Raw genomic sequence first — 144179 nt, 5'->3', positions numbered from 1 at the left:
AGTAGAGGGTGTGGCCAGCTTTCCTTTAATATGGCGTTGGCCTTCTTTATTTTGCCCATGGTTGTGCTTTTGGAGGGCTTATTTTTTGCGTTAGGCCGACGTTGAGGCCCGGTTTCAATAAAGGTGGAGTGGCTCCTCCCCAGTTTGTGCGAGTGAGTCGTTTGTTGGGCTTTTTGTGGGGCCCGTTTATTGTTTTTGGGGATTCATGTGGGAAGGGCTTTTCATTTTTGTGCAATAAAAAATTATCTTTATTCATGCAGTCTCCATGGTTGTTCTTCTTAGTGTTTGTTGGCTTCGCCGGCTGAGGGCTTGCGGAGCGGCTGCATTCATCTTCCCTCATGGCCCCTGGCCATTCCCTGACAGGGGGCTTAGAAGTACCGTGTAATAAGGTGGCGTCGTGCGGCCCTTGGCCCTGGTCGCTCCCTCCTGGGAATGTACTCCTGCTCCTCCTCCTCCTCCTCATGCTCCTCCTGCTCCTCCTCCTGAGGTGCTGGTCCAACGTCAGGTGGCAGTGCCTGAGTCCTGCGGATAGCCAGGTTGTGTAGCATGCAGCAAACCACCACAAATTGGGAGACCCGGTCCGGCGAATACTGGAGAGCTCCTCCGGAGCGATCAAGGCAGCGGAACCGCTGCTTGAGGACCCCAATAGTTAGCTCGATGATGTTGCGGGTGGTTTGATGGCTCTCGTTGTAGGCCTCTTCAGCAGCGGTCCTGGGCGCGCGAAGCGGGGTCATGAGCCAGGTGCACAAAGGATAGCCTTTGTCCCCGATGAGCCATCCTCTTGGGGAAGGCTGTGCCTGGAACATGTCATGCACAGTACTCTGCCGCAGGATAAAGGCATCGTGGCTGCTGCCTGGGAAGCTGGCATTGACTGCCATGATGCGCTGCTTGTGGTCACAGACCAGCTGCACATTCAGAGAATGGTAGCCCTTCCTGTTGCGATACTGCTCGCCATGCTCCAGAGGGGCCCGCAAAGCCACATGCGTACAGTCAATGGCGCCCTGCAGCAAGGGGAATTCCCCGAGTCTGGCAAATCCCAATGCGCGCTGATGCTGGCTCTCGAGGGCCATGGGGAAGGAGATGAATTGGCTTCTCCTTCTGGACAGTGCTTCGGTCACGTGGCGGATGCAGCGATGCGCGCCGTACTGGGAGATGTTTGCTATGTCCCCAGCAGTGTATTGGAAGGAGCCGGTGGCATAGAAGTTCAATGCCACCGTCACCTTCACTTCCACCGACAGAGACGTCCTGCACCTGAGCTTTGGCCGCAGATCTCGGCGAAGCAGGTGGCAGATCTCTGCAATCACCTCCTTTCGGAATCGGAGCCTTCTAACACATCGCGCGGCACTCATGTTTAGGTAGGAGCGCTGCTGGCGGTATAGCCTGACTGGGTAAGGCCTACGTGGCCGACGCCTGTAGCCCCCTCTGCCTCTAGCCAGGGCTGCCCCTCTCACAATGCGTCTGCGAGCCCTACGGATATGGCGCTGCAGCTGCGCGTTGGCACCCCATGCAGCCCCCGTCAAATCCTGGCAAACAGTCTAATTTCCAAATAGCCACTTGCAGCGCTATTGCCTGAGTCCAAAAATACCTGCCTCTTGCTGCTTGAAACCAGTTAGCTATCCTCCTTGTTGTGTCTCCAGAAATGCGTTGCACAAGACTGTTTTCTGAAAAAAGGATGGCCTTTATACTGGAGAGGACGTTCCCTTTAATTAGCGCCCCCCGGGGCCCGCGCTGGTTGTGTTGCGTTCCTTTTTCCAAACGCTCCGGCCGCCCGCCGCACAATGGGGCGGTCCGACTGAAGTTTGCAATCGGGGCGGCCAAAGGGCGTTGCACGAGGATGTGACGTCATTTTCTGCGCGCGCATCTGGGCGGGCGCTAAACTTTGCGCCGGCGCTAACGGGCAACTTAATTTGGGGCGGAGCGCAAACTGCGCTGCGCCCGGGCGCTACACGCATAGCGCCCGGAAATCACTTCTCTTAAGGCGCTAACTGCTGGCGCAAGCTACTGAAAATCTAGCCCTATGACTCTATGAATGGCTGAAGGGTCGAGAACCATAGGGCACAAATTTAAGGTGATGGCAAAAGAACCAGAGGTGACCTGAGGGAAAACTTTTTTACGCAACGAGTGGTGAGGATTTGGAATGCGCTGCCTGATAGGGTGGTGGATACAGAGTCAAAAGTAGCCTTCAAAGGGGAATTCTATCAATACTCCAAGGAGAAACAATTGCAGGAATATGGGGAAAGAGCGGGAGAGTGGGACTAACTGGATTGCTCTTCGAAAGAGCTGGCGCAGACTCGATGGGCCGAATGGCCTCCTTCTGTGCTGTACTATTCTATGATTCTATGGTTCTACTTCAGAACAAGTAAATTAATATATCCGCCAAATCATCGGACAGAGGAATTTGATTGAAACGGGTTTGTGCGTTAGCACCACAGTCCTATCTAAGGCTAACGTGTCAAGTAAAAGGGTTTCTGATAGACGCACCGCATCGAGGGGATCTTGCCTTCCTGGAGCTCATTTCATGGGTGATTTATTGCTCGGAAAGAGTTGTTATTGTGAGGACAGAGAGAGAGAGGGCTGCTGGTCACGTCACAAAGGGCCCAAAAACACACCAAATGTCAAATCTTTAAATATCTGTAAAGCTGTATTTTACTCAATTGAAATTTCTGTTGTATTTTCCCCAAGTGACTTAAAGAGACCCACATTTATCATCCTGCTGGTAACTGTTGTAAACCATAATTTAAAGGTCAAGTGTTCCATTAAGCATTGGAAATAACAATTCTTTCACTGCTATGGATGACTTCATAGACTAGGCTGAAAGAGCAAAGGTTTCCTTTATTGTTCTGATTCCAGTGTTGCATAGAGTTACATAGAATATACGGCACAGAAACAGGCCATTCGGCCCAACCAGTCCATGCCGGTGTTTATGCTCCACTCGAGCCTCCTCCCGTCTTTCCTCATCTAAATCTATCAGCATAACCCTCTATTCCCTTCTCCCTCACATGCTTGTCTAGCCTCCCCTTAAATGTATCGATACTATTTGCTTCAACCACTCTCTGTGGTAGTGAGTTCCACATTCTCACCACTCTCTGGGTGAAGAAGTTTCTTCTGAATTCCCTATTTGATTTCTTGGTGACTATCTTATATTGATTTGCTCTTCCCCACAAATCTCTCTGTATCCACTCTATCAAAACCTTTCATCATTTTAAAGACCTCCATTAGGTCACCCCTCAGCCTCCTTTTTTAATGAGAAAAGACACTCGGCCTGTTCATCCTGTCCGGATAGGTATACCTTCGCAATTCTGGTATCATCCTTGTAAATCGTCTCTGCACCCTCTCCAGTGCCTCTACATCCTTACTCCAAGTTTAGCATAACTTCTCTACTTTTCAAAAGCAAAATACTGCAGATGCTGGAAATCTGAAATAAAAACAGAAAACACTGGAAATGCTCAGCAGGTCAGGCAGCACCTGTGGAGAGAGAAACAGAGTTAACGGCCGGAATTTTCCCCTAAAAAAACAGGTGGGTTTGGAGCGTGGGGGCAGTTAAAGTGTTAAAAATGGGATTCCTGACCTGATCCCACCTCCAATCCGGTCTCTTCTAGTTTTAACGGAGGTGGGACGGGGGGCAGGCAGCCAACCCGCTCCCAGGGAGTGTTACCTCAATTTAAATATTGTAATGAGGCCGGAAGCCTCTTTGTCCCCCTCCATTTTGTGTTTAGCTGCCTGTGGACGGGTTTCATACAATTCGTGAAACCCGGCAGTTAAACCGAGGTGGGGACTGCTGCACCCAGGGGGTAAGTGGATTTATACCTACCTCCTGGATCCAGGGTCCCAACTTAACCACCTCACCCCGCCCCACCCCACCCCAGGCCTCCACTCATCCCCAGGCCCCCCCACCGCAATGATGATGATGAGGCCGGCCACGATCCTCCTGTGGCTGGCCACGATCCTCTCTCCCCCCGCTGCCGGTCCCCGGCCGACTCCCCAACACTCCCCGATCCCCGGCCGACTCCCCAATACTCCCCGACCCCTGGCCAACCACCCCCTCCGATCCCTGGCTGACCACCCCCACCCCCCAGCACTCCCCGACCCCTGCCGATGCTCTCTCCCCCCTCCCGATCCCTGAACCCTGCCGATGTTCTCTCGCCCCTCCCGATCCCCGACCTCTGCCGATGCTCTCTCCCCCCTCACGATCCCCGACCCCTGCCGATTGCCGATCCTTCACCCTCGATCCCTCCCCCGGATCGGCCCCTCGCTTCTGAGGCCTACCCACCCGCAGCCAGCCAGATTCTCAAGTCGGCAGGGCCTGCGGGAAATCCGACTTCCCGGGTTTCCCGCCCACCTCGGAGGCACCCCCATCCCCAAACCCGCCTACCTGGGGAAAATTCCGGCCTTCCTTTCTTTCTCCTCTTCAGGATCAAGTTTTTCTTTCTTTCATTCCGTGCAGCTACCTGATCTAGGTGGGCAGGCAGTGGCGGGTCATGGTAGAACCAGGAGCAGCACCCAGCTACCGTTCTGAGATAACGCTCTGGTTGCATGATAGGCCGAGTCTAGGAGTCACACAGGTAATCCGGAGTCAGTCAGACAGTGCCGGTTACCCCACTGCACAATAAGTGGAATTTTGGTTGGTGCAAGGGGTCAGAGTTCAAGAAGAAGGCTCACCACTACCTTCTCAAGGGCAACACATGTCGGCCTGGGTAGCGACGCGCAAGAATGAATATAAAGAAAGAGGCACCAGGGCTCAGATGCGCCAGGCACAGGAGTGGCACGTCTCTTGGGGAAGTTTCTATTCAGCTCGTGAATTCCTGAGGTCTGGGAAGATTGGCAGTCGTGGTGGAGCATCCAGTTTTGCGGGGGGGGCACAGTCTTTCTGAGCTCGCCATGGAGGGATTGAACCTGGGGAAAGGATGCATACGTCATCTTTTGGGAGTTTTAAACTGTTTTACTTTACGGAAAGGATTTGAGAATGAGCTATGTTTAAGCATTAAGGCAAAGTAAATTCACACAGTCTGCAGCATTGAAACGTATGATTTTAAAACCAGGTGATATGGTTTAGGGGATGTCCATTTCAGACTAATGCGACAGGGTCAACAGCCTCATTCCAGGTCCATTGAGCCAGGATGGCTCCTATTTATTTTGGGAATAGCAGATGCTTTCTTTAAATGTGCACCACATGTGAAAGACACCACATAGCCAGTTCATATCAAAAAGAAGGAAGATAATTTTTATAGCGCCTTTCATGACTTCGGGATCCCAAAGCGCTTTATAGCCAAATGTTGTAATGCAGAAAACATGGTAGCCAATTTGCGCACAGCAAGTTCCCCACAAACAGCAATGTGATAATGACCATCTCTGTTGGTTGAGGGATAAATATTGTCCAGGACACCAGGGAGAACTCCGCTGCTCTTCATCAAATAGTGCCGTAGGACCTTTAACATCCACCTGAGAGACCAGAAGGGGCCTCAGTTGAACATCTCACCCAGAAGATGGCACCTGCGACAATGCAGCACTCTACTGCACTAGTGTCAGCCTAGATTTTGTGCTCAAGTCTCTGAACTGGGACTTGATCCCACAACCGCCTGACTCAGTGGCAAAAGGGCTATCCGCTGAGCCATGGCTTACACCCAAGGATCACCAAAGGATCCTGTTGTAACACTCCTGGGTTCCACTATTTTATAATAAGATATTGGGCAGTACAAGCACACTACTGAATGTAAGAGACTCGCACCACTTACAGGAGAGACTTGCATCACTGAGCCCAGGAGACTGCCTAAGGCAGACCTGAAACTTCTAACGATAGCAAAATACTGCGGATGCTGGAAATCCGAAATAACAACAGAAAATGCTGGAAAAACTCGGCAGGCCAGGCAACATCCGTGGAGAGAGAAACAGAATCAACGTTTCAGGTCGAAACCCTTCGTCAGGACTGAAAAAGCACAGGAAATGAAACAGATTAAAAGGCCAGTTTGGGGGCTGGGAGAGAACAAAAGAGAAGTGAAGAGACATTAAGAGATATTCAAAACGAGACGAGATGGTGATAGGACTAGTAGAGACAAAAGACAGCTCTAGATTAGGTGTGAAATGCGCTGGCAGAATGGGAGACAGCTACCATGTGGGAGAGAAAAAAAGGGGGGAAGGGCACAAAACAAAGGTGTGGATAAAAAATATGTAAAAATATGATAGGGGCCGAGGTTATGATCTGAAATTGTTGAACTCGATATTGAGTCCGGAAGGCTGCAAAGTGCCTAATCGGAAGATGAGGTGCTGTTCCTCGAGCTTACAATGGGTTTCCATGGAACAATGCAAGAGTTTGAGTACGGTGAGGTCTGAGTGGGAATGGGGCGGTGAATTAAAATCACAGGCGACCGGAAGCTCGGGGTCACCCTTACGGACTGAACGGAGGTGTTCCGCAAAGCTGAAACTTCTAATGCTGCCAACACTGTGTTGTGCCTTGTTACTTTATATGGTATGAGGAGCATAATGAAATAGATTGAAATTCACTGTAAACTTTATTCTTCATTCTAAGGGGTCGGCCATTCAGGACTGAGATGAGCAGAAATGTCTTCACTCAGAGGGTGGTGAATCTTTGGAATTCTCCACCCCAGAGGGCTGTGGATGCTCAGTCGTTGAGTATATTCAAGACAGAGGTCGATGGAATTTTGAATATTAAGGGAATCAAGGGATATGGGGATAGTGCAGGAAAGTGGAGATGAGGTAGAGATCAGGCTCAAAGGGCCAAATGGCCTACTCCTGCTCCTATTTCTTCTGTTCTTATGTTCTTATTCTGTTCATTCATATACTGCAGAGATATGGAGCTCCCATGTTGGTTCACAATTGTCCCTGTGTCAGTGGAATGTTCTAGAAGATTGGAGAAGCGCCCGTGGGGGCACGTGGGAGATTACAGTATCCAGTTCACACAATGAGGGGTTCCATTGATACGACGCCTGGGTCACGCTATCATATGTCTAGATATTGTGCGGTAACAGTTCTGTCCATATCGTATGGAATGTGGGATCTGCTTATGGGAGAGGCCAGGGAATATCAGATGCAAGCCCAAAATGTGTAACAAATGGCTTTAAGGGCTTCACCGATGCTGATTTGGAACGGACACTGAACCAGTGAGTGAAATATTAGGAAACTGAATGGAAAGTTTGATGAAGACATGGGTTTTTAAAGGCAGAAAGAGAGGCGGAAACGCGAAGAGGTGTGGGGGAGAGTTTTAAAGAGAAGGTCCAATGCGACCAATAATGGGGTGAAGGAGAGATGGATGAACGTGAGGCCAGAATCAGGTGAATGAAGTGTTTAGCTGGGGTTATGAGGCTGGAGCAGCTTGCAGAGATATGGGGGGTTGGGGGGGGGGGATAGTGACGGTGGGGGGGAAAGAAATCCATGTAGTGCCAGAAAACCGCGTGAAATGGGGGGCGCACCGGGAACACCCGCCCTAAGACCTTGGCTCCAAGCATCACTTGAAATTGGGCCTCGGGCCACATTTCCATAGAACCGGCGAGCTGCGGACGCCAATCGGGGCCTTGGGAAATCCAACTGGCTCTGGCTCCATCTAAAACTGGATTAAAAAAAAAGCAACCTTACCTTTTTTCTCGGTGGCCTCCAACAGTTGCTTTAAGTTGTTTAGGCCACTGTAGACACGGAAAAAACTGAGCAGATTTGGGTGCGTGGTCCTAAAACCGGCGTTAGGACCCGGATTAGCATATTCAAATGGACAAAGGCTGGCGCCCTGGACACTTAGAAGACACTGTCTTCCAATATGGCAGCTACCATGCTTCTGGGGGAGGTCAGGCGCTGTCTCTCCTGCCCGAAAAGTGGTCCCCCCTAACGCTAATGTCACCCAAATATCGGGCGTGACGGGGACCAATTTGCCCCCCCACTCATGATGTGGCAACGTTGTGGTGGGATTTGTAGTCAAGGACACGGGGTATTAAATGTAATACGTTGAGGGATATGGACTTGATGGAGGTGACCAAGGATAGGGCTGGTGGACGAATGAGACATATTTTGGGACAGCACAGGAGGGGTGGAGTTTAGAGCAAGTTGGAGCTCATGAAGGGAGGAGGTTGGGAGGCAAAAGCATCTGGAAGTGACAAAACATAGAAACATAGAAGATAGGAGGAGCAGGAGTAGGCCATTCGGCCCCTCGAGCCTACTCCGCCATTCAATGAGATCATGGCTGATCATCCAAACGCAGTACCCTGTCCCTGCCTTCTCCCCATATCCCTTGATCCCTTTAGCCTTAAGATATATATCTACCTCCTTCTTGAATATATTTAATGAATTGGCCTCAACTGCCTTCTGTGGTAGAGAATTCCACAGGTTCACCGCTCTCTGGGTGAAGAAATTCCTCCTCATCTCTGTCCTAAATGGCTTACCCCTTATCCTTAGACTGTGACCCCTGGTTCTGACATGCATTGGATTTTCAGCGGTGGAGGGGCTGAGGTGGGCAATGCTGTGGAGGTGGATGTAAGCGACCTGGGGATGGAGGGGACGTGGGGGTTTGAAGTTCAGCTCAGGATCAAGTATAATGCTGAGATTACACATAGCCTGGCTCACCCTGAGAGAGTGACCAGGGAGACTGATGGAATTGGTGTCAAGGGAATGGAGAGTCGGCGGGGGTGGGGGGAGAGTGGAGTCAAAGACACTGGCTTTGATCTTCCTGTTGATTAGCGGGAGGTAATTGTCACCCATCCAGGATTTGATGTCAGACAAGGGCTCTGATAGCTTGGAGGCAGTCGATAACTATATATGGTTATCCACCTCCTCCTCTTGTACCCTTTCCTTCCTACCACCACACTCCTGTACGAAAACAGAGGCCCCGTACTCATTTAATATCCTGTATACCTTAATAAAATCCACTTGAAAGACCGAAGAGCCCGAGTTTCTTCAGCCTTTCCTCAGCACTCAACCCTCTGATGCTAACGATCGTACTTTGAAAACCCCATTTTAGGATTAAAGAAAAAGATCGTGGGATTTATTAGTTACCGATCGATAAAGCTTTTTTTTAAACTTTTGCCTGTCAAATGTAATAATTACCAGGAGTTGTCAAAATTGCCTTATATAATAGCTGGCAGGAGTTGTGGAGAATATTTCACGAGGTAACCTCCCGATGCTATGCTTTGTGGAGGGTCTATTGGAAATTTTGAGTTTAACCCCACTCCCCAACCCACCACCACCCTCCCGCCCCGTGATTTTTCTGCCCGCACATTTCAATCCACCGATTTTCAAACGAGGTGTTTAAAATGGTGAATTCTCAGCCTCTGGTAACTCTCTCCACTGGGAGGTAAGGCCCTTGGCCTCATTTTCATTTCCAATTGTAAATGGAGCGCCGACACGCTTAGGAACACGACAGAGACACAGGACTGAACGACAAAGAAAAAAACACACATTGCAGCCCATCTGGCCAGTTTTCCTGCAGTCAGATAAGCCAAAAGCAAGTTAATCAGGCATCATAAAGGCAGGCTATCATTACGCGCAACCCAGGCCAAATATTATGCTGCCAGGGTCTTTGATGCGACCAGGCTGGAAGCATCCTTTGCAATACACATAATTAAGGTCTCTTTCAGCAGGCTTCCCTCTATGCACAATTAAACAGGTCAATTCGAATCGAGTCACAACTGTGAAGTAGGAGGGACACAATAGCACTGGATCACAGTCAGCCATTTCCCCCTGAGGCCACCATCGGGCAAGCCAGAGCAAAACAACAAGGCCACCTGAAAATACAAAAAGAAATATACGCTGATAGGGTGAGATGAAGTAGGGGTGGGAGGAGGCTCGTGTGGAGCATTAACACCGGCACGGACCAGTTGGGCCGAATGGCCTGTTTCTGTGCTGTACATTTCGATGTAATTCTACATAAATAGCAGAAGCAGGGGAAAAAAAACACCATATTATCTCCTGGCTGTGATATAGTAAAGAGACAATTTGAAACTGAATTGACAATTACGCCAGTCTGTTACCAGAAGGCTGTTTATCGATCAGAGCATCAGGCCAGCCCCTCAGTGAGCCGTTGTCCCCGTTGCTATGGCCACAGAATAAGGCAGCTTTGGGGTCAAATGTCCCAGTGTTGAGGGCAAGAAGGCTCTTTGGCTTTCCTCATTGCCTGTTAAGAGGGTTATTAGCAACCTCTTCAAGAAGGTAATTCATAGATTTGGAACCCCAGGAAGCCTTGCCATTCAGAAATAGGAACATAAGAATTAGGAGCAGGAGTAGGCCATTCGGCCCTTCGAGCCTGCTCCGCCATTCAATAAGAGCATGGCTGATCTTCGACCTCAACTCCACGTCGCATTCCTTCAAACCTTAAAAATGTACATATCTTTTGCAAGCTACACTAGACGGTGGAGGCATCGGGGTGAATGTTACAGTTTTGTGTCCTTAGTATAGAGCTTCGCACATATCGTGAATCCAAGTGTGAAAGTCCGCCCGCTTGATTCAAGGCGTGCACGGCCTTCCATCCATTTATGTTAATCATGCAGGCTAGGATCCACGGAAGGCTGACCTCTGAACCCAAAAAATAACCAACACGCACTCCCGTCACGTGGAGCTCTGCCTGGGGAATGCTGAATTGCAACATCTAGCCCACAGAAACAGGATAAGTTTCCAGGGAAATGTTTTCACAGAGAGGGTTCCTAGAACACAGAGGGGTAGAATTAAGGCAGGGCTCTGCCAAATCAAATGTTTTCAGTGATGCTGGGTGAGGGATGAACATTGACTGGGACACCAGGAAGAACTGCCTTGCTTTTTATTTTGAAATAGTGCCAAGGGATCATTTACATCCACAATGAGAAGGCAGATGGGGCCTTGGTTTAATGTCACTATCCGATAGACGGCACTTCTTACAGTACGGGACTCCCTCAGCACTGCACTAGAGTATCAGCCTAGATTTTTGAGCTCAAGTCCCTGGAGTGGGACTTGAACCCACAACCTTCTGATCCAGAGGCGAGGGTGCTACCCACTTTTTTTTTATATTATACTTTATTGAACATTAAGAACATTTACAACATCGTGATCATTACATTGTATGATACAAATCAATTCCACCGCTCTGCACAGCCATTCCGCCACCACCTTTTAACATCAAAACCTGAAGTTTAATTTGTCACCTGCAACATATATTAATCGATTGTACTTTAAAAATTGGTTGTAAAATACTGTCCTTAAATTTATTTCTGAATAAAACATCCACAGAGCCTTATAATGATCTTTTAGCTTATATTTAAAATACTCTTTTAGATTGATTCTCCTCCCCTTAAAAAACAGAGCATTCCTTCTTTGCACAATCACGAATCTAGCAAAACTGAACATTAAATTAATCGCCGCTCTGCTAGACTCTGGCAGACTCTCCTGCAATCCCCATCTCAGAATTGAGTCCCACGGAATTCCCATTCTCGCCCTTCGGTCCCCACCCAGCAAAAAAGCTTCACACAACTGTCGAACATAGTACTTAAAGTCATTTAACTGCGGACATAACACCAGTAAATGGGACAGAGTCTCATCCCGTGTCCCACACATTGGGCAAGTTGCCGCCTGTTATGTATTGTGTGTTCTATTGTGTGTTCTCCTCCCACCTGTGGTGTCGCTGTCACAGGAGATAAATGGTTGGGTGTTCTCTGTTAAGTTTTAGCTCTCTTTGTTCGGAACTTGCCAGAACTTCCTTTCCTTCCAATAAAGCACTTCATGTTTGAATCTCTGAGTTCTGAGTCCTAAATTGTGTCTAGGTAGAAAGGTAGCGACACAACAAGTGGCAACGAGGAGCGGATGAATCTGCGTACATTACGGGTGCAGTGAGTAAACAGAAAGTTTAATTTGAAACATGAGATGGCTACTATATTAGGAAACATCGGTGATTTTGATGAAAATGTGGAGCAATGGAGCGCATATACGGAACGTTTTGACTATTTGTATTGGCGAATGCGGTGGCAAATGAAAAGGTCGTGCCTACCTTTTTGAGTGTAATCGGGCCGAAGACTTTCAATTTACTTCGCAGCCTCGTGCAGCCAGATAAGCCAGGAACTAAAACATATAAGCAACTAGTGGAAATTCTTGGAGCACATTTTTCACCAAAACCTCTGGTTATTGCTGAGAGATTTAGATTTCACAAACGGAATCAAGAGGAGGGGGAATCAGTGACGATGTTTATTGCTGCTTTAGAAAGGTTGTCGGAACACTGCCAGTTCAAGGAGGTGCTGAATGACACCAATAGAGACAGATTTGTGTGTGGTCTGCAAAATGCAGCCGCACAGAAGCGCCTTCTTACTGAGGACAACCTTACTCTTGAAAAGGCCATTGAAGTTAGTGTCTCCATGGAGATGGCGGAAAAGGAGGCTCACCAGTTGAGTTCAACAGGGAGAGTTCACAAGGTGTCGTCTGAGCCTAAAGGTGCGCAGAATGGCACATGTTACCGTTGTGGGAAAACGGGCCATCACGCTAATGACTGCTGGTGTACGGAGCTGGAATGCCGAAATTGTGGCAAAAAGGGTCACATTGAACGCGCCTGTAGAGGTAAAAAAAGAACAGAGCTGGGAAGCATGGAAGCAAAATGTCTGTATTTGGACAAGAGAGGAAAAAGAGTGTTCATTCAGTGCAGTATGATGGAACAAGCAAAATAGAGGGGAGCGACACCTCTGAGGAGGAAGAGGTGCACATACTGACGGTTGCAGGTGGTTCAAATGGCTACTGGGTGTCACCACTGGTGGAGGGACAATCAGTGCGGATGGAGATGGACACAGGTGCGGCTGTGTCCCTTGTTTCAGACACTGTCTACTACAAAATGCTAAAGCATCTTACCCTTCAGCCAACAAACATTGTGCTAAAAACGTATACCGGCGAACCTGCGGCCATGAGAGACGTCATTGAGGTGACAGTTAAATTGAACGGACAGACTGCAAAACTGCCACTATATGTGGTAAAGGGAAAATACCCATCACTACTGGGACGTGCGTGGCTAGAGAAAATCACGCTGGACTGGCCTGCAGTCCGCATGATGTCAAAAGGGGAGTCAGGTCTGACTGCAGTGTTAAACAAACATGCAGAACTCTTCAATGGGGAACTTGGGAGCATGAAAAAGATCAGCGTGAGACTGGACATTAAACCTGATAGCAAGCCGAAGTTTCACAAAGCCCGATCTGTACCCTATGCAATTAGGCCAAAAGTTGAGGCTAACTTGGAGGCCTTAGTCGAGAATGGAGTCCTGGAGCCTGTGAGCGTGAGCAAATGGGCCACACCCATTGTTCCTGTCCTGAAAAAGGATGGATCTCTTCGAATCTGCGGGGATTTTAAAGTGACTATTAACCCGGTGCTGTCTGTGGAACAGTACCCTCTTCCCCTCATTGATGATCTTTTTACGGGCCTGGCCGGAGGGCAAAAGTTCAGCAAAATAGATTTATGCCAGGCTTATCTACAAATGCATGTCGATGACAAATCAAAGGAGCTGCTGACAATTGTGACACACAAGGGGCTATACAGGTACTGCCGCCTTCCATTTGGAATTACGTCGGCCCCTGCTCTATTCCAAAGGGCAATGGATCAGATTTTGAGTGGACTGCCAGGAGTCCAGTGCTACCTGGACGACATCCTTGTCACTGGGACAAATGAGGAGGATCATCTTCTGAACTTGGATGCGACACTACAACAACTGAAAGAGTACGGACTCAGAGTTCGTAAAGACAAATGTGAATTCTTTCAGTCTTCAGTTGAGTACCTGGGGCATGTGATTGACGCTACTGGCCTGCATAAGGCGCCGCCAAAGGTCAAGGCGATCGTGGAGGCCTCAGCACCCCAGAATGTGAGCCAGTTACGTTCATTTCTGGGGCTACGTAACTACTATGGGAAGTTTATTCCAGACTTAGCAACATTGCTGAAGCCGTTACATCAGTTGCTATGTCAAGGCAAAACATGGAAATGGACTGAACTGTGCAACGAAGCTTTCGCCCAAGCAAAGAAAGCATTGCTGAATTCGGAGGTCCTGACACACTTCGACCCAAAGCTACCCGTGCAGCTAGCATGTGATGCATCACCATATGGTGTGGGAGCAGTCATATCCCACATCATGCCTTCGGGTGAAGAGAAACCTATCGCCTTCGAATCACGCACCTTGAACAAGGCCGAGAGTAACTATGTGCAGATCGAGCGCGAGGCCTTGGGAATCGTTTTTGGAATTCGAAAATTTCATCAGTACCTGTTTGGGAGAAGGTTCATACTCCTGACGGACCACCGTCCATTGACTTCAATCTTCGGGCCCCACACCGGAATTCCGTCTCTCGCTGCAAGCAGGATGCAAAGCTGGGCTTTACTGTTGTCAGGACACACATACGACATCAAATATCGCAAATCAGACTTGCACGGCAACGCAGACGGTCTCTCGAGGCTACCCTTGCCTGTTACTCCCCCAGAGCCTCGTCAGATAGGCATCTTCTACTTTAGACAAGTGGAGGGAGCACCTGTCACTGCAGTTCAGGTGCGAAGGTACACCCGCAACGATCCAATCCTGTCTGAGGTAATGGACGATGTCATTCGAGGGAGAGCGATAGGAGATTCTCCTAGTTTGAAACCTTACGTTTCAAAAAGAAATGAGCTCTCCGTCCAAGCAGGTTGTCTTCTTTGGGGATGCCGTGTCATCATTCCGCCACCTCTGAGGGAACCTATACTGCAACAACTTCATACAGGCCACAGTGGGATGGTTCGGATGAAGGAAATGGCAAGAAGCTACTTCTGGTGGCCAGATCTCGATGGGAATATTGAGGAGAAAGCCAAAACATGTTCCCCATGTCAAAGGGTCCGGAATGTTCCACAGCTGGCAACCCTACACCCCTGGGATTGGCCTGCAGAAGTGTGGCAGCGAGTACATGTGGATTTCGCCGGTCCTTTCGAAGGGAAGATGTTTATGGTGGTTGTGGACGCTCGTAGCAAGTGGCCGGAGGTCGCTGTGATGAGGTCTACCATGGCAGAGAAAACAATTGAGAAACTTGGTGAGATGTTCAGCCGTTATGGCTCACCAGAACAACTCGTAAGTGACAACGGTCCACAATTTGTATCACAGGAGTTTGCAACCTTCCTGCATGTGAATGGTGTCCAACACATCAGGTCTGCGCCCTATCATCCCTCTACTAACGGCCAGGCAGAAAGGTTTGTGCAAACTTTGAAGCACGCCTTGAAGGCATCGCAAGGTCAGGGCTCAATCCACCAACGTCTGAACAGCTTCCTGTTGTCCTACAGAAACGAGCCGCATGCCACAACCAAAACTTCCCCCGCTTCGCTCATGATGAAGAGGCAGTTGCGGACAAGTTTTGACTTACTCAAACCTCCAAGGGCAGAGCAGGTTGTCCGTTGTCAACAACAAGCTCAAGTTGAAAAGAGAGAGAAAAGAGCCAAGGAGAGACGGTTTCATCCGGGAGAGCACGTCCTAGCTCGAAACTACAACACTGGACCGAAATGGGTTCCTGCTACGGTGATCGCGCAGACGGGCCCTGTGTCTTACATGGTTGAGACTGCTGAGGACGTCGTCTGGAGAAGACACACAGATCAACTGTTGCTAGGAGCAGAGACAGCCACAGAGGCTCCAACGGCTGGTTGGCCTGAAGTGTTTCCGGATGATACCGCAAACCAGCATCCTTTGCCACAGTGCTCTTCTCCAACACAGGAAGTCAAAGAGACTGTTCCTCCTGTGCAAACTCCTGACTTTCAACTGACACAGGCACCTTCTCCATCCAGGCCTGTGTCAATGCCTACTGCTGTGGAAGCCAGCGATGACCGCCGGTATCCTGTCCGAGAGCGGCGGCCTCCAAGACGCTTGGATCTGTAGGCTTAGTGACTTACCCACAAGACTGGGGCAGAATAAACCCCAGGGTAAAGTCAGGGTTTGAGGCAGTCTACCTCTACCCTAGGTTCGTTGAGTGCATTGAAAGTAACTTACCTGTTGAGGAATAATGTGGATCTTCCATTTAAGAGGGGAGGAAATGTTATGTATTGTGTGTTCTATTGTGTGTTCTCCTCCCACCTGTGGTGGCGCTGTCACAGGAGATAAATGGTTGGGTGTTCTCTGTTAAGTTTTAGCTCTCTTTGTTCGGAACTTGCCAGAACTTCCTTTCCTTCCAATAAAGCACTTCATGTTTGAATCTCTGAGTTCTGAGTCCTAAATTGTGTCTAGGTAGAAAGGTACCGACACAACACCGCCTCCACTCGTCCAATCTTGCACAAGACCGTCATGGTAAAAATCCGGTTATGAGCCAATTTGAAATCCAGTTCAATCCATTCTGGGCATTTAAAATTCGCCCACACTCCCTTCCAAATCCTGTTGAAGTCCAGCTGTGGGTATATACTCTGCCAAAACTCCTGACCAGCAGGTGTCTTGAATCTCCATTCTCTGAATACCTCATAGAAATCTCGAGTATTACAGTTGTCAAATTGGACCAACTCTCCCCCTTTCTCCAGTACAAAGCTTGGAAAAGCAGGACGCCTTTTACTTCCTTTGGAGATTTCCGCATGTATTTCTTCCATCCAATCCTGTGGCATTGCCCTCACAATCTTCTCATACATGATTCCTATTGCTTTTCCTTCTACCTCCTGACCTCCTCCCACACCATATCCCTCACTATCGCTTCCGGCAACCAACCTGGAATCACCTCGTATAGTACATCTTTCACAGATATAATCCCAGCTTTTATAAAAGCTTGATTAAATAAAACCTCTCCTTTGATGTTGACCCACCTATTCAAAAATAAGGGCTGTTCTAATAATTCCTCAGCCCCCTTGGGCATAAACTGCACAATTTTTAAAAATTGGGCCCAAGTCTCTACAACCCCCTTATAAAACCTAGGGAGAAGTTTAATCGATTTCAAAAACATATTATTGTATTCCATATACAATATCCCCTGCCCTCCTATCCCACTTCGTTTTAAAAAATGCTCAAAACAACTCTTCCAAAAACTTGTATTTGACTTCTGAAGAAATCTCTTCACCCATTTGATTCTAAAGGATTTTTTCTTCAAATCAATATCTGGGAAATTGAGTCCTCCCTGATTTCTCCATCCAGTGATGGTATTGTATGCCACCAAGGCTGGTTTCCCTTCCCATAAAAACCTCACACAAGCCTCTCGGATGGACTTTTCTGCCCACTCAGGAATATCCTCCACCGTCAATAAGTACCATAGCTTAGATAGCAGGAGAGCAGACACCACTGTCGCTCTTCCTTGCACTTTCAACCACCTTCTTTCCCATCTTCCCAAAATCTTTTTAATTTTCATAACCTTCGGTTCCCAATTTAATCGATCCACTTCTTCCCTGTCTTTCTTGCACCCCATATGCACCCCCAGAACTTCCAAAACCTCCACCAACTTAAAGGGACATACCCGCAACCATTCCCCCCTACCCCTCCCTGCAACCAGGCATTGGGACTTACTATAATTCACTCGGGCACCTGAAGCTCTACAATATTTCTCCACTACCTCCATAGCTTTCCTCACTAACTCCCCATTTCTCAATGTTAAGGTTGTGTCATCTGCATATTGGTGTATCAACGACACCAGCCCAGAACTGGGTACCACAATCCCAACTACACCTTGTTTCTTTCGCATCATGTAACCTAATGGTTCTGTTACCAATGTGTACAGCAATGGGGACAGGGGACAATCCTGTCTCACTGATCTCTGTATTGGAAAATACTTAAATAAAAAACCATTACATTTAACACAGCTAAATATGTTTGAATAAAAAATCCTTATCCACTGAATGAAATTTTCCTTGAAACCAAATGCTTCCAAAACCTTCAATTAAAACTCATGAGAGACCCTATCAAAGGCTTTCTCTTGAACTATCTTTAATACATAAGCCTCCCTCCCACTCTCTTCCATGAGCTCTATTGCATCTCGGATTGAGACCACAGAGTCTGCGATGTCCTGGCCGATGACTCCATAGGACTGAGAGGGCCAAACTATCTCTGGTAACACTTCCTTCAAACGATTTGCCATAACCCTCGCCAAGATCTTATAATGCACATTTAATAGTGTGATGGGCCTCCAATTCTTCAGATCCCGTCTATCCCCTTTATTTTTATAAGCTAAGCTTATGATACCTCTCCTCATAGATGGGGCCAGGCTTCCCTTAATATTAATTTCCTTAAAAACTTCTGAGAGCAATGGGCTTAAAATCTCAAAAAATTCCTTATAAAATTCTGCACTTAGTCCATCGGACCCTGGGCTTTTCCCCTCCCCTTCATTCCACTTGTTGCTATTTTTATTTCCGCTAATCCTACTTCTTTATCACACATGCTTCTCTCATCCTCCTTTAAACCCTTTTCAATAAAAGCAGTAACCTTCTCCATCTCCAAATTGGAAATGTCTTCTTTTGTATATAGCTCTTGATAAAAGCTGCTAGCCGCCTCCAAAATCTCCTCACTTTCATGAATGATCTTCTCCCCAACCTTCAACTCTCCAATTAACGATAATCTCTGTCGCAGCTTCTCTTGCTCTAGAAAATATCTAGTGCATCTTTCGCCCTCCAATGCATCTCTAGCCTTTGCACTGAGAATGGCCCCCTTGCATTTTTCAGCTTGCAATAATTCCCACTCTTCCTTTAGCACCCGGAACTTAGTCTCAGCTCCCTTATCCCCTCCGTCAACTGCTTTACAGACATCCGTAAACCTTTTGTTTATATTCTCTTCTCGATGCCGGTTAGCTGCCGTCCTCTTTTTCCCATAACGTACCGAAAAAACTTTTACCTCATATTTGAAATTGTCCCACCAAACTCTTCTTTCTTTCAAGAACAAAAGTTCCTTCCGAGCATTCTTTATTATATTTATAATCCCTTCTTTATAAGCACTTTCTTTCAGGTATTGATTGTTTAAAATCCACACCCCTGAACCGATCTTAACTCTGCTGTTCCTAATTCTAAGAGCCAAAGCCGAGTGATCACTAAAAAATGCTTTTTTATAATAAATCTCCATCACCTCCGAACTTAACCCTTCCCGCATTAACACAAAATCTATTCGGCTCTGTTTTAAAACATCACCCACCCAACCTGCTCTGGAGAACTCCCTTTTTATGAGGTTCCGGTCCCTCCATAAGTCTCTCAAATTTAAATTTGCCATCATTTTTACAATCATCCCTCTGGAGTTATCATCTTTAAAGATCATCTGGCTGAAATGTCCATCCAAGATAAAAATACATTAAAATCCCCCACTATACAAGGATTTTCCACCTCTGCCACTTCAGTGAATAACCCCCGAAAAAACTCGCGACGCTTGCAATGGTCGTTCGGTGCATAGATATTAAAGAGATCACAATTAAATCCCTCCAATTTTACCCTTAGCCGTAAAAATCTCCCCTCAGTGTCCTTGTCCACCAAGGCAACGTTCTCTTCTATTGACGGACTCACCAAAACAGCCACCCCTCTACGGTTATTGTTTGCACAACTTGCAAACACCTCTCCCTTCCAAACCTTCTGAACTCTTTCTAGAATATCCTCATCCCAAAAGGTTTCTTGCAGACACAACAAGTCCGTGCCTTTAAAACCCTGCAACAACTGCTGCAATTTCTTCTCACCCCTCAGTCTGTTCACATTAATCGAGACCAATGTAATCATGGCTCCAAAGAAGGGAAGTATGCCCAATAATCTCCCCATCATTTAATCTCTGGCTCTTCCCTCCTCTCATACTACTTCTAAACTTTTCAGGCAGCTGTTGCTTTTACCTGCAGCCTCCGGCTCTTTTTCACCTCCTGTTTGACCCCTCCCTGCTGTTTCAGCCTCTTCCTTGCCTTAAGTTTGGACCCAGGAGCTGCCCTTTCTCCCTCCTTCTGCCCCTCACTAACCTTTCCCTTTCCACATGATGCCAACCCGTCCCCGACTTCCATGTCTCTGTCCCTCTCTAATTCCTCACACTCAAGCTCTTCTGCAACCCCTTGTGCCTGCTCACCGTCAGATACTTCATCTCCCATAGAGAGTCTTCCTGCTATCGCAGTTTCTCCCACTGTGCCGCCCCCTTCGACCACGTCTCCACCTCTGACCCTAGCACCTTGTTCCCTCACTCCATGGGACAATGGCGCACCTAAATTGTTCCCTTCTGATGTCTCTATCTTGCCGATCCCAACCTGCTGTCCCTTTAAGGCTCCTGCCTCTTGCACCCTCTCCCCGCCCTGCCCCCTCCCGCTCACCAAAATATCCGACCCCCCGCCTCTCCCCGGAGCACTCACTTCCACCACACACCCCGCTCCTGCCTCCTCTCCCCCCGCAGACACCAGACTCCCCAGGGGGAGCCGAACTGCACTAAGGCTCGAGTCTGCACTCGACCCTCGCTGCCCGCTGCTGTCTTTGTTCCCCTCCACAGCCCTCGCCGTGTTTTCTGCCATCTCCATCTCGATCGCCGCTCCGCCATCCTCTGCCTCTTCCTGTGCTCCTTTTTCCTTCATTTTACCGGCTGTGTCCTCCGACTGCACCGCACCTCCGGCCATTCCACACTCCTCTCCAGCTCCTTCTCCCATCTCCTCATCACTCATTTCGCTCCCTTCTGCCACACACTCACAGCGGGTGGGGCCTTTGCGACACACCCCACAGCTCTCCACCTTGCAGCTCCGCGTGATATGTCCCGACTCACTGCAATTGTAACAATACAAATCAGGACAGTTTCTTATGAGATGATCATGTCCCAGACAATAGTAACACACCTTTACTTGGTTATCGTGCAGCACACGAAAGTACTGCACTCCTTCCAGTGTCTCAAACTTCATACTGTACGGCAATGACCCCACCCCCTCTGGGAACCACACCTTTACATACCGGGTTCCATCTGCTACCCGTGTTCCCGGATAATACCTCCTCTTTATTTCAGAACAGATTTTCATGTCCCACGACTCCAACTTTTTGCTCAGCACTTCGTCCTCGATGTACACAGGCAAGTTCAAAAATGAAACCACCACCTCCTCTGAATATAGCAGAGTCACCTCCAAGAATTTCTCCCCAACTTTCAGACTGAGCAGCAGTTTTTCCACCTCCTCACGGCCACTGACCGTCACCTCAAATCCCACATTTGGTTTTGGTCGGCAGGCAAAACGGCTTCCCTCACCACAGTCCTCATGAACCGCCTGAATTATATCCCAGGCTCGAATCTTCTTATCTTCACATTGCACCACCACCGTATTTTCTTTACCAAACCTCCTGAGGTCCCGGCCCAAATCTTTGGGCCTTTTTTTTCCCCTTCCCACCACAGTTTCTTCCCTAATAAAATTCCTCTCGGGAATATTGTCCTCTGAGGGGCCCGGCACTCCGGACCCCTCAGCAGCCATCTGGCTGTTTTTTGTGGGCCAAAAAGGCCCTAAAACCTGAAAACAACACCCCAAAACCCTCCACCAACTTTTTACAAAACTCCCTCCAACACCCAGCTGCAATTAGGCAACCAGTCACACCTGGCTCACTCCTAGCCCCTCCCACCTAGAGAGTGCTGCCCACTGAGCCACGGCTGACACTTAACATAGGCCAACCTATCCAACACTGTTTCCTTTTATACAGCAGGATAGAGTTTCCCTTCAAAATGCTTCGGCTTGGGTCACAGAGCATTTTTAAAATGTACAGTTGGCAGCACAGGTCTGAAAAGCTATCGACAGGAAGAATTTTCAGTCTTTGGTCTGAATGCTGGGCAAAGCCACTGGGAGCAGAGTTGCCAACCCTCCAGGGTTGCCCTGGAGTCTCCAGGAATTAAAAACAAATCTCCAGGAAACTGCTGCCAGCAAACTGGGAGAACAAACATGAGGGCAATACAAAATTATGTTTTAAAAAAAAACTTTTTTTTTGAACACTTTTGTTTATTAGTTGTGAAAATATTGGACATGAAAAATAAAAACTGTTTGACTGACAGTCAAGAATCATCCAATTGGGTGATGAGGAGTCTATTCGCTTTCCAATTGGCTGTGGAATGTATGGACGTGTTGGGTGACCAATGGCAGGAATGTGGGGGCGGGGCAGTCATTGACAGGCGGTCATGTGATGACACGTCCAGCAACATGCCCAACTAGAGTTGCCAACTTTAGGTGGGAGATTCGTGTTCTCACGACCTCTGTGCAAACGCAGAGATTTTTTGGCTTACGCACGCACACAATTGCCCGAACTTTGAGTATGGCCAAACCAGCATTTTAGGCCATTCTGGGACGACATACCAAATTGTAGCTAACTTTTTTTTTTACTCATTCATGGGAGGTGGGCGTTGCTAGCAAGGCCAGCAATTATTGCCCATCCCTAATTGCTCTTGAGAAGGTGGTGGTGAGCCGCCTTCTTGAACCGCTGCAGTCCGTGTGGTGAAGGTGCTCCCACAGTGCTGTTAGGGAGGGAGTTCCAGGATTTTGACCCAGCGATGATGAAGGATCAGCGATATATTTCCAAGTCAGGGTGGTGTGTGACTTGGAGGGGAACTTGGAGGTGGTGATGTTCCCATGCGCCTGCTGCCCTTGTCCTTCTAGGTGGAAGAGGTTGTGGGTTGGGGAGGTGCTGTCGAAGAAGCCTTGGCGAGTTGCTGCAGTGCATCTTGTAGATGGTACACACTGCAGCCATGGTATGCCGGTGGTGGAGAGTGTGAATGTTCAAGGTGGTGGATGGGGTGCCAATCAAGCGGGCTGCTTTGTCCTGGGTGGTGTTGAGTTTCTTGAATGTTGTTGGAGCTGCACTCATCCAGGCAAGTGGACAGTATTCCATCACACTCCTGACTTGTGCCTTGCAGATGGTGGAAAGGCTTAGGGGAGGCGAACTTGCCGATTTCAGTCAGCAAGCATTGAAAGGGGTGGGGAAGTGCTGACTGTCAGTTGGCACGTTTCAAAGGAGGGAGAGAGCGAGTGGATTCTGGAATTAAAAGATTACCGATCAGACCACAGGCTTTTTCTTGTACCCTGACCAACAGTACGAGAGTGCTAACTAACACGGATAGGGTAGTGTAGCGCTTATATTACTGGATCCAGAGGTCTGGACTAATAATCTAGAGAATAAAAGCGGTTTCAAAAAATCTGGAAATGGTATCATGTAACAGTGACCATGAAGCTGTCAGATTGTTGTAAAAACCCGACTGGTTCATTAATGTCCTTTAGGGAAGGAAGCCTGCCTTCCTTGCTTGGTCTGGACTATATGTGACTCCAGTCCCACACCAATGCGGTTGACTCTTAACTGCCCTCTGAAGTGGTATAGCAAGCCACTCAGTTGTTCAAAAAGAAGGCTCACCATTGCCTTCTCAAGGGCAACTAGGGTAATAAATGCCGGCCTTGCCAGCGACACCCACATCCCTAGAATACATACTTTAAAAATGTCCCAATATCAAAAGACTAAATAGCTCTATTGCAAACTGTAAAGTCTGTGGGTTGTGCAGTAAATAAATACACAGACTTTTGAAGTACAAACAAACAGGTCTTTACTATTCAGAGGTCAGGGCGAATCTGCCCTAGTTATCCTGTAACATCACTTATATACTGGTGTGGTCACTGTCGGTATTACCGTATACAGAAGCCAATCAAATAGTGCCACACCTAAAGTAGTTCTCTTAAAGGTGAACGGTTACACTCAATTGTTCCCTTAAAGGTAGACGGGTACATACACTACAATCCTCCCTTTTTAGCTTATTACTTACAGGGTCCCCGTTAAACATACATATCTTCAACTTCACATAACAATTTACAGATATACTCTCGGTGGGAACAGTTCACAGGTTCAGTCTCTGCGGAAACAGTTCATAGATTCAGTCTCTGATCTTGACTCATTCCGAACAGCATCTCTTTGGTGTAGCCGGTTCACATGGCTAGCGTGACTCCTCCATAGCCTTTTTCTTAACGTAACTGCTTGACCTTCCGTCCTGTTGAACCAACAGTGCGGACTTTTACAACCAACTGGCTGTCTTGATAATTTTTGGGTTTTCAACTAATTTAGCTCCTTTCATGGTGTCCCGCCTGAGATGATAGTATTTTAGACAGTTATTATCTCCTGCTTCTTCTTTTTCTTTTCTGCCTTTTTGAAACTCTCGGAGCTCCTTTCTCTGCGGCCATCTGTAGCGCCACCAACTCTCTATGTTCATTAGACCTTAAGTGCTTCATGCGGATTTCTGTACTTTGGGAGTTTTCATCACAAACTGGGCAGACCAGATCCTCGTAGTATTCAGTGTCACTCAATAGGTCAGGATAGTATTCGGGGTCGTCCTGAGTTAGGCCAGTGAGGGGCCCTTCTACTTCCTTCTTATCCAACTGGACGTTAGCCGACGGTGGTTCCTTCTCTGACCATCTTTCTTGAAAAGACTTCTTCAAGCATTCATATTCATCCCGCTCTTCCTGGGATGTCTGCCATTCCTTCACGCCTGGCCTCATTTGTGAGTTCAATACCTTCCCTTCCATCGGGGATTCCGTTATCAGGCTATTTAATCCTTCTACTGAAGTAGCTGTTTCCGCATTCTTCTGTTCCCCTTGACGTAGTTCAGCATACTTTTGACATCCATGTGCAAGCTGTGTTGCCCCCTCAGCTCTCTCCGTGACTTTTGGAAGCTCCGAATTCTTTCCCTTTGAAACCTGAAACTCGTGTTCCCATTTTGGAGTCTTGTCCCTCAGCGTGTATAAGAGTTGGCTGGCCGTTAACTCTTCTACGGGGACACTGTGGATTAGCACCTTCTCCATTTCATCCACCTTTCCCTCCAATGTTTTCACCTTCCTTTCCTCCGGTCCTTTGGTTTTAAGCGCTCGAAGAAATTGCGCCTTGGTGTTCTCTAACTCCTGATCAGGGGCCATTCCTACAGTCTCTGTGTTCCTTCCATTGGCCTTTCCTTCCACTGCCCGGATTCCTAGTTGAATATGTTCTTCAAGTTGTTGGACCTCTGCCATTGCCGCCTCATATTTGTCTTGGGTTTCCTTCAATAATTTAACGAGTTCTTGGACATCTTGAATTTCACGTTCTGCTATGTCTTCCACCTCTAATTTTCCATCTACGGATGGAATCTCTACCGATGAGTCTGTCTTGGCCTGGAGCTCGTCAAACATTTCCTGCAGCCTTTGTAATTCTCGCTCATGTTCAAACTTTAGTTGTTCATATGCTTTCACTAAAACTAACTTTTCGGAGGTTGCCGAGTTAACCCCTTCCAGGATTGTAGTCTGGGCCCGTTCATACTGTTCCTTCAACTTGTTACACTCTGCTTGCAACGAGTCGTAGAGATGAACTGGGATAAAATCCTGGCTTCCTGAAGATTCCTCTTCCTTTAGGTCGTTCTGTAAATAGTCTAGTTCCTGAACAGTTTCAGGGAGATGTGATCGGTACTTGGCCACGATGGCTCTATGGTCGCTCTTTTCTCGAGCTAGTTGTCTCTGTTGTCTTTCCAGGTTCTCCCATTCAGTGTCCCAGAACTTTTCCATATTTTTCATCTCTTGTACGAGACGGTCACTCCACTGTTCTAATTGTCGTCGTACTTTGACATAAGTTTGAGTCCGAGCTCGGTGTTCTTCCGTCGTGGATGAATCCTTAGCTTGAACAGGCTCAGAATTCTCTGTCAACCTGGAGTTCTGCTCTGTAACTTTATTCTTCTTGGTGACATAAGTCTTTCTGCATGTCTTTGTTTCCTTCCCCATCGTCGGCAAGTCCCCTTTAGCCTTGTCATGCATATTTGAATTGGTCTTATCGTCATCCATCTCAGAATCTGAGCTGATAGCTTGCACCGAATCCTCCTTCATTATGGCTTTTAGGTAGTGCCATTCCATGTCTATTTTCTTAATCCACTCCCGTCCTAGAAGTGGTGGTCCTCCCTCAGGTAATACGTACAAATTCATTCTTGGGTGTTCTTTCCCTCTATCTCTCACCTTGACTCTTATTTTCCCCATGGGGTATACATTATGCCCCGTGTATGTCTGTAATACGAACTTGGTATTTCTCAAAGGTATGTGAGAGAATAGCCGGTGGTAGTCCCTTCGGTTGATGACTGATAGAGCTGATCCAGTGTCCAGCTCCGTTCGTACTTGGACTCCAGCTATTTTTAGTACGACCCAAATCGTTTGTAGATCAGTTTCTTTCCCCACATTGTGGATCTTCAGACTACCCAGCTCCTGGTTGTTTGGGTCTGAGTCTGAATTCTGTTCGTCTGAACTCTTTTCAGCCACCTTGTGTACCTTGTTGTACTTTTCTTGTGGTGGCTTCCGTTGATTGTTGGTCTTTTTCCCGGACCTGCATACCTTCGCGATGTGACCCAGTTTGCCACATTTCCGACACTCTTGGTTCTTAAACCAGCAGTGATTCTGGTCGTGCGTGGTCTTCCCACAACGGTAGCATTTTGTTGTGCTCGAAGTAATTTGGTCCACCCCGAGTGCCGCCGCCTTTAGCTGCATTTCGGCCGTTCCTTTCGCTGCGGCTTCATGTGATGCAGCTATGAGGACAGCCCTGTCCAGTGTGAGGTCGTTTTCTTCCAGTAGTCGCTTCTGCGTTCCTTCTTTGGACAATCCGCATACGAACTTGTCCCGCAGTGCCTCTGTCAGATTCCCTCCGAACTGGCAGTATTTCGCTAGCCTACGCAGTTCGACCAAGTATTCCGCATTGCTTTCGTCTTTCCTCTGCGTTTTTGCGTAGAATTTGAATCGTTCAGCCAGCATCAACGGTGTAGGGTTCAAGTGGTCCTTCAGCACAGCCACAATTTCTTCGAAGGTCTGATCCGCTGGTTTAGCTGGTGCTATTAGATGCTTCAAGAGCCCATATGTTTTTGCCCCCATCGAGTTTAGCAATGTTATCGCCTTGTCGTCTTCCTCTATTTTGTTGGCTTCGCAATAGATCTCTATGCGTTCCACGTACGTGGCCCAGTCTTCTATTTCAGAATTAAAATCGTTAATATTCCCTCGCTTAGGCATCTTTCTTTCTTTGAAGCAGCACAGTATTTCTTTAAGTATTATTTATTATCTTCTTTTTTTTTCTAAAATGGCGGTTTTCCTGCGAAAATGGCGGTTTCCCGCTCTTCCCTTTTCTCTCTCTCTCTCTCTCTCTCTGCCCACTTCAATGGCAGTTAAGATGGCGGTTCTTTTCCCGCAAAAATGGCGGTTTCCCGCTCTTCCCTTCTCTCTTTCTCTCTCTCTCTCTGCCCACTTCAATGGCAGTTAAGATGGCGGTTCTTTTCCCGCGAAAATGGCGGTTCCTGCTCTTCCCTTCTCTCTCTCTCTCTCTCTGTCTGCCCACTTCAATGGCAGTTAAGATGGCGGTTTATTTCCCGCAAAAATGGCGGTTTCCCGCTCTTCCTTTCTCTCCCCGCCCACTTCAATGGCGGTTTCCCGCCTCTGTCGTCTTCTCCGCCTAATGGCGGCTTTCCGCGTTTCTCCCTGGTGTAAGGGGTACGCTTTCCCCACAGCGGACAGGTTCAGCCGCTGGGCTGGCTCTCGCACAGCTCCCCTTACTCGGCTCTGTCTTTTACTCCCGCCCGCACGGCTCTACCGGCGCTGGGTACACCCCGTTAACGGAGGACAGTTCAGCCGCTGGACTGGCTCTCGCGCAGTCTCTCTCTCCCCGTGCTCGGCTCTGTCTCTCCCTCTCCCGCACGTTCGGTTCTACCGGCTCTGGGTACTCCGTAGGTGGAGAACAGTTCAGCCGCTGGACTGGCTCTCGCGCAGTCTCTCTCCCCGTTCTCGGCTCCTGTTCGCTCTCCCACTCCCGCACGTTCGGTTTTGCCGGCTCTGAGTACCCCGTTGGTGGAGAACAACTCAGCCGCTGGACTGGCTCCTCGCAGTCTCTCACTCCGCACCCGGCTCTCACCCGCACGGTTCCCATTCGCCTCCCCAGCCCTCTCGCAGACCGGTGTTTCCCTCCCCGGCTGCGGCTGGGTTTCTCCTCCCGCGCCTACTCGCAGGCTCAGCGCTTCGTGGCTGCGGTCGCTGCCCGGATTTTTCCCGCCGATCGCGGTCCGGCTGTCACCCGACGCCGTTGGACCCGACTTTTGGCCGGTACAGCACCCCCTCGACCGAGGTCGAGTGCTCTGCCCTTCTCCTCCGGATACTTCTACCCCTTCCCCTACTCACAGTCTCTTCGGCCGCCTTGTTTCTTGCTGGTCGGCTCACTCCACACCGTGGTAGCAGGGTAATCAGTGCCTGTTGCTGATGAAGCTTTTGTTGCTAGTCTTCCAGCTTCTGTAAAGTACCACACTTTCTGTTGTTGTAGCCTCGTGTTTTCTTTTGGTAGCACGACGAGGGCGGTTGCCTCTCTTCGACGCTTTTTGTTACTTTGCTATTCTTGCCGCAGGGTACGATCGGACTCGTCGCCACTGTAAAGTCTGTGGGTTGTGCAGTAAATAAATACACAGACTTTTGAAGTACAAACAAACAGGTCTTTACTATTCAGAGGTCAGGGCGAATCTGCCCTAGTTATCCTGTAACATCACTTATATACTGGTGTGGTCACTGTCGGTATTACCGTATACAGAAGCCAATCAAATAGTGCCACACCTAAAGTAGTTCTCTTAAAGGTGAACGGTTACACTCAATCGTTCCCTTAAAGGTAGACGGGTACATACACTACACAAACCTTTGATACACGTATCAATCTCTGTGTGGTGCTCTATGCACCTAATGCTTTTTCGGCACTCACATCCAACATGGTCATTGAATCACACAGCACAGAAGGGGGCCATTCGGCCCATCGTGCCTGTGCTGGATCTGTGAAGGAGCTGTTCAATTAGTCCGACTCCCCCTCTTCCCCTATTGCCCTGTAAATGTTTCCTTTTCAAGTATATGTCCAATTCCCTTTTGAAAGCTACTATTGAATCTGCTTCCACTACACTTTCAGGTAGTGCGTTCCAGATGATAACAAATAAATAAATTTCTCCTCATTTCCCCTCTTGTTCTTTTGCCAATTATTTTAAATCTGTGACCTCTGGTTACCAACCACTTGCCACAGGATTCAGTTTCTCCCTACTTGCTCTGTCAAACCCCTTATAATTTTGAATACCTGAGTTAGGTCTCCCCTTAACCTTCTTTGCTCTAAGCAGAGCAATCCCAGTTTCTCTAATCTCTCCGCATAACTGAAGTCCCTCATCCCTGGTATCATCCTGGTAAACCTCCTCAGTGCAATCTCCAAGGTCTTGACATTCTTCCTAAAGCGTGGTGGCCAGAATTGTACACAATACTCTAGCTGAGCCCTAACCAGTGATTTGTAACTGTTAACTTTGTTCATCTCTCCACAGATCTGGTCCACCAACACCTCGACTTAAAAATTCTCATCCTTGTTTTCAAATCCCTCCATGGACTCGCCCCCCTCCCTATCTCTGTAACCACCTCCAGCCCCACAACCCTCCGAGATCTCGGCGCTCCTCTAATTCTGGCCTCTTGCACATCTCTGATTTTCATCGCTCCACCATTGGTTGGCCCTGCCTTCAGCTACCTCGGCCCTAAGCTCCAGAATTCCTTCCCTTAGCCTCTCCGCCTCGCTACCCCTCTTTCCTCCTTTTAAGACACTTCTTAAAACCTGCCTCTCATCTGTCCTAATATTGCCTTATGTGGCTCGGTGTCAAATTTTGTTTAAGGCTTGTGAAGTGCCTTGGGATGTTTTACTGCATTAAAGGCACTAGATAAATGCAAGCTGTTGTTGTGTTTCTCAGCATTCTCTATTTTGATTTCAGATTTCCAGCATCTGCAGTGTTTTTGCTTTTGTTAAAAATATTTCGTATTGCACTTGAGATTTTGCTGATTGAAAATGCTGCACGGCGCATTGATGATCGGTGAAGCTTGGATAATCTAGTGAATAGCAAAGTTGCCGCACATTCACCCTCCATTGTTTTGCAAGCTACCCCTGCGTTACCAACACTCCGCGCTGTTCCCTTGGCGCTAAATTTAACTTCAATTACTGTCAGGAAATTGATACAGCAATTAAAACAAATTATTAGAGACGGCACTAATTTGAATAAGAAAGACTTCAGCCGTCATGGCGGGGGCGGGAAGTTGACCAATCTAATTGGAAATTAAAGTTGGAATTAATTCCCGTCTCTCCCTTACTTGGATGTGTGCACCTTTTTCTGCATTAAGTGGCTGCCAGACATAAAACCGCAAGAAACATAGAAACATAGAAAAAATAGGAGCAGGAGTAGGCCATTCGGCCCTTCAAACCTGCTCCGCCATTCAGTATGATCATGGCTGATCCTCTATCTCAATACCATAGTCCCGCTCTCTCCTCATACCCCGTGATGCCTTTTGTGTCTAGAAATCGATCTACCTGCTTCTTAAATATATTCAGTGACTGAACCTCCACAGCCCTCTGTGGTAGAGAATTCCACAGGTTCACCACCCTCTGAGTGAAGAAATTTCTCCTCATCTCAGTCCTAAATGTCCTACCTCGTATCCTGAGACTGTGACCCCTCGTTCTAGGGCCCCCCCCCGCAGCCAAGGGAAACATCCTCCCTGCATCCAGTCTGTCTAGCCCTGTCAGAATTTTATACCTTTCAATGAGGTGCGTTGTGCGAGCCGATACACCCCGAGCTTGATTTTTGCGTATTGTTTATTAAATTAGTGCGCAAAAAACTTCCGGGAGTAAATTGTTTTCCGTGAGCCTGCGCGGTGAGCGAGGCCTTGCACGGGGTCAGCACGGACCGGGGAATAGCTGACGCACTCCCTCCGTCTTGCCGTCCATTCAGAATTGCGAGTAGGGGGCTCCCCCTGTTTGCCGATCCACCGTTGCTGCAGGGTCCGGTAAAATTTATCGTCTGTAACGTAGATTGAAGAATAAAGTGATTGGTAAGGGGAGACGTTCCCGGGTCTGCGCCCTGAGGCGTCGCTGGCACCATTCTACCCGTGCAATTGCACGGAGCCCCCCGAGTGGTTCCAGTGGTAAGTATTGAGTATCACCGTCTAGTGAAATGAAGGGGCCCCCAAACTGAACCATTTCCAAAGCCTGCAAGGCAAACCAGGCCCCTACCTAGAGCACTGGTTCACCAGGGAACAGCGAATACCAGATAATCGGGCGTTTCATCCGCATCGGCAAAGAAACCCATCCGATTTTCCTCCATTTAAATTGACTAGGGTTCGGAGAATTACATAGAATTTACAGCATAGAAACAGGCCATTTGTCCCAACCAGTCCATGCTGGCGTTTATGCTCCACTCGAGCCTCCTCCCATCCTTCCTCATCTAACTCTATCAGCGTAACCCTCTATTCCCTTCTCCCTCATATGCTCGTCCAGCCTCCCCTTAAATGCGTCTAAACTATTCGCCTCAACCACTCTCTGGGTAAAGACATTTCTCCTAAATTCCTGACTGGATTTATTAGTGACTATCTTATATTTATGACCCATAGGTTTGGACTCCCTCACAAGTGGAAACATCTTCTCTGCATTTACCCTTTCAAGGATAAAAATAATTTGAAAGACCTCGATCAGGTCACCGTTCAGTCTGCTCCGTTATAGACAGAAGAGCCCCAGCCTGTTGAATCTTTCCTGATAGTTATACACTCTCAGTTCTGGTATCATCCTTGTAAATCGTTTTTGCACCTTCTCCAGTTCTTCTATATGGTCGCGAGTACCACATTCTCACCACCCTCTGGGGTAAAGAAGTTTCTTCTGAATTCCTTATTGGACTTCTTGGTGACTATCATATTTTGATGGCCTCTAGTTTATTTGCCCTTTCTAGATTATCATTAGCAAATTTGACAACTCGCATTGGATTTTCTGAATCTAAGATATTAATGTCAATTAGAAATAATCTCTCGATGATTTTCAATGCCTCAAAAGCCTCCACCCCAGTTTCTCAGCACTCTGGTATAAATACATTGGGGGTGATTTTCTCATTGGAGGCGGGTTTCGGCTTGGGTGTGTCTGAAACTCGCCTCCACTGATAGTTTTCAAAAAATTGTGATTTTCCCATGATTGTCCACTTGATTTCAGAATTGTGGGATGCCCTTGCTCAATTAATTTTTGGGACTGAAACTCGCCTCTGTTGACAGCACTTTTCCAGTCTGATTTTGTGGCTTCTTGCTCCCTTGGCTCATTCCACAGCATTCCTGCTTCTCCTGCACCACCACCAACATCTTTTGAGATATGTATATCCAATTCCAAGGCAAGGGCCTACCCGAGGCTCTTGGATGAGGCGCTGCAAATGTTGTTTGAGGGGGTGAGAACTCGCATGGAGGTGCTCTTCCACTCATCTTGGAAGAAGAGGCCTGCCAAAGAAACCAAGGCTGTGTGGGTACAGCTGGCAAGGGATATAAGCTCCAGATCTGTGTGTAGATTGGGAGACTGTTTCTGTGTATTGATGAAATGCCATCCCTGTTGGAAAGCATTAACATGATTTGATGCTAAAATGATGGCGTTATGCCATCTGTTACTTAGCCTTAGGCAGCTCCACATTGCGGGCAACGCTATACTTGCATTGTCAGGTTGGTGGCCTGACTGAAAGGAGGCCAGAGAGTCAGGTCCATTGTCAATGAAGTCCTAGCATGGAGCCAGGGACATGTGCCAACTTGGCCAACCTATACAAATCTGGCCATGATAAGTTCATCCCTTGCATCCCTGGCAGCCATGTGCTCGCATGCTGCCACTGCCACTGGTCGAAACACCGGCGCTCTGACCTCCTCCTGCTCCTCCTCCTCCTGCTGCTCCTCCTCCAGATCCTCCTCCTCAGCTTCCTCCTCCTCAGCTTCTTCATCCTCATCTGAGGAGGGCTGGAACTGAGCCGCTTGCTCATCAGGAAGCTGCAAGCCACGACGCTGTGCGATGTTGTGCAGTGCACAGCAGATCACGACCATTTTGGAGACCCTGAATGGTGTATACTGCAGGGCTCCACCTGATCGGTCAAGGCAACGGAAGCGCATCTTCAGCAACCCAATGGTTTGCTCTATGATGGACCTGGTCGAAGTGTGGCTGGCATTGTAGCGCTCTTCAGCCTCATTAGCTGGCCTCCTGATCAGCGTCATTAGCCACTTCTTCAGGGGGTAGCCTTTGTCACCAAGGAGCCATCCATTAAGTTGGTTTGGTGGATTGAAAAGCGGAGGAACACTAGAGTGCCGCAGGATGAAAGAGTCATGGCAACTGCCAGGGTACATGGCGCAAACATGCAAGAACTCCTTCTTGTGGTTACACACCAGCTGTACGTTGAGGGAGTGGAAGCCCTTTCGGTTGACAAAGATAGCTGGGTTGTGATGGGGTGCCCTAAGGGCCACATGTGTGCAGTCTATGATGCCCTGCACCATTGGCATGCCTGCCATATTTGCGAATCCAACCGAACAGGCGGTTATACTTGCTTGACCCCTTGAGAACTGGATGTAATTGTGGGACTTAGCAAAAAGGGCATCGGTAACCTAGGTGATGCACCTGTGGGCAGCTGACTTGGCGATGCTGCTGATGTCTGCTGATGAGCCCTGGAAGGAGCCTGAGGCAAAGAAGTTGAGTACGGTGGTGACTTTGACAGCCACTGGTAAGGGGTGTCCACCCATTCCTCTGGGCACCAGGTCTTGCTGCAGCAGGCCGCAGATCTCTCAGACAATCTCTCGCGAATGTCTCAACCTCCTTTGGCACTGCTGCTCACTCATGTTGAGGAAGCTCATCCTTTGTCTGTAAACCCACTGTCAGGGGTATCTCCTGCGGCAAGATGCCTCGATGCGCTGGCGCCTTCTGCCCTGTGCAGCATCAGGTGGCTGAGCAGGAGGTTGGGGCTCCTGCTGATGTTGCTGCTGAGCTGCCTGGTTCTGCTGCTGCCCTGGATGGTCCTCATCCGAATCTGAGGTCCAAGGTGAAATGAAATGAATGTTTCCCATTCTGCTTGCAGATGCCTCCTCTGGGGAAGCGTTCATTGTAAACGGGGCGAGGGTCTTCACAGGAGGTCCCACAGTTGATGGAGTCAAGTTGTAGCACCTCCGACTTTGGAAGGCCTTCTAAAAGTGCTCAGAGACCTTTTAAAGCCAAGGTCTGGCACCTGCAAGTAATCCTTGATGCAATAAACGATGTCTTGTTAGACCTGCAGTGCTGAGGAGGCCCCCCTCGTGTCAACCCGCCAGGTTTACCTGGCGTGGTTCAGGAGGTGCGTGAAGCACGCCGAAATGATGGGAAATTCACGAGGGCCTCTCAAAATAGGCTTAGAGAGGCCCTTAACAAGCATTTGCAGACATTAATTAACGCAATGGCCAGCTGGAGGCGGGAGCGTTTCCCGACCTCCAAAACCGGCACCGGCAAAATCCCACGGAGGCGGGTTGGAGTCGGGTTTCGAACCCGACCTCATTGATTCTAATTTTCCCGCCTTTCCCAACTCCAAACCCGCCTCCTCTGGTGTCAGAAAATCGCCCCCCATAATCTCTGGGGCTTTATTGATTTTTGAGCCCCTTTTAACCTGTAGGACTTCCATCAGTTATAATCAGACATGAATTTTTCCTGGTTATCTCTGTCTGGGAAAACTTTTCATGTGAACTGTTCAATTTATTGTTAACTTAAATGCTACTATATAGTCATAATTTTGTACAGCACTCATAAAATTAAATTAAATACCTCATGTTTCATTGTAAAAATTTCCCCTCCTCCAATTCCTTCCAGAGCAAATGCTTGTACAATGGGCCACTCCCTGGCTGGAGTGCCCAGAACTAGGGGCCATAGTCTCAGGATAAGGGGTCGGCCATTTAAGATTGAGATGAGGAGGAATTTCTTCACTCAGCGGGGTTTGAATCTTTGGAATTCTCTATCCCAAAGGGCTGTGGATGCTGAATTATTGAGTATATTCAAAGCTGAAATCGATAGATTCTTGAACTCGAGTGGAATCAAGGGATATGGGGATAGTGCGGGAAAGTGGAGTTGAGGTCGATGGTCAGCCATGATCTTATTGAATGGTGGAGCAGGCTCGAGGGGCCGAATGGCCTCCTCCTGCTCCTATTTCTTACGAATTATAATAGGACCCGACTCCTAGCTGACTCATATTATTCTCACTGTTTGACGTCTTACAGTACATCTAGTAACACATCATATAAGAAGCACATATATAGGGCATGTATATTGTTTCTACAGGAAAGATGCACCAACTGACAATGTAGTCGAACCAATACGAGCGTTTCCTACCAGTCAGGTCATCTCACTCCAAAATAATGACTCCTCCAGCACCAGCACTGCTCATTTATATTCTAAAACTCCATTGCTGGGTCTCATAGCAAGCGTGCAACCGACCTGGCCTATTGTGTAGATATAATGCATGTTAATCTGTTCAGCTGCTTTATAAGAAATATGGGCCTAGAAATTCAGTAAGACGCTGCAAGCTTTGCGCCCAGTTACCGCCTAAAGAGGGCTTCTGCGCCAGTAGAGGAGGTTGCGCTGATATTGAGCTCGGCGGTAATGGCGGAGGTAGCCGGTAGCGCTGCGCCGGCACCGATGACGTCATCGGTGTGCGCAGTGCCCCGTTTCCGCCCCGATGCCGGCCCGACGCTCATATTCAGTTGCCGCCGCCTCCTCCGTGGCGGCCGCTACTAACATCCGGAGACCAGGGCCTTACTGCAGCCTTAGTGGGGCGCATAAAGGTGGAGGTGCGGCCGGCCGCTTTTTCGGTGGCCGCCTGCCCGCACCTCCTTCCCCGGCCTCCTCCACCCCCCCCCCCCCCGCGGCATTGCCGGCTGCTTTCCGCGAGCCCGGCACTTCTCCGTGGTGCCGAGCTCATTTGCCGGCACAATCCAGCGGCAATCTCCCCGTTGCAGGCACCTCCACCTTAAGAGAAGGAGGAGGCCTGCAGTACCGCAGCCTGCCGCTCCGCATCGGGTGGCGCAGCGGCACCTAGAGCGCTGAAATTCAGTTTCAGCACCCCAAGCGGGGACGGGCACACCCTGGAATAGCGCCCGGTTCCGACTTGGGGCGCAAAAAGTGAATATCTGACGGTCGCACATGGCTCCGCGCCCAGCGCTAACATTTGGGCCAGCTGGCGGGGCCATAGTGAATTTCTAGGCCATAATGTCTTAGAACTGGACGCCATCAACTTCTACCGCTTGCTTCTAACTTTTTTGGAACAAAGGAACAGGAGGAGGCCCTCGAGCCCGTCGAGCCTGCTCCGCCATTCAATTAGATCATGGATGATCTGTATCCTAACTCCATTTACCCACCTTGATTCCATACCCTTTAATACCATTGCCTAACAAAGAAAAAAGAAAAAGACTTGCATTTCTATCATGCCTTTCATGACCAGCGGACGTCCCAAAGTGCTTTACAGCCAATGAATTACTTTTTGAAGTGTAGTCGCTGTTATAATGCGGGAAACGCGGCAGCCAATTTGCACTCAGCAAGGTCCCGCAAATAGCAATGTGATAATGACCAGGTAATCTGTTTTTGTTATGTTGATTGAGGGATTAATATTGGACAGGACACCAGGGATAACTCCCCTGCTCTTCTTCGAAAATAGAGCCATAGGATCTTTTGCATCTACCTGAAAGAGCAGACGGGGCCTCGCTTTAACGTCTCATCCAAAAGACATCACCTCCGACAGTGCAGCACTCCCTCAGTACTGCACTTGTGTGACAGCCTAGATTTTATGTGCTCAAGTCTCTGGAATGGGACTTGAACCCACAACCTGCTGACTCAGAGACAAGGGTGCTACCATCTGAGCCACTCAAAAATATTAATTTCAATTTTCAAATTTTCAATTGAATCAGCCTCAACAGCTTTTTGCGGGGGAGGAAGTTCCAGATTTCTATTTTATTTCAGAGATACAGGGGGGGATGTGAGGAAAAACTTTTTTACGCAGCGAGTGGTGATGACCTGGAACTCGCTGCTGACGGAAGTGGTGGAAGCGGAGACACTCAATGTTTTCAAGGGGAGACTGGATAGGCACTTGAGGGAAATAAACTTGCAGGGCTACGGGGATAGAGTGGGGGAATGAGACTGACTGGATTGCTCTACAGAGAGCCGGCACAGATTCGATGGGCCGAACGGCCTCCTTCTGTGCCGTTATGACTCCCCTTTAAAGATGACTGGCAGTCCTTTAAGAGCTGCTAGTGCTGTATAATCCTGCCCTCTGGCCCCTGTGCATTCTCATTGTGTCTGGCGCTGTGTTCTGGGAGCTAACCTTGCATTATAAACATAAAGTCACCTCAATCCCGTTTAGTGCCCGATGACCAGCATTCCCACACCACTATCCCAAGAGTGCATTATCAGCAGTTATTAGACAAAAAAAACAGCTGGCAACATACTAATTGATATACCTATCAATTCATCCAATGAAAAGCGACGAGTTAAGAAAGTAACTATAGGTTTTTATTGGCTAAATAACAGAGCCCACCCTTGTGGGTGATCGGATACAACAAGGAGGAATGCCAGCCAGTCGACTACCTTTATACCTGGGCAGGTAGGTGGAGTCATGGGCGGAGTCAGCAGTGGTCAGCCCAGGTATAACAGCGTGACAAGAGGCGACCTCGTATAGTGATACAACAGTGTGAACAGTGATAACCATAGAGTAACGATATAACAGTGATAACTATAGTGTAACGATAAAAGTGGTTTACCACATTCACCCCTTGTTTAGATTTGAGTCCGGTGGGGTGAAGTGTACTACCAGTTCTGGTATGTCAGTCTGTCCGGAGGCCTCGTAAGCCTTTCTGATCGTCGCAGCGGCGGTGTTGCATTATCCGGTGTTAATGCTGGTGTCTGCGTGGTCGGCGAAGGCTCGTGGGGTTCCGGCATGCCGTCTACCTTGGCTGGAATTGGGGGGGTGGTGGGGGGGGGTGAAGGTGGTGTCTCCGGAGTGCCCGAGGGTGCGAGGTCTCGTAAGGAGACTGTGTCCTCCCGCCCGTCTGGGTATGCCACATAGGCGTGCAGGAGGTCCACCCTCTCGACCAGGGGGTCCGTTTTATGGGCCCTCACGTGCTTTCGCAGCAAGACGGGCCCCGGAGAGGTCAGCCAGGTTGGTAGCGTGGTTCCCGTAGTCGACTTCCTGGGGAAAACAAACATTCGTTCATGGGGGGTGGCGTTGATGGCAGTGCAAAGTAGTGACCGGGTGGAATGCAGCACTGCCGGGAGGACTTCCTGCCAGCGGGAGGTTGGGAGGCCCTTAGACTTTAAGGCTAAGAGGACGGCCTTCCATACCGTCGCGTTCTCTCTTTCCACCTGGCCGTTCCCTCGGGGGTTGTAGCTGGTGGTCCTGCTTGCAGCAATACCTCTCGCTAGTAGGAACTGACGGAGTTCCTCGCTCATGAAGGAGGAGCCCCGGTCACTATGTATATAGTTTGGGAACCCGAACAAGGCGAAGAGGTCGTTCAGGCATTTAATGACCGTGGTACTGGTCATGTCTGGGCAGGGGAAGGCAAAGGGGAAACGGGAGGAAGTACACATTACGGTCAGAGGACGGGAGGGGCCCCTTAAAGTCGATGCTCAGGCGCTCGAAGGGGCGGGTGGCCTTGATCAGGCTTGCTCTGTCCGGCCTAAAGAAGTGCGGTTTGCACTCGGCACAGGTCTGGCAGTTCCTGGTCATGGTCCTGACCTCCTCGATGGAGTAGGGCAGGTTGCGGGCCTTAATGAAGTGGTAAAGTCTGGTGACCCCGGGGTGGCAGAGGTCGTTGTGGAGGGTCTGAAGTCTATCACTTTGCGCGCTGGCGCATGTAATTCGTGACAGAGCATCGGGGGGTTCGTTCAGCTTACCTGGCCGGTACAAGATATCATAATCATAGGTGGAGAGCTCGATTCTCCACCTCAAGATCTTGTCATTCTTGATTTTGCCCCTCAGCTTGTTATTAAACATAAAAGCGACCGAACGTTGGTCGGTGAGGAGGGTAAATCGTTTGCCTGCCAGGTAGTGCCTCCAGCGTCGTACCGCCTCCACAATCGCCTGGGCCTCCTTCTCAACCGACAAGTGTCGGATCTCAGGGCCCTGTAGGGTCCTTGAGAAGAAGGCCACCGGTCTCCCCTCCTGGTTAAGGGTGGCGGCTAGGGCGAAGTCGGATGCATCGCTCTCGACTTGGAAGGGGATGGACTCATCCACTGCGTGCATTGTGGCCTTGGCAATGTCTCCCTTAATGAGGGAGAAGGCTGCGCACGCTTCCTCCGTAAGGGGGAAGGATGTGGACTTCATGAGGGGTCTGGCTTTGTCCGCATAATTGGGCACCCATTGGGCATAGTAGGCGAAGAGCCCCAGGGTTCTCTTCAGTGCCTTTGGACAGTGGGGGAGGGGTAGCTCCATGAGGGGGTGCATTCTTTTGGGGTCGGGGCCGATGACTCCGTTCTCTACTACACAGCCGAGGATGGCAAGGCGCGAGGTGTTAAACACACATTTATCCTTATTGTAGGTGAGGTTCAGCCGTTGGGCCGTACGGAGGAATCTCTCCAGATTAACATCGTGGTCCTGCCGGTCGCGGCCGCAGATGGTGACGTTATCTAGATAGGGGAACGTGGCGTGCAGCCCGTTCTGGTCAACCATCCGGTCCATCTCCCTTTGGAAGACCGAAACCCTGTTGGTGACGCCGAAGGGAACCCTAAGGAAGTGGTAGAGGCGGCTGTTCGCCTCGAAGGCTGTATACTGGCGGTCCTCAGGGCGGATAGGGAGTTGGTGATAGGCCGACTTAAGGTCGATGGTGGAGAATACCCGGTACTGCGCAATCTGATTGACCATATCAGATATGCGGGGAAGGGGGTATGCGTCCAGCTGGGTGTACCTGTTTATGGTCTGGCTGTAGTCGATGACCAGGCGGTTTTTATTGCCGGTCTTAACGACCACGACCTGGGCACGCCAGGGGCTGGTGCTCCCCTCGATGATGCCCTCCTTCAGGAGACGCTGCACCTCAGAGCTAATGAAAGCTCTGTCCCCGGCACTGTACCGCCTGCTCTTGGTAGCGACGGGTTTGCAGTCGGGGGTGAGGTTAGCGAACAGGGAAGGTGGCGGGACCTTGAGGGTGGATAGGCCGCAGGTGTTACGCGGTGGGCGGTTTAAAATCTGCTGGTTGTCGACTGTGAGTGGGGGGAGGGGTCCGCCGTATGCTAGCGTGACGCTTTGGAGGTGGGATTGGAAGTCTAGGCCTAGTAGGACGGCAGCGCATAGCTGGGGCAGGACGAGGAGTTTAAAGTTTTTATACTCCGTACCCTTAACCGACAGGGTCACAACACAGTAGCCGCTGATGTCTGTGGCGTGTGGCCTCGATGCCATCGAGATCCGGTTGCGCGTTGGCAGGACAGGGAGGGAGTAGTGGCTCACCGTGTCTGGGTGGATGAAGCTCTCCGTGCTTCCGCTGTCGAACAGGCAGGTCGTGGCGTGGCCGTTTACTTTGATGTCCATCATCGACTTGGACAGGTGATGCGGGCGGGCCTGGTCCAGTGTGACGGAGGCTAGTGTATAGCTGAGCGAGTTGTTGTAGTCTGCGGTTGAGGCGGTAGTCGGGTCTAGAGGCACAGTGGCGGTCAGGCGTGGTGGGTAAAATGGCGTCTCCCACGAGGTTGGACAAAATGGCGGAGAAGATGGCTGCCCCCATAACTCACATGAGGCACTGCTGGTGTCGGTTGCCTGGATCAAAGATGGCCGCCCCATGACTCACGTGTGGGGATGCTGGCCTCTGTGGCCTTGATGGAAGATGGCCGCCCCCACAGCTCGCATGAGGCACTGCTGGCCTCTGATGATCCACCTCTGCAGGCCTTGGTGAAGTGGCCTTTCTTCATGCAGTTTGAGCAGGTAGAGTTCCTGGCTGGGCAGCGCGCCCTTGGGTGTTTCGCCTGGCCGCAGAAGAAGCAGCCGGCGGCCCGATCGCGGGGGTCAGAGGTCGCAGCCGGTACCGGGGGTGGCGGTCCCGATCGGGTCCGGGACGCCGACGCTAAGGTAGGTCCCGGGGGGGGTGCTGCGGGGGGTATTGGGGTCGGTCCCGAGTCCCAGGGTCGCAGGTTACAGTACCTTGAGTATGCCTCGAGGTCCCGATGGGCCACTTCTAGGGAGCGAGCGAGGGCTGCAGCTTTGTCCAGGTCGAGGTCCTTTGCTTCCAGTAGTCTTTGCCGTGAGTAGTCGGACCGCAGGCCTTTCACGAAGGCATTGCGGACATTGTCTTCAGTATTTTCTGCCGCCGTTACCGCTTTAAAGTTACAGTCTCTGCCGAGTGCTTGTAGCGCCTGTAAAAATTCATCTACAGACTCTCCTGGCTGTTGCGGGCGGGATCTTAGGAGGTGTCTGGCATACATGGAATTTACCGGGCTCAGGTATTGTCTTTTCAGCCGGTTGATGGCGTCCTCGTATGTTTTAAGGTCCCGGATGAGTGCGAATACTTTAGGGCTCAGTTGGGTGGTCAGAACTCTTAGCTTGGATCTCTGAGGCACGCCGGATTCTCCCAGGTAGGACTCGAAACAGCTCAGCCAGTGTTCGAAGTCGAGGGCTGAGTTTGCTGCCTATGGGTTTAGATCCAGGTACGGTGGTCTGAGGGCTCGCAGCCAAGCTGGCTGTTGTGGCTGTTGTAGCTCGGCGTCTGGCTGGTCGTTTTGCTGCTCGCTTTGCTGCTCAGGGAACAACATTTTAAAATTTAGCCAATAAAATTGATATACCTATCAATTCATCCAATGAAAAGCGACGAGTTAAGAAAGTAACTATAGGTTTTTATTGGCTAAATAACAGAGCCCACCCTCGTGGGTGATCGGATCCAACAAGGAGGAATACCAGCCAGTCGACCACCTTTATACCTGGGCAGGTAGGTGGAGTCATGGGCGGAGTCAGCAGTGGTCAGCCCAGGTATAACAGTGTGACAAGAGGCGACCTCGTATCGTGATACAACAGTGTGAACAGTGATAACCATAGAGTAACGATATAACAGTGATAACTATAGTGTAACGATAGTGAACGATAAAAGTGGTTTACCACACTAATGTCCTAATAGGGATATGAGCAGAGGATGAACAAGAGATGCAGGTAAGAAAGCTTTGCAAAGATAGGCCTATTAAGCTAGGGCAAGGGATGCCATTATTGATAAAGGACAACAAAAGACATTGGAATGGGAGGCGACAGGAGCAATTTGATAAGGTCAACAAAAGTGACAGGTGATAAGTCCTAGCAATTGGCAGCTCAAGGTGAACAAGTAGATGATGAGTTATTCATCATTTATGTTGAACTCCCCATCTGAACAACAAGGAGCAGTCAATTCACCACAGGTCAATACCACCAGTAGATGGAGGAAGGGTTACCTTTCATGCTGGGAAGAACAAGTCAATAATTTTACTAAAGAAGGTTGGCCAAGAACCAGGAAAGATATCATAGTGGTTATGTTACTGGACTAGTAATCCCGAGGCCTGGACTAATAATCCAGTAGATGCGAGTTCAAATCCCACCACGGCAGCACATCTCATCCGAAAGGCGGCACCTCCAACAAGTCTCTGGAGTGGGACAATGAATCCACGACCGTCTGACTCAGAGGCGAGAGTGCCTCCTGTTGAGCCACAGCTGCCATGAAATGGCACAATAGCTCCCCCATTGGTTTAGCAAAGTTAGTTAGTGAGTGGGTGAGCATTGCAGAGGACGTTTGTTATCTGGCCTGCGCTCATTGGCTGAGCTCAGCTGGGGTTGAAGCATGTCCACCGCAATCGAAATTAGTGCTCCCGAATAGGGAGGGAGAACTAGACCAGGGATCAGGACTCTGACCACTATACAGTGACTCTCTTGCTTGAGAATGGAGTTGCGTGCTTGACAGCGAGGACAGGATGAGGCTTAGCCGTGATGCCAGTCCTGGGTGAATAAGCTGCCGGTACTCACCATCATGGCTCCAAGTAGGTGGCAGCCTTGGCTCAGTGGGTAGCTCCCTTGCCTTCTGAGTCAGAAGGTTGTGCGTTCAAGTCCCACTCCAGGGACCTGAGCATATGTCTTAATGTCATATCTGAAAAACAGCATCTCCAACAGTGCTAGTACTGAGGGAGTGCTGCACTGTCGGAGGTGCTGTCTTTTAGATATGACATTAAACCAAGGCCCTGTCTGCTCTCTCAGCTGGATGTAAAAGATCCCATGGCACTATTCGAAGATAGAGCTGGGGTGTCCTGAATAATATTTAGCCCTCAAACACCATCAGTAAAACAGAATATCTGGTCATTATCACATTACTTCACTTAAAAAGTGCTTCATTGGTTGTAAAACCCTTTGGAACGTCCTGAGGTCGTGAATGGCGCTAGATAAATGCAAGTTCTTTTCTTTCTTTCGAACAGTAACTTGGGAAAAGTACGGGAGGTTGATCAGCAAGGAGCCAGTGGCTTAAGGGGAGGGTGAAAATGAATGAACTCGGGAAAATGGCCATAATAGGAGACAGCTGGCTCGTTCCTGTTGCTGTCTGAAGAAAATTAACAGCAAGTTCGACATAATTAAAATGGTGTTACTGTATCATCACTTCCATGTGCAGTCAACGTCTTGCTATCAATCTGTCACAGAAAGAGCAAGGTATCACAAAGTCACACATTTGTCATTGCTATATTGTTGATAAATGGCAAACTAATATCTTGAATAATTACTCAATAATACTGCATCTTATCTCTATCGGACTAAGATGACTGTCACACGGGGGGATAAAAATTTCTGGTGAGTTGCTGCTTCACTGCTTTTCCACTCAAATTATCTCCTCTCTTCACTTGAAGCTGGCACTCTAGATTTTCTGCATTGTACCACCCTTATTTAAGGAAAGATATATTTGCATTGGAGGCAGTTCAGAGAAGGTTCACTTGGTTGATTCCGGAGATGAAGGGGTTGCCTTATGAGGAAAGGTTGAGCAGGTTGGGCCTATACTCATTGGAGTTTAGAAGAATGGGCTCGACAGGGTAGATGCAGAGAGGATGTTTCCCCTCATGGGGGAATCTAGAACTAGGGGGCATAATTTCAGAATAAGGGGGCACCCTTTTAAATTGGAAATGAGGAGGAATTTCTTCTCTGAGGGTCGTGAATCTTTGGAATTCTCTTCCCCAGAGAGCTGTGGAGGCGGAGTCATTGAATATATTAAAGGTGGAGATAGACAGATTTTTGAATGGTAAGGGAGTCAAGGGTTATGTGGAGTGGGCAGGGAAACATAGAAACATAGAAACATAGAAGATAGGAGCAGGAGTAGGCCATCCGGCCCTTCGAGCCTGCTCCGCCATTCAATGAGATCATGGCTGATCATCCACATTCAGTGCCCTGTCCCTGCCTTCTCCCCATATCCCTTGATCCCTTTACCCTTAAGAAATATATCCAACTCTTTCTTGAATATATTTAATGAACTGGCCTCCACCGCCCTCTGTGGCAGAGAATTCCACAGGTTCACCACTCTCTGGGTGAAGAAATTCCTCCTCATTTCAGTCCTAAATGGCTTACCCCTTATCCTTAGACTATGACCCCTGGTTCTGGACTCCCCGGCCATCCGAAACATCCTTCCTGCATCTAGTCTGTCCAGGCCTGACAGAATTTTATAGGTTTCGATGAGATCCCCTCTCAATCTTCTAAACTCCAGTGAGTATAAGCCCAATCGACACAATCTCTCCTCATGCGTCATTCCTGCCATCCCAGGTATCAGCCTGGTGAATCTTCGCTGCACTCCTTCCATGGCAAGAATGTCCTTCCTCAGGTAAGGTGACCAAAACTGCACACAATACTCAAGGTGCGGCCTCACCAAGGCCCTGTACAACTGTAGCAAGACACCCTTGTTCCTGTACTCGAACCCTCTTGCTACGAAGGCCAACATACCATTTGCCTTCTTAACCGTCTGCTGCACCTGCATGCTTACCTTCAGCGACTGGTGCACAAGAACACCCAGGTCTCTTTGCACTTCCCCTTCTCCCAATCTATTGCCATTCAAATAATAATCTGCCTTCTTGTTTTTGCCACCAAAGTGGATAACCTCACATTTATCCACATTATAGTGCATTTGCCATGTTTCTGCCCAATCACCCAACCTGTCCAAATCGTACTGAAATTTCACGAGTTGGAGTTGAGGCCAAGATCAGATCAGCCATGATCTTATTGAACGGTGGAGCAGGCTCGAGGGGCCGAATGGCCGACTCCTGCTCCTACGTCTTATGTCTTATGTTCTTATGAAAGGCTTGGGTGGGAAAATGGAGTAGAGGTCTGGAACGGCAGATTTGCATCCACTTCTGCATCTCCATTTCCCATTGTCTGGGCTCTGCAGTCTCCATCTGAAGGATCCATCCTTTGCCTCTTCCTCTTCCTTACGGGGCTCGACAGGGTAAATGCAGGGAGGATGTTTCCCCTGGCCGGGGAGTCTAGAACCAGGGGTCACAGTCTCAGAATAAGGGGTCAGCCATTTACGACTGAGATGAGGAGAAATTTCTTCACTCAGAGGGTGGTGAATCTTTGGAATTCTCTACCCCAGAGGGCTGTGGAGGCTCAGTTGTTGAGTATATTCAAGGTTGAGATCACTAGATTTTTGGATATTAAAGGAAACAAGAGATGGCGATAGTGCAAGAAGGTGGAGTTAAGGTCAAAGATCAATCCTGATCTTATTGAATGGTGGAGCAGACTCAAGGGGCCGAATGGCCAACTCCTGCTTCTATTTCTTATGTTCTTACGTTCTCATCTACATACGACCTCGTGACGACATCTTTCACAGACATGCAGTCAGTTTCCATGGGGTAGAAATTTGGGCACGCCCATTTTTGAGTGTGTGTGTGTGTGGGGGACGGGGAGGGCTGGCCTGAATGGTGAGGCCTGAGCCACCCCCGATATTAATCCTTGGGCCTCATTCCAATGGAGCCAGAGTGGGGCCACCAGCTAGAAGAGGAAACCAAGATCAGGCTGCTGCTAGCAGGTGAGTGAAGGCCGGGGAAAAATAGAGTCCTGGGGGGTGAGGGGGGCGGGGGCGGGGTGCGAAGATCAGAAGCCTGGAGTGGGGGAGTCGGAGGCTGGGGAAGGAGACTAGATGCAGCGTCAGAGGGAAATCGGAGGCTGGGGGTGGGGGGGAGGTGTGGTCAGGGGGAGCGGTGATGATCGGAGGAGAGGCAGCGCCAAATGTGGGATCGGGAGGAGCACTCCTGCAGCTCCCGGCTCCACATTCAGGTGGAAATATTTCAACAGCTTATCTTGTAGGTGCCAGTCAGTCTCAACATCTGCTTATCCTGCGTGTAGCCGGCACTGGCGATGGCTGCCTCAGGGCAAACCAATCTTGCGTGCAGGGGGGGCGGTTAGGCCCGTTATTTGCATATGCAAAGGACCTAATGTCTGCTTCAGGCATGGGCACGGCACAACAACTTTCCCAATATTAAGGGAATCAAGGGATATGGGGATAATGCGGAAAGGTGGAATTAAGGTAGAAGGTCAGCCGTGATCTTATTGAATGGCGGAGCAGGCTCAAGGGACTGAATGGCCTACTCCTGCTCTTATTTCTTAGGTTCTTATGGCAGGCGTGTTTCCTGCCCACCACACTGGAGCCTTAGTAGGCCGGTTAGCGCTGACAAAAAGGGGCCGAATTTAAAAGAAGAACCCGTGAGAGATAGGTCGCTTTCCCGGCGAGGGGGAAATGTCTGCTTGACTCCCCGATGAGCAATTTCTTCATCCTGTTCCGCTCCCAAGTGGTCTACTCGTGCTCCGTGCATCACCTGCTTCACTTAACTCTGGTTCGCCCTTTAATTTCCCTGGGTTGAATGTCTCTGTTCTTATCTTTTGCCGTCTTTTGAAAGGAGAAGTGAACCCATAACAGCTGGGAGAGATCGACCACAGGGAGTGAACCCACAAACCCGAGGCTTCTCGCCAACTAGGAGCAGGAAGCTTTGAAGAACCTGGCGAAGGGAAACCAGAGAGATAGGGGGCGATTTTGCCAATGGGGGCGCGTTGGAGGCGGGGCTGCTGCTTGTCGGGTCGTTGTCCCGCCTCCATCGATTTGTGGCCAACCCACGCTATTTTCCCTTGATTGACCTTGTTAAGCCCGCCCAGCGGGCTCAGCAGGTCAATTAAGGGAAAGCCGGTTGCAGAGCACGTCAACGTATGACGTTTCATCTGTCAAATATTTTTGACAGATGAATTGTCATCGTTTGACAGCTCTGTGAAGCTGTCAAACACTGACATTCTCTGTAGTTTGATGAGTTCTTTAATTCAAGACTCATCAAACCTCTTTCTTTAGCAGAAATTAGATGGTTGTTGCATTGGAGAATCTGCCATCTCTACCGCGGAGGTGCGAGACTCTCCGCACACCCACCGACTGAAGCCTGCAGGAAGAAACAAAGGTAAGTAAACTTTTTCTAACACTTTCCACTCACCTCACATACTCACCTCTCCACAATTGACCCATCACCTACCTTCACAGTACACCTTTGCACCCCACAGACCCCCGCAGACCCACTGCTCGCCTCGGTGACCCTGGCGGGGTTCGCAGCCTTCGGGAAGCCCGCACTTGTGTGGGCAAAATGGGGATAATCCTCTTATCTGCCTGTTAATTACCTGTTAACAGGTAGTTAAGTGGCACTAATCCCCTTCCTGCCTCCAAGGAGACGGGACCCGGCGCGGGTCGGCTACCCGCCTCCTGGCAAGATGGCACGGAGGCGGGTTGGGGGCGGGATGGGTGGGATGGGCACCCGCCCCCAGATTCTGCCATTTTCCCGGCAGTCCCGCCTCTATACCTGCCTCCCCAGGGCTGGCAAGATCGTGCCCAGAAGATCAGAGATGGGGAATCGGGAAGGCAGGTGCCAGCTGCAGGCTCGTGATGCCACTCTGCTGCTCTCGTACCTTGCAAAACCCGTCAGAATACTCAATCATAAAACCCTCACCCCGCTCCCACTTATGAATTCTGCTCCTCAGCTACTCCTGTCAGTTTCTCTCCTCCCTCTAAAGGTGCTGCAAAAGAAACAGGTGAAGAGGCAGGCCCCACTGCGGCCCGCTCTACCAACACTTCACGCCATACACTGTCACTCTTCCATAGAAACATTGAAGATAGGAGCAGGAGTAGGCCATTCGGCCCCTCGAGCCTGCTCCGCCATTTAATGAGATCATGGCTGATCATCCAAATTCAGTACCCTGTCCCTGCCTTCTCCCCATAGCCCTTGATCCTTATAGAAGCCCCAGTCACGTTGTTGAAAGCTTTTGTGCCGCTGGGCTGTCGTGTGCACTCTTACAACTACAACTTGTATTTATATAGCGCCTTTAACACAGTAAAACGTCCCAAGGTGCTTCACAGGAGTGATTATCAAACAAAATTTGACAGCGAGCCAGATAAGGAGATATTAGGACAGATGACCAAAAGCTTGGTCAAAGAGATAGGTTTTAATGAGCGTCTTAAAAGATGGGAGAGGTAGAGAGGCAGAAAGGTTTATGGAGGGAATTCCAGAGCTTGGGGCCTAGGCAGCTGAAGGCACGGCCACCGATGGTGGAGTCATTAAAATCGGGGATGCGCAAAAGGTCAGAATTCGAGGAATGCAGAGATCTCGAAGGGTTGTCGAGCTGGAGGAGGTTACAGAGATAGGGAGGGGTGAGGCGATGGAGGGATTTGAAAACAAGGATGACAATTTTAAAATTGAGGTGTTGCAGGACCAGGAGCCAATGTAGGTCAGCGAGCACAGGGGTGATGGGTGAACGGGACTTGGTGTATAGGACACGGGCAGCCGAGTTTTGGATGAGCTCAAGTTTACGGAGGGTAGAACGTGGGAGGTGTTGTGTATGTACCTTTAAGAGAATAACTGGTCTCAGACTGCAGTACCGGCAGTGACCACCCCTGTATAAAAGGCCCTAGCAGGCTTCTGTAGTTTCAGTTTCCAGGTTGTCTCCATTCAGTAAAGACTTGTTATAATCAACTCCTGCAGTCCGTGCCTCAATTATACACAGACATAATACTGGCGACGAGTAAGAAACGAACTTACCTGCAACTCGGCAGCACCTCAGATGACGTTATTGAAGGTTGAAGCCAGAAGAAAGAAAAAAAATAATAATCCAAAGAAACTCAAGAAACGGGCGTCGACCGTGGGCAACCGTCCTCCAAATCATCGAATTGAAAAGTGCAGGAGAGACTGTTGAGAGCCAGGCTTGGTTCTCCAGTCTGTGGTTTCCCAGCTAATCGGGCTGGTGGCAGGTAGTGCACTGATCCTTCCTGGGCTGTGGCGGGCTAGAGCTCGATCGGGTGGCTCTGCAACGGGGCCGGGCAGCGAGTCGGGAAGCAAAGAGAGAGAGAGAGGGTGGAGCACACAGGGCGCGGCTGGTGCTTCGAAGCCGGGCAGCGTTCGGACCTAAGAAGAGGGAGGGAAGTGTCCCAGAGGGTCCGCTCCACGACGGGAACGGTTCTTCAATTAACGGAGCAAATATTGAAGTGCGATAGAAAAATAAAAATACCGTGGAGAGCGGCATTGGCAGCAGATTGGGGAGGCACGAAGACCATAGGGCGTCACCATTACAGGATAGTAAAATAAATATAATCACCAGCGACAGCGTTGGCAGCAGCGGCAGCGGCGGGAAAGCGCGGGAGGCGCCATCTTAACTCGGCGGGGAAGAAGGAAAAGCGCGGGAGGTGCCATTTTGATCCGTCGGGGACGAAGGCAAAGCGCGGGAGGCGCCATCTTAGATTTTCAAGATGCCAAAGACTGGCGATATCACTGCCTTCGATAATGCAATAGAAGACTGGACCACGTATGTGGAAAGAGTCGAGGTATATTGCGAGGCAAACGAAATAGCCGATGAGAAAAAGGCATCGGTATTGCTAAATTTAATGGGTGCAAGAACGTACGGCCTATTGCGGGACCTGATTACTCCAGCCAAACTGAAGGTGAAGAGTTTTAACGCAATTGTTGCTATCCTACAGGAACACCTAAATCCTACACCGCTGCTGATAGCAGAAAGATTTAAATTCCACAGGAGAAATCAGCATAAAGATGAGAGCAATGCTGATTACCTTACGGAACTATGCAAGCTATCAAAGCACTGCCAGTTCGGCAGATACCTTATGGGACAAATTTGTCTGTGGACTCCTGAGTGAAGGAACCCAGGAGAGGTTACTCTCAGAGAAAGAGCTGACGCTAGATAAGGCTTTCAGAGTGGCAGTATCGTACGAAGCAGCAGCAAGGGGAGCTGCGGAAATACAACAAAAGCCACAGGAATACGGCACCCACGAAATGACACGGGGATTTGCAAAATGTTATCGCTGCGGCAGAACAAACCATGACCAGAAGGACTGCTGGTCCAAGGACAAAATATGCAGGCAATGCGGAAAGATGGGACACATTGCACGAGTTTGCAGGTCTGGGAAGAAGACCAACGACAACAAAAAGGCTACTAAGGAACCGTACAGGAAAGTACAAAAGATGACGGACAGTAGTTCCGAAGACCAGATGAGCGATAGTGAATCCGGGAACAAGAGACTAAGCTGTCTCAAACTTCACAACGTAATCGCAAAAGAGGATCACCGAAACATTTGGGTCACCCTCACGATAGCAGGGTCCCAAGTCAAAATGGAATTGGATACAGGATCAGCTCTAACCGTCATGAATCGACGAGACTACGAGCGGCTATTCTCACACATACCCTTGAGAGAGACGTCCATTGTCTTGAGGATGTATACGGGGCAAAAAGTATGCCCCAGAGGGAAAATAAGGGTGCCTGTCGAATACAACGGCAAGAAAATACGGAAATTGTATCTCTACATTCTGCAAGATGGTGGACCACCGTTATTGGGATGTGAATGGATCAGAAAGATAAGTTTAGACTGGCACTCCATTCAGGCACTGACGGTGGCTGGTAAAAAGGATGACGACGTCACTCCTGGACGATTGTCAACAATCTCGCCAAGAAGAGAACAGCTGTCAGTGTGCAGAGGAACCTTGATGTGTGGATCCAGAGTAGTAATTCCACCCAAATTGAAGGATAGAGTGCTCAATGAGCTTCATGAGGGTCATCTGGGAGGGGTAAAAAGGAAGAACTTAGCCAGAGCGTTTGTGTGGTGGCCGGGAATCGATAGAGAAATCGAAGAGATGACCAAGAGCTGTACAGGATGCCAGAAAGTCCAAAACGCCCCACCACAAGCCCCTCTACATCCATGGGAGTGGCCCTCATCTCCATGGCAAAGGGTGCACATTGATTTTGCTGTTCCCTTTATGGACTCGATGTTTTTAATTGCGGTGGATGCACATTCAAAGTGGCCAGAGGTAATAAAAATGTCCTCAACCACCACAGAAAAAACTATCACAGTCTTACGAACCATATTCGCCAGGAATGGGCTGCCTGAACAGATTTGCTCTGACAATGGACCACAGTTTGTGTCTGAAGAGTTCCGGAGGTTCTTAAAGAACAATGGTGTTAAGCATTACACATCCGCCCCATATCATCCAGCCACTAATGGATTGGCCGAGAGGTTTGTTCAAACATTCAAGAAGGCTATCAAGGCAATGTGTAATGAAGATATACCCCTACAACACAAGGTGGATAACTTCTTGTTTGCCTACCGGAATGCGACACATGCGGTTACCAACCAAACTCCAGCCATGATGTTCTTCAATCGAAGACTACGATGCCGCTTGGATTTGGCTAAGCCAAACGTCAGAAGAGATGTGGAGAACAGGCAGTTTCAGAATATGAATGAAAGGCCGACCAGGAGTTTTAAGATAGGTCAACCAGTTTTGGCCCGGGACTACCGCACAGATAAATGGCAGCCAGGAACGATCTGTACACGGCAAGGACCTCTAATGTATACCGTGGACGTTGGAGAGAGCATTGTAAGATGCCATGCTGACCAGATTCTAGAGTCACTGGAAAACGTCAAATCTACACCACGATCTGATACACCTGGTGATGAAACCGAAGTACCAATTGCATCTACCGCAGAATCGGTGATATTGGAAGCAGACGAACCAAACAACGACATTGATCCCGACTCAACCTTGCCAGAAGAACCTGATATCCCAAAGAGGCGTTATCCAGCCAGAATCAGGAAGCCTCTTCAAAGACTGAACTTATAATTGCTTAACTTCAACCAATATATCTAGCAACTGTAATTGTAATTGTAATTAGTTATTATTTAGTTGTTAAATGAATGTTATGTACTGTTTATCTAAAAGGGGAGGAATTGTTGTGTATGTACCTTTAAGGGAATAACTGGTCTCAGACTGCAGTACCGGCAGTGACCACCCCTGTATAAAAGGCCCTAGCAGGCTTCTGTAGTTTCAGTTTCCAGGTTGTATCCATTCAGTAAAGACTTGTTATAATCAACTCCTGCAGTCCGTGTCTCAATTATACACGGACATAATAGGAGGCTGGCCAGGAGAGCATTGGGATAGTCAAGTCTCGAGGTAACAAAAGCATGGATGAGGGTTTCAGCAGTAGGTGAGCTGAGGCAAGGGACGGAGACGGGCGAAGTTACAGAGGTGGAAATTGGCGGTCTTATTAATGGCGCGGATATGTGGTCGGAAGCTCACCGAGGGATCAAATTGGATGCCAAGGCTGCAAATGTCTGGTTCAGCCTCAGACAGTGGCCAGGGAGAGGGATGGAGTCGATGGCTAGGGAACGGAGTTCATAGAATTACACAGAATTTACAGCACAGAAACAGGCCATTCGGCCAACTGGTCTATGCCGGTGTTTATGCTCCACACGAGCCTCCTCCCACCCTACCTCATCTCAGCCTATCAACATATGCTTCTGTTCCTTTCTCCCTCATGTGTTTATCTAGCTTCCCCTTAAATGCATCTGTGCTATTCACCTCAACTACTCCCTTTGGTAGCGAGTTCCACATTCTAACCGCTCTCTGGGCGCAGCTGCTTTCCTTGTGGGGTCGGGGAGGGTTGCATCACTCTAACCTCCAAACAGTGCTTCCCTTCGCTGCCTAGCCTCTTGCAGAAGCAGCTCCGCTGATGAATCGCGAATTGTAAGGCTCTCTCTCACCAGAGATTCACCAGACTGACACCTGGGATGGCAGGAATGATGTATAAGGAGAGATTGGGTCGATTGGGCTTATACTCACTGGACTTTAGAAGAATGAGAGGGGATCTCATTGAAACTTATAAAATTCTAACAGGACTAGACAGACTAGATGCAGGAAGGATGTTCCTGATGGCGGGGGAGTCCAGAACCAAGGGCCACAGTCTAAAGATAAGGGGTAAGCCATTTAGGACTGAGATGAGGAGGAATTTCTTCACCCAGAGAGTGGTGAACCTGTGGAATTCTCTACCACAGAAGGCAGTTGAGGCCAATTCATTAAATATATTCAAGAAGGAGTTAGATATATTTCTTAAGGCTAAAGGGATCAAGGGATATGGGGAGAAGGCAGGGACAGGGTACTGAATTTGGATGATCAGCCATGATCTCATTGAATGGCGGAGTAGGCTCGAGGGGCCGAATGGCCTACTCCTGCTCCTATCTTCTATGTTTCTATGTTTCTCTCTGTCCTCCCACAGAACCACGCGCACAGACATATTCTTTCATGACAACAGCTTTGAATCTGTTGACTGAACTAAAGGAGGGAAAGTTTGCCTGCTGGATCTTCCAGCCTTCTCAAAGGTCTCAATACAAAAACAGCCAACTCACAAAGGTCAAGTAGCAGGGTCTAAACATAGAAACATAGAAGATAGGAGCAGGTGTAGGCCATTCGGCCCCTCGAGCCTGCTCCGCCATTCAATGAGATCATGGCTGTGTGAAGTCAGGAAACTACCCAGACACGTCGCACGGCCTTGAAAGCTGCTTTTTTTTTTTGTAAATGAGTCGTCCGTCTTATTTTATAAGTCTTTGAGGATCTTTTCGAAAGCATTTCTCCAAATTTGTGAAACGGAAGTTAAGTCGCTGACGCGATTATGGCCCCTTTATGGCATTGGAGCATAGCGTGCTGAATCATGAGCAGCCCTTTCCGTCTCTGACACCCTGTTATTAGAAAACATAATTCCTGACATTATGCCTAATTGGCCATAAGAAAAAGCGAGCCAGTGCGTTTTAAACAAATGAAGCGAAATGAGGACAGCTATGATATTATAAATTTACCATCCGACCTCCTGCGGTGCTGCTCAGGGTAGGGCGGAGGATGTGCTGTGTATGGTGACAGGGGCATTATACCATGTAATGCACAATATGTGCTTCTGTCACTGAAGTGCAGCTGTAATTTAGTGAGATAGTTCTTTTTTAATAGTGTCGTTATCTACACAGGGTCCCCCCGTGTGTGTGTGTGTGTGTGTGTGTGTGTCATTATCGACATGTCGTCCCCAGGAATGTGTTCGTTTCTTCAGGGGTTCCCCAGGAGTGTGCCAGTATTTGCAGCGGGCCACTGGGAGTGTGCCGATAGTTGCCGGGGATCTCCAGGAGTGTGTCAGTGGAGCCCCTGTGTAGAGGTTTAGAAACTATTCTTCTGATGGTCTGACGTTCAACACTGGAAGAGACACAGGGAGTTGTTTGCAAGGCCAGCGGATGATGCAGGAGTCAGTCTTTCGCTGTGCAACTGCTAATTACAACATCGACTTCCATCTTCCTGCCTCAGTCAGTTCAAATCTGCATTGTCGGAGATGTTGTCTTTTGGAGGAGACGTTAAACTGCTCAGCTTGATGTAAAAGATCCCATGGTGTCATTCAAGGAGGTGTAAGATTCGCAAAATTTCCACTTTTTCCCCCAAAAGGTTATTATTAATAAACGGGACCCTGCATGGACATTTAAAAAAAAAATAAGGGTACCCAAAGATGGCGTCCGCACCTCGTGGCCTAAAGCCTGCCAGATTTTAAAAGCTTGGACTCTGTGGCACAAGCAGCTTTTGGGGAAATCGAAACCAAAAATGCAGTTTCTGCGAAGGACTTTTGTATTTTGAAAGCAGGCAGAACTCTGAATATGCATTAAGCCAAATCGTAGACAGACCAAAACCAGTTAGGCCTATACTTGAGGCCATCAAGTTGTTTGCATAAATAATCGGAAACAGCTTAAGGAAGCCATCGAGGCTGGACAGGCCGATTAAGATGCATTAATAACAATACAGCTCAGACATCAGGCCAGTAGGTGCGATCAATGGCCATCTAAAAACAGTTAGTTTAGATTGCTACAATTATTTAAACTAGCCCGCCAAGATTGGGACAATGAACTAACCTGATTTGGCGCGCAGATAAGGGCCATCCGAAGGAGTATAATTGTAGGCCCACCAACAACCAACGCTCTCTTGCTCTTGCTCTTGCTCCTTGCCCTTGTGGCTGCTGCTCCTTTTCCCCTCCCGCGCTTGCCGCCTGGCCACTGCCCGTGTCTTTCCGCACCCCATCAGTGACGCCCGGCATTGCACCAGGCGAACACGGGCAAACCAGGCCAGGCGAGGTGGGACGAGACGAGGCGAGGCGGGGTGAGATGAGATGAGACGAGATGAATTGGGAGAAGATTGAAGAACGCTTCGAATAATCAGGCCTTCAATTCAGGCGACCTACGACTATCTTCATGCAAACTCCAACTGCCGCCCAAGGAAGAGGAACCATCATCCCTGCGAGGTAAAGTACCCAAGCAAAGACTTTAACCTTGGGGTACTTTTGCCTGGACGACGCCCTTGCAGTGCCCCGAGAACACGTGACGACGGCAGGCCCCAGAGAGCACAAAGAGCGAACCCCAAGCCCTACCGTTGTTTGAGCTCAGCAGATTTTAACTCGGTGAGCATGAATTCTGGCCCCTCATAGCTTAATCTAGTTAGGCATAAGCGGGTGGGATAAGGATAAGGGGATTGTTAATATAGTTTGTTTTCCCTCGATGTGCCGTCTGTTCCCCATTCCCTGTATAAGTATATAGTTATTTTGTATTTGCCTGTAATTTTATACTAGTAACTTCTCGTAAGACTCTATTAATTTCTATTTTAATAAAATCTTGGTTTTCTTACATCCAAACCACCTGTCTACTCGAGTCTTTTCTGTATCGCCGTCTGTACCTAAGTCCGGTGTCTAGAACCCAGGGGCGTGGGAGCGATTCGAACCGCTCACAAACAGTCAGGGACGTAACTGACTGGGCGTACGCGCCACCCCACACCACCCGCTACAGAGGAGCAGGGAATGTTCCTGATGTCCTGGCCAACATTCATCCCTCAACTAAAGCAAACTTACATTTATCTCATTGCTGTTTGTGGATCCTTGCTCTGCACTAATTGTCTGCTGTCTACTGCTGTGAAGCATTTTGAATCATAGAATCAAAGAATGGTTACAGCACAGAAGGAGGCCATTTGGCCCATCGAGCCTGTGCTGGCTCTCTGCAAGAGCACTTCAGCTAGTAACATAGAAACATAGAAAAATAGGAGCAGGAGTCGGCCATTCGGCCCTTCGAGCCTGCTCTGCCATTCAATATGATCCTGGCTGATCCTCCATCTCAATACCATAGTGGTGCTCTCTCCTCATACCCCTTGATGCCTTGATCCCACTCCCCCACCCTTTCCCCGTAGCCCTGCATTTTTTTCCCTTCGGTACTTATCTAATTCCCTTTTGGGATCTTCTGAGAATGTGAAAGGTGCAGTATAATGCAGGATTCTTTCTTACCCTGGTTTCCTACCACTTGAAGGTGCATCACTTTTGGAACTTCAATGCACTGCAGAACCATGCCAGACCCAAAGGCTAAGAAAGGTAGAAAGAACCTGGATTTATCCATGGTCCAGGTGATCTCCTGGACTAGTTTGATCGCCTGAGGGGGTTGGAGAGGGGAGGTGGGGTAGGGAGGGAAGAGAACAGGGTGGGGGGGAGGGACAGGGTGGGGGAGGGAGTGTGTAAGTCATGATGCTCTGGCCATTATGAGTGTGGGGCAGGTTTGGCCTGATGGACCTGTTGGTCTTTTCCTGCCCATATGATCTAGCACCTTTTGTCCACCTGATAGGCTGTAGACAGAGCCTTGGTTTAACGTCTCAGTTGTTGGACAGCACCTCTGACAGTGCAGCACTCCCTCGGTACTGCAGTGGCGCGCCATCCTGGATTATGTGCTCAACTCCTGTCAATGCCACGTTGAGAGCATGTTTATGTCGCGCTGAAAAATAGGGCACGATTTTTCTCAAAGCTTTGGAAAATCTAAATTTATGGATTGCTAATTGTTAGATGTTTGCCAACTCCTGTTACAGCTTGTAATCTGTGGTTTTTTTTACTGTTTGCTTTCTTGAAATGAAATGTAGCAAAAATAATATCCAACAGTAATTTCTATGATTGGACCTCCTTTGGGATGGATTTAATTTTGGCTGCGGACATCAAATATCAGTTTACTAATAAAAGGTGTCTCTTTTACTGTGGGGGAGTCCAAGCACGGAACACATGTTCATTGAAGTGACTCAATAGAGGGAACATTTGCAATCAAGCCATCCTGACGACAGGGGCATTAACCTTGCAATATCCGGGAGAGCTCGGCACCTCCTTATCAGAGGCTGGGAGCACAAGAACGGATAAAAGAGTCCTCTGTTTAACTTGCACCTGTTCAGGCTAATCACTACAGCAGCACCGAGGCAACTAGTTCTGGGAGCAACGGTGCAAGCAACTTATTGAACTGTGAAGATGCAAGGCAACAATTAACGAGTCTCAAACGAGACTTGGAAGTCACGAGGCTAAGGACACAACAGATTGATGGCCTGGAGTTTCCTCTGCATTCGCTGCCCGATACACCCGTAATCTGGGTGCAAACCAATTGGGCAGGATTTTCATTGGGCCGTGGAGGCGGGATTAGAGGCATGCGAGGGGTTAAAATCACGAAATCGGGGGTCCCGACCCCATCCCGCACCCAACCCGCCTCCATGCCAGTTGCAAATGTTGAAGTGTGGGATTCCCGATGGCTCCAAACCACGCCAAGTTAGAGGAGGCGGACCGCCGGGATGAAGGGCTTGGAGGGGTCGAGAAGTCCGGTGTTCAGGTGAGTGATGGGTGCATGAGTGCAGAGGTAAGTGTGTTTGGTGTGTGTAAAGTGTTTAAAGAAGTTTTACATGCCTTTACTTACTTTTACAGCCTTCTTTCCTTCAGGTCTCAGGAGTCCCTCATCTCACCGGCACAGAAAGCAGAATGGCTGCGAGCTGTCAAAAACTGCAGCATTCAGCTTTCTGTTCTGGAGAGATCTCTAATTCATCCTGAGAGGAAGGAATTTGTTGAGTCTGTGTTTCCAAATGTAGTTATGCTGAATAACTGGACACAGACTACAGAAATAATTAAACAGGTCTTTAGTAATTGAGGGTCAGGGCTGAACTGGAATACACTTTGCTCCACAGGGTTTATATACCGGTGTGGTCACCACCGCTACAATGTACAGGAGTCATCAAAAAGTAGTCCATCATCTTAAGGTATCCTCTTAAGGTGGTACAGGTTACATACACTACAATTCCTCCCCTTTTAGCTTAACAGTGTACACCCCAATTTAAACATTACATGGATAACATATATACTTTCACACAAAACTGTTCAAAGATTCAGTCTCTGAGGAGGCCTCCTGATCCGGGCCGGATAACGCCTTTCAGGGGTCTCTGGTTCTCGTTGCTGGGGTGACTCATCCATTTGATCTCCTATGGATTGAACATCATCATGTACGTTCGAGTCTGAGGTAGATGCTACAGGCTCAATAACTTCTTCAACTGGTGTCTCTGCCGTAGACATGGGGTCGACCCTTGTTCTCGATTCCACAAGTTGGTCAGCATGACGTCGTATTACGTTCTCTCTAACGTCTACCGTGTACATCAAGGGTCCTTGTCGGGCACGAATTGTTCCGGATTGCCATTTATCATTCCTATAGTCCCTGGCCAACACTGGTTGTCCTATTTCGAAACTCCGAGTGGCCTTGTTATTTACGTGCTGGAATTGCTTGTTTTCGACTTCCCTACGTACATTGGGTTTTAACAAATCCAACCGGGACCGCAACCTCCTATTATAGAACATTATGGCAGGGCTTTGATTTGTCACTGCATGCGTGGCATTTCAATACGCCATCAGGAAATTGTCCACCTTGTGTTGTAGTGGAATATGGCCTTCGCTCATGGCCTTTATCGCCTTTTTGAACGTTTGTACAAATCTCTCGGCCAACCCATTTGTAGCCGGATGATATGGGGCAGATGTATAGTGTTTCACCCCATTCTTTTTCATGAATTTCTGGAATTCTTCTGACACGAACTGTGGTCCGTTGTCTGAACATATTTGTTCTGGCAACCCATTCCTTGCAAATATGGTTCTTAGAACTGCGATCGTCTTTTCAGAGGTAGTGGTCGACATCTTAATCACTTCTGGCCATTTAGAATGTGTGTCTACTGCTATCAAAAACATGGAATCCATGAATGGACCTGCAAAGTCGCTATGCACACGTTGCCATGGGGATGAAGGCCATTCCCACGGATGCAGTGGTGCAATTGGAGGTGCGTTTTGAACTTTTTGGCACCCTGAGCAGCTTTTAGTCAGATCCTCTATTTGTTTGCCGATACCTGGCCACCACACATAAGCCCTAGCAAGGCTTTTCATCTTGACTCCCCCCAGATGACCTTCATGCAATTCCTTCAGAACTCTCTCCCTTAACTTAGGAGGAATAATCACCCTTGTTCCATACATCAATGTTCCTTGACAGACGGACAGCTGTTCTCGTCTGGCTGAGAATGCTGGTAACAGTGGGTCGCCATGTGCTGGCCATCCCTTCACTGTCAAATCGTAGACCCGAGACAGTGTCGGGTCGTTTCGGGTCTCTCTCTCAATACCCGCATTGGTGACTGGTAAGCATTCGATGATGGGTGCCTCTTCCGCTGTAGGTAGTGGCAGGCACGACAGCCCATCAGCATTACCATGTTGCTTTGTACCTTTGAATTCGATATCATATTGATGTGCCCCTAGGAAAAGGGACCATCTCTGAAGCCTCCGCGCCATCATAACCGGAACACCCTTCTTAGGGTTAAAAATGGAAACCAACGGCTGGTGATCTGTCAGCAGCGTAAACTTTTGGCCTTGCAGGTAATGGTTAAATTTCTTAACTCCCCACACGAGGCTGAGAGCCTCCCTATCTATCTGAGCATAGTTGCGCTCTGCGGAGGTCAATGATCTGGATGCGAACACGACTGGCCTTTCCAAGCCATTTGGAAACTTATGTGAGAGCACTGCCCCGATACCATATGGAGAAGCATCACAAGCTAAGCGAATAGGCAGCGTTGGGTTAAAGTGAGCCAACACTTCCTTAGAGGTGATCAGTGCCTTGCTTTTTTGAAAAGCTCGCTTACAATCATCGCTCCACTTCCATGGTATTCCCATTTGCAAAAGAGTGTTCAGCGGGTGTAACACCGTGGATAAATTTGGAAGAAACTTGTGGTAATAGTTAACCAACCCAAGGAACGACCTCAACTGGGATACATTTTCCGGAGCGGGAGCTTTCACAACAGCTTCGATCTTGTCAGGTGACCTATGGAGCCCCTCCTGGTCAATGACGTGGCTGCAGTACGAGATTCGCTTTTGAAAGAACTCACAGTTCTGGCGATTAACACTGAGCCCATATTCTTTCAATCTGGTGAGCACCTACTCCAAATTCGCGAGGTGATCCTTATCATCATCTCCTGTAATCAGAATGTCGTCCAGGTAGCATTGTGTGCCTGGAATTCCCTGCAATACCTGCTCCATGGCCCTTTGCCAAATCGCTGGAGCCGATGCCACTCCAAAAACCAGTCTATTATACCGATATAAGCCCTTATGTGTGTTGATCGTGAGATACTGGCATGACGCTTCATCAACTTCCATCTGTAGGTACGCCTGCGCCAGGTCTATCTTGGTGAAGTGTTTCCCGCCAGACAGCGAAGCGAAGATATCTTCAATCTGCGGAAGCGGATATTGCACCGTGTGAAGAACAAGATTAACAGTGATCTTGAAATCGCCACAGATGTGAACCTTCCCAGGTTCCCCCGGCTTGTTGCTCAATGAACGCTTCATGACAGGAACAATGGGTGTGGCCCATTCGCTCCAGCCCACCTTTGACAGTACTCCTGAACATTCTAGCCCTTCCAGCTCTGCTTTCACAGCAGGTCGTATCGCATAAGGTACCGGTCTGGCTTTGAAAAATTTTGGGTTTGCATGTTCTTCAACCTTGATGTTTGCCGTAATTCCTTTCAGTGTTCCCAGTCCCTGTTGGAACACCTCCTTAGCATCGTCCAATATTTTGGACAGTCGTTTAGGTTTGACGTCGTCCTCTTTACAGGAATCTACAGTCAGTGCTTGTATGGAATGCCAGTCCACATTTATTCTCCGGATCCATTCCCGTCCCAGTAGTGGCGGACCTCCATCAGGTAACACATACAAGTCCATTTCCTGACTTTCTTTACCATTGTAGACCACATTTACTTTTATCTTTCCGATGGGGTATACTATTTGCCCCGTGTATGTTTTCAATACAATCTCCGTATCCCTCAGGGGAATGTGCGAGAATAACCTTTTGTAATCTTGCTTATTCATGACCGTCAATGCCGATCCAGTGTCCAATTCCATCTTCACTTGGACTCCTGCTATCCGAAGCATGACCCAGATGGTTTGGTGGTCTGCTGTGTTACCCACATTATGTATTTTTAGACAACCCAGTTCCTTACTGCTGGAGTCTGAATCCATCTTCTGTTCATCCGAACTGTTCTCTGTCACCTTGTGTACTTTTTTGTACTTCTCCTGCGGCGACTTTTTGCTGCTGGTCTTCTTTCCTGACCGGCATACTCTCGCTATGTGACCAAGTTTGCCACATTGCCTGCATTCTTTATCTTTGAACCAGCACTGGTTCTGGTCATGCGTTGTCCTTCCGCAACGATAGCACTTTACTGCGCCCAATGCCATTTCATTGGTGCTGAATTCCAATGGCCTTTGCTGTATCTCTGCAGCGCCTCGTGCTGCTGCCTCGTGCGATGCTGCAATGCTGAAAGCTTTGTCCAGCGTAAGATCCTTTTCCTCTAGCAGTCGCTTCTGGGTTCCTTCCCTTAGGAGCCCACACACAAACTTATCTCTCAGTGCGTCTGCTAGTCCTGTACCGAACTGACAGTACTTTGATAACTTGCGCAGTTCGATTAAGAATTCAGCGTTGCTTTCCTCTTTAAGTTGAATTCTTTTGTAGAATTTAAATCGTTCCGCTATCAGCAGTGGCGTGGGGTTTAAATGCTCTTGCAGGATAGTAACAATATCCGCGAAACTCTTTCCTACCGGTTTATCTGGTGTTACAAGGTTCCTTAATAACCCGTATGTCTTCGCACCCATCGAGTTTAATAGGGTTAGTACTTTCTTATCCTCCGGTACCTCATTCGTTGTACAGTAAACTTCGACGCGTTCCACATAGGTGGCCCAATCTTCCACATCGCTATCAAAAGCAGTGATGTTACCCGTTTTTGGCATCCTTGTTGAGTTTCCTTTCCTTCGGATATGATTATTTTATTTTATTCTTTTCCAAATGGCGGCTTCCCGCGCTTGGCGGCTTTTCCCGCGCTTGTCTTCTTCCCCCGCCGACTCAAAATGGCGATTACCGCGCTGTTGCCGTTCTCGCCTCCCAGCAGTCCTTTATTTTCCCCTACGCTGCTGCTCTTGTTCCCCGCCGCTCCCGCGGTCCTTGTGGACATAAACGCTTTTCTGGCTGCTGCGCGTCTCTGCCCCGATTGCAGTCCGGCCCCTGACACCGGCTGCGGTCGTTTTCTCCGCCCTTTTCGTCGTTTCCCTCCCCTTCTCTTACTGACAACTCGGCCAACTTCCCCCCCGTGCCGCTCGATCGGGCTTACCCGCCGCTGTCGTTGAAGGGATGTTCACTGATGTTTGACTTCGTGGCCAGAAACCAACCCGGGTTCCCGATTGCCTCCCGTGCTATGCAGTGCCCAGCAGGATGTTGAGGGTGGATGTCCTTGATCGACGCCCGCTTCAGAGGCGAAGCTTCCTTTGATGCAACTGCCGCTAGGTAAGATTAGACTCGTCGCCACTGTTGAGTCTGTGTTTCCAAATGTAGTTATGCTGAATAACTGGACACAGACTACAGAAATAATTAAACAGGTCTTTAGTAATTGAGGATCAGGGCTGAACTGGAATACACTTTGCTCCACAGGGTTTATATACCGGTGTGGTCACCACCGGTACAACAATGTACAGGAGCCATCAAAATGTAGTCCATCACCTTAAGGTATCCTCTTAAGGTGGTACAGGTTACATACACTACAGAATTAACTTGTAGTACAGGTTGTCAGTGTTTGACAGCTTCAAACAGCTGTCGAACGCTGATATTTCATCTGTCAAAAGGTCTTGACAGATGAAATATCAATCTGTGATGTCACCTGTTGCCGGGTGGCCCTTAATTGGCCTGCTGAGCCCGCTGGGCGGGCTCAACAAGGTCAATCAAGTCTAAATCATGTGGGTTGGCTAGAACTCGATAGAGGCGGGACTACAACCCCAAAAGCTGTAGTCCTGCCTCCTACCCGACTTCGCAATGAAAATCCAGTCCATTATGTGGCTTAAAAAAAATTGCAGAATTTTAGGCGTAAGTGAGTTACGCACTTTACTACAACACGCCTAAGCTGCCTCGATCTTTTACAACAACAACAATAATTTGTATTTATACAGCGCCTTTAACGTAGTAAAAAGTCCCACGGTGCTTCACAGGAGCGTTAACAAACAAAATTTGACACCGAGCCATGTAAGGAGATGTTAGGGCAGAGCTTGGCCAAAGAGGTAGGTTTGAAGGAGCGTTTTCAAGGAGGAAAGAGAGGTAGAGAGGCGGAGAGGATTAGGGGGGGAATTCCAGAGCTTGGGGCCTTGGCAACCGAAGTGCATGGCCACCAATGGTGCAGCGATCCAAATCGGGGATGCTCAAGATCTGCCTTGCGCCCTGCTGTTGGTCCTCCTCCTCTTCCTCCAAAAAGCAGAGATACAAAGGGGAATTCCTGTGGGGAAGCCCTTTACGGCACCTTTGGAGCAAATAAAATAACAGTAGCTCAACAGTTTCCACAGTCGCAGGCAAAATAGTTACAAAGTGGCCTGACCATTTGACAATCTTCTTACAGATGTCTTTAAACTTACATCCATATCCAGTGCCTAGCAACAGTGATGCTCAGTTTACATGGGAAACAACAACAACAACTTTTATTTATATAGCGCCTTTAATGTAGTAAAATGTCCCAAGGCGCTTTACAGGAGTGCTATAGGACAAAATTTGACACCGAGCCACATAAGGAGAAATTAGGGCAGGTGACCAAAAGCTTGGTCAAAGAGGTAGGTTTTAAGGAGTGTCTTAAAGGAGGAGAGAGAGGTAGAGAGGTGGAGAGGTTTAGGCAGGGAATTCCAGAGCTTAGGGCCTCGGCAGCTGAAGACACGGCTGCCAATGGTGTAGCGAAGAAAATCAGGGATGCTCCAGAGGCCAGAATTGGAGGAGCGCAGAGATCTCGGGGGGTTGAGGGGCTGGAAGAGATTACAGAGATAGGGCGGGGCGAGGCCATGGAGGGATTGGAAAACAAGGATGAGAATTTTAAAATCGAGGCATCACTTAATCGGGAGCCAGTGTAGGTCAGCAAGCACAGGGGTGATGGGTTATGGACAACCTTCAAACCTTCCGTCTGAGCGAATCTCCGCCCACGCAACTGGCCATGCCCCCGATTCTCAAATGCAAGTTTCCTCCAATCGCACTTGTTCAGGGGTCTCTCGACATTGCAACCAGATATTCTGGTGCTGCAGGAAAGAAAGTCATTCTTCCGGTCTTTTAATTGCAATGCTTGGAGAGTTAAAAAAAAAATGTATCCTCACTGACAGCTGTTCTATATTATCTGTTTCTTTGAATAGATTTTTATGGCTTCAGCCAAGTTAAAATTTGAAAAGCTTCCCCAATTGCAGGATCGAAAACACGCTGTGCCTGATGTGCATGAAATGAGTTGAAATTTAAAATTTTCCTACTTAAAGAAGAAATATATGGTATGGGTCCGGCGTTTTCCTTGGGCCCCCGATTGTTTACGCTGATTTACGCCCATGTTAAATTGGGGCAAAATTCTGATGCAATTGGGAGGCTACCTGGGCGTAACTTGACACTGGCAAAACGGGCGCAAAATTGGGCTCCTTTTCGGGTCGAACTTCCGGGTTGCACCCAAGGATGTAAGATTCTGAAAAGTGCAATAAAACCGCTGCCACCGTGTGGAGATCGAAATTACGAACGGATTGTAAGATGATAATGGACGGATTTAAAATGTAGGAAATCAGCAGGTGTTCTTTTGTTTGTGAAGACACAAAATGGTCGTCAGTATGGGTTCTTTGTTTGAGAGGCCGGCTTGACAATGATTGACAAGGAAGTCCCGCCCCCCCCATACAGCTCACAGGAACAGGAACGTGTCGTGCGGAAGGAACTCCAATCAGGGAAGGCTTGGAGTGGGACTGACCTGTCAAAGGGAGGCAGAGGGTGACTTACGATAGCCCAGGGGCGGGAGTCTTCAAGTTTTCTGAAGAAAGAACATCGGAGAACACAGAAGAAGAAGACCGAAGACAGCGCAGGCGGGAGTTCACCCAGAGTTGAAGGAGTATGTATGGGAATCCAATATAAGCTTAGATATTGGCCCAGAAATTCGGGTCGGAGGCTTCCCGCAGGTGCAAGCCCCCGACCTGCACTTACCTACCGTGCCAGCCGTTGAGCTGTGGGCCCGCGTGGGATTCCGATCCTGGGCCTCCTCCAACTGCCAGTGCGCAGTGCTTGCGTATCCCAGGGGCGCAGTTAGTTTGATGCATCCCCTGGGATCACGTGGGCCATGGAGAGCCAATGGTAGCAGGGAATTGCCCATTCATAAGTTTGACAGGAAGACATGTCAAAACTATAAATACTATACGCCCCAAAACATCACTAAATCTTCAACTAAATTTTTTTAAATCACATTTTTAAAATAAACTATAAATTACATGAAATAACTATTTTAAACAATAATTTAAATTTTTGAAAAAATTAATTACATTTTCTAACGGGGCTAAAAATAAACTTACCTTTCTTTAAAGTATTTAAAAATAATAAACCTGTGGAAAAAATGTTTTAATTTTAATTAATTCGCCACTTACCTTGTAAAAAGCAGGCCTTGCGACTGCTTTTTACATGTCTAACTTCTGGAGACTTACCCTCCCGGGAAAACCTGCCAAAAAAAGGGTAAGTTCAATGTGCACGGGCTGCCTCTCCTGCGCACGCGTTCGACTTCTGAACCCCTTCTTTCATGGGAACGGAAGTGCTGGTTTCCCGCGCATTCGCAGTGCATGCACGAAACCGGCACTTCCATTGGGCTTATGGGTGAGTACCCCATGCGTACTCACCCGTGGAGACCCGAATTTCTGGGCCATTGTTAAAAGGGTACTTTTATGTACATTTGCATTAATAAGCTGCAGGCATATTTATTGCCGAGAGTTCTTTGAATTTATTGCCCAAGGTTCTTCTATGTACACTCGAATTTTGAACTATAGTGTGAATAAAGACCAATTTTATTGATCACATCCTACTCTGTCATTGTTAAGCTAACTCGTAATTCTCGAGGTCCGAACAGTAGTAATAGAAACTGCTACAAGGAGGAAACCCTAGGCCTGACTATTTAATGGGACGTGGCACTCTCTGATTTGCTGGGATTAGGGAAGTGCTGCTGTTAAATTTTACCCTGTGCCCTGCTGGTCAAGCAACTTGGGTGGGGTGGACCCTGTGCCCGCTCCGTGCGCCTGCCCCTAATCCCAGCAATTTCCCTCATTTGGACGGTCATCGGGGCTGCTTGGGCCACTGGCCTCGGGTAGGCAGGAGGGGAACTGCTGGGGGGGCGGTGGAAGATGATAAAATGCATTTTTATGAAAAACATAAACGTTTAAAATTCCTCCTTTGTGTAGTGTGACTGATTACTCTGTGATCAACTTCGCTAAGCAAAGTGACTCTTCAGAATTTAACCCTTAGTACCTGTCATAGCCTGTGCAACGCTGGATACCTGGAAAGCACTGATATTCCTCACACTTTGTGCAAATAACCACACAATGGGAAATATATTGTATATTGGGACGTAATGTGGTGTGACAGGAAGCTGGTGGATTAAAGCTGGCACCCTCCCCCTTTCGGATGCGACGTTAAACCGAGGCCCCGTCCGCTCTCTCAGGTGGACGTGAAAGATCCCACGGTGCTATATTGAAGAGGAGCAGGGTAGTTATCCTCGATGTCCTGGCCAATATTTATCCCTCTAAACAACCTAACAAAAACAGATTATCTGGTCATTATCACATTGCTGTTTGTGGAAGCTTCACATTACAGCAGGGACTACACTCCAAAAGCACTTCATTGGCTGTAAAGCGCTTTGGGCTGTCCGGTGGTTGTAAAAGGTGCTATAGAAATGCAAGTCTGTCTTTCTTTCTTCCCCCCTCAGTTAATGCTGTACCCTCCCCCTCAGATAATGCTGTACCCTCCCCCTCAGTTAATGCTGTACCCTCCCCCTCAGTTAATGCTGTACCCTCCCCCTCAGTTAATACTGTACCCTCCCCCTCAGTTAATGCTGTACCCTCCCCCTCAGTTAATACTGTACCCTCCCCCTCAGTTAATACTGTACTCTCCCCCTCAGTTAATGCTGTACCCTCCCCCTCAGTTAATGCTGTACCCTCCCCCTCAGTTAATACTGTACCCTCCCTCTCAGTTAATGCTGTACCCTCCCCCTCAGTTAATGCTGTACCCTCCCCCTCAGTTAATGCTGTACCCTCCCCCTCAGTTAATGCTATACCCTCCCCCTCAGTTAATGCTGTACCCTCCCCCTCAGTTAATACTGTACCCTCCCCCACAGTAAATACTGTACCCTCCCCCTTAGCTAATGCTGTACTCTCCCCCTCAGTTAATGTTGTACCCTCCCCCTCAGTTAATGCTGTACCCTCCCCCTCAGTTAATGCTGTACCCTCCCCCTCAGTTAATGCTGTACCCTCCCCCCCAGTTAATGCTGTACCCTCCCCCCCAGTTAATGCTGTACCCTCCCCCTCAGTTAATGCTGTACCCTCCCCCTCAGTTAATACTGTACCCTCCCCCTCAGTTAATGCTGTACCCTCCCCTTCAGTTAATACTGTACCCTCCCCCCCAGTTAATGCTGTACCCTCCCCCTCAGTTAATGCTGTACCCTCCCCCTCAGTTAATGCTGTACCCTCCCCCCCAGTTAATGCTGTACGCTCCCCCTCAGTTAATGCTGTACCCTCCTCCTCAGTTAATGCTGTACCCTCCCCCCCAGTTAATGCTGTACCCTCCCCCCCAGTTAATGCTGTACCCTCCCCCCCAGTTAATGCTGTACCCTCCCCCTCAGTTAATGCTGTACCCTCCCCCTCAGTTAATGCTGTACCCTCCCCCCCAGTTAATGCTGTACCCTCCCCTCAGTTAATGCTGTACCCTCCCCCTCAGTTAATGCTGTACCCTCCCCCCCAGTTAATGCTGTACCCTCCCCTCAGTTAATGCAGTACCCTCCCCCTCAGTTAATGCTGTAGCCTCCCCCTCAGTTAATGCTGTACACTCCCCCTCAGTTAATGCTGTACACTCCCCCTCAGTTAATACTGTATCCTCCCCCTCAATTAATGCTGTACACTCCCCCTCAGTTAATACTGTACCGTCCCCCTCAGTTAATGCTGTACCTCCCCCTCAGTTAATGCTGTACCCTCCCCCCTCAGTTAATACTGTACCCTCCCCCTCAGTTAATACTGTACACTCCCCCTCAGTTAATGCTGTACACTCCCCCTCAGTTAATGCTGTACCCTCCCACTCAGTTAATACAGTACCCTCCCCCTCAGTTAATACTGTACCCTCCCCCTCAGTTAATGCTGTACACTCCCCCTCAGTTAATACTATACCCTCCCCCTCTGTTAATACTGTACCCTCCCCCTCAGTTAATACTGTACCCTCCCCCTCAGTTAATGCTGTACCCTCCCCCTCAGTTAATGCTGCACCCTCCCCCTCAGTTAATACTGTACCCTCCCCCTCAGTTAATGCTGTACCCTCCCCCTCAGTTAATGCTGTACCCTCCCCCTCAGTTAATACTGTACCCTCCCCCTCAGTTAATACTGTACCCTCCCCCACAGTAAATACTGTACCCTCCCCCTCAGCTAATGCTGTACCCTCCCCCTCAGTTAATGTTGTACCCTCCCCCTCAGTTAATGCTGTACCCTCACCCACAGTAAATACTGTACCCTCCCCCTCAGTTAATGCTGTACCCTCCCCCTCAGTTAATGCTGTACACTCCCCCAGTTAATACTGTACCCTCCCCCTCAGTTAATGTTGTACCCTCCCCCTCAGTTAATACTGTGCCCCCCTCAGTTAATACTGTGCCCTCCCCCTCAGTTAATGCTGTACCCTCCGCCTCAGTTAATACTGTGCCCCCCTCAGTTAATACTGTACTCTCCCCCTCAGTTAATGCTGTACCCTCCCCCTCAGTTAATACTGTACCCTCCCCCTCAGTTAATGCTGTACCCTCCCACTCAGTTAATACTGTACCCTCCCCCTCAGTTAATGCTGTACCCTCCCCCTCAGTTAATGCTGTACCCTCCCCCTCAGTTAATGCTGTACCCTCCCCTTCAGTTAATACTGTACCCTCCCCCTCAGTTAATGCTGTACCCTCCCCCTCAGTTAATGCTGTACCCTCCCCCTCAGTTAATACTGTACACTCCCCCTCAGTTAATGCTCTACCCTCCCCCTCAGTTAATACTGTACCCTCCCCCTCAGTTAATGCTGTACCCTCCCCCTCAGTTAATACTGTGCCCCCCTCAGTTAATACCGTACTCTCCCCCTCAGTTAGTACGGTACCCTCCCCCTCAGTTAATACTGTGGCCCCCTCAGTTAATACTGTACCCTCCCCCTCAGTTAATGTTGTACCCTCCCCCTCAGTTAATGCTGTACCCTCCCTCTCAGTTAATGCTGTACCCTCCCCCTCAGTTAATACTGTACCCTCCCCCTCAGTTAATACTGTACCCTCCCCCTCAGTTAATGCTGTACCCTCCCCCTCAGTTAATACTGTACCCTCCCCCTCAGTTAATGCTGTACCCTCCCCCTCAGTTAATGCTGTACCCTCCCCCTCAGTTAATGCTGTACCCTCCCCCTCAGTTAATGCTCTACCCTCCCCCTCAGTTACTACTGTACCCTCCCCCTCAGTTAATGCTGTAATCTCCCCCCTCAGTTAATGCTATACCCTCCCCCTCAGTTAATACTGTACCCTCCCCCTCAGTTAATGCTGTAGCCTCCCCCTCAGTTAATGCTGTACCCTCCCCCTCAGTTAATACTGTGCCCTCCCCCTCAGTTAATACTGTACCCTCCCCCTCAGTTAATACTGTACCCTCCCCCTCAGTTAATACTGTACACTCCCCCTCAGTTAATGCTGTACTCTCCCCCTCAGTTAATGTTGTACCCTCCCCCTCAGTTAATACTGTACCCTCCCCCTCACTTAATGCTGTACCCTCCCCCAGTTAATGCTGACACCCTCCCCCTCAGTTAATGCTGCACCCTGCTCCTCAGTTAATACTGTACCCTCCCCCTCAGTTAATGCTGTACCCTCCCCCTCAGTTAATGCTGTACCCTCCTCCTCAGTTAATACTGTACCCTCCCCCTCACTTAATGCTGTACCCTCCCCCTCAGTTAATGCTGTACCCTCCCCCTCAGTTAATGCTGTACCCTCCCCCTCAGTTAATGCTGTACCCTCCCCCTCAGTTAATACTGTACCCTCCCCCTCAGTTAATACTATACCCTCCCCCTCAGTTAATGCTGTACCCTCCCCCTTAGTTAATACTGTACCCTCCCCCTCAGTTAATACTGTACACTCCCCCTCAGTTAATGCTGTACCCTCCCCCTCAGTTAATACTGTACCCTCCCCCTCAGTTAATACTGTACACTCCCCCTCAGTTAATGCTGTACCCTCCCCCTTAGTTAATACTGTACCCTCCCCCTCAGTTAATACTGTACACTCCCCCTCAGTTAATGCTGTACCCTCCCCCTCAGTTAATACTGTACCCTCCCCCTCAGTTCATACTGTACACTCCCCCTCAGTTAATGCTGTACCCTCCCCCTCAGTTAATACTGTACCCTCCCCCTCAGTTAATACTGTACACTCCCCCTCAGTTAATACTGTACCCTCCCCCTCAGTTAATACTGTACCCTCCCCCTCAGTTAATACTGTACACTCCTCCTCAGTTAATGCTGTACCCTCCCCCTCTGTTAATACTGTATCCCCCCCTCAGTTAATGCTGTACCCTCCATCAGTTAATGCTGTACCCTCCTCCTCAGTTAATGCTGTACCCTCCCCCTCAGTTAGTACTGTGCCCTCCCCCTTAATTAATGCTGTACCCTCCCCCTCAGTTAATAATGTACTCTCCCCCTCAGTTAATACTGTACCCTCCCCCTCAGTTAATACTGTACCTGTTAAGTCTGTGTGTCCCAGTTATGCTTATTATAAATCACTGGACACAGACCACAAGAATAACTTTTAACAGGTCTTTACTATTCGGAGGTCAGGGCTGAACTGCCCAGCAATTCCCTACACAACGTTTATATACCGGTGTGGTCACCACCGGTATTACAGTATACAGCAGCCAAGAGAAAGTAGTACATCTCTTAAGGTTGTTCTCTTAAGGTGGAACAGGTTACATACACCACAATCCTCCTTTTTTAGCTTAACAGTTATATCCCCATTTAACATAACATAATAACATATAGATATATATATATATATACAACTTCATTGCAAAACAGTTCAAAGATTCAGTCTCTGAGGAGGCCTCCTGATTCGAGTTGGATAACACCTTTCAGGGGTCTCTGATTCTCGTTGCTGAGGTGACTCATCTAGTTGATCTCTTATGGATTGGACATCATCCTCAGGTACATTCACTTCTGAGGTTGATGCTTCAGGTTCACTAACTTCTTCCATGGTTGTCTCTGCCGTAACCCTGGGTTCGACCCTTGTTCTCGATTCTACCAGTTGGTCAGCATGACGCCGTATTACATTTTCACCAATATCTACCGTGTACATTCGGGGTCCTTGTCTGGCCCGAATTGTTCCAGATTGCCATTTCTCGTTTTTATAGTCCCGGGCTAACACTGGTTGTCCTATTTCGAAACTCCGAGTGGTCTTGTTATTTATATGCTGGAACTGTTTGTTTTCAACTTCCCTCCGCACATTTGGTTTTAACAAGTCCAACCTGGACCGCAACCTCCTGTTATAGAACATCATGGCAGGACTTTGGTTTGTCACTGCATGAGTGGCGTTTCGATATGCCAGTAGGAATTTGTCCACCTTGTGTTGTAGTGGAATCTGATCTTCGCTCATGGCCTTTATTGCTTTTTTGAACGTTTGTACAAATCTCTCGGCCAACCCGTTTGTAGCCGGATGATATGGGGCAGAGGTATAATGTTTCACCCCATTCTTCTTCATGAATTTCTGGAATTCTTCTGACACGAACTGCGGTCCGTTGTCTGAACATATTTGTTCTGGCAATCCATTTCTTGCAAATATCGTTCTTAGCACCGCGATCGTCTTTTCCGAGGTAGTGGTAGTCATCTTAATCACTTCTGGCCATTTAGAATGTGCGTCCACCGCAATTAAAAACATGGAGTCCATGAATGGACCAGCAAAGTCAATATGTACACGTTGCCATGGGGTTGAAGGCCATTCCCATGGATGCAGCGGTGCAATCGGAGGTGCATTTTGCACTTTTTGGCACCCTGAGCAGCTTTTCGTCAGATCCTCTGTCTGTTGGTTGATACCCGGCCACCACACATAAGCCCTAGCAAGGCTTTTCATCTTGATTCCCCCCAGATGACCTTCATGCAGTTCCTTTAGAACTCTCTCTCTTAACTTAGGAGGAATAATCACCCTTGTTCCATACATCACTGTTCCTTGACAGACGGACAGCTGTTCTCGTCTTGCTGAGAATGCCGGTAACAGTGGATCACCATGTGCTGGCCATCCCTTCACTGTCACTTTGTAGACCCGGGACAGTGTCGGGTCGTTCCTGGTTTCTCTTTCAATACTTGCATTGGTGACTGGTAAACACTCGATGATGGTCGAGTGAAATAACTCAACAGGGTCAACCGTGGGTGCCTCCTCCTCTGTAGGTAGTGGCAGGCGCGACAGCCCATCAGCATTACCATGCTGCTTTGTACCTTTGAATTCGATCTGATATTGATGTGCCCCTAGGAAAAGGGACCATCTCTGGAGTCTCTGTGCTGTCATCACCGAAACACCCTTCTTAGGGTTAAAAATGGATACCAATGGCTGGTGGTCTGTCTGAAGCGTAAACTTTTGGCCCTGCAGGTAATGATTAAACTTCTTTACTCCCCACACAAGGCTGAGAGCCTCCCTATCTATCTGAGCATAGTTGCGCTCAGCAGAGGTCAATGATCTGGATGCGAACGCAACTGGCCTCTCCAGGCCATTTGGCAACTTGTGTGAGAGTACTGCCCCAATACCATATGGAGAAGCATCACAAGCCAAACGAATAGGCAGCTTTAGGTTGAAGTGAGCCAACACTTCCTCTGAGGTGATCAATGCCTTGCTTTTGCGAAAGGCCCTCTTACAGTCCTCGCTCCACTTCTATGGTACTCCCTTCTGCAAAGGAGCGTTCAGCGGGTGCAGCACCGTGGATAAATTTGGCAGAAACTTATGGTAATAGTTAATCAACCCTAGGAACGACCTCAACTGGGATACATTATCCGGAGCGGGAGCCTTCACAACAGCTTCGATCTTGTCAGGAGACTTATGAAGCCCCTCCTGGTCAATGACATGACCACAGTAAGAGATCCGCTTCTGAAAGAACTCACATTTCTGGCGATTAACTCGAAGTCCATATTCTTTCAATCTGGTGAGCACCAGTTCCAAATTTGCAAGGTGTTCCTCGTCATCATCTCCTGTAATCAGAATATCGTCCAGGTAACATTGTGTGCCTGGAATTCCCTGTAATACCTGCTCCATGGCCCTCTGCCAAATTGCTGGAGCCGATGCCACTCCAAAAACCAGTCAATTATACCGGTACAAGCCTCTATGCGTGTTGATCGTGAGATACTGGCGTGACTCTTCCTCAACTTCCATCTGTAAGTACGCCTGCGCCAGGTCTATCTTGGTGAAGTGTTTCCCGCCAGACAACGAAGCGAAGATATCCTCAATCCGCGGAAGCGGATACTGCACCGTGTAAAGCACCGGATTAACAGTGATCTTGAAATCTCCACAGATGCGAACCTTCCCCGGTTCCCCCGGCTTGTTGCTCGATGAACGCTTCATGACGGGAACAATGGGCGTGGCCCACTCACTCCAGTCTACCTTAGACAGTACTCCTGAACGTTCTAGCCCTTCCAGCTCAGCTTCCACAGCAGGTCGTATCGCATAAGGTACCGGTCTGGCTTTGAAAAATTTCGGGTTTGCATGTTCTTCAACCTTGATGTTTGCCGTAATTCCTCTCAGTGTTCCCAGTCCCTGTTGGAACACCTCTTTAGCATCGTCCAATATTCTGGACAATCGTTTAGGTTTGACATCTTTTTTACCGGAATCTACCGTTAGTGCTTTTAAGGAATGCCAGTCCATATTTATTTTCCTAATCCACTCCCGTCCCAGTAGTGGTGGACCTCCCTCAGGTAGCACATATAAGTCCATTCCTCGGCTTTCTTTGCCCTTGTGGACCACCTTTACCTCTATCTTCCCGATGGGGTATACTCTTTGCCCCGTGTATGTTTTCAATACAATCTCCGTATCCCACAGGGGAATATGTGGGAATAACCTTTTGTAATCTTGCTTATTCATGACCGTCAATGCCGATCCAGTGTCCAATTCCATCTTCACTTGGACTCCTGCTATCTGAAGTGTGACCCAGATTGTTTGGAGGTCTGCTTCATTACCAACATTGTGTACTCTTAGACTACCCAGTTCATTACTGCTGGAGTCTGAATTTGACTTCTGTTCATTCGAACTGTTCTCTGTCACCTTGTGTACCTTTCTGTACTTTTCCTGCGGTGACTTTTTGTTGCTGGTCTTCTTTCCTGACCGGCATACTTTAGCTATGTGACCAAGCCTGCCACATTTTCTGCATTCCTGATTTTTGAACCAGCACTGGTTCTGATCGTGCGTTGTCTTTCCACAACGATAACATTTTACTGTACCCAAGACCATTTGATTGGTGCTGAGTTCCGGTGACCGTAGCTGCATTTCCGCAGTGCCTCTCGCTGCGGCTTCGTGCGATGCTGCAATAGTGACAGCTTTATCAAGCGTAAGATCATTCTCCTCAAGCAGTCGCTTTTGTGTTCCTTCTTTTAACAATCCACACACAAATTTATCTCTCAGCGCATCTGCTAGTCCTGTTCCAAACTGACAGTACTTTGATAGCTTACGCAGTTCAATTAAAAATTCAGCGTTGCTTTCGTCTTTCAGCTGCGTTCTTCTGTAAAATTTAAATCGTTCCGCTATCATCAGCGGCGTGGGGTTTAAATGATTTTTCAGGACAGTAACAATATTCGCAAAAGTTTGATCCGCTGGTTTATCTGGTGATAGAAGGTGCTTCAATAGCCCGTATGTCTTCGCACCCATTGAGCTTAATAAGGTTAGTGCTTTCTCATCATCTGGTACCTTATTTGCTTTACAATAAACTTCCATGCGTTCTACATACGTGGTCCAATCTTCGATATCGCTATCAAAGGTATTAATGTTCCCAAGTTTAGGCATCCTTGCAAGTTTTTAAATTTTTCTTTTTCTCAAAATGGCGGCTTCCCGCGCTTGTCTTCTTCCCCCGCCTACTAAAATGGCGGCTTCCCGCGCTTGGCGGTCTTTCCCGCGCTCGTCTTCTTCCCCCGCCGACTACAATGGCGGATTCCCGTGTTTGCCTTCTTCCCCCGCTGGCTGCAACGGCGATTGCCGTGCTGCTGCCGTTCTCGCCTCCCCAGCGGTTCTCAATTCCCCGACGCTGCTTTTACTCCCCCGCGGTTCCCGTGGGCATTCACGCTTCCCCTGCTGTTGCGCCTCTCAGCCCCGCATGCAGCCCGGCCCTTTACATCGGCTGCGTTTGAGTTCTCCACGGCTCTCGTGCCTTAAGCTGCCCCAGTCGCTGTGCCTCTCGGCCTCGATTGCAGCCCGGCCCTTTTCACCGGCCGTGGTCGAGTTCTCCGCCCTTTTTCCTCCGTTTTCCCTCCCCCACTCCACAGTCAACGCGGCCGACTTTCTGCTCGTGTCGCTGATCGGCTTACCCACCACCATGGTAGAAGGGATGATCACTGCCTGTCGCTGATGGAGGGCTTCGTGGTCAGAATTTTTCTTTTTAACCCGGGTTCTCGATGCCTCCCGTGCGATGGTGCTCAGCAGGATGATGAGGGCAGATGCCTCTTCTCGACGCCCGTTCTGAGGACGAAGCTGCCTTGGATGTAAAACTGCCGCAGGGTAAGATCGGACCCGTCGCCACTGTTAAGTCTGTGTGTCCCAGTTATGCTTATTATAAATCACTGGACACAGACCACAAGAATAACTTTTAACAGGTCTTTACTATTCGGAGGTCAGGGCTGAACTGCCCAGCAAATCCCTACACAACGTTTATATACCGGTGTGGTCACCACCGGTATTACAGTATACAGCAGCCAAGAGAAAGTAGTACATCTCTTAAGGTAGTTCTCTTAAGGTGGAACAGGTTACATACACCACAGTACCCTCCCCCACTGTTAATGCTGACACCCTCTCCCCTACTTTGACGCAGTATACAGCAGCTGGAATCACTTCTAAAGGGACTGAGATACGAGTGGCTTTGAGGGGAGAAGGGCTGGTCTGCTGGTCCGCGAATGCAGGCATTCAGCATGGGCCTCTGGAAGGTTGACTGTACCAATCTCAGCTGGTTGGCATGTATGTGGGTCTGGAGTCCACGTACCTGCCCTAGTCTTGGCTTCCTCCTTCAATCCACAGATTTTAAAAACATACCTAATCAGTAACGACTCGACTCATCGCATCGTCTCTCCTGTTCTTTTCAACCTCGCTGTTTCTCAATTAAAGAAAATGTCTGAGTTTGGGTTCTCTGGATCAAGCTTCCCTGGGGCTAAGGGTCAGCTGTCAAAAGATTTCTATACCAGTTATCTTTTAGCTCTCCTCAAATTGCACTTCAGTCCTGATTGTTGAATAAAGCTTTTAAGAACGGAAAGTCTTTTTCGTTTCTGATTTGAGAACCTAGTCTAAGTAGATCACAAAAGCTGCAAGTTCTTTGTCGAAGTGTTGTTTTTATGGGACTGATGTCTACCAGCTGTCACGTTTACAACAATGAATTAAGAGGCTGTGTGGTCTTGGGCTGAAATTCCTTCTTCTTATTGCCGGTGCTCTCTCTGTTTAGCAGAATGTCTTTAACAACAGTACAAGAGGACTGTAGCTTTTCAAACATTCTTTGATGACCTTCAGCCAGCTCTCATAAGCTTTGGCAAATTGCCGTGGCGACGAAAAAATATCGGGCCTCAGACCGTGACCTCTTGCTGAAATCTATCAGCTAACAATAATGTCCCTGGGACCTGGGATTTGGGACAGGATCAGGGGAACATCCATGGGCCAGGTGGAAGTTCGCTTTTATGATCTTTATAGGATATACTTATGAGGAAAGGCTGAGCAGGTTGAGGCTCTTTTCTCTGGAAAAGACAAGGCTGAGGGGTGACCTGATAGAGGTCTTTAAAATAATGAAGGGGTTTGATCAGGTAGACGTAGAGAAGTTGTTTCCACTTCTGGGGGTGACCAAAACTGGGAGCCATAAATATAGAAACATAGAAGATAGGAGAAGGAATAGGCCATTCGGCCCCTCGAGCCTGCTCCGCCATTCAATGAGATCATGGCTGATCATCCAAACTCAGTACCCTGTCCCTGCTTTCTCCCCATATCCCTTGATCCCTTTAGCCTTAAGATATATATCCAACTCCTTCTTGAATATATTTAATGAATTGGCCTCTACTGCCTTCTGTGGTAGAGAATTCCACAGGTTCACCACTCTCTGGGTGAAGAAATTCCTCCTCATCTCTGTCCTAAATGGCTTACCTCTTATCCTTAGACTGTGACCCCTGGTTCTGGACTCCCCTGCCATCGGGAACATCCTTCCTGCCTCTAGTCTGTCCAGGCCTGACAGAATTTTATAAGTTTCAATGAGATCCCCTCTCATTCTTCTAAACTCCAGCGAGTATAAGCCCAATTGACCCAATCTCTCCTCATACGTCATTCCTGCCATCCCAGGTATCAGTCTGGTATATAAGATAAGATCATCACCAATAAATCCAATAAGGAATTCAGAAGCAACCTCTTTACCCAGAGAGTGGTTAGAGTGTTAGAGGAGTAGTTGAGGTGAATCGCATTTAAGGGGAAGCTAGATAAGCACATGAGGGAGAAAGGAATAGAAGGATATGCTGATAGGGTGAGATGAAGTAGGGTTGGAGAAGGCTCGTGTGGAGCATAAACACCGGTGTAGGCCAGCTGGGCTGAAAGGCCTGTTTCTGTGCTATAATCTCTATGGGGGAAATGTTCGGTTGCTTTGCGCCCCCCGTTAGCATCCCGAAATTCAGCGGGAGTTTAGCGGCGGCGGTAGCTGGTAGTGCCTTGCGGTGCTGCACCTCCGGTGATGACGTCATCGCCATGCGCAGTGCCCCGCTCGCTCCCCCCTGACCTACCGCCAGACACTATGTCCGACAGGGTCAGGGATTGGTGTTTTTGCGGTCGCGGCATCGTAAATCAAGTGGCAGGTGCCGGGCGGCCATTTCTTTTGGGCCGCCTGCCAGCACCTGCCCCCCTCTGGCCTCCTCCTGCGGGGTGCCGGCCGCGATCGGTCAGCCCGGCGCTCCTCTTGAGTGCCGGCCTCTTTTGCCGGCACCCCACTCCCCGGTGGTCTAGCAGGGCGCCGGTGCGCCCTGCGCTAGGCCCCTCCCCTTTAATCCGGATCAATTAGCTTCCATTCTTTGCTAGACCCAAAACAGAACTCACGCCACCTCACAGCTGGCAAGAGTACCGCTGGTCCGAACAAGGGCATAAGGGGCGGAAATCCTAGGATAGCCCGGAACACAAGGAAGGAATTTGTGGACAAGTTAGCGAGGTATGCATTAAGAAAAGAGTCGGAACGTAGCAGATTTTAATAATCCAAACTTGGAGCGGATTGGGAAAATGCTTGTGGTGATAAAGGACTGTAAGCTAAAGAGTGTTTTCTCAGTCAATGTGTTGCTACGCCAACATCACCAGAACAGATTATCTCTTCATTTATCTTATTGTTGTTCATGGGACCTTGCTGTGTGCAAATTGGCAGCTGCATTTGCCTACAAAACAACAGTGACTACACTTGAAAAGTGATTTGTTCGTTATGAAGTGCTTCAGGATGTCTCTAATCTAAACGCGACTCCTTTCTTTCCTGGTGTATGTGTAATATTCGTTTATCATTAATGCAGTGGGACTGAAAGGGAATGAGATTCAGCAAGTCCGGCAGTATAAATAACAAACACAGCTCCCAGAGCTACACATCAAACACTTTCTCATATTATACATTACTGACCCAGTTGTGTAGAAATAAATTACCACTTGCCTTTTCCCACAATAGCCAGACTAATGGATGTGTGATCATTACAGGCGCATATTTCAGTGGCTTTGAATGATATCACATGTTGATGATTGAGACATGAATGGATGAATGCTGCTGGTCCTGACCGGGGTGAGTCACTCTCGGAGACGTTTAACAGAACATTGTCAGTTTTCAAATGCAGAACACTTCTTCCGTTTGAAGGCTTGATAGACGTTTGGCTGCCTCAAAGAGGTGAGAGAAGAAAGACCCCATTCAACGAACGTGGCCTTCTTTGTCTTTTGAAATTGGCATATGTCAACTTTTCACCCCTTAGATTCTGCGCTCCCACCCCTGCCCCCCCCCACCCCCTTGTAGTAACAGCCTGACACACAAAGACCTGCTTTATGAGATCCATGTCCTCTTAGTCTGTGAAAGAGATGTATAGTCAACAGTTCTGCGCTGAGGAAGGTTTGAACTGTATGAACTGAACAAGCAATGCTAATGGGAGTGTTTCTACTTGTAAAAGCTCTGGAGGCCATTCCAGAAATAATTTGCAAGTTGGATACATGTTCCCTGAGGACATTAGTGATGTAGCAAAAATAACATTCAAGTTGCTTGATGTCTATGCCATTAGAGCAAAAAGATAACATTGAAGTATGGTATTACTGAAGTTACTGTATAATGACATTAAAAAAAAAAATCATAACCTCCCTTCAATACTCCCTCCTAATTACCCATTACCACGGTTAACGTCAACCTCCACTTGCTTTCTTTTCTGTTTCACTTGCTTTTAATTTTTTTACATTTTGATCCTGAAATTCCTGGGGAATCTGCTGGTCTCCAGCTGTAACTCTGGCGGGCGATTGGCGGAATCCCCAAGGAAGCCGAGAGATCCAGCTCTGTTGGGTCGCCAACGTTTCCGGGAGTTCCGTTAGTGCTTTGTTAGGGGCGGAACTTCGGCTCTCTCCTGAAAAGGCGGATCATAGGATCATTGAATCATGGACTAGTACAGCACAGAAAGAAAGCCATTCGGCCCATCGAGTCTGCGCCGGCTCTTTCGAAGAGCAATCCAGTTAGTCCCACTGCCCCCTCTCTCTCCATATCCCTGCAATTTTTTTCTCCTTCAAGTATTTATCCAATTCTCCTTTGAGGGCTGCTATTGAATCTGTATCCACCACCCTATCAGGCAGCGCATTCCAAATCCTAACCCCTCGTTGCATAAAAAAGGCTTTCCTCATGTTGCCTCTGATTATTTTGCCAATCACCTTAAACCTGTGCCCTCTCGTTATCGATCCTTCCGCCATTGGAAACATTTTCTTTTTATTTACTCTATCTAAACACTTCATGATTTTGAATGCCTCTATCAAATTGCCTCTTAGCCTTCTCTGCTCCAAGGAGAACAACCACAGCTTCTCCAGTCTATCCACGTAACTGAAGTCGCTCATCCCTGGAACCATTCTTGTAAATGTGGTCATTAGCACATTGCTGTTTGTGGGACCTTGCTGAGCACAAATTGTTTCCCACATTACAACAGTGACTCCACTTCAAAAGTACTTCATTGGCTGTAAAGCGCTTTGAGACGTCCGGTGGTCGTGAAAGGCGCTATATAAGTGCAAGTCTCTCTTTCTTTCTAAATCCCTTCTGCACCCTCTCCAAAGCCTTCACATCCTTTCTAAAGTGTGGAGCCCAGAATTGGACACAATACTCCAGCTGGGGCCAAATTAGTGTTTTATACAGGTTTAGCATAACTTCCTGGCGTTTGTACTCTATGGGGGCGATTTTCTGAGGTGGGTTTGGAGGCGAGTAAGGCGGGAATATCGGAAACAATGAGGGCGGGTTCGGAACCTGCCTCCAACCCGCCTCCGCGGGATTTTGCCAGTGCCGGTTTTACAGGGTGGGAAATGGTCCTGCCTCCAGCTGGCCAGAGAGCTTGTTAAGAGGGTTAAATGCTCGTTAAGGGCCTCTCTAAGCCTATTTTGAGAGGCCCTCGTGATTTTTCGACCATTTCGGCATGTTCCACAACCCTCCTAAACCAAGCCAGCTAAACCTGGTGGGTTGACTAGTGGGCGGTCTCCTCACAGCTGCAGGTCCAACATGAAATTGTTTATTTCATCAAGGATTAGTTGCAGGTGGCAGATTTTTGCTTTAGAAGGTCTGTGAGCACTTTTAGAAGGCCTTCCGAAGTCGGAGGTGCTGCAGCTTGAATCTATCAACTGTGGGACCTCCTTGGAAGACCCTCTCACCGCTTGCAATGAGCGCTTCCCCAACGGAGGCATCTGCAAGCAGCATGGGAACCATTCGTTTTCTTGCACCATGGACCTCAGATTCAGATGAGGAACATCCACGGCAGCAGCAAAACCAGGCAGCTCAGCAGCAACAGCAGCAGGAGCCCCAACCTCCTGCTCAGCCACCTGAATCTGCACAGGGCAGAAGGTGCCAACGCATCGAGGCACCTCGCCGCAGGAGATACCCTCGACAGAGGGTTTACAGATAGAGGATGATTTACCTCAACATGAGTGAGCAGCAGTGCCAAAGGAGGCTGAGACTTTCACGAGAGGTTGTCTGAGAGATCTGCGGCCTGCTGCAGCAAGACCTGGTGCCCAGAGGAACGGGTGGACATCCCTTACCAGTGGCTGTCAAAGTCACCACCGCACTCAACTTCTTTGCCTCAGGCTCCTTCCAGGGATCATCAGCAGACATCAGCGACGTCTCCCAGTCAGCCGCCCACAGTTGCATCACGCAGGTTGCCGATGCCCTTTTTGCTAAGGCCCACAATTACATCCAGTTCTCAAGGGATCAAGCAAGGATAACTGCCCGTTTGGTTAGCTTTGCAAATATGGCAGGTATGCCAATGGTGCAGGGCGTCATAGACTGCACACATGTGGCCCTTAGGGCACCCCATCACAACCCAGCTATCTTTGTCAACCGAAAGGGCTTCCACTCCCTCAATGTACAGCCGGTGTGTAACCACAAGAAGGAGCTCTTGCATGTTTGCGCCAAGTTCTGTGGTAGTTGCCATGATTCTTTCATCCTGCGGCACTCTAGTGTTCCTCCGCTTTTCAATCCACCAAACCAACTTAACGGATGGCTCCTTGGTGACAAGGGCTACCCCCTGAAGAAGTGGCTAATGATGCTGATCAGGAGGCCAGCTAATGAGGCTGAAGAACGCTACAACGCCAGCCACACTTTGACCAGGTCCATCATCGAGCAAACCATTGGATTGTTGAAGATGCGCTTCCATTGCCTTGACCGATCAGGTGGAGCCCTGCAGTATACACCATACAGGGTCTCCAGAATGGTCGAGGTCTGCTGTGCACTGCACAACATCGCACAGCGTCGTGGCTTGCAGCTTCCTGATGAGCAAGCGGCTCAGTTCCAGCCCTGCTCAGATGAGGATGAGGAGGAGGAGGAGCAGGAGGAGGTCAGAGCGCCGGCGTATTGACCAGCAGTAGCGGCAGCACGCGAGCTCATGGCTGCCCGGGATGCAAGGAATGAACTTATCCTGGCCAGATTTGCATAGGTTGCCCAAGCTGGCACATGTTTTGGCTCCATCCTAAGACATCATTGACAATGGACATGGCTCTCTGGCCTCCTTTCACTCAGGCCACCAACCTGACAACGCACGTGTGGCGGAGCCCGCAATGTGGAGCTGCCTAAGGTGAAAGAACAGATGCCATAACGCCAACATTTTGGCATCAAATTATTTTAATGCTTTCCAACAGGGATGGCATTTCATCAATACACAGAAACATTCTCCCAATCTGCCCACAGATCTGGAGGTTATATCCCTTGCCAGCTGGACCCACACAGCCTTGGTTTCTTTGGGAGGCCTCTTCCTCCGAGATGAGTGGAAGAGCACCTCCCTGCCAGCTGTCACCCCTCAAACAACATTTGCAGTGCCTCATCCGAGAGCCTCGGGGAGGCCCTTGCCTTGGAATTGGACATAGTGGTTTCTCAGAATATGTTGCAAGTGGCGCAGTATAGGCAGAAATCCTGCGGAATGAGGCAAGGCAGCAAGAAGCCATAAAATCAGACTGGAAAAGTGATATCAGCAGAGGCGAGTTTCAGTCCCAAAATACTAATTGAGCAAGGCATCCTGTAGGGGGTGGCGTGTGCCCAGTCAGCTCTGCCCCTGAGTGTCTCTGAGCGGTTCGAATCGTTCCCACACCCCTGGGTTCTAGACACCGGACTTAGGTACAGGCGGTGATACAGAAATAGAGTAGACAACTGGTTTGGTGCAAGAAAACCGTAATTTTATTAAAGGTACAATAAAGTCACAACACTGAAAATTACTAGAATAATTACAGGCATATAAAAGTACACTTATTTGGGAATGGGGAACACACGGCACATCGAGGGAACAAACACATTAATAATCCCCCCACCCTTGTCCCACCCCCAATACCTAACTAGATTGAGCTACGAGGGGCCAGGGATTTATGCTCACCAATGGGGTTCCTTTTTGATGGTTCGAAACCTGTCGATTAAGCCGGTTGCGGTTTTGGTGTTCACTCTTTGTGTCCTTTGGGGCCTGCCGTCGTCACATGGTCCCAGGGCGCGGCGGTGGAGTCGTCTGAGTAAAGTACCCTCTTTTCCTCTGTTAGAGACAGGGAGTAAAGACTTTGTTGGGTACTTTACCTTGCAGAATGGTTGTTCTTCTGGTGGTGGTCTGGTCGTCGAAGGTTTTGTTGCGGTTGGGGTTCGGTTGGCGGTCTATGGTTTTGGCTTGAGTTTGTTACCGCAGTGCTTGTGGTCGTCAGCTGCTCCTTCTACCCATGCATCGAACGTTCGCTTACCGGGGTGTGCGCCCGGTCGTCCCCAATGCTTCTTTCCGCTGCCCTTCTCTGCTTATCGGCCTTGCCGTTCATCTCGTCTCGCCTGCCCGCTTGCGGCCCCGTGTGTCCTGTGTGTGTTGAGTTGAGAGAGCGGGGCAAGAGACCTTGGCTACAATTATACCGGTTCTTCACCCCTTATCTGCACGCCAAATCAGGTCAGTTCTTTGTTTAATTTTGGCGGGCTCGTCTAAAGTGATTACAGTTATTCACGTTAACTGTTTTTGGGGCAGTTGTCTCCTTATTTAATGGCTTCAATATCCTGGCTGTTTGTCATTTATGAAGTTTAATCGGGTTTTCCTGGCTTCGTAGCTACTTTGAGCTGTTACCGATTATTTATGCAGAAAGTTAATGGCCTCAAGATTAGGTCTATCCTGAGTCGATCTGTTTCAAGATGAAGAATGCATATTCTGTGTTTATCTAGCTGTTTGGCTTTAGAAATGACAAAGTCTTTCACACAGATCCATGCATGTTAGGTTTTGTTTCAGGATTTGAATGGGCCTGCTTTTTGCAGGGCCTTGCTTTTTAAAATCCTGCAGGCTTCTGTCACGAGGTTTCAGAAGCCATTTTCTTTTGGGTTGTAGCGATTCGTGTGCATCGCCACTAAATAATCGAGTTTGACTTCGACGAACTATAAATAAGTTGTTTATTTACAGGAATAGGTTAAATACAACAGGTAAGGTAGCAGGTAAGATGGCTGACTGTAGGAGTACTGTGGTGTAGGTCTTTCCCCAGCGGGGACGCCACGAGGACTGAGTTCGCAGTCCTGTGGAGAGCGTGATGACGTCATCGCATTTGTGTTGTGACGTCATCACGTTGTTCGCGTTTCCCGCTCTTAGGGCGTCACGTGATGCGCGTCGTTGCGACGCTGGCCGTTGAGGCTGAAGTTGCGAGCGCGGGAGCGGGAGCTGGAGGCCAGGCTGAGCCGGTGCTTGCTGTGGGAGCGGAAGATCGCGTTGCTCCCATCGGCTGGCCGATGCGGCCGAAGTCACGAGGCCGGGCTATGCCGGCGGCCGTCCTGGAAGGCTGAGTTGGGCCGGCGGCCGCCGCACGTACGTCACGTGGTACGTGACGTGACGTCAGCACGCTAGGGCGTGCCTTAAAGGGGCAACAGCCCAAACAGGTAAGTTATACATACAGTAAGGTAAGTTAAAGGGAATTATGTATCTCAATGTAAGGGACAACCGGTGGTACCGCCACAGGGTACCCTTTTTAATAACTTGTCCATACAGGGTCCCTTTATCCATAACTTTTGGGGAATGTGGGAATTTTGAGAACCCTACAATCCCACACCTCTGAAATCAAGTGGCCAATCAGGGGGAAATCGCAATTTTTGGAAAACTATCAGTGGAGGCGGGTTTCAAACCCACCCAAACCGAAACCCGCCTCCATCTCGCCTCCAGTGGGAAAATCGCCCCCTATGCCTCTATTTATAAACTCCAGGAACCTGTGTGATTTATTAACTGTTTTGTTAACCTGTCCTACCACTTTCAAAGATTTGTGCACAAGCACCCCCAGGTCTCTCTGTTCCTGCACCCCCTTTAAAATTGAACCATTTAGTGTGTATTGTCTCTCCTCATTCTTCCTACCAAAATGTATCACCTCACATTTCTCTGTGTTGAATTTCAGCTGCCATGTGTCCACCCTTTCCACCTGCCTGTCTATGTCTTCTTGAAGTCTATTACTATCTTCCTCACTGTTTACTACACTTCCAAATTTTGTATCATCTACAAATTTTGAAATTGTGCCCTGTACCCCCAAGTCCAAGTCATTAATGTATATCAAAAACAGCAAATCTTGGAAGGGGCAACTGGAAAGTGGCCTAAGCTCCTGAAGAAGTAAAATCTATTTTTTAAAGGAGTAGAGAGAGGTTTAGGGGGGGAATTCCAGAGCTTAGTGCCTAGCTGGCTGAAGGCACTACTGCCAATGGAGGGGAAACTGAAGTTGGGGATCCGCAAGGGGCCAGAATTTGAGGAATGCAGAGTTCTCAGAGGATTGTAGGAGGTTACAGAGATAGGGAGGTGGCGAGGCCATGGAGGGCTTTAACACAAGTATGAGAATTTTAAATTTGAGGCGTTGTAGGTCAGCGAGCACAGTGGTGAGCATCGAATGGGATTTTGTGTGAGTTAGGACACAGACAGCAGAGTTTTGGATGACCTCAAGTTCAAGTGGAAGATGGGAAACCGTCCAGGAGAGCATTGAAATAGTCGAGTCTGGAGCTAACAAAAGCATGGATGAGGGTTTCAGCAGCAGATGGGCTGAAGCAGGGCGGAGACAGGCGATGTTACGGAGGTGGAAATAGGCGGTCTTAGTGATGGAGTGGATATGGGGTCATAAGCACACCTCAGGGTCAAATAGGGCACCGAGGGTGCAAATAGTCTGGTTCAGATTGAGACAGTGGCCGGGGAAGAGGATGAATCAATGGCGAGGGAACAGAGTTTGTGGCGGGGGGCCGAAGACAAGGGCTTCCCAATGTGTAACTTTTACATAGCTTTAGCTTATTTCCTATGGTTTCATGCAGCTCTGGAATATGTAGTAGTCAGGAGTGCGAGGGCCAGGGCTGGGAAGAATGACCCAATCAGAGGTGATGGGGGTGATTTTCATTCAGAAGTCGGGAAGGAGGTGGGACTACAACTTTTGAGGTTGTAGTCCCGCATCCATTGAGATGTGGCCAATCCACACGATTTTAACCAATTAAGGGCCTCCCGGCAACAGGTGACGTCACAGACTGAAATTTCATCTGTCAAGACGTTTTGACAGATGAAATATCAGTGTTTCACAGATGTTTGAAGCTGTCAAACACTGACAGTCTTACTTCTAACCTGAGTCCTTCTACACAGACCCAGTTAGAAATCTCACTGGCACAGAAAGCTGCAGGCTGTCACTTTTGACTGTTCACAGCCATTCTGCTTTCTGTGCCAGTCAGATGATGGACTCCCAAAACCTAAAGGAAGGAAGGCTGAAAAGGTAAGTACAAGTAATTTAAACTTCTTTACACACTTTAGACACACCAAACACACTTACCTCTACACTCATGCACACATCACTCACCTGAACACCAACATCTCGACCCCTCCAAGTCCTTCAACCCGACGGCCCGACTCCTCTAACTTGGCGTGGTTTGGAGCCGTCGGGAATCCCAGACTTCAAGCTTTAAAATAGGGATTGGGCTAAAAACTGCCTGTTAACTACCTGTTAACAGGCAGTTAATTGGCACTAACCCCTTCCCGCCTCGGGTAGGCGGGTCCCAGTGCGGGGCGGGTACCCGCCTCCTTTGAAACTGACATGGAGGGGGGTTGGGGGCGGGATGGTGTCAGGACCCCCGAACTCGGGACTTTAACCCCCCGCACGCCTCCAATCCCGACTCCACGGCACACTGAAAATCGACCCCAATGAATTTGCCTAGGTTAGAATAAATTTGAGTCGATTATAAATTTGAATATGGTTCATAGTCACAGATCAGTGACTGAAAGTGTGACAGGAAGTAAGTGTTACATTCACAGGAAGTGAGTGTTAATCTTTATTTTCTTCCTCATTTCCCCTTGTGAGATGACCTATCTCCAGCTGAAAGAATGAGTGAGTTATCCGCCAATGTTCCTTTGCTAGGATGTGAATGAGGCAATGATGGTATCTTGTCAGTTTTTCCTCTCCCTTTGTGGGAAAGTAGCTCCTTTTTTTAATTCATTCTTGGGATGTGGATGTCGCTGGCAAGGCCAGCATTTATTGCCCATTCCCTAATCGCCCTTGAGAAGGTGGTGGTGTGCCGCCTTCTTGAACCGCTGCAGTCCGTGTGGTGAGGGTACTCCCACAGTGCTGTTAGGGAGGGAGTTCCAGGATCTTGACCCAGCGACGATGAAGGATCGGCGATATACTTCCAAGTCAGGATGGTGTGTGACTTGGAGGGGAACTTGGAGGTGGTGGTGTTCCCATGCACCTGCTGCCCTTGTCCTTCTAGGTGGAAGAGGTCGCGGGTTTGGGAGGTGCTGCCGAAGAAGCCTTGGTGAGTTGCTGCAGTGCATCTTGTAGATGGTATACACTGCAGCCATGTTACACTGGTGGTGGAGGGAGTGAATGTTTGATGGGGTGCCAATGGGGTGTCATCTCCTCCTGCAACACAACTGTGTCTATCCCCATTCTACCATTCTAGTTAGAGCCCACAATGCAACAGGAAACTGTCCCGCTGAGAGCATTTACATAACTTTTTTAGTCAAGTGTAAAATTGGAGATTGATTTATATAGAGGTGCAACGTTCATTCCGGATTTTATATTAGTTGCTAATTAGGACTAGAGATTCATGGTGATAACTGCAGTGACGGTTACATGCAAGTTAAGTGGCAAACAGTTATAATATATTTGAATATTAAATTTTGAATGACTATAGGTGATTGAGGAGATTTAATCTTGAAAACGTATGACCTCAAAGAGAAAGGAACAAAGTAGCTTGCATTTATATAGTGGCTTATCACACTTCAGAACAGTAGAGAGGGCTTTAAACTAAATAGTGGGGGTGAGGATCCAGGTGAGCGGGACAATAAAAAGTCAATGAGAAATGAGAAAGCAATAGAGCAGGATAGAGATGGGGGAAATAATAACCCGAGTGACAGGAAGGGAAAGAATGTTTAAAAATAAGTGTAACAGAAAAAAAGGCCAAAACAAGGAAAAATGGTAAAAAGATAAAGTTAAAAGCTCTATATCTGAATGCACGCAGTATTCGTAACAAGATAAATGAGTTGGCGGCACAAATAGATACAAATGGGTATGATCTGATCACCTTTACAGAGACGTGGTTACAAGGTGATCAGGGCTGGGAACTGAATATTCCAGGGTATTTGACAATTCGGAAGGATAGACAGAAAGGAAAGGGAGGTGGGGTGGCTTTGTTGGTAAAGGATGGGATCAGTGCAGTGGCGAGAAGTGATATTGGCTCAGAAGATCAAGATGTAGAATCGGTTTGGGTGGAGATAAAAAATAATAAGGGGAAAAAGTCTCTGGTGGGCGTAGTCTACAGGCCCACGAACAGTAGCGATACTGTTGGACAGAGTATAAATCAATAAATAATGTAAGAAAGGTACAGTAATAATCATGGGTGATTTTAATCTCCATATTGATTGGACAAATCAAATTGGCCATGGTAGCCTGGAGGAGGAGTTCATAGAGTGCATCCGGGATAGTTTCCTAGAACAGTATTTAATGGAACCAACCAGGGAGCAGGCTATCTTGGATCTGGTATTATGTAATGAGAATTAATAAATGATCTCATAGTAAAGGATCCTTTAGGAAAGAGTGATCATAGCATGGTTGAATTTCAAATTCAGTTGGAGGGTGAGAAACTTGTATCCCAAACCAGTGTTCTGATCTTAAACAAAGGCATTTATAATGGCATGAGGGCAGAACTGGCTAAAGCGGACTGGAAAAACAAATTAAAGGGTAAGAAAGTTGAAATGCAGTGGCGGACATTTAAGGAGATATTTCATAACTCTCAACAAAAACATATTCCAGTGAGAAAGAAAGATTTTAAGAGAAGGGGGCACCATCCGTGGCTAACTAAGGAGGTAAAGGATGGTATCAAATTGAAAATGAAGGCATACAATGTTGCCAAGATTGGTGGGAGATCAGAGGATTGGGAAATGTTTAAAACCAGCAAAGGATGACTAAAAAAATAATGAGAGAAAAGATGAATTATGAGAGTAAGCTGGCAAGAAACATTAAAACAGATAGTAAGAGCTTCTGCAGGTATATAAAAAGGAAGAGGGTAGCTAAAGTAAACGTTGGTCCCTTAGAGGATGAGACTGGGGAATTAATAATGGGGAAAGGGGAAATGGCAGACTCTGGCATTGGACCAGCACGGTGGCATAGTGGTTAGCACTGTTGCCTCACAGCGCCAAGGACCCGGGTTCGAATCCGGCCTCGGGTGACTGTCTGTGTGGAGTTTGCACATTCTCCCCGTGTTTGCGTGGGTTTCCTCCGGGTACTCTGGTTTCCTCCCACAGTCCAAAGATGTGCGGGTTAGGATGATTGGCTATGATAAATTGACCCTTAGTGTTAGGGGGATTAAATACGTGGGGTTACGGGGATAGGGTGGGATATGTGTTGGTGTAGGGGTTACGGGGATCGGGTGGGATATGTGTCGGTGCAGGCTCGATGGGCCGAAATGGCCTCTATCTGCACTGTGGGGTTTCTGTGATTCTGTGAACAAATATTATGCATCTGTCTTCACTGTAGAAGACACTAACAATATCCCAATAATGGATAATCAAGGGGCCACAGGGAGTGGGGAACTAAAGACAATCACTATCACTAAGGAAATAGTACTCAGTAATATAATGGGACTAAAAGATGACAAGTCCCCTGGACCAGATGGCCTGCATCTCAGGGTCTTAAAAGAAGTGGCTGCCAAGATAGTGGATGCATTGGTTGCAATATACCAAAATTCCCTGGACTCTGGAGAGGTCCCAGTGGATTGGAAAACCGCAAATGTAACACCCCTATTTAGGAAAGGAGGGAGACAGAAAGCAGGAAACTATAGGCCAGTTAGCCTAACATCTGCCGTTGGGAAATTGTTGGAGTCCTTCATTAAGGAAGCAGTAGCAGGGCATTTAGAATAACATACTGGAGTCAAACAGAGTCAGCGTGTTTTTAGGAAAGGGAGATCATGTTTCACAAATTTGCTGGAGTTCTTTGAGGATGTAACGAGCAGGGTGGACAAGGGTGAGCCAGTGGATGTGGTGTATTTGGATTTCCAGAAGGCATTCGATAAGGTGCCACATAAAAGGTTACTGCATAAGGTAAGAGCTCATGGAGTTGGGGTTAATATATTAGCATGGATAGAGAATTGGCTAACTAACAGAAAGCAGAGAGTCGGGATAAATGGGTCATTTTCTGGTTGGCAAACGGTAACGAGTGGGGTGCCACAAGGATCGGTGCTGGGGCCCCAACTATTTAGAATTTACATTAATGACTTCGATGAAGGGATCGAGTGTAATGTAGCCAAGTTTGCAGATGATACAAAGATGGGTGGGAAAGCAAGTTATGCAGAGGACTTAAAGAATCTGCAAAGGGATATAGACAGGCTAGGTGAGTGGGCAAACATTTGGCAGATGGAGTATAATGTGGGAAAGTGCAAGGTTATCGACTTTGGTAGGAAAAATAAAAAAGCAAACTAGTATTTAAATGGAGAGAGATTACAAAATGCTACAGTTCAGAGGGACCTGGGGGTCCTTGTGCACGAAACACAAAAAGTTGGCATGTAGGTACAGCAAGTAATCAACAAGGCAAATGGAATGTTGGCCTTTATTTCAAGGGGTTGGAGTATAAAAGCAGGGAAGTCCTGCTACAACTGTACAAGGTATTGGTGAGACCACACCTGGAGTACTGCGTACAGTTTTGGTCTCCTTATATAAGGAAGGACATACTTGCATTGGAGGCAGTTCAGAGACGATTCACTAGGTTAATTCCAGAGATGAGGGGTTTGACTTATGAGGAAAGGTTGAGCAGGTTGGGCCTATACTCATTGGAATTTAGAAGAATGAGAGGTGATCTTATCGAAACATATAAAGATGCTGAGGGGGCTCGACAGGGTAGATGCAGAGAGGATGTTTCCCCTCATGGGGAAATCTAGAACTCGGGGGCACAGTCTCAGAATAAAGGGTCGCCCTTTTAGAACTGAGATGAGGAGGAATTTCTTCTCTCAGAGGGTCATAAATCTGTGGAATTCTCTGCCCCAGAGAGCTGTGGAAGCTGGGTCATTAAATACATTTAAAATGGAGATAGACAAATTTTTGCAAGATAAGGGAGTGAAGGGTTATGGGGAGCGGGCAGGGAAGTGGCTTTGAGCCCTAGATCAGCCATGATCTTATTGAATGGCGGAGCAGGCTCGAGGGGCCAAGTGGCCTATTCTTGCTCCTAATTCTTATGTTCTTATGTTCTTAGAGGATGTGGAATTCTTAAAGTGCATCCAGGAGAGCTTTTTGAGCCAGCATGTAGAAAGTCCTACAAGAGAGTTTGACAGCATTGAGGTGCTGCAAACACTGACAATCACTGTACAAAGGTGATCTCTTGCACCCAGACTCTCCAGTGACTCCCTCCTTAGGATAAAACAGATAGCAGCTGCAGGTGAGGTTACAGAAGTGATCCTTCACTGGTGAGAGAGGTGCCCCCAATGAGGTGGGACTACACAAACACTTCAAACCTATTACCTACAGAAAAGTCTAAGGGCTAGATTTTCAGTATAGACAGTTTTGGGGCGCTAACCTTAGCGCCCGCCCGAAGTTAGCGCCCGCCCCAAAGTAGCGCCCTGTTGCCGGAAATTCAGTGGCTTCGCCCTAAGAGGTTGGTGGAGCACTAAAAGAGGCGCTCCACTACTATCTTTAGGCGCTAAGCCGGCGGTGCAGAGCGCAGCGCCCGAGCTCGGGCGCAGCGCACGGCAGACACTCTGGTGCCAGTGAGCTCTTAAAGGGGAAGGGTGCATGTGTTTTTGGATGAGGAGGATGAGGAGGATGAGGAGGATGAGGAGGAGGAGGAGGTGGTGGTGGTGGTGGGAAACATACACCGTTCACAACAACACACTGGATCCTTCCACACAACACATGCAGACTGCCGTTTATAGTGCAGGAGGAGTGCCCTTTAATTTGCGCTCCCCAGGGTGTGTTGCGTTCCATTTTACAAACGCTCTGGACGCCAGCCGCAGAATGGGGCGGTCTGACTGAAGTTTGGATTCGGGGCGGCCAAAGGGCGTTGCACGAGGATGTGACGTCATTTTCTGCGCGCGCATCCGGGCGGCCGCTAAACTTTGCGCCGGCGCTAACGGGCAACTTAATTTGGGGCGGGGCGCAAACTGCGCTGCGCCCGGGCGCTACACGCATAGCGCCCGAAAATCACTTCTCTTAAGGCGCTAACTGCTGGCGCAAGCAACTGAAAATCTAGCCCTCAATACATTAAAAATTATTTTCCCAGCATTTCCTTATCTCTAAAACTCACCAGTGTACCATTGGATCCTTCACACCACTTCTACAGCTGTCATCAATGAAGAAACATTACAGTAGACTCACAGCACGCCACACTTATCTGATATGGAGTCCGGACGTCGGGAAGCCCGCAGTCGACCTGGCAAAATTGGAAAAAGCCTCTTAACTGCCTGCTAACTACTTGTCAACAAGCAGTTAAGTGGCTATAATCCTCTTCCCGCCACTAGGAGTCGGGTCCCTGCGCAAATCGGGGACCCAACTCCCGGGAAGATTGACTGGAGGTGGTTTGGAGGCGTGTTCGGGACCCGCTGCCAATCTTTTTGATTTTGCCAGCAGTCCCGCCTCCAAACCCGACCCCTGAGCGGCGGCAAAATCGAGCCCTCTGTGTCCACTCCATCAAAACCTTTCATGAGTTTAAAGACCTCTGTTAGGTGACCCGTCAGCCTTCTTTTTTCAAGAGAAAAGAGACCCAGCCTGTTCATCCTTTCCTGATATGTCTAACCTCGCATAGCTTTAACAGTTGAAGTCTCTGTCTCAGTTCCTTACTCTGCTTTTCTTTTGCACAGCAGGGTAGCGTGGTGCACAACTTGCGACCCATTAGGAGTTCAGCAGGTGAAGAACCAGAGTCTAAAGGGGAGGCTCGGTAGCTCAGCAGGGCGAGATAAGGATCAGGCTTGCTTTCTGTTGCTTTCTTCAGTAGCTGTTTGAGAACTTGAACACCTTTCTCTGCCTTACCATTCGACTGAGCATACAGAGGACTGGATGTGATGTGCTGAAAGTCATAATGTGCTGCAAACTGTTGCCACTCCTTACAGTTGAAGCACGGACCATTGTCGCCAACGGCAATCCTGGGAATCCCATGTCTGGCAAAGATGGATTTAACATGCATTATGACACTGCTTGCTGATGTGCTTGAGAGCAGCGCCATCTCAGGATAGTTAGAATAGTAATCAATCACCAATAGATAGTCTTTACCATTCAAATGAAAAAGGTCCATACCAACCTTTTGGCATGGTGCTGTTGATAAGTCAGCTACTATCATTGGTTCCTTTGCTTGTTTGTTTTGGTGTTTCTGACATGTCTCACATTTGCCTATCATGTTCTCAATGTCCTTATTTATGCCAGGCCAATAAACAGTGGGCTAGATTTTCAGTATAGACAGTTTTGGGGCGCTAACCTTAGCGCCCGCCTGAAGTTAGCGCCCGCCCCAAAGTAGCGCCCCTTTGCCGGAAATTCAGTGGCTTCGCCCTAAGAGGTTGGTGGAGCGCTAAAAGAGGCGTTCCACTACTATCTTTAGGCGCTAAGCCGGCGGTGCAGAGCGCAGCGCCCGAGTTCGGGCGCAGCGCACAGCAGACACTCTGGTGCCAGTGAGCTCTTAAAGGGGAAGGGTGCATGTGTTTTTTTTCAAAGGCAGAGTCTGGGGAATGAGGAGGAGGAGGAGGAGGAGGAGGAGGAGGAGGAGGAGGAGGAGGAGGAGGAGGAGGAGGAGGAGGTGGTGGTGGTGGTGGTGTCCGGAAACATAAATACGCCATTCAGAACAACACACACTGCATCCTTCCACACAACACATGCAGACTGCCGTTTATAGTGCAGGAGGAGTGCCCTTTAATTTGCGCTCCCCAGGGTGTGTTGCGTTCCATTTTACAAACGCTCTGGACGCCAGCCGCACAATGGGGCGGTCCGACTGAAGTTTGGATTCGGGGCGGCCAAAGGGCGTTGCACGAGGATGTGACGTCATTTTCTGCGTGCGCATCCGGGCGGCCGCTAAACTTTGCGCCGGCGCTAACAGGCAACTTAATTTGGGGCGGGGCGCAAACTGCGCTGCGCCCGGGCGCTACACGCATAGCGCCCGAAAATCACTTCTCTTAAGGCGCTAACTGCTGGCCAGCCCTCAGCCAGCAGCTATGGGACAGTCATGAACATCAATTGCACATTCTGCACTTTACACCATGGGAGGCAGTGCACACCACATCAGGGCTACACACTGGCCAAGCTATTCCACCATGGGAGGCAGCGCACACCACATCAGGGCTACACACTGGCCAAGCTATTCCACCATGGGAGGCAGCGCACACCACATCAGGGCTACACACTGGCCAAGCTATTCCACCATGGGAGGCAGCGCACACCACATCAGGGCTACACACTGGCCAAGCTATTCCACCATGGGAGGCAGTGCACACCACATCAGGGCTACACACCGTACTTACAGGCCGTCCTTTCTCCTGCAGGCAAAACTTGCCAACAACCGAAGGCACCAGGAGCAGACCAGGGGAGGCTGCCCCCAGATCCAGGAGCTCACTCCCCTGGAGGAGCGTGTGAGTCGCCTCATGGGACCCCGGGTGATTGGGCCCGTCGCCTGTGGAGATGCCGACCCTCTTCTGGGCCACAATGGTATGGACATCACCTTTTGGACCTCTCTCGTCGCACTTGCGCATCCGATCTACCTCCTTTGCCATTGTCCGACCAATGCGCTGAATGCCACCAGTCATGCCTCCCTCGCTGACGCCCTCTCCTCACTCTAAAGCTACTCTTGTGCCTTCCTGCTTTCAGCTGGTGACGAGGAGCCCCCTGAAGCTGCCAGTGACAGCCCCTCCGAGGAGGAGGAGGAGGAGGAACAGGAAGGCGGACCATCAGGGCAGCAGTCAGGTGCGGCTGCAGATGCCGAAGTAGTGGACACGTCTTCCCTGGAGGAGAGCCTGGAGGAAGTGTCGGAGGGGAGTGGAGCTGCTGGGACCAGTGGCGTCCAGCAACCCAGGAGGGCTGCGGTTGGTCTGCGGCCTTCCCCCCAGAGGGGGGAAGGATCGGAGGGGAGTGCAGTTGCTGGGCCCAGTCGCCGCCGGCAACGTGGCAAGGGTCGGCCAGCTCTGCCCCCTGCTCCCCAGCGGGAGAGTCCGGACTCCAGTCCGGCCACCTTCAACTCAGAGGAGGTGCGCCACCTCGATCAAATGGCCCAGGATTCGGATCGCCGGCACACCGAGCTGATGGGGGTAGTGGCACGGATGCCTGAGGCCATCGAGTCCCTGGCTAGTAGTGTGCGCGAGTTCGGGGCCTCACATGCCGCGAGTGGCCGGCTGATCAGTGATGCCGTCCAGACAGTGGCTGCTCTGTTGCGGTCGCAGACCAGGGCAACAGGGGCACTGACTGCTGCCACACGCGTTGCGTCAGCCAGGCATCGCCTGGACACCCGCCGCGCTGCAGCAGCACAGCGGGCTGCCCTTCGACAGATTGGTGCGCATGCTGCAGTGCGGGCCCGTGCGAGTGCCAGAGTGGCACATCACCAGCCAGGGCCGACCATCCGCCAGATTGCACACATTCCTCCAGCCGTCACCGCCACTCCCCCAGTGGCGCCTCAACGGCAAGCGGCTGCGAATGATGTTGGCCAGGCACAGCTACGCCAATCACCAGCCAGACCCTCGAGGGGCAAACCCCGTCTAGGCCGCCCCCCAAGGGCATCTGCCGGAAGGACATCTAACCCTCAGGAGCCTTTCCCCAGCCTTGCAGCAGCCACTGGGCAGAGCTTGCGGAGGAGCAGCAGGCCGGGCAGGGGCCCCAAAAGGCTCGACAAGGTCTCGCCCTCGCGGCCCAAGAAGTAGACGGTGTGGCCAAGTGTTATTTTATATGGCGATGCCTATGTTTCTTTTGGCCATGGTTGTTTTGTTTCTGGGGATGTTTTTTGGGTTAAGGCCGAGGATGAAGGCCATTTTTGAACAAATGTTCAGTTATTCCTCCCCAGGTTGTGGGAGTGAGTCATTTGATGTACTGTTTTTTGGGGCCGTTGAATGTTTCTGGGTTTCATGTGTGAAGGGGTTTCATTGGTCTAAAATAAAGATTTCTCTTTATTCAGAGAGTGTCCATGTTTGTTGCTGTAAGTGTTTGTTGCCTTCGCCGGCTGAGGGCTTGCGGAGCGGCTGCGTTCATGTTCCTTCATGGCCACAAGGCATTCCCTGACAGGGGGCTTAGAAGTGACGTTCAATAAGCCGCTGACGGACGGCCCTTGGACCTTCTCGCTCCCTCCTGGGATGGTACTCCTCCTCCTCCTGCTCCTCCTCCTCATGCTCCTCCTGCTCCTCCTCCTGAGGTGGTGGTCCAACGTGAGGTGGCAGTGCCTGAGTCCTGCGGAGAGCCAGGTTGTGCAGCATGCAGCAAACAACGACGAATTGGGACACTCGGTCCGGGGAATACTGCAGAGATCCGCCGGAACGATCCAGGCAGCGGAACCGCTGCTTGAGGACGCCAATTGTTTGCTCGATTATGTTCCTGCTCGCTTGATGACTCTCGTTGTATGCCTCTTCAGCAGGGGTCCTGGGCGCGCGGAGCGGGGTCATGAGCCAGGTACACAAAGGATAGCCTTTGTCCCCGAGAAGCCATCCTCTTGGGGGAGGCTGTGCCTCGAACATGTCACGCACAGTTGTCTGCCGCAGGATAAAGGCATCGTGGCTGCTGCCTGGAAAGCGGGCATTGACAGCTAGGATGCACTGCTTGTGGTCACACACCAGCTGCACATTGAGGGAATGGTAGCCCTTCCGGTTGCGGTAATCCTCGGCATGCTCCACAGGTGCCCGCAAAGCTACATGCGTACAGTCAATGGCGCCCTGCACCAAGGGGAAGGCCGCGAATCTTGCAAATCCCAGTGCACGCTGATGCTGCCTCTCCAGGGCCATGGGGAAGGAGATGAATTGGCGTCTCCTTCTGAAAAGGGCATCGGTCACCTGGCGGATGCAGCAATGCACGGCGAACTGGGATATGTTAGCTATGTCCCCAGCAGCGGATTGGAAGGAGCCGGTGGCATAGAAGTTCAAGGCCACCGTCACCTTCGCCTCCACCGACAGAGACGTCCTGCTCCTGAGCTTTGGACGCAGATCTCTGCGAAGCAGATGGCAGATCTCTGCAACCACCTCCTTTCGGAATCTCAGCCTTTTTACACATCTCGCGCCACTCATGTTGAGGTAGGTGCGCTGCTGGCGGTATGCCCTGACTGGGTAAGGCCTATGTTGCCGACGCCTGTTGCCCCCTCTGCGTCTAGCCAGGGCTGCCCCTCTCACACTGCGTCTGCGAGCCCTACGGACATGACGCTGAAACTCAGCGTTGGCACCCCATGCAGCCCCCATAATATGCTGCCAAACAGTCAAATATACAAGAGGCCACTTGCAACGCTCTGGCCTGAAGCCAAAAATACCTGAGCTAGTGTGGGCCCAAACCAGAAAGCTGTCTTCCTTGGTCTCTCTCCAGAAATCCGTTGCACAAGAGTGTTTGCTGCAAAATGGCTGCCCTTTATAGTGCAGGGTAAGTGCCCTTTAATTTACGCTCCCCGGGTCCCGCGTCGGCTCTGTTGCGTTCCACTAAACAAGCGTGCGGGCCGTCGGCCGCACAATGGGGCGGTCCCACTGAAGTTCTGGATCGGGGCGCGCAAAGGGCGTTGCACGAGGATATGACGTCATTTTCTGCGCGCGCAGGTGAGCGCGCGCTAAACTTTGCGCCGGCGCTAAATGTCTACTTAATTTGGGGCGAGGCGCAGATCACGCTGCGCCCGGACGCTACACGCATAGCGCCCGAAATTCACTTCTCTTAAGGCGCTAACGGCTGGCGCAACCAACTGAATTTCTAGGCCTGTATCTTTTACTGTTTCTTCTGCTATTTGCTTTGATTTTGTGTTTGACATGGGCAGCGCAGCAGTGACCATACTCACATCAACATCCACGTCTTCCTCAGTAGAGCCCACATGACTCATTGTGGGTGCTCGGGATAGTGCATCTGCTAACACTATGTGTTTGCCTGGTGTGTAGATCAGTTCAAAGTCATATCTTTGCAGCTTCATCATGAGTCGTTGAATCCTTGGAGACATCTCATTCAGGTTTTTTTTTACGATGGCAACCAGTGGGCAGTGGTCTGTCTCAACTGTGAAGGTGGGAAGTCCATATATGTAGCCATGGAACTTTTCTAGTCCAACTACCAAGCCTAGACATTCCTTTTCAATCTGGGTGTATCGATACTCAGAATCAGTCATAGGCCTGGAGGCATAGGCAACAGGCTTCCAATCTTCACCCTCTGCTTGTAGCAAGACCGCGCCGAGGCCATCTTTTGATGCATCCATTGACACTCTGATTCTCTTTGTTGGGTCAAAGAAGGTGAGTACAGGTGTGGTTGTCAGCACTGTTTTGAGGTTCATCCACTCTTGTTCATGTCTTTCTGTCCATGCGAACTCATTTGTTTTATGTAGCAGGTCTCGCAGACAGGCTGTCTTGGCTGACAAGTTAGGAATGAACTTTCCAATGAAGTTTATCATCCCCATGATGCGTAGCACTCCTTTTTTGTCAGTGGGTCGGGGCATGTTGAGTATGGCGTTTACTTTTTCCATATCTGGCTCTATTCCTTTACCAGATAGATTATCTCCTAGGAAAGTGACTTCCTGGATGCCAAACTGACACTTGGCTTTGTTGAGCTTCAGTCCATTCCGGCATATGCTCTGTAGCACTTTAGTCAGTCTCTCATTGTGTTCTTTCAGTGTGGAGCCCCAGATGATGATGTCATCAACATAGACCCGAACTCCTTCCAGACCTTCAATTATGTGTTCCATCACTCTATGAAAGATTTCAGATGCAGATATTATCCCGAAAGGCATTCTGAAGAAACAATACCTGCCAAATGGTGTGTTGAAGGTACAGTATTTGGTGCTCTCTTCATCCAGTTTTAGTTGCCAAAATCCTTGTGAGGCATCGAGCTTTGTGAAGTATCTGGCACCTGACATTTCACTGGCGATTTCTTCTCGCTTGGGAATCTGGTAGTGTTCACGTTTTATGTTTGCATTTAAGCCCTTTGGATCCATGCATACTCTTAGATCATTGTTCTTTTTCTTTACACATACCATGGAGTTAACCCAGCCTGTTGGCTCTTCGACTTTCCTGATGACTTCTAGTGTGGTCATTCTGTCCAGTTCTTTCTTGAGCCGGTCATGCAGGGGTGCTGGAACTCTCCGTGGAGCATGTACCTCTGGCTGAGCATCCTCCTTTAGCTGGATCTTGTAAGTGAATGGTAGATCTCCAAATCCTTTGAACACATCCTGGAAATTACTCACTACAGAATCCACTGAGTCACCTGGTCTGCTTATGGCACAGTTTATACGGTAGACTCTCTTGACCAGTTCTAAGTCCTCACAAGCTTTGTCACCTAGTAGTGAATCAAGTCCTTCAGCCACAACAGAAAACATGAGATGATGCACTTTGTCTTTGACTGTCACTTTAAGTCTGCATACACCTAAGCTATCTATTTTCTGTCCATTATAGTTCTTCAGTAGTACTGACTTTTTCTGTATTTTGGGCTTTTCTTTCATATTTTTAATGTCACTCATACTGATTAAGTTTGCTTTTGCCCCAGTGTCTAGTTTCAATGTAACTAATGCTCCATTTACCTGCAGTGGCATCATCCATTTGTCCTCTTTTACTGCATTAACTTTATGTTCGGCATTGTCCATTCCTGAGGGCTGCACATTTTCTGTATCCTTTTCTATATTGTCACATGACACCATTCCTACAAAAAATGTCTCACTTAAATCAGTGTCCTCTTTTACTGCATTAACTTTATGTTCTTTGTTTGTTTTTACTTTTGAAAAGCATTGTTTGGCAAAGTGATTCTTTCCATTACATTTTGTGCACATTTTCCCAAACGCTGGGCATTGTCTTGACTGGTGCTGGTAACCACAGCGTTTACAATTGAAAGTTCCATCCTCTGATTGCTTTTCATTCCTGTTCTGCCCACGTTTCTTCCCCTTGCAGGACACAGCACCGACAGCTGCACTGTCACTCACTACAGTCGCACCATTATTAATTTCACTGAAAGTCTTTGCGTGCTGCTGTGCTAGCTCACTGGCATGGCATATTTTCACAGCATCCTCCAATGTTAGTTCGGTTTCTCTCAACAGATGTTCCCTGACCTTTTTATCATGAATACCAAACACAATCTGGTCACGAATCATGGATGATTTCAGTTCAGAGAAATTACATGTCTGTGCTTTCAGTTTCAGATCGGTCACAGAGCTATCAAAAGTCTCATTTTGCTGCTGTGTCCATGCACGGAACACGTACCTCTCATAGGTCTCGTTCTTTTTGGGAGAACAATGTGTATCAAACTTCCTTAGCATGTCGTCCATTTTTTCTCTGCCCTCCTTGTGATCAAATACAAACGTATTAAATACCTCTATCGCCTGAGGGCCTGCAACCATGATCAGCAACGCTATTTCCCTTGTGTCTGGCTTTGTACCGAACCCGATGGCGGCAATGTAGAGTTCGAATTGTTGTTTGATAGTCCGTCAATTGCAGTCGACATTCCCCGTGAGTTTCAAACCCTCTGATGGCTTCAAATTCTCCATGTCACGTTTCGCAATATTCAGCAGATATTACCACTCCTGGTACCATGTTATGTTCATAAATAAATTGACGTTTTTATCATGAACAGCTAGCTTGTGCTAGTCATTTATTCAGCCATGTTGACTTGTATACAGTAGCCATGTCGACTCTCTCAACCAGTGCCTCGTGTTAAACAAGACAACCCATATAGATGTAGCCCACTACTAAAACATACAGCTACACCTAGTGTACCATTCTAGAATGACATGTTACTGCATATCATTACAGCATTTCTGGTATCATCCTTGTAAATCTTCACTGCACCCTCTCCAGTGCCTCTATGCCCTTTTAATAATATGGCGACCAGAACTGTACGCAGTTTCAATCTGCAACTCCTTCACAGTATATTCACTCCCTTGCCTAAACCCTTACCTTCTTGTGCAGGTACTGTGTAGCTCTACGCTGTAAGTTTGGAAGCCAGTAAATAACGCACGTCCACTGAATCTGTCACAATGTACTCATAAGGCAGGCTCACGTTCTGGGACGTGAGCTGCTGCTAGCTGAGCTCGACAAGTAGGGTCACTAAAAGCAAAAAAAACGTAGAGCAAGGCCTGCTTCATGGCTCGGTTGTTCCAAGCAATTAGTCATCAAGCCCCAGTAGTCAGGCTCATGTCTTTCTGCGTTTGGTACTACACGTTTCCTTGTAGAGAAGAGATCAGAAAGGTGAAGCAAAACGTGGAGTCATGCAATCAGCATGGCCGTCCTTCAGTGGGTAGCACCCTCCCCTCTGAGTCAGAAGGTTGTGGGTTCAAGTCCCACTCCAGAGTCTGGAGCACAGAAATTCTAGGCTGACACTCCCAGTGCAGTGTGAGGGAGAGCTGCACTGTCAGAGGTGCCGTCTTTCGGATGAGATGTTAAACCGAGGCCCAGTCTGCTCTCTCAGGTGGACGTAAAAGACCCCAGAGCACTATTTTGAAGAAGGGCAGGGGAGTTATCCCCGGTGTCCTGGCCAATATTTATTCCTCAATCAACATCACCAGAACAGATTTTCTCGTCATTATCACATTGCTGTTTGTGGATGGAACAATAGGCTGTAGTGTGTCCTACATTACAACAGTGACTAATCTTCAAAAGTACTTCATTGGCTGTAAAGCGCTTTGGGACGTCATGAGGTTGTGAAAGGCGCGACATAAATGTCAGTCTCTCTTCCAGACTCATGACAAGGCACCATTATGAAGACTACCCAGGTAGCTGGAAGATATAGTCCCTCCACTCTTTGAATTCATAGGGGAACAAATTCAGTATCGCCCCTTTTGTGGCACCATTATCGACTGTGCGCAAAGTTTAGCGCCTGGTGCTAATTATCGCCTCCGACGGCAAACTTGGTTTTTATCGCCCCGGAGGTGATTGGAGCACTAAATCAGGCGCTTCACACCTGTCTTAAGGCGCAAAGGCCGAGGAGCGAGGCGCTACCTCAGAGCGCTGGCGAAGCAAGGAAGGGCAAATCAAAATGAACTTGCAAGGTGCTGCTCAGTACCCAAAACTCCTTCACACAGCGTTGAATCTCTCCAGAAGTCTCTCTCTCTCTCTCAGAATGCGTGGTGCAAAAATGTCACCAACAAAAAAAGGACAGGAAGCGGTCACCTTTAAATAGCGCTCCCCCAGTCCCTTCCTGACTACAAAACGCTCCCCTCAACCTGTTGTTGCTAGCGGCAAGCGGTAAGGCGGGGGCGCCACTCAATATCCGGTCCGGGGCGCTAACGGGGCGTTGCGCACTCGACTGATGTCACGATCTACCGGCGCAGGAGATCGTGGCGCTAGTGTTTAGAGCTGCCGCAAAATGTCCACTTAATTTCGTGAGTGGCGCAAACATCATTAACGGGAGGCGCAAACAACTGAATTTTTCCCCCATAGAATCGTAGAGCACAGAAGGAGGCACGTGCCGGCTCTTTGAAAGAGCTGTCCAATTAGTTCCACTCCCCCGCTCTTTCCCCATTACCCTGCAATGTTTTCCTTTTCAAGTGTTTATCCAATTCTCCTTTGAAAGTTACTATTGAATCTGCTTCCTCCACCCTTTCAGGCAGTGCATTCCATATCGTAACAACCAGCTTCGTAGAAAAAATTCTCCTCATCTCATCTCTGGTTCTTTTCCATTGGAGCTACCAGTAAGCCAATGATATGGCCTTGTATATCTGTGTTGAGAATACCCAATATTCAATGGTTCTTTTCTTCAGCATTTCTTCCTTGTAATTAATTCTTTCTACATGGGAAGAGGTTAACAGAGGAGAAGATATTAACAAGTGAACTTCAAGGCTCCTGACAGGCACAGGGAATGTGAGTTTATTTGAATCATCTGTTAAAAAAATGTTATTTGCAAGGAATTACAGCTGGGTCACCATAGCAACTGTGTTCTGACCCTGTCCCTTTCATTAAAGGTATTGAGTACAAAAGTAGAGAAGTTATGCTGATCCTTTATAAAGCGCTGGTTAGGCTACAACTGGAGTATTGCGTCCAGTTCTGGTCAACACACTTTAGGAAGGATGTGAAGTCCCTTGAGAGGGTGGAGAGGAGATTGATCAGAATGGTTCCGGGGATGGGGGATCTTAGCTATAAGGACAGGTTAGAGAAGCTGGATTTGTTTTCATTAGATTGGAGGTTGAGGGGTGATTTGATAGAGGTGTTCAAGATTATGATGGGGTTGGATAGGCTAGACAGGGAAAGGCTGTTCCCACTAGTTGATGGTACAAGGACTAAGGGACACAGATTTAAGGTTTTGGGTAAGAGATACAGGAGGGACGTGAGGAAAAACTTTTTTACACAGCAAGTGGTGATGACCTGGAATTCGCTACTGACAGAAGTGGTGGAAGTGGAGACACTCAGGGCTAGAAATTCACTTTGGGCCCGCCAGCTGGCTTGCGCCCAAAGGTTACCGCTGCGCGCGGAGCCACGTGCGCCTGCCGGAAATTCAGTTTCAGCGCCCCAAGCTGAAGCCGGCCGCAATTCAAGGGTGTGGCCGCCCCCGCTTGGGGCGCTGAAACTGAATTTCGGCACGCTAGGTGCTGCAGCGCCACCCGCTGCTGAGCGGCAGGCTGCAGTACTGCAGGCCTTCCTCCTTCTCTTAAGGGGGAGGTGCCTGCAACTCCGAGATCGCCGCTCGCTAGTGCCGGCAAATGAGCCCGGCACCACGGAGAAGTGCCGGGCTCCCGGAAAGCAGCCGGCAATGCTGCAGGGGGGGGGGTGGAGGAGGCCGGGGAAGGAGGTGCGGGCAGGCGGCCGCCGAAAAAGCGGCCGGCCGCACCTCCGCCTTAACTCGCCCCAATAAGGCTGCAGGACGGCCCCGGTTGCTGAACGTTGTTTGCGGCCGCTGCGGAAGAGGTGGCCGCAACTAAATATGGGGGTCGGGCCGGTAGCGGGGCGGAACCGGGGCACTGCGCACACCGATGACGTCATCGATGTCGGCGCAGCGCTACCGGCTACCGCCGCCATTAACGCAGCGCTGAATATCAGCGCAAGCTCCTCTAGTGGCGCAAAAGCCCTCTTTGGGCGAAAACTGGGCACAAAGCCTACTGAATTTCTGGCCCTCAATGTTTTCAAGGGGAGACTGGATAGGCACTTGTGGGAAATAAACTTGCAGGGCTACGGGGATAGAGCAGGGGAATGGGACTGACAGGATTGCTCTACAGAGAGCTGGCACGGACTCGATGGGCCGAATGGCCTCCTTCTGTGCCGTTATGACTCTATGGGGGAGAAATTCAGTATTGCCCCGTTTGGGGCGCGATTATCGACTGGGCGCAAAGTTTAGTGCCTGGCGCTAATTATCACCTTCGACTGCAAACTTGGCTTTTATCGACCCTGGAGATGATTGGAGTGCTAAATCAGGCCCTGCACACCTATCTTAAGGTGCAAAGGCCGAGGAGCAAGTCGCTACCTCAGAGCGCTGGCGAAGCTCATGTGATGTCAGTCAGCAATGGAACACAGACACACTGGCGCCGGTCAATTCTTAAAGGGGAGGGTCGATCTTGCTCTCCATCCACACCCTGCTCTTTGCAGCCTTGAATCTAGGCCTGCACAGTACATCAAATCTGTTGGAAAGAACAATGGAGAGGCCCAGGGAAAGAGCTCAGAGTGCAACCCCCATAGTCTCTTCTAAATCGATGCAAGGAAGATCAAATAAAAAAGAACCTGCAAAGTGCTGCTCAGTACCCAAAACACATCAACACAGCTTAGGATATCTCCTGCAGTCGCTCTCTCTTTCACTCGGAATGCATGGTGAAAAAATTTCGCCGAAAAAAAAGGCAGGAAGCGGTCGCCTTTAAATAGCGCACCCCCAGTCGCTTCCCGACTGCAAAATGTTCCCCTCAACCTGTCGTTGCTAGCGGCAGGCGTTAAGACAGGGGGCGCCACTCAATATCTGGTCCGGGGCGCTACCAGGGCGTTGCACGCTCGACTGACGTCATGAGCTGTGGGCGCAGGAAATCGTGGCGGTAGGGTTTAGCACCGCCGCAAAATGTCTAGTCAATTTCGTGAGCGGCGCAAACATCGCCGCGCCCGGGCGCTAGTTGCTTTGTGCCCCATTAGCGCCATCTTAAGGCACTAACGGGAGGCGCAAACCAACCGAATTTTTCCCCCTATGACTCTATGACATGAGCGTCCTCCCACCCCCTCTCCTAAACCCATTCGCATAACCTCCCCTTCCTTTCTCCCTCATGTGTTTATCTAGCATCTGTGCGATTCGCCTCAACCACTCCCTGTGGTACTGGGTTCCACATTCCCTCCACTCTCTGGGTGAAGAAGTTTCTCCTGAATTCCCTATTGGATTTATTATGTGACTTATCTTATATTTATGGCCTTTAATTTGGGACTCCCTCACAAGTGGAAACATCTTTTAATACCTTATCATGGTCTGACTGTAATGATCTTTCAGATCATCCAACAGTTTTTTTTTATTAGGCTGTTTGCAGATCACTCAGGCCATTAACTCTCTTTTCTATTTTTTTCTTTCAGATTTCTGTTTTTTTTAAGCCAGAAACAGAGCAAAGCAACATTCAAATGACCTTACTGCAGCTTACAACTAAAACACCCCCTTCTCAATCACCCTCACTTTGAGTGTAACAGTCTCACAGCTGAACAATCACATGCATCTCATCACTTATATTATGGTATATTTTATGCCAGGCAGAATTAATAATATCCTTAAGCCTTGAAACAGTCCCTGCAACCCCTGACACATTGGGGCTACATCTCTCCTTCCAGCACCTGGCTGAGTTCTTGCCCTCGTAAAACTTTCCGGGGATTGGAAGATCTGCCAAAACGGCTTTTTGTTTTCAAATGACTGGTGAATTCGCTGGAGTAGATTGTGACAAGCAGCTCTGGCTACTGACTGCATCACTGTGTGTGTGCAGAACTAGATGTCTTGAAACCAGAGAGCAGAGAAAATCTCGTCAGAAAAGCAGAAACAGAGGACAAACAACGGTTTTCGATATATTCATATGTCCATCTCTGTCTCTGTTCCTCCGTCTATATTTATCTCTCTATTTTTATATGGACACTGTTTATTGAGCTATTTTGGGAGGACATTAATACAACCATGTTAGCGGATTAGTGCAGTGGAAACATTTCAGAAGTCTAATGTCCAATGTCACAGATACAAGCAAGAAGATGAACCTGATCCCCGCTCTGCTTCACACCTGCCTGGTCCCTCTTCATGCACACTGCCAATCACTCGCTTCCTCCGAAGTACCAACCCTAGAGTGGGAGTAGTAAGTGAGTCCGAGGGGAGTGCACTCACACAACACAAGCAGCCGGGAGTAGAACGCTGTTGACCAGAGGGTTAGGAGACATCTGGCCTCAGCTGAGCAGCCTAGGGTTCCAGATCTTAGCCGGTCAGGAGGTCAAGGAAAGATGTCGTCACTGGAAGTCTAGAACTAGGGATCATAGTCTCACGATAAGGGGTCAGCCATTTAGGACTGAGATGAGGGGCAATTTTTTCACTTAGAGGATTGTGGATCTTTGGAATTCTCTACCCCAGAGAGCTGTGAATGCTCAGTCGTTGACTGAAATCAATAGCTATCTGGATACTAGGGGAATCAAGGGATACGGGGATAAAGCGCGTAAGTAGAGTTGAGGTCGAAGATCAGCCATGATCTTATTGAATGGAGGAGCAAGCTCCAGTATGGCCCACTCTTGCTCCTATTTCTTATGTTCATATGATAGCAAAATACTGCGGATGCTGGAAATCCGAAATAACAACAGAAAACGCTGGAAAAACTCAGCAGGCCAGGCAGCATCCGTGGAGAGAGAAACAGAGTTAACGTTTCAGGTCGATGACCTTTCGTCGGATCTTATGTTCATATGCTAGGCAAAGCATCAACAATACGTGCAATTAATGGCAGTTGGCTTCCCAGAATGTGCTGCAGTTGGAGGAGTCCAGTAACCATCTCTGCCACATCCTGATGGACAATCCTGGAACATGTAGCAACTTGGGAGCATTCTGGCGTGTAAGCTGTGATTGCTTCAGTAGATATTTTGGGTGTCAGAGTGGAAAAGGCTGACTACGCCAAGCAATCAGGGCTGGAATCCAGACAAGATTTAAGGTAACTGGCAAAAGAAGCAGAGGAGAGATGAGGCAAAGAAAATTTGCACAGCGAGTTGTTGGGATCTGGAATGCGCTGCCTGAAAGGGCGGTGGAAGCAGATTCAATCGTATCTTTACAAAGGGAATTGGATAAATACTTGAAAAGGAAAACATTTGCAGGGCTATGGGGAAAGAGCGGCGGGGGGGGGTTGGGGTTGGACTAATCTTTCAAAGAGCCGGCACAGGCACGATGGGCCGAATGGTCCCATTCTGTGTTGTATGATTCTATAAGCACCTCTGTGGGCAGGAGTGTGGAGGAGCCCCATTTTTACAACTCTGCCCACCCTGAAACTACCCAAAATTGGGCAGGATAAAAAAAAGCAGAAAAGTGTTATCAGACTATTTGATTAGAGAGGGCACCCCAGCCAAGGCTACACTTATCCTCACCTGACATTTACATCCACATAGGGGCCACTGGATAGTGAACAGGAGTAGGCCGTGAGGCCATTTTGCCATGCCCCACCTCTATCCTGGCTAATGTCAGCTAAATCAGCACAGACTGGGGATCAAACATGTGATCTGCCTGCTCTGTACGGCTTTCCAATCACTGCATAAACTCACTGAGCCATGGTGGGGTGGGAGGCTGGGAAGGGGGGTGATTATTTTTATTTTGAACATAAATGCAATGCCCTTGACATGAATCAGTCATTCATGAAAGAAAGACTTATGAAATAATACTGAGCGGCCTACGGGTGGCGCTGTCCAGGGAGAGTATAAATACTCGGGCACGGGCCCAGCTTGCTCAGGACATTCTTTAACAGGAACTAGTGAAGGACACAACTAGACCTCCATGTTGTAAATCAGTTGATTAAAGCTTTGGTTAACGCTTAGACCAAGTGCCTAGTAATTTTCTTACGTCAGCCCTCATTTTTTTTAAACTTCCATTAAAAGTTCTTCCACTAACCCCTGCCGCTAACTGGTTGATATATTTTCACACCTCGATTAAGCCACTGAATGAGCAGCGAGATACATTACCATGCTAAAGTGGTCCTGGTAGGTTAGCTAAATGAGATACTTTGCCAGGTTTGCAAACAGAGGAGAGTGCAGTGGCATAATCGGTGACCCAATGATCTAACCCTCTGGCCTTATCTTAACTAATGGTGCAATTTGAAAACATTTCAATTAAATATTGACACAAAATGATAGAGGTGCCAACAGGCAACAGGTAAAATGATCCTTTGAAAGATTCGATATTTTCAAGCGCTTTGAATAAGGATTTAAATAGCCCTCCTGATTCCTGCATTATACTGTATGAATATGCGTTAGTATACTTGCTGACATGAATGTATTAGATTTGACTACGTAGTAACAGTTTCAGGCAGGAGAAGTCTTTCATTCTATCTAGTCCACCTATCTCTTCTTCTCCTTCTCAGGCAGTCCCTCGGAACCGAGGATGACTTGCTTCCACATTAAAAATGAGTTCTCAGGTGACTGATGAGTCCAATGCGGAGCCGACAGTCTCTGTCACAGGTGGGGCAGACGGTGGTTGAAGGGGCGGGTGGGTGGCGTGCTTGGGTTGACGTGCGCTCCTCCCGCTGTTTGCGCTTGGCTTCTGCTTGCTCCCGGCGAAGAGACTCGAGGTGTTCGGCGCCTTCCCGGATGCTTCTCCTCCACTTTGTGCTCTCGGTGCATTTCCAATAACTCTGAATCCCATTTGTTGACAAGAATTTGTCTAGTTTCCTTTTCAAACTCATTGGGGGAAAAATTCAGTATAGCCCTGTTTGGGGCGCGATTATCGGCCGTGCGCAATGTTTAGCGCCTGGCGCTAATTATCGCCTCCGACTGCAAACTTGGCTTTTATCGCCCCTGGAGTTGATTGGAGCGCTAAATCAGGCGCTACACACCTCTCTTAAGGCGCAAAGGCCGAGGAGCGAGGCGCTACCTCAGAGCGCGGGCGCAGCGCAGGTGCTGTCAGTTAGTGATGGAACACAGACACACTGGCGCCGGCCAGTTCTTAAAGGGGAGGGTTGATCTTGCTCTCCAGCCACACGCTGCTCATTGGAGCCTTGAATCTCGGCCTGGACAGACCTGTGGCTAAATCTTGCAGCCAAGGACGATGGAGAGGGCCAGGGAGTGAGAACAACGCTTCAGCGAGCGGGCCCTGGAGGCTCTGGTTGGTGCGGTGGAGCGCAGAAGATCATTACTGTACTCAGAGAGTGGCAGGAGGCCTTTGCCGCGCGAGTACAGAAGAGTGTGGAGGGCGCTGGCTCAGCACGTCTCCTCCAGGAGCATGGTGCCCAGGACCATATCCAATGTCGAAAAAAGTTCAACGACCTCACTTGGGTCATCAGGGTGAGTGGCTTTTTTTCAATACCTCTCCATCTCTCCATCTCAACCTCACTCTATGGCCAGAGCATCTTAAATCCCCAATGCCCAACACTCATCCAACACCTATGGCCCTCTCATGAAACACACACGCGCATTCCACACTTTGCATACAGTAATGGCTATTCAACCATGGGAGGCACATCAGGCAAGACCAGGGCTGCATACAGTAAGGGCTATTCGCCTATGGGAGGCACATCAGGCAAGACCATGGCTGCATACAGTAAGGGATATTCACCTATGGGAGGCACATCAGCCAAGACCATGGCTGTATATTTACTCAGATGCCGTCCTTTTTCTTGCAGGCCAAGCTATCTCATAATAGGAGACAGCAGCAACGGATGGGTGGAGGGCGGCCTCCGCTGCAACCCCTCAGCGATCTTGAGGCGCGCATCCAGAGGATTGTGGCAAGCCGGGTGATTGGTCCCGTCGCCACTGGAGACGCCGACCCCGTTCTGGACAGCAATGGTAAGGTCATCACCTTTTTGTCCTCTCTCCTTCCACTTGTCCCTCACAACACCAGCCTTTGACACTTTCAATCCAACTTACTAAATCACTGCACTCATTCCTCCCTTGCTGCCGCCCTGTCCTCACGCTAAAGCCACACTTGTACCTCCCTGCTTTCAGATGGTGATTCACCAGCTGAGGAGACGGGCCCTCAAGCTGCCAGTGGGAGTGAAGCTGCAGGTGAGGAGGAAGATGAAGCCAGAGCATCAGCGCCACCCTCTCCCGAGGAAGCCCATGCCCACACTGGGAACATGCCTTCCCTGGAGGGGAGCAGGGGGGAAGGGACTGATGAGGGTGAAGCTCCAGGACCCAGCGGGCTGCAGCAACGCGATGGGGGTAGGGAAGCTCGGGGGCCTTCTCCCCAGAGGGAGAGTATGCCAGCAAGTCCTGCTGCACTGGACGCAGAGGAGGAGTGGCTCATCGCTGAAATGATCACCCAGGCGGTGGACATGCACAGTGAGCTCATGGGTGCAGTGGGAAGGGTGCCCGAATGCATTGAATCACTGGCAAGGAGTGTGGAGCACTTCGCTGTAGCACAGGTGACTGCCACGCAAATGCTTAGTGCTGCAATTCAGTCACTGGCTGCCATGACCCCATCTCTGACTGCTCTCATGCAGACTCACACTGAGGCCACGCGAGCAATGACTGCTGCCATCATCGCTGGTTTGGACACATTTCCCCGGGGCTCTCACGACGCCGCAGCAGGCCAGCAATCTGTCCTCCATCAGATTGCTCCGAATGCTGAAGTGCTGCTCTGTGGGAGTGCCAGTGTGTCGGTCGAGCAGGGAGTTGCTGTCCTCTCTCAAGATGACAGCATTCCTGCTGCCACCGCTGTCACTTCTCCACTGCACTTGCCACCGCCTGTAGGACAGACTGCTGCTGCCCATGCAGAGTTGGTGCAGTCTGCAGCTGGGCCCTCCAGGCCCAGAGCTGGTCGAGGCCGTCCTTCAAGGGCATCTGCAGTCTCAGGTTCTGACAATCAGCAGCCTTCCACCAGCCTTGCTGCAGCCACTGGGGTCCCATTACAGATGAGCTGTAGGGTGGGAAGGGGGGAAGTGCGCAAGGGAAGGAGATCACCCTCGAAGGGCAAAAAGTAGGAGGTGTGACAAAATGTTGGTAATTATTTTATTAAAGTCTGAGTTTCGTGGTCAAATTTTGTTTAGTGTTTTGGACATTATCTCCAGGTTGTGAGAACCAGTTATGTTAATGACTGTTTTTTTGTTTGTCTTTCTATTAGTTTGTCACGAGGAAACGACACACACAGAGTTTGTAAAATAAATACGTTTTTGTATTCAAAATCTACATGTTTGATCTTTGGAATCATTGCTGCCTTGGCCGGCTTAGGGGTTGCGGGTTGGTTTCATTCATGTTGCTCTCAATGGCTAAGCCATTTCCTCAGCAGATGCCTAGAAGCTGCTTGCTATCAGACATTGACAGACGGCCCTTCCAGTTTCTACATTGTGGGCCTCCCTCCTGCTTTGGTGCTGCTGATGATCATCCTCCTCCTCTTCCTCCTTCTCCTCCTCTGGTGGTGCTCCAAGGCCTGGTGGCATTGGCTGGGTCCTGAGGATTGCCAGGTTATGCAGCATGCAGCACACAACTACAAAGAGGGAAACTCACTCAGGCGAGTACTGCAGGGTTCCTCCTGAGTGGTCCAGATACCTGAGCCGTTGCTTGAGCACGCCGATTGTGTGCTCAACGATGTTCCTGTTAGCGAGATGGCTCTCGTTGTACAGCAGCTCAGCAGGGGTGTTGGGCGTACGGAGCGGTGTCATCAGCCAGGTGCACAGAGGATATCCCTTGTCCCCGAGAATCCAACCACCTGGGTGATGCGGTGCCTGGAAAAGTTCTGCCACAGTAGTCTGGCGCAGGATGAATGCATCATGGCTGCTGCCAGGATAGTGGGCATTGACAGCGAGTATCAGCTGTCTGTGGTCACAGACCAACTGAACGTTTAAGGAATGGAAGTCAATGGCGCCCTGCACCATAGGCAAGCCCGCTATCCTCGCAAAGCCCATTGCGCGTTCATGCTGCTTGTCCGGCGTCATGAGGAAAGAGATGTACTCTCATCTCCTTTTATAGAGGGCAGTTGTGACCTGACGGATGCACCAATGGACCGCGAACTGGGAGGCCGGCAGCTCCATGGCGGGAAACTCGCAGTCCGACTGGGAGGAGGGGAGCCGGGCATGGCGGCCAGAGGTCAGATCATGAGCGGGAGAAGCAGGCCACCACACGTGGAGCCGGCAACAGTGAGGAGGAGGAGGCCGCAGTGATGAGGAGGACGGAGCGGCTGAGGGACATCGTGCTCTCACTGCCACGGGAAGCCATTGTATTGACTCTCTGAACGCGGCGCTGTATGTATAGCTGACGCGTCCCTACGGGGAGTAAGCATTCCATTGTAATTGTACTTGTACTGGTTACGTACGGCAAATAAAAATTGAACTGATATTGGTGATATCCCCAGTAGCTGATTGAAATGAGCCGGTGGCATAAAAGTTCAGAGCCACTGTGATCTTCACTGCCACCGATAGAGACGTCCTGCTCCTCAGTTGAGGCTGCAGATCTGGCTGCAGCAGGTGGCAGAGTTCAGTGACCACCTCCTTGCTGAAGTACAGCTTTCACAAACACTGCTCCTCAGACATATTAATGTAGGAGAATTGTTGGCGAAACACCCTGGGAGGGTAAGTTCTCCTGTACAGAGGCCTGTTGGCCCTCCTCCGCCTGGCCGTGATTGCCACTCTCTCTCTGCGTCTCTGTGGCCTTCGATTCTGCTGGCGCAGGACGACGCTCCCAATCAGTGCAGCCCCCATAGTCTCTTGGCAATCAAAGTTATGAAGGTCAAAAACCAAAGTACCTGCAAAGTTATGCTCAGTAGCCAAAACTACTTCACACAGCGTTGACTCAATGCAGAAGTCTCTCTCTCTCAGAATCTCTCTCTCTTTCTCAGAACAAGTGGTGCAAAAATGTCTACCACAGAAAAAGCCAGGAAGAGGCCCCCTTTAAATAGCGCCCCCCCCCCAGCCCCACAGCGACTGGGAAGCGTTCCAGTCTACCTGTCGTTGCTTGCGCCAGGCAGAAAGGAGGGGGGCACCACTCAATTTCTGTTCCGGGGCGCCACAAGGGCGTTGCACGCTCGAATGACGTCAAGATCTGCGTGCGCAGGAGATCGGGCGGAATTGTTTAGCGCCGCCGCAAAAGGTCCGGTCAATTTCGCGAGAGGTGCAGATATCACCGCGCCCGGTCGCTAGTTGCTTTGTGTCCTATTAGCGCCCTCTTAAGGCGCTAACGGGAGGCGCAAACCAACTGAATTTTTCCCCTTTAAGTTTTCTCGTTCCCCCACCCACGCTGGTAATTTGTTCTTTGAGGTAACACGTTTATTGCACAATTAAAAGAAAAACATACATAGAAACATAGAAGATAGGAGCAGGAGTAGGCCATTCGGCCCTTCGAGCCTGCTCCGCCATTCAATGAGATCATGGCTGATCATCCAAATTCAGTACCCTGTCCCTGCCTTCTCCCCATATCCCTTGATCCCTTTAGCCTTAAGAAATATATCCAACTCCTTCTTGCATATATTTAATGAACTGGCCTCCACCACTCTCTGGGTGAAGAAATTTCTCCTCATTTCTGTCCTAAATGGCTTACCCCTTATCCTTAGACTGTGACCCCTGGTTCTGGACTCCCCGACCATCGGGAACATCCTTCCTGCATCTAGTCTGTCCAGTCCTGTCAGAATTTTATAAGTTTCAATGAGATCCCCTCTCATTCTTCTAAACTCCTGTGAGTATAAGCCCAATCAACCCAATCTCTCCTCATACGTCATTCCTGCCATCCCAGGTATCAGCCTGGTGAATCTTCGCTGAACTCCTTCCATGGCAAGAACATCCTTCCTCAGATAAGGCGACCAAAACTGCACACAATACTCAAGATGTGGTCTCACCAAGGCCCTGTACAACTGCAGCAAGACATCCTTGTTGCTGTACTCAAACCCTCTCGCTACGAAGGCCAACATAACATTTGCCTTCTTAACCGCCTGCTGCACCTGCATGCTTACCTTCAGCGACTGGTGCACAAGGACACCCAGGTCTCGTTGCACTTCCCCTTCTCCCAATCTATTGCCATTCAGATAATAATCTGCCTTCCTGTTTTTGCCACCAATGTGGATAACCTCGCATTTATCCACATTATATTGCATCTGCCATGCTTCTGCCCAATCACCCAACCTGTCCAAATCATCCTGGAGTTTCTTGGCATCCTCCTCACAGCACACACGCCCACCCAGCTTTGTGTCGTCTGCAAACGTGCTAGTCAGAGTAGAAATAGAAGGATATTTCAGATGAATACGTGGCTAGAGAAATGGTGCAAGGGGGAGGGATTCAAGTTCCTGGGACATTGGAACCGGTTCTGGGGGAGGTGGGACCAGTTCAAACCGGACGGTTTGCACCTGGGCAGAGCCGGGACCGATGTCCTAGGGGGAGTGTTTGCTAGTGCTCTGGGGGAGGGTTTAAACTAAAATGGCAGGGGGTTGGGAACCTGAGCAGGGAGACAGAGGAAAGGGAAACAAGGATAAAAGCAAAAGATAGGAAGAAGAAAAACAAAAGTGGCATTAAAAAAACAAGCCTGGAGGCTTTGTGTCTTAATGCGAGGAGCATTTGTAATAAGGTGGATGAATTGGCTGCGCAAATAGAGGTAAACGAATATGATATGGTTGTGATCACGGAAACGTGGCTCAAGGATGGCCAAGGCTGGGAACTCAACATCCAGGTGTATTCGATATTCAGGAAAGATAGGCAAAAAAGAAAGGGAGGTGGGGTAACATTACTGGTTAAAGAAGGGATTAACACAATTGTAAGGAAGGATATTAGCTCTGATGATGTGGAATCTGTATGGGTAGAATTGAGAAATACTAAGGGGCAGAAAACGTTAGTGGGAGTGGTATATAGACCTCCAAACAGTAATGCAGAGGTTGGGGATGGCATTAAAAGGGAAATTAGAGAAGCGTGTAATAAGTGCACACCAGTTATCATGGGTGACTTTAATCTACATATAAATTGGGCTAACCAAATTAGTAACAATACTGTGGAGGAGGAATTCATGGAGTGTTTACATGAATGGTTTCCTGGACCAATATGTCGAGGAACCAACCAGAGACCAGGCCATCTTAGACTGCGTATTATGTAATGAGAAAGGATTAATTAGCAATCTTGTTGTATGAAGCCCCTTGGGTCGGAGCGATCATAATATGATAGAATTCTTCATTAAGATGGAGAATGAAGTAGTTGACTCAGAGACTAGGGTCCTGAATTTAAATGAAGGAAACTACGGTGGTATGAGGCGCGAGTTGGGTAGGATTGATTGGGGAATGTCACTCAAAGGGTTGATGGTGGATAGGCAATGGCAAACATTCAAAGACCGAATGGATGAACTACAGAAGTTGTTCATCCCAGTTTGGCATAAAAATAAAACAAAAAAGGTGACTCAACCGTGGCTAACAAGGGAAATTAGGGACAGCATAAGATCCAAGGAGAGGACATATAAATTGGCCAGAAAAAGCAATAATCCTGAGGATTGGGAGCAGTTTCGTATTCAACAAAGGAGGACAAAGGGATTAATTAAGAAGGGGAAAATAGAATATGAGAGTAAGCTTTCAGGGAACATAATAACTGACTGTAAAAGCTTTAATAGATATGTGAAGAGAAAAAGATTGGTGAAGTCAAGCGTAGGTCCCTTGCAGTCAGAATCAAAGGAATTTATAATGGGGAACAAAGAAATGGCAGACCAAATAAATACATATTTTGGTTCTGTCTTCACAAAGGAGGACACAAATAACCCCCCAGAGATGCCGGGGAACATAGGGTCTGATGAAAGGGTGGAACTGAATGAAATCAGTATTTGTAGGGAAATGGTGTTAGGAAAAGTGATGGGACTGAAGGCCGATAAATCCCCAGGGCCTGTATACTACATCCTAGGGTACTTAAGGAAGTGGCCCTAGAAATAGTAGATGCATTGCTGGTCATCTTCCAGAACTCGATAGACTCTGGAACAGTACCCATGGATTGGAGGGTAGCTAATGTTACCCCACTATTCAAAAAAGGTGGTAGAGAAAAAGCGGGGAATTATAGACCGGTATGCCTGACATCAGTAGTGGGGAAAATGCTAGAGTCCATTATAAAAGATGTAATAGCAGAGCACTTGGAAAGCAGCAACAGGATCGGACAAAGTCAACATGGATTTACAAAAGGTAAATCGTGCTTGAATAATCTACTGGAATTTTTGAGGATGTAACTGGTAAAATAGATAAGGGAGAACCAGTGGATGTGGTGTATTTGGACTTTCAGAAGGCTTTCGATAAGGTCCCGCATAAGAGATTAGCGTGCAAAATTAAGGCACATGGGATTGGTGGCAAGGTATTGAGTTGGATAGAGAACTGGTTGGCGGGTAGAAAGCAGAGAGTTGGAATAAATGGGTCGTTTTCCGAGTGGCAGGCAGTGACTAGTGGGAGACCGCAAGGATCGGTCCTAGGACCCCAGCTGTTCACAATATACATTAATGATCTGGACGAGGGAATTGGATGTAATATCTCCAAATTTGCAGACGACACAAAGCTGGGTGGGAGGGTATGCTGTGAGGAGGATGTCGTGAAACTCCAGTACGATTTGGACAGGTTGGGTGATTGGGCAGAAACATGGCAAATGCAGTATAATGTGGATAAATGTGAGGTTATCCACTTTGGTGGCAAAAACAGGAAGGCAGATTATTATTTGAATGGCAATAGATTGGGAGAAGGGGAAGTGCAAAGAGACCTGGGTGTTCTTGTGCACCAGTCGCTGAAGGTAAGCATGCAGGTGCAGCAGGCGGTCAAGAAGGCAAATGGTATGTTGGCCTTCGTAGCAAGAGGGTTTGATTACAGGAACAAGGATGTCTTGCTGCAACTGTACAGGGCCTTGGTGAGACCGCACCTTGAGTATTGTGTGCAGTTTTGGTCACCTTATCTGAGGAAGGACATTCTTGCCATGGAAGGAGTGCAGCGAAGATTCACCAGGCTGATACCTGGGATGGCAGGAATGACGTATGAGGAGAGATTGTGTCGATTGGGCTAATACTCACTGGAGTTTAGAAGATTGAGAGGGGATCTCATCGAAACCTATAAAATTCTGTCAGGCCTGGACAGAATAGATGCAGGAAGGATGTTCCCGATGGCCAGGGAGTCCAGAACCAGGGGTCATAGTATAAGGATGAGGGGTAAGCCATTTAAGACTGAAATGAGGAGGAATTTCTTCACCCAGAGAGTGGTGAACCTGTGGAACTCTCTGCCACAGAGGGCGGTGGAGGCCAGTTCATTAAATTTATTCAAGAAGGAGTTGGATATATTTCTTAAGGCTAAAGGGATCAAGGGATATGGGGAGAAAGCAGGGACAGGGTACTGAATTTGGATGATCAGCCATGATCTCATTGAATGGCGGAGCAGGCTCGAGGGGCCGAATGGCCTACTCCTGCTCCTATCTTCTATGTTTCTATGTTTCTATATTACATCTAGTTCCCTTGTCTAGATCATTAATATATATTGTGAATAGCTGGGGTCCAAGGACCGGTCCCTGCGGTACCCCACTATTCACTGCCTGCCACTCGGAAAAAGACCCGCTTATTCCAACTCTTTGCTTTCTGTGTGCCAACCAGTTCTCTATCCAAATCAATATCTTGCCCCCAATGCCATGTGCCTTAACTTTACACGCTAATCTCTTATGCGGGACCTTATCGAAAGCCTTCTGAAAGTCCAAATACATCACATCCACTGGTTCTCCCTTTTAAAGATGGGAGATATATAATATGCTAATAGGGTCCAGGGAGGGAGTTCCACAGTGTGAGGATGAGTTGATTGAAGGTTCTTCTACTGATGCCAAACTTGAGTTGGAAGACCGGAGAGTCTGAGCTGTGGCATAGACCTGGAGGAGATTGGAGAGGTAGGGAGGAATGAGCCTGTGGAGGGATTTGAAAATGAGGATGACAATTTTGAAGTCAGTACACTGAAGCATGAGAAGTCAGCAAGGGCAGGGTGAGCGGGACTTTGTGGACCACTTTCCATACCTCGGGAGCCTACTGTCAAAAAGGGCAGACGTTGACGACGAAGTCCAACACCGCCTTCAGTGTGCCAGTGCAGCCTTCGGTCGCCTGAGGAAGAGAGTGTTTGAAGACCAGGACCTCAAACCCGGCACCAAGCTCATGGTGTACAGAGCAGTAGTAATACCCCCCCCCCCACCTCTGTGTAGAATAGGATGCAGGCAATCGAGTACTGGATGAGTTGGAGCTTGTCGTGTATGGAGCTTGGGAGGCCAAGATGTTGGTAAAATTTGAACCTGGAGATGATAAAGGAATGAATGAGGGTTCCAGCAGCAGTGGAACAGAGCTGGGGAATATTGGAGAGATGGGAGGAGGCAGTCTTGGTGATGGACTGGATGTGAGGTTTGAAGCTCAGCTGCAACCTTCTAATCCTCCTTGGCTATGGGAATGGTGCGAGAGGATTGGAAGATTGCAAATGTTACACCCTGTTCAAAAAAGGGGAGAAGGATAAATTGGGCAACTACAGGCCAGCCAGCCTAACATCAGTGGTGGTGAAACTTTTAGAGACATTAATGTGGGACAAAATTAATTGGCACTTGGAAAAATATGGGTTAGTAAATGAAAGCCAACAAGGATTTGTTAAAGGCAAATTGTGTTTGACTAACTTGATTGAGCTATTTGATGAAGTAATGCAAAGGGCTGATGAAGGTTGTGCAGTTGATGTGTATATAGACTTTCAAATGACATTTGACAAAGTACCACATAATAGGCTGGTTAGTAAAATTAAAGCCCAAAGGGCAGTGGCTGCGTGGATACAAAATTGGCTAAGGGTCAGAAAGCAGAGAGTGGTGGTGAACGATTGTTTTTCAGACTGGAGAGAAGTGCGCAGTGGTGTTCCCCAGGGATCGGTGTTGGCATCACTGCTCTTTTTGATATATATTAATGACCTGGACTTGGGTATACAGGGCATAAGTTCAAAGTTTGCAAATGACATCAAACTCGGAAATGTAGTCAACAATGAGGAGAATAATAACAGACTTCAGGAGGACATAGACAGACTGGTGAAATGGGCAGACACATGGCCGATTAAATTTAACGCAGAGAAGTGTGAAGTGATTAATTTTGGTAGGAAGAATGAGGAGAGGCAAGATAAACTAAAGGGTACAATATTAAAGGGGGTGCAGGAACAGAGAGGCCTGGGGAGGTACAGACTCAAGGCTTTGAAGGTGGCAGGGCAAGTTGAGAGCACCGTTAAAAAGGCATATGGGATCCTTGGCTTTATAGAAACATAGAAGATAGGAGCAGGAGTAGGCCATTCGGCCCCTCGAGCCTGCTCCGCCATTTAATGAGATCATGGCTGATCATCCAAATTCAGTACCCTGTCCCTGCCTTCTCCCCATATCCCTTGATCCCTTTAGCCTCAAGAAATATATCTAACTCCTTCTTGAATATATTTAATGAATTGGCCTCAACCGCCCTCTGTGGTAGAGAATTCCACAGGTTCACCACTCTCTGGGTGAAGAAATTCCTCATCCCTGTCCTAAATGGCTTACCCCTTATCCTTAGACTGTGAATTAATTAATTAATTCATTTATAAATTAAGGTAGTTGGCAAAAGAATCTGAGGCGACATGAAGAAAGACATTTTTGCGCAGCGAGTTGTTACGGTCTGTAATGCACTGCCTGAAAGGGTGGTGGATCTGAATCAGTAGGTGACTTTCAAAAGGGAATTAAATAAATAAATTGAATCAGAGACTAAGGTCCAGAACTTAAATAAAGGGAATTACGAGGGTATGAGACGGGAATTGGGTAAGATTGATTGGGTGGTGTTTCTGGGGGGATTGACAGTGGATAGACAATGGCAAGCATTCAAAGATAGAATGGAAGAATTCCAGAACATGTTTATACCGGTTTGGCATAAAAATAAACCTAAAAAGGTGACTCAACCGTGGATAACGAGGGAAATTAGGGACAGCATAAAATCAAAAAAAAGGGCATATCAACTGGCAAAAAAAAGCACCAGACTGGAAGATTGGGGGCAGTACAGGATACAGCAAAAGAGGACAAAGGGATTAATCAGGAAGGGGAAAATAGAATACGAAAGTAAACTTGCAGCAAACATAAAGACAGACTGCAAAAGCTTTTATCGGTATATCAGGAGGAAAAGACTGGTAAAATCCCAAGTCGGTCCCTTGCAGTCCGATTCGGGAGAATATATAATGGAGAATAAGGAAATGGCAGACCAATTAAACTCATACTTTGGTTCTGTATTCACAAAGGAGGACACAAATAACCTCCCAGGAATATCGGCAAACATAGGGACTAATGAGAGGGAGGAGCTGACAGAAATTAGTATCTCTAGGGATATGGTGTTGGGTAAGTTGAGGGGACTGAAGGCCGACAAATCCCCGGGGCCTGATAAACTACATCCTAGGGTACTTAAGGAGGTGGCCCTGGAGATAGCAGATGCTCTAAGGATCATCTTCCGGAACTCCATTGACTCGGGAACAGTACCCGTGGATTGGAGGGTAGCTAATGTTACCCCAATATTTAAAAAGGGGGGTAGAGAGAAAGCAGGGAATTATAGACCAGTAAGCCTTACATCGGTTGTGGGCAGAATGCTAGAGTCCATTATTAAGGATAAAATAGCGGAGCACTTGACAAATGGGGAAAGGATCGGACAGAGTCAACATGGATTTACAAAGGGTAAATCGTGTTTGACTAATCTGCTGGAATTTTTTGAGGAAGTAACTGGTAAAATAGATGGGGGAGAGCCAGTGGATGTGGTGTACCTTGACTTCCAGAAAGCCTTCGATAAGGTTCCACACAAAAGATTATCATGCAAAATTAAGGCTCATGGAATTGGGGGCAAAGTATTAACGTGGATAGAGAACTGGCTGGCGGATAGAAAACAGAGAGTTGGAATAAACGGCTCGTTTTCGGAGTGGCAGGCAGTGACCAGCGGGGTGCCGCAAGGATCTGTCCTGGGACCCCAGCTGTTCACAATATATATAAATGATCTGGATCAGGGAATTGGATGCAATATTTCCAAATTCGCTGACGACACTAAACTAGGAGGAGGGGTGGGCTCTGATGAGGATGTCAGGAGGCTACAGTGCGATTTGGACAGGTTGGGGGAATGGGCGGATACGTGGCAGATGCACTATAATGTGGATAAATGCGAGGTTATCCACTTTGGGGGTAAAAACAGGAGGGTAGATTATTATCTAAATGGCAATAGATTGGGAGATGGGGAAGTGCAGAGGGACCTGGGTGTTCTTGTGCACCAGTCACTGAAGGAGAGCATGCAGGTGCAACAGGCGATTAAGAAGGCAAATGGTATGTTGGCCTTCATATCAAGGGGGTTCGAGTATAGGAATAGGGATACCTTACTACAGCTGTACAAGGTGCTGGTGAGACCGCATCTGGAGTATTGTGTACAGTTTTGGTCGCCCCATCTGCGGAAGGATGTTCTTGCCATGGAAAGAGTGCAACGGCGATTCACCAGGCTGATACCTGGAATGGCGGGAATGACCTACGAAGAGAGATTAAATAGTTTGGGCTTGTACTCACTGGAGTTTAGAAGATTGAGAGGGGATCTCATCGAAACATATAAAATTATGGCAGGCCTGGACAGGCTGAATTCAGAGAGAATGTTTCCAATGGCCGGGGAGCACAGAACCAGGGGCCACAGTCTAAAAATAGCGGGCAAATCATTTAAAACAGAGATGAGGAAGAATTTCTTCACTCAAAGAGTGGTGAGCCTGTGGAATTCCCTGCCACAGAGGGCTGTGAAGGCTAATTCAATAAATATTTTCAAGAGAGAATTGGATATATTTCTGAAGGCTAAGGGGATTAAGGGTTACGGAGAAAAGGCGGGGACGGGGTACTGAACTGGTAAGATCAGCTATGATCTCAGACGAAGATCAGCCATGATCTCATTGAATGGCGGAGCAGGCTCGAAGGGCCGAATGGCCTACTCCTGTTCCTACCTCTATGTTTCTATGTTTCTACTTGAAGTGGAAAAATTTGCAGGGCTATGGGGAAAGAGCATTCCCAGCAACTCTCTCCACGTTGCCAGATTTTCCCCATGCTTCCCTCCCTCTCTGCAATTCTGCGTTTATAACTCCACTGGGCCCATCTCTTGTTTCTATACTTGTCTCATTAACATTTCCTTTTGTCTAGTCCCATCAACCCTTTTGTCATTTAATCACTCCTGCCCCTTTGTTCGTTTTCGGCCCTCACCCCCCTCCCGCTCCCCCACCCATTTTTACCTGGCTCTGCACTTGCTTAAAAGGTGTTCATCTCTAACATCTTCCAGTTCTGATGAAAGATCATTGACCTGAAAGGTTAACTCTGTTTCTCTCTTCACAGATGCTGCCTGACCTGCTGAGTGTTTTCCAGCGGTTTCTGCTTTAATATCAAGTTTATTTTCTTTGAAATGTCCCCATGCAGGCAGTCTGAAAAAAGCCTCGAGTAGTTACAGAGAATTTCAAGGCATGTGTAATTTTCCATTGTGATATTAGTTATTAGCTGTTAAGCTGAGCGTTACAAATATATAATAGGAACATGTTAAGATTGTTGGAAACACATTTATCTGTCATGCATACATGACAGGTTGTACCTTCAGCTCAGGAACGTGTTAGAATACTTCTTTCAATAATTACTTTATATTACTTGGAATATAAAAAATTGAGAGGAGGAAATGGAATTGAAGTCGTTGTCTGAATATTCCATGGTCCTGGGGTCTCATCCCGTTTTCTGACACTCAGAGAATCCAGTTGAAGTGTTATGGTGCCATTCAAATGAGGGAGATACATCATCATGATGCATATTTAAGAACATAAGAAATAGGAGCAGGAGTAGGCCATATGGCCCCTCGAGCCTGTTCTGCCATTCAATAAGATCATGGCTGATCTTTGATCTCAACTCCACTTTCCTGCTCGATCCCCATATCCCTTGATTCCCCTAGAGTCCAAAATTCTATCTATCTCAGCCTTGAATATACTCAACGATTCAGCATCCACAGCCCTCTGGGGCAGAGAATTCCAAAGATCTCAAACATAATAACAGACCCACAACATGCCTCACTTACCCTGGCGGAGTTCCCCGACGTCGGGAAGCCCGCAGCAGCAGTCGAAAAATTGGAAAAAGCCTCTTAACTGCCTGTTAACTACCTGTTAACAGGCAGTTAAGTGACTATAATCCTCTTCCCGCTGCTAGGCGTCGGGCCCCTGTGCAAATCGGGGGCCCGATTCCCGGGAAGATTGGTTGGAGGCGGGTTGGGAGCGGGTTTGGGACCCGCTCCCATTTTTGGGGATTTTCCTAGCAGTCCAGCCTCCAGACCCGCCTCCTCAGGGCTGGTAAAATCCAGCGCTCTGACTCTGCCAGGATAAGTGAGGCATGTTGTGGGTCTGTTATTATGTTGGTGTTTGGATGACAGCTGCAGAAATGGTGTGAAGCATGCAATGGGACACAGGTTTGTTGTATCCGTGTGTTAATGGAGACACGGAATGCAGGAGTTGGTTTAACAGGTGTTTACTGAACAAAGTCTGGAGGTGAACTAAAAGATACAAGACGCTTATACAGGCTTATATACCCGAGTGGTCACTACCGGTATTACAGTACACAGGGGCTCTTAAAGGTAAATATACTACAATTCCTCCCCTTTTAGATAATTAGTACATAACATTTTAAGTAATCATTAATTAACATGTTTACAAGAACAATAATCTACACATTTGCTGCAGTTAATCAATTATAAGTCAGTCTCTCTGGAGGCTTACTGACTAGGTCCGGATAACGCCTCGGTGGTGTAGTAGTTTTCGGCGGTGTAGTAGGTTCTTTTGGCAAGGTCGATTCGGCTTGAATGCCAGTGTCGGGTTCATCTGGTTCCAGTATCACCGGATCGGAGGTAGATACTATGGGTATCTCTGCTTCATCATTAGGCGTATAGAGTTGTGGTGTAGGTTGTCCCTTTTCGGATGACTCTATGATCTGGTCAGCATGGCGCTTTATTATGCTTTCACCAATGTCCACGGTATACATCAGCGGTCCTAGTCGTGTGCAAATAGTTCCAGGCTGCCATTTCTCGGTACGGTAGTCCCGGGCCAAAACTGGTTGACCTATCTGGAAGGTTCTAGTTGGCCTTTCATTCATGCCTTGAAATTGCCAGTTTTCTACGTCCCTTCTGATGTTTGGCTTGATCAAATCCAGCCGGCATCTTAGTCTTCTATTGAAAAACATCATGGCGGGAGTTTGGTTTGTAACCACATGTGTTGCATTCCTGTATGCAAACAACAAGTTATCTACCTTATGTTGTAGATTTATGTCTTCATTACCCATGGCCTTTATGGCCTTCTTGAAGGTCTGGACAAACCTTTCAGCTAATCCATTGGTGGCGGGATGGTATGGGGCGGACATGTAGGGCTAGATTTTCAGTTGCTTGCGCCAGCAGTTAGCGCCTTAAGAGAAGTGATTTCCGGGCGCTATGCGTGTAGCGCCCGGGCGCAGCGCAGTTTGCGCCCCGCCCCAAATTAAGTTGCCCGTTAGTGCCGGCGCAAAGTTTAGCGCCCGCCCGGATGCGCGCGCAGAAAATGACGTCACATCCTCGTGCAACGCCCTTTGGCCGCCCCGATTGCAAACTTCAGTCGGACCGCCCCATTGTGCGGCGGGCGGCCGGAGCGTTTGGAAAAAGGAACGCAACACAACCAGCGCGGGCCCCGGGGGGCGCTAATTAAAGGGAACGTCCTCTCCAGTATAAAGGCCATCCTTTTTTCAGAAAACAGTCTTGTGCAACGCATTTCTGGAGACACAACAAGGAGGATAGCTAACTGGTTTCAAGCAGCAAGAGCCAGGTATTTTTGGACTCAGGCAACAGCGCTGCAAGTGGCCATTTGGAAATTAGAGTGTTTGCCAGGATTTGATGGGGGTTGCATGGGGTGCCAACGCGGAGCTGCAGCTCCATGTCCGTAGGGCTCGCAGACGCATTGTGAGAGGGGCAGCCCTGGCTAGAGGCAGAGGGGGCTACAGGCGTCGGCCACGTAGGCCTTACCCAGTCAGGCTATACCGCCAGCAGCGCTCCTACCTAAACATGAGTGCCGCGCGATGTGTTAAAAGGCTCCGATTCCGAAAGGGGGTGATTGCAGAGATCTGCCACCTGCTTCGCCGAGATCTGCGGCCAAAGCTCAGGTGCAGGACGTCTCTGTCGGTGGAAGTGAAGGTGACGGTGGCATTGAACTTCTATGCCACCGGCTCCTTCCAATACGCTGCTGGGGACATAGCAAACATCTCCCAGTACGGCGCGCATCGCAGCATCCGCCAGGTGACCGAAGCACTGTTCAGAAGGAGAAGCCAATTCATCTCCTTCCCCATGGCCCTGGAGAGCCAGCATCAGCGCGCATTGGGATTTTCCAGACTCGGGGAATTCCCCTTGGTGCAGGGCGCCATTGACTGTACGCATGTGGCTTTGCGGGCCCCTCTGGAGCATGGCGAGCAGTATCGCAACAGGAAGGGCTACCATTCTCTGAATGTGCAGCTGGTCTGTGACCACAAGCAGCGCATCATGGCAGTCAATGCCAGCTTCCCAGGCAGCAGCCACGATGCCTTTATCCTGCGGCAGAGTACTGTGCATGACATGTTCCAGGCACAGCCTCCCCCAAGAGGATGGCTACTCGGGGACAAAGGCTATCCTTTGTGCACCTGGCTCATGACCCCGCTCCGCGCGCCCAGGACCGCTGCTGAAGAGGCCTACAACGAGAGCCATCAAACCACCCGCAACATCATCGAGCTAACTATTGGGGTCCTCAAGCAGCGGTTCCGCTGCCTTGATCGCTCCGGAGGAGCTCTCCAGTATTCGCCGGACCGGGTCTCCCAATTTGTGGTGGTTTGCTGCATGCTACACAACCTGGCTATCCGCAGGACTCAGGCACTGCCACCTGACGTTGGACCAGCACCTCAGGAGGAGGAGCAGGAGGAGCATGAGGAGGAGGAGGAGGAGGAGGAGGAGCAGGAGTACGTTCCCAGGAGGGAGCGACCAGGGCCAAGGGCCGCACGACGCCACCTTATTACACGGTACTTCTAAGCCCCCTGTCAGGGAATGGCCAGGGGCCATGAGGGAAGATGAATGCAGCCGCTCCGCAAGCCCTCAGCCGGCGAAGCCAACAAACACTAAGAAGAACAACCATGGAGACTGCATGAATAAAGATAATTTTTTATTACACAAAAATGAAAAGCCCTTCCCACATGAATCCCCAAAAACAATAAACGGGCCCCACAAAAAGCCCAACAAACGACTCACTCCCACAAACTGGGGAGGAGCCACTCCACCTTTATTGAAACCGGGCCTCAACGTCGGCCTAACGCAAAAAAAAAGCCCTCCAAAAGCACAACCATGGGCAAAATAAAGATGGCCACCGCCATATTAAAGGAAAGCTGGCCACACCCTCTACTGAGTGGCCCGCGAGGGCGAGACCTTGGCCAGCATTTTGCCTCCCCTGCCCTGCCTGCTGCTCCTTCGCAAGCTCTGCCCAGTGGCTGCTGCGAGGCTGGGGGAAGGCGCCTGAGGCTCAGATGCCCTTCCGCCAGATGCCGCTGGGGGGCGGCCTACACGGCGTTTGGGCCTCGAGGGGCCGTCTGCTGAGTGGCGCACCTGAGCCTGGCCACCATCAGCTGCAGCCGCTTGCCGTCGACGCCCCAGAGGGGGAATGGCGGCGACGGATGGCGCAATGTGGGCCAGCTGGCGTCTGGGATGCGCTGGCTGGTGCTGTGGCGCGGTGGCACTCGGCCGGGCCCGCACTGCAGGATCCGCAGCAATCAGCCGACGGCCGGCTTGCTGGGATGGTCCAGCGCGGCGCCTGCCCTGGCGATGCCTGCCTGAGACAGCGCGTGTGGCAGCAGTGAGTGGCCCTGTGGTCCTGGTGTGCGCGCGCATCACATCCGCCAGGGTCTTGACGGCATCAGTTAGCATGCGGCCAGTCGCGGCAGTTGCTGCCCCGAACTCGCGCACACTGGTCGCCAGCGACTCGATGGCCTCAGGCATGCGCCCCACCACGCTCATGAGCTCCGTGTGGCGCCGGTCCGAGTCGTCGGCCATCTGATCGAGCTTCCGCACCTCCTCCGAAGTGAAGGTGTCCGGACTGGAGTCGCGACTCTCCCGCTGGGGAGGAGGGGGCCGAACTAGGGGACCCTTGCCGCGTTGGTGACGGCGAGTGTGCCGAGCAGCAGCACTCCCCTCTGATCCTTCCCCCCTTTGGGGGGAAGGCCGCGGGCCATGCGCACGGCTGCTGGGTGGCTGGACGCCACTGGTCCCAGAAGCTGCATTGCCCTGCGACAGTTCCTCCAGGCACTCGTCCAGTGAGGAGGTGTCAAGCATTTCCTCCTCTCCTGCGGGACGTGACTGTTCCCCCGAAGGTCCGGCTTGCTCCTCCTCCTCCTCCTGGTTGGAGGTGCTGTCACTGGCAGCCTCAGGGTCCTGGTCGTCACCAGCTGAAAGCAGGAATGCACAAGAGTAGCTTCAGAGTGAGGAGACGGCGTCAGCGAGGGAGTTAGGACTGGTGGGATTCAGCGCATTGGTGGGACAGTGGCAAAGGAGGTAGCTCGGATGGGCCAGTGCGACGCGAGAGGGCCAAAAGGCGAGGTCCTTACCATTGCCGGGCAGTGGAGGGTCGGATACACCGCACGCTGTGGGGACAATCACACGGGCTCCCATGAGCACACACACGCGCTCCTCCAGCCGAGTGAGCTTCTGCAGCTTGGCGCGGCCACCCCTGGCACGGGCCTGGCGATTAAACGCTACTTTAGCCTGCAAGAGAAAGGACGGGCTGTAAGTGCGCAGTGAAGCCCTGATGTAGTGTGCACTGCCTCCCATGGTGGAATAGCTTGGACAGAGTGAAGCCCTGATGTACTGTCCACTGCCTCCCATGGTGGAATAGCTGGGCCAAAGTGTAGAGTGCCGAATGGCCATTTGATGCTCATGACTGTCCCAATGCTGCTGGCTGAGGGCTGGCCAAAAGGACTTTCAGGTCCCTTTGCCCATCATGTCAGGTGTACATGCAAGAATGAGGAGGAGACTGGAAAGGCTACTCACCCTCACAATCCTGGTCAGATCGTTGTATTTCTTACGGCATTGTGTGTGGGTCCTGGGGGCCTCGCCGGTGAACGTCACCCTCTGGGCGATCTGCTTCCAGGCTTTGGTGTAGTCGTGGTGGGTTGGATTCCTCCCACTCTCTGGAAACAAGATCTTGCGCCTCACCTCCAGAGCTGTGACCATTATGTCCAGATCACCCTCTGAGAAGCGCAGGGCACGCTGACGGGCCTTCTCTGGCGTTGCCATGACTCCCTGGGGCTGAGCAGTAGTGTTGAGGCCTCTTTGCAAGGCTGCAGTGTGCAGGGCGTGGCAGCAGACCAATTCGTCCCTTCCCCCTTTAAGAGCTGGTCGGCACCACGGGGTCTGCTGTCAGTGCAAAAATGACCGCACCCGTGCTGCGCCCCGCCTGGGCGCTATCCCTCTGGACCGCCGGCTTAGCGCCTAAAGAGAGTAGTGGAACGCCTCTTTTAGCGCTCCACCAACCTCTTAGGGCGAAGCCACTGAATTCCCGGCAACGGGGCGCTACTTTGGGGCGGGCGCTAACTTCGGGCGGGCGCTAAGGTTAGCGCCCCAAAACTGCCTATACTGAAAATCTAGCCCGTAGTGCTTAACCCCATTGTTTTTTAAGAACTTCCTGAATTCTTCGGACACAAATTGCGGTCCATTATCAGAACAGATCTGTTCAGGCAGCCCATTCCTGGCAAATATGGTCCTTAATACTGTGATGGTTTTTTCCGTGGTGGTGGAGGACATCTTTATTACCTTCGACCACTTGGAGTGTGCATCAACCGCAATTAAGAACATTGAGTCCATAAATGGACCAGCAAAGTCGATATGTACCCTTTGCCATGGAGATGAGGGCCACTCCCATGGATGTAGAGGGGCTTGTGGTGGGGCGTTTTGGACCTTCTGGCATCCTAGACAGCTCTTGGTCATTTCTCCGATGTCTCCATCGATACCTGGCCACCACACAAACGCTCTGGCTAGGTTCTTCATTTTCACTCCACCCAGATGCCCCTCATGAAGCTCCTTTAGCACTTTATCCTGGAGTTTGGGTGGAATCACCACTCTGGATCCACACATCAAGGTTCCTCGGCACACTGACAGCTGTTCTCTTCTTTGCGAGAATGCTGGCAACAGTGGTTCGCCATGTGCTGGCCATCCCTTCACCGTTAAATTGTAGACTCGTGAGAGAGTCGGGTCATTTCTCGTTTCCTTTTCAATGGTAGAATTTGTTACTGGTAGACATTCTACTATGGTTGAGTGGAACATCTCCACTGGGTCCACTGTAGATGCCTCTTCTACCGTTGGCAACGGTAGGCGCGATAAACCGTCAGCATTCCTATGCTGTTTTGATCCTTTGTATTCTATGTCATATTGGTGTGCCCCTAGGAAAAGGGACCACCTCTGTAGCCTTTGCGCTGTCATAATGGGAACGCCCTTTTTAGGGTTGAATATGGAGACGAGGGGTTGATGGTCAGTCAACAAGGTAAATTTTTGTCCGTGTAGGTAATGGTTGAATTTCTTTACTCCCCACACCAGGCTGAGTGCTTCCCTGTCGATCTGGGCATAGTTACGCTCAGCTGAGTTCAATGAGCGTGACGCAAAAGCTATCGGCCGCTCCGAGCCATCACGGAATCTATGCGATAATACCGCTCCTACGCCGTAAGGGGATGCATCGCACGCCAGTCTGATTGGCAGTGATGGGTTGTAATGAGCCAACACTTCCTTGGACGTGATCAAGCCTTTGCATTTATGGAAGGCACGTTTACAGTCTTCGCTCCATTTCCAAATTACTCCCGTTTGTAGCAGTGCGTTAAGAGGGTGCAGAACAGTTGACAAGTTCGGTAAAAATTTATGATAGTAATTTATCAATCCCAGGAACGACCTTAATTGTGAGACATTTTCAGGTGCTGGGGCTTTTATGACCGCTTCAATTTTTTCAGGTAACTTATGCAACCCCTCTTCATTAATTATATGGCCACAATATGATATTTGTTTCTGGAAAAATTCGCACTTGGGGCAATTTGCTTGTAGGCCCCGTTCTCTCAGCCTAGTGAGCACCTGCTCCAAATTGGCAAGGTGCTCGTTGTCATTTTCTCCTGTTACAAGGATGTCGGCTAGGTAGCATTGAGTCCTCGGAATCCCTTGCAGGACTTGCTCCATAGCTCTTTGCCAGATAGCTGGAGCTGATGCTCCTCCGAAAACCAGTTGATTGTACTGGTACAGGCCTTTGTGTGTGTTTATCGTGAGATACTTTTTAGAGGCCTCCTCAACCTCCATCTGTAGATATGCCTGTGCCAAGTCAATTTTGGTGAAACGTTTCCCTCCGGATAGTGAGGCGAAAATATCTTCTATCCTTGGAAGAGGATACTGTATCCTGTGAAGGACCGGGTTTACAGTCACCTTGAAGTCCCCACAGATGCGAATTTTTCTCTGTTCTTCAGATTTATCATTATTCAATGTTTTCTTCATGACCGGGACGGTGGGTGTTGCCCACTCGCTCCAATCTACCTTGGATAACACGCCTGCTTTTTCCAAATTCTCCAGCTCTGCCTCGACTGCTGGACGAATTGCGTATGGCACCGGCCTTGCCTTAAAAAACTTGGGAATTGCCGCATCTTCCACTTTTATTGAGGCGGTGACGCCTTTCAAGGTTCCTAGTTCCTGTTGAAACACTTCTTTGGCGTTAGCCAAGATGTCTTTTAATCGTTCAGGTATGACGTCATCATCATTTTTTTTCTTACTGGTCACCGTCAGTGCCTGAATGGAGTGCCAGTCTAAACGTATCTTCCTGATCCATTCACGTCCCAACAACAGTGGACCACCATCTTGCAGAACGTATAAATACAACTTCTGTATTTCCTTGCCGTTGTATACAACAGGCACCTTTATTTTCCCTCTGGGGTATACTTTCTGCCCCGTATATGTCTTCAAGATAATGGATGTGTCTTTCAGAGGTATATGCGGAAATAGCCGCTCGTAATCCCGTCGACTTATGATGGTCAGAGCTGATCCTGTATCTAGCTCCATTTTAATTGGGGACCCAGCTTTCGTGAGGGTAACCCAAATGGTCTGGTAATCTTCTTTGGCAATTACATTATGTAATTTGAGACAGCTTAGTCTCTTGTTTCCAGAGTCGCTATCGCTCTTCTGGTCTTCGGAGCTACTGTCCGTCATCATTTGTACCTTTCTGTACTTTTTCTTATTGATTTTCTTTCTGTCAGTGGATTTTTTTGTTTCCAGATCGGCATACACGTGCAATGTGTCCCATCTTTCCGCATTGCCTGCATGCTTTGTCCTTGAACCAGCAGTTCCTCTGGTCATGGGTGGATCTGCCGCATTGATAACATCTCTTGAAACCCCGTGTCATTTCATGGGTGCCGATGTCCTGTGGCTTTTGCTGTATCTCTGCAGCTCCTTTTGCTGCTGCTTCATATGATACAGCCACACTGAAGCCTTGTCTAGCGTCAAATCTTTCTCAGAAAGTAGCCTTTTCTGTGTTCCTTCACTTAGGAGACCGCAGACGAATTTGTCTCGTAGAGAATCTGCCAGTCCTGCCCCGAATTGGCAGTGCTTTGACAGCTTTCTTAATTCGGTGAGGTAATCAGCGTTACTTTCATTCTTGTGCTGATTCCTCCTGAAGAATTTGAATCGTTCCGCTATCAGCAGTGGTGTTGGGTTTAAGTGCTCCTGTAGGGTATCAACAATCTCCTTAAAATTCTTGTCCATCGGTTTGGCTGGAGTGATTAAGTTTCGTAACAGCCCGTATGTCCTTGCGCCCATCAGATTTAGAAGTGCCGATGCCTTTTTATCATCCTCTATTTCATTCGCTGTGCAATATACCTCCACTCTTTCGACATATGTGGTCCAATCCTCTATATCACTATCGAAAGCAGTAATATTGCCAGTCTTAGGCATCCTGAAAATCAAAAATGGCGCCTCCCGTGCTTTCCTTTCTTCCCTGCCGAGAAAAAAATGGCGCCTCCCATGCTTTCCCGCCGCTGCTGACAACGCTGTTCTCCGTGGTTTTTATTTACACAGATATTTTTAATAGTTGGAGACTCGTTCCCGCCGGACTCTTTGGGACTTTTCCCTCCCTCTGCTTGGTCCGAATGCCGACCTGCTTTGCAGCGCTGGCCGTCTCCCGAGTGCTCCACCCTCCGTCTCTGTTTGCCTCCGCCTTTCGACTCGCTGCTCGGCCCCGCTGCAGAGCCACCCGATCGAGCCCCAGCCCGCCGCCCAGCAAGGATTAGTGCAGTACCTGCCACCAGCCCGGCTAGCTGGTGAAACCACAGTTTTTTCCCTTTTTTTTCCTTTTTCTTCGACCTCTGTCTGAGGAATCGATCTCCTTGAGGTGCTGCCGAATTGCAGGTAAGTCCGTTTCCAATTCGTCGCCACTGTTGTATCCGTGTGTTAATGGAGACACGGAATGCAGGAGTTGGTTTAACAGGTGTTTACTGAACAAAGTCTGGAGGTGAACTAAAAGATACAAGATGCTTATACAGGCTTATATACCCGAGTGGTCACTACAGGTATTACAGTGCACAGGGGCTCTTAAAGGTACATACACTATAAGGTTAGTATCAGAGGTAAGGAAAAGTTGTGAAAGTAATTTTCAATGTGGTTAGATGTTTCTGCAGGTGACATGATGTGAAGTGTTTGTGTAGCCTCATCTCACCGGGAGAAGTGACTGATGGCTTCTGCAAAGTCAGCTGCAGCTGCCATCTATTTTATCCTAAGGAGAGAGTAATTGGAGAGCCTGGGTGAAAGGGCTCACATTTGGACAGTGATTGCCAGTGTTTGACAGCACCTCAATGCTTTGGAAAGGTTGGGTGATTGGGCAGATGCAATATAATACCTTTAAGAAAACCGGCAGATGAAGCATCATCTACTGACGTCATCTGTCACTGGCTTTCGCTTAATTGGCCAGCAAGCCCACAGGGCGGGCTTAACGAGGCCAATCAGGGGAAAATAGCGTCTCTGCGTCGAACGTCGCTGGGGGCGGGACTAGAACCCGGAAGCCAGCAGTCCCGCCCCCAACGCGTCTCGGTGAGAAAAATCCAGCCCAGAGAGTCATAGAAACATAGAAACATAGAAGATAGGAGCAGGAGTAGGCCATTCAGCCCCTCGAGCCTGCTCCGCCATTCAATGCGATCATGGCTGATCATCCAAATTCAGATGGCAAGAACATCCTGCCTCAGATAAGGCGACCAAAACTGCACACAATACTCAAGATGTGGTCTCACCAAGGCCCTGTACAACTGCAGCAAGACATCCTTGTTCCTGTACTCAAACCCTCTCACTACGAAGGCCAACATGCCATTTGCCTTCTTAACCGCCTGCTGCACCTGCATGCTTACCTTCAGCGACTGGTGCACAAGGACACCCAGGTCTCGTTGCACTTCCCCTTCTCCCAATCCATTGCCATTCAGATAATAATCTGCCTTCCTGTTTTTGCCACCAAAGTGGATAACCTCACATTTGTCCACGTTATATTGCATCTGCCATACTTTTGCCCAATCACCCAACCTGTCCAAATCATCCTGGAGTTTCTCGGCATCCTCCTCACAGCACGCACGCCCACCCAGCTTTGTGTCGTCTGCAAATTTGGAGATATTACATCTAGTTCCCTTGTCTAGATCATTAATATATATTGTGAATAGCTGGGGCCCAAGGACCGATCCCTGCGGTACCCCACTAGTCACTGCTTGCCACTCGGAAAAAGACCCGTTTATTCCAACTCTTTGCTTTCTGTCTGCCAACCAGTTCTCTATCCAAGTCAATACCTTGCCCCCAATCCCATGTGCCTTAACTTTACACGCTAATCTCTTATGCATAGTATCATAGTCATAGCATCATAACGGCACAGAAGGAGGTCATTTGGCCCATCGAGTCCGTGCTGGCTCTCTGCAAAGCAATCCAGTCAGTCCCATTCCCTCGCTCTATCCCCGTAGCCCTGCAAGTTTATTTCCCTCAAGTGCCTATCCAGTCTCCCCTTGAAAACATTGATCAGGGGGAGAAATTGGGTGAGTAGCGCCACCTGTTAGCGCCTAAAGAGGCAGTCAGTGGCTGTAGCGCCACTGGCTGTGTCTCCCGCGATATTCAGGAGGGGCGCTAATGGTGGCGTTAGGCTTTTGCGCTGCGCCGCCACCGATGGCGTCATCGGTGTGCGCAGCGCCCCATTCATGCCCTGTTCGCGATATTTGGTAGCGAACGCCGCAGCTGCGCCACTCGCTACCCACGCCCGGTTGACAGGGCCTTACTGTGCCGGCAGTGGCGCAAGTTAAGGTGGAGGTGCGGGGCGGCCGCTTTTTCGGCGGCCGCCTGCCAGCACCTCCGTCGCCGGCCTCCTAACCCCCCCCGCGCGGCATTGCCGGCTGTTTCCCGAGAGCCCGGCACTTCTCCTTGGTGCCGGGCTCATTTGCCGGCACTCGCGATCGGGGATCGTGCTGTTGCAGGCACCTCCCCCTTAACAGTGGGAGGAAGGCCTGCAGTACCGCAGCGCGCCGTGCCGCAGCGTGTGGCACTGCGGCACGTTGCGCTGCGATAATCAGTTTCAGCGCCCTAAGAGGGACGCGGAGCGCCTCGAGCCTCGCCCCGTGTCCCTCGAGCGGCACCGAAACTGAATTTCTGGCGATCGGTATCACTCCGATCGCTGCGCTAAATCCTGCGCTCAGGCGACTTTTGCGCCACTTTGGCGCCCCAGCCCAATCTCTAGGCCTGAGTGTGTTAATATACTAACTAATAACTAATATACTGCCTTTAATGTAGTAAAATGCCCCAAGGTGCTTCAAAGGAGCATTAACAAAATTTGACACTGAGCCACACAAGGCGATATTAGGGCAGGTGACCAAAAGCTTGGCCAAAGAGGTAGGTTTTAAGGAGCGCCTTAAAGGAGAAGGGAGATGTAACTGGTTTCTGCAGTGCCCAATTTCCTGTGGTCCCTGCTGCAATCGCCGATTATTGTAAGTGGTTTCGCCCCGCCCGTAGCGAGCACACAAACCCCCTTACTACAAGTTCTGGACAATAGGGATTACTGAGGACAGATTGGGCATGGACAGCATTTTCGTGCTCATCGTACAGTGTTTATTAAGGTTGACAAAACCACTCCACTCGCATACAGTACGAGCGGTGTGAACACAACAGTACATCTGATACCGGCTTTTTCTTAATTGGCCAGCAAGCCTGCAGGGCGGGCTTAACGAGGCTGACTTACCATGACCTAAAAACACCCTCCCGTGAACTAAACTATCACAGGACCCTTCCAACGCTAAACCCCCTCTGGTTTGGTAGGAACATACAGGCACCCCCTCACACAGCTAAGTGATCTTGTGGGTGTGCAGGCTTGGTAATGCTCACCTAGATTGCCCTTGATCTTGCTTGCAGCTTTCTCCCGTATGTCTTGGCTACCTGGTTCCGTACCGGCCTTGCGGCATGCGAGTCCCAGCCTTAGTCGAAGTCCGTCTCGGTTGGAAGAGCAAGGCTCAGCTCCTCTTGACATTCCATTGTGGGGAGGGCAGGAGAGAGAGAGAGAGCTATCCAAACTGCTCTCTGATATACCCCCCAATACACAGACCGCTGTCTGTGGTTTTAATGGACACATGGCCTCAGGGAAATGGTTTCCAGGCCTTCTTCCAGGTTTGGATGGTTTAGATCTCGTTTCGATCTCCCAGCCGATTTAACTTAACAAGCTCATCTTCTTCAGAAACAATGAGTCTCCAGCTTCGTTATTCATGACTTGGGAGTGGGCCACTCGGGCCATTGTTCCCAAGGACAGTCTGTTGCCATACGAATGTAACCTAGTTACGTGACCCACCTTCAGCTTGAGCGTTTTTCCACAGCTTCCCACCCAAGCAGCCTGTCCAGTTTTTAATAAGGGTATATGTTCATAATCTAAAAATCCATGGAGTCTGCACCAACTGCTACAGGCCCCCCTTTGATATTTCAACTTTTACCGAACAGAAATATCATCAAAAGTTCTGTCGTTTTCCGTTGCGGGAGGCGCACTGTATATCCCAACCAAACCATACATCAAATTTTACCCCAGGGTCCTGTATCTCACACTTTATACAACAAATCACATCACAGTTACAGGTGTATATACAAACAGACAGTTAACTCCGGGCTATTCTTTAATCAAAGCTTGCCACCGGTTTCGGAGTGTTTTACTTCGCTTTCTGCATGATAACCGGAGAAGGTAAAACACTAACACACATTGAACTATTACAATCACATGAGAAATCACACGAATCCATGGGGGAATCTCGATATTCAGGCCGATGTCCCACCATGACGGAGAAACCAGTTCTTTTATCTCATCCCTTGTTTCCCTGTTCTGTTGCTCAAGGGTATAGAAATGCTTTTGGGAGAGTTCAACTTCCATTATTAATTTTGTGAGGTGTTCGAGCAGAGGAGGAATTTCATACCCGAACCCTGTTACGTATTGCTGCAGGTCCTGTACCGTGTTGTTCACCATGAGGTGTACCGTGGTGGGCTCTGGAATGGGAATGATGCGCTCTTGGGCCACCTGAACTTCTGTGTGGGGTGTAAGATTCGCGAAATTTTCATTAAATAATCACGTAGGAAAGTAGGGTTAATAAAACAGCTTTATTGACCAAAAGAAGCTTTTACAGAGAAACCTTTGATAAAAGGGCACACAAAATGGCCGCCAGACCTCGTGACCAGCTTCTGGGACCATTTGAATTTCTGTTACTGCAAGCCAGACAGGCTTGTGGATTGAGGACATTAAAAGCCCGCGGAAACCAGTTTCGGGAAGCCGAAACTCATGGAACTGAGCATACATATTGATTAGATTATAAGTACAGGACAGATTTGGGTGGCAGGATGAGACCCATCAAGAAATGGGCGGACAATTGAACGAACGCTTTAACCCATTACACTGTACAAAGAGAAGCCGTTTAACAGCCATTCAGGGCAATCTCCAGACCGATCAATATACAAACCAAGTTACGGTAACAAAGCAAAGACATTATCGGCCCAGGAAGGCCAGTTCAGCTATCACCGACTCCCGTTATGAAGACAAAACACCCCTGCAGAGAGTTCTGCCCGCCAAAATTATTACAAAGACAGGACTATGATTTGGCGGGAGATAAGAGTGTTCCAAAAAGTATAACTGTGGATTGAGTAAAGGCCATGAAAATCACTCTTCGGTACTCTACTTCGGTTCGGTACTTCGGTTCAGCACTGTTTCGGTTCGGAACGTGTTCGGTTCATGGTTCGGTAAACGGTGTCCAGCGGGGTGTTCAGCCGTGTGTTCCGCGACTTTGGGAGGCTCGGCCCGACAAGGCCCGGCCACGACGGGAAGACGACGAGGGAGGCCCGGGTACTTTTGTCGGGAGATCATCGACGACCCAGGCCGGAGAAGAAGACACTCAGGTCCCGGAGTGTGCATCCAGTTCTTAAACATCACATCGGTAACGGATGCACCCAGTTTCTTCAACATCACATCGGTAACGGATCCATCCGTGGTGAGCGCTCACCAAGGCTGTATCGGCTGCCTCCTCGCAGGAGAACCAAGAGGAAAACAAGCTGCGCCAGAAGCTTCCAAACCCACGTGACGACGGAAAGCTGTGTCGAAAGGCTGCAAAGCCTTTTTCGCAATTCTTAAAGTGGTGAGCATGATCCCGAGTCCCTCAAGTCGAAACTTAGTTAGGTTTAGGGGAGGGGGTTAAGGGTAATTGTAATGTGTTACCCCTTTCACGATGTGCCGTGTGTTCCCCATTTCTATAGAGTTAAGTTTATAGATGTGTGCATGCTTGTAGTAGCTTTAATCTGTGCATATGACATGTATTTTATCATGCTGCAAACTGTTCAATAAAGGCATCCATTTCGTGCTATTTGACCTGGTCTATTGAGTTTTTCTGCACTACAGCTCCCTGCACCTAAGTCCAAGGTCTAGAACCGTAGGGGCGAGTGGGTCGAACCACTCATGGGTAATTATTGCAAGAAGCCTGGCAGGAGACCAGAGCAAGCAAGAGAAACCCCCTACAGGGGTTTGAAGTAGAAAGTCTTATCAGTGACCGGGCACCACGTGTCGTTGTGTACCAGGTACTGGTCCACGCTTGTCGTGACGCAGTACGTCCCTCTGCCCGCCTATGCTACCTGGGGTGGAACGTTGCTTTGGGCCATCACCTCCATGGTGCAATTAATGGGCTCCGCACCCTCTGATTCAAACCTGCACACCAGCCGATTAAACGCATTCAAATGCTGGGGACACAACACCACGTGCACGCCCCTGCTCTAGCATCCATTGAGGTCAGTGCCAGGCATGGCGTGCTCCCACTTTACAACAAGTGGTGGGGCCCAATGATGTCGCACGTGCACCCGTCCCTTAGGACGCCAATATTCTCTACTCGGTATACCGGCACTGGCCGCGGTGACCCGCCCATTACTGGCATCCGGAGTACAATCCCCATTACAGTGTGGTTGGACTGGCCACAGTCAACTGGTACCGGGTATGCCTCTGAGGCCAGTCGGAGTTGGCACGGGCTCAGTAAATTTTCGTACGGGCTGAGTGCAGTGAGGTGCCGGTTGCTGACCCACGAAGGGACGCAACCTTGCTGTAGGTCCTCCAAATTACTGCGCCCTTCGTTCAGCAGCCACGCACCGTACAACACACACGCATCGTTATTTGCTGCCTGCGCCGAGGCATTCTGATCCTCCCTGATCAAACTATTGATCATCTGAGCACGTGCCTCCAGCTCGGCTATGGCTTCCTTTAAATGTATCGTCATAGCCTGGTCCTCCTGTAACTCTGACCCCTCTTGCTCATTACCCTCCCCCAGTATCTTTTGCAGCTGGTCCCGTAAGGTGTTAACCTGCATCTGCAACTGTGCATCGTCCATACTGTTGATAATGGACGTGCCCGTGTTGAAGGCTGTAGCCGCATCATTAAATACCCCCCGTCTATATCTCCCCGAACCAACGCGATGGTTTACCGTTAAATCGTACAGACTTTCCTGATTCACGTCCCTGTAACTTAATTCATAAAATTGTCGGAACATTTCCTTCAACAGGGCCTCATATAATTTTTCCGTTTCTATCGGACACCACCGGGGCAGCTGTACCCAGGTTAAATTTAGAATGACTGACGCGACTTCGTAGTGAACGTCTTGGTACAAGACCTTGCCGGTCGGGACTAACACTAACCCATTCCTTGGTCCCGGTGTGGTGGCGGGGCAACTAATCTGTGTTTCCTGTACTGGTGGGGCTGTGGGCAGGGGCTTCCTCTCGTGTGCTACCAGTTCTGTGGAATTTACTGTGTTGGGAGGGTCTGGGATCACTCTGATCCCATCCGATCCCGGCCCCGGAATCCTGCCACCGCCGCAAGAAGGCAATCGACACACCTGCCGGGCAGACCCGTTCCGACCCCCACATACACACGTAAATTCCCTGTTCCTCTTTCCTGTTTTACCTCCCTGACCTGCGCTTCGGTGAGGACCGGCGCCAACACATGGGTTGGGGTGCGCATAATCCTCCTGGTCATCAGCTCGTGTGGGGAGTACCCTGTGCTTCTGGAGGGGTTGGCCCGGACACCCATTAAGACTAGAGGCAAGACCTCGTCCCATCTCTGTGGAAACAGGCCTATCTCCTTCCTCAGTCTTTCTTTCAGTGTCCGGTTCATGCGCTCCACAATCCCCGATGACTGGGGGTTGTGAGCCACTTGCCACTTCCCTTGTATTCCCAAGAGTTTTAAGGTGGCCTGCATCACCTGCCCTGTGAAATGGCTCCCTTGGTCGGACTCCACGACCTGTGGCAGCCCCCACCGGGAGAACACTTCCCTCACCACGATTCTAGCTGTTGCTAGTGCCGTGGCTGCTCGGCAGGGGAAGGCTTCCACCCACTTGGAAAATACGCCCACCAGGACTAAACAGTACTTGTTGCCTGCTTTAGTGGTGGGTTGTGGTCCGATGGAATTGACCTGCAGGGACCACCACGGTCCCTCTACCCTCCTGGTGTGTCCTATGGGGGCTTTCCTGCGCTGCGGATCGGGGTTATTGGCTGCGCACACCAAACAGGGCGCACAGAAAACTCAGACACCCTCCCTGAGCTGGGGCCACCACCCTGCCTCCTCTAGCCTTTGCCAGGTAGTTTCCGGCCCTGGGTGTCCCGCTCCCGGGCCCCCATGGGCCAACTGGAGGAACTCCTCTCGGTGCTGTGCTGGGACTACCCACCGATCCCCTTTGAAAAGCATCCCCTCTTTGATACTAATGTCCGTTGCCCCGAACAGACCTTCTATGGACTCCCCATTCTCTCTCTTTACCAGGACGGCCTTAAGGACGGGATCCTGGGCTTGGACCTGCTTTAAGTCCGGGTCCAAATCTACCCCATGTGCCTCTCTTGTCCCGGATTGCTGCTACCAGGCCTGCTTTATATGGATCCCAGAATACTCCTTCCTTGGCCCCCTGTTTGGCCAGCTCGTCTATGTGGTGTATGTAACCTGTTCCACCTTAAAGAGAACTACCTTAAGAGATGTACTACTTTCTCTTGGCTGCTGTATACTGTAATACTGTAATACCGGTGGTGACTACACCGGTATATAAGTGTTGTGCAAGGATTTGCTGGGCAGTTCAGCCCTGACCTTCGAATAGTAAAGACCTGTTAAAAGTTATTCTTGTTGTCTGTGTCCAGTGATTGATCCTAAACCTAACTGGGACATACAGACTCAACAGTGGCGACGAGTCCGATCTTACCCTGCGGCAAATTTACATCCAAGGCAGTTTCGTCCTCAAAATGGGCGTCGAGAAGAGGCATCCGCCCTCATCATCCTGCTGAGCACCATCGCACGGGAGGCATCGAGAACCCGGGTTAAAAAGAAAAAGAATTCTGATCACGAAGCCCTCCATCAGCGACAGGCAGTGATCATCCCTTCTACCACGGTGGTGGGTAAGCCGATCAGCGACACGAGCAGAAAGTCGGCCGCGTTGACTGCGGAGTAGGGGAGGGAAAACGGAGGAATAATGGCGGAGAGCTCGACCACGGCTGGTAGAAAGGGCCGGGCTGCAATCGAGGCCGAGAGGCGCAGCGACTGGGGCAGCTTAAGGCTCGAGAGCCACGGAGAACTCAAACGCAGCCGGTGTACAGGACGGGGCTGCGAGCGGGGCTGCGAGGCAAAGCAGCGTCGGGGAGTTGAGAAGCTTAAGGCACGAGAGCCGTGGAGAATTCAAATGCAGCCGGTGTAAAGGACCGGGCTGCAAGCGGGGCTGCAAGGCAAAGCAGCGTCGGGGAGTGAGAACCGCTGGGGAGGCGAGAACGGCAGCAGCAAGGCAATCGCCATTGCAGCCAGCGGGGGACGAAGGCAAACGCGGGAATCCGCCATTGTAGTCGGCGGGGAAGAAGACGAGCGCGGGAAAGACCGCCAAGCGCGGGAAGCCGCCATTTTAGTAGGTGGGGGAAGAAGACAAGCGCGGGAAGCCGCCATTTAAAAAAAACTTTAAAAATTTTAAAAACTTGCAAGGATGCCTAAACATGGGAGCATTAATACCTTTGATAGTGATGTCGAAGATTGGACCACGTATGTAGAACGCCTGGAAGTTTATTGCAAAGCAAATAAGGTACCAGATGATGAGAAAGCATTAACCTTATTAAGCTCAATGGGGGCGAAGACATACGGGCTATTGAAGCACCTTCTATCGCCAAATAAACCGGCGGATCAGACCTTAGCGAATATTGTTACTGTCCTGAAAAATCATTTAAACCCCACGCCGCTGATGATAGCGGAACGATTTAAATTTTACAGAAGAACGCAGTTGAATGACGAAAGCAACGCTGAATTTTTAATTGAACTACGTAAGCTATTGAAGTACTGTCAGTTTGGGACAGGGCTAGCAGATGCGCTGAGAGATAAATTTGTGTGTGGATTGTTAAAAGAAGGAACACAAAAGCGACTGCTTGAAGAGAATGATCTTACGCTTGATAAAGCTGTCACTATTGCAGCATCGCAAGAAGCCGCAGCAAGAGGCACTGTGGAAATGCAGCTATGGTCACCGGAACTCTGTACCAATCAAATGGTCTTGAGTACAGTAAAATGTTATCGTTGTGGAAAGACAACACACGATCAGAACCAGTGCTGGTTCAAAAATCAGGAATGCAGAAAATGTGGCAGGCTTGGTCACATAGCTAAAGTATGCCGGTCAGGAAAGAAGACCAGCAACAAAAAGTCACCGCAGGAAAAGTACAAAAAGGTACACAAGGTGACAGAGAACAGTTCGAACGAGCAGAAGTCAGATTCAGACGCCAGCAGTAATGAACTGGGTAGTCTAAGAGTACACAATGTTGGGAAGGAAGCAGACCTCCAAACAATTTGGGTCACACTTCAGATAGCAGGAGTCTAAGTGAAGATGGAATTGGACACTGGATCGGCATTGACGGTCATGAATAAGAAAGATTACAAAAGGTTATTCCCACATATTCCCCTACGGGATACGGTATTGTACTGAAAACATACACGGGGCAAAGAGTATACCCCATCGGGAAGATAGAGGTAAAGGTGGTCCACAAGGGCAAAGAAAGCCGAGGAATGGACTTATATGTGTTACCTGAGGGAGGTCCACCACTACTGGGACGGGAGTGGATTAGGAAAATAAATATGGACTGGCATTCCTTAAAAGCACTAACGGTAGATTCCGGTACAAAAGATGTCAAACCTAAACGATTGTCCAGAATATTGGACGATGCTAAAGAGGTGTTCCAACAAGGACTGGAAACACTGAGAGGAATTACGGCAAACATCAAGGTTGAAGAACATGCAAACCCGAAATTTTTCAAAGCCAGTCCGGTACCTTATGCAATACGACCTGCTGTGGAAGCTGAGCTGGAAGGGCTAGAACGTTCAGGAGTACTGTCTAAGGTAGACTGGAGTGAGTGGGCCACGCCCATTGTCCCAGTCATGAAGCGTTCATCAAGCAACAAGCCGGGGGAACCGGGGAAGGTTCGCATCTGTGGTGATTTCAAGATCACTGTTAATCCGGTGCTTCACACGGTGCAGTATCCGCTTCCACGGATTGAGGATATCTTCGCTTCGTTGTCTGGCGGGAAACACTTCACCAAGATAGACCTGGCGCAGGCGTACTTACAGATGGAAGTTGAGGAAGAGTCACGCCAGTATCTCACGATCAACACGCATAGAGGCTTGTACCGGTATAATAGACTGGTTTTTGGAGTGGCATCGGCTCCAGCAATTTGGCAGAGGGCCATGGAGCAGGTATTACAGGGAATTCCAGGTACACAATGTTACCTGGACGAT

Source organism: Somniosus microcephalus, chromosome 2 (genome assembly GCF_052327205.1).
Source record: "Somniosus microcephalus isolate GS21.2 chromosome 2, FLI_Smic_1.0, whole genome shotgun sequence".
Classification (NCBI taxonomy): Eukaryota; Metazoa; Chordata; class Chondrichthyes; order Squaliformes; family Somniosidae; genus Somniosus; species Somniosus microcephalus.
The sequence above is the reverse complement of the archived record's forward strand: the minus strand, read 5'-3'. Positions refer to the sequence as shown.